The sequence below is a fragment of the Pteropus medius genome, unplaced genomic scaffold, assembly GCF_902729225.1.
Source record: "Pteropus medius unplaced genomic scaffold, Ma_sr-lr_union100, whole genome shotgun sequence".
Taxonomy (NCBI): domain Eukaryota; kingdom Metazoa; phylum Chordata; class Mammalia; order Chiroptera; family Pteropodidae; genus Pteropus; species Pteropus medius.
The window spans coordinates 446,698-590,876 of NW_024349797.1; the positions used below are offsets into that span (position 1 = coordinate 446,698).

The following is a 144,179-nucleotide window of genomic DNA, read 5'->3' on the forward strand; positions in this document are numbered from 1 at the left end:
TTTTCGTTTTATTCTGTTCCAGATTCGAGTTCCCGGGAGGGCTCATAGATTGGCCCAGCTGGAGACACAGCCCTGTTCCTTTGTTAGAAATGGGCCCTACCAGACTGTATCTATCAGGGAAGAGGAAGCACCTCAGAAAGAAACTTGTGTGCTGTTAGGAAGGGGGCAGAAACTGTTAGGAAGGGGCCAGTATCACTACTTCCCACTGTTTGATTATTGAGCCAATCAATCTGTTTGTGTTAGTTTGCGTTGGTTTCCATGCCCTTACAGAGTCCCAGCTGACATATCCACCCTCTTTCTGAAACTCCTCCCTGGACATCAAAAATACAGCAGTCTTTCGTTTTCCTTCTATTTCACAGGCCACAATTCTGCTTCCTACCTCCCTTCATTCTGTCTCCTTTCCTTCCTTTGAACTTCCTTTGTGCATTTCTCAAATTTGTTTCAAGCGCTCTCTTTCTCGATCTTACATATCAGCTTCCATTACAGATCCTTTTACACATCAGCTGTCTCCACGACTTTGGGAGCCCCTGTCTCCCATATATCTTCTCTCCTTTGCTAGAGACCTGCATTTTTCAAATGGATGCTGGGATACAGATGACACAACCCACACCTCGATTTCAGCACACTTAAACCAGATTTCATCATCCTTCCCCTAAACATCCTCTGCCTTCCATGTTCCCTATTTTGAGTACTACGTTTACTCTGTTTGTACCAACATCTTTCCCATCACAAGCTTAAAGTCTCCTTGGCTTTCTTCCTCTTGCCTGGCTCTCACAGTCAACCCATCACCGAGTATTATTGATTCTGTCTCCAGAACCTGTCTTTTATACTCTACTACCTCTGCTTTGGTAAAGGTCTCTATTACTTCTTGCCAAAGTCTTTTTTGCCTTGGGTTTACCCACATTGTTGCTGGTAATCGGCCATATTGAGATATTCTCAAAACCAGCCAATGGCTCCCCATTGCCTACAGAAGAAAGCTCAGATTTCTTGGTATGCATTAAGCCCTGGCCTCACCTGGCTTTCCATCCTTGCTTTTCATTTTGACCTCCACTTTCGTCAAATACACCCACATCAGACTTGGCAGCATTTCTTGCCTCTGCTTGTAGACTCTACCTTTCCATCTCTGGGCCTGTCGTTACACTGGGACTGTCGCTGGACTCTCATCCCTTAAAGTCTCATGCACACCTATGATCTCCATCTCTTGAAATTTTTACTGTCTGTGCTGAACCTGATTCTTTAAGTCAGTAGGATCGTCCTATGTACCCTTCACCCCATGACCTGTAAAACTTAGCAAAAAATACAAGCCAGGGATCCATGGGTCACCTGGAAGCCTTGGTTGTTCCTGAGCTTTTTGTGGCTGGATTCCCTCTCACCTGGTCTGGGCTCTAGGCTCAGGGACACTGAGAGTCTCTGGCCTTGGCTCCTCCAGGCTTAGGGATCTGCTTGTGCTCCTGCAGCGCTGTGGTCCATAGGGCCTCTGTTTTTCTACCCCTTTGACTCACAGCTTCTCAGTGTCCCTGCCTTCTGTGGTCTCAAATAGGAACTCTCTGCCTTGGCCTCAATCCAGACGAACCTGTCATCATGAACGGCATCTGTCCAAGCCACTTGGCTCCTCTTTCCTGAAGCCTTCCCTGGTTTCTCCAGTGGTAATTAATCTCTGACTCTGCCCTCACTTAGCAATTGGCACAGGCTCAGTTATGGTCCTTACTGATTGTTGCCTTCTGGGAGTCCCCGCCTCATCCATTGCACTCCAGGGGCTTCCTGGGCAGGGCCTTTGCTTTCCAAAACCCCTGACACTGAGCACTCCAGCAGAGTAGGAGCTCCCCTGCTGTTTGCATAACGTCCTGGAATCTTTGCTGCAACTCCAGCAGGTTCACTGGACTGGCCAGCCAGACCTGGAGAAGCCCTACCTGTATTTAACAAGCTTCCTCTTTCCTATGAGGAGATTGAGACACACGGAGGTATCCTGTTCCTGAGACTGCTCTAGAACAATAATATTTAAATAAGCCCATTTGCGGGAAAGTAGGGGTGGGAAGTCCATACCAGAAGATGTCAGCTTTTGCATCTACAAGCTTCAGAGAACAGAGCTTGGGGCTTTCTGTGCCTAAGTAATTCAATGGAGTAAATGCTGCCATCCGAGGGAGAGAAAATGAAGCCTGGAGTGCTAAGTACTAATGCTGATGGCTGGATACTCAGCCAGGCACTGTGTCTTTAAGAAAGATGAAGGCACATCTCTGGGGGTGGAGCCTGGCTCAAATAGCCAGGTGCTTGGAAGTTGTTAGGGCCTGCTTTTGTTGAGAGTAGGTCTTTGCGGTTCTGGTTTGCAGTTCTGGCACCACTCCGGCCCTGCTCCCTTACTTCTCTCTGCCACACGACTCAGCTTTGGCACCCGGTGAGCATCCCTCCCACCCACACACCCACGAGCTCTCTGTGCCGGCTTTCCAAGCCCAGATTTGACAGCTATCATTTTCAAACTCTTCTGGCCTTTCTTCTTTTCAAGTTCAGACTCTTCTTTGGTTAAGATAAGCTTCTCCACATTTTCCCTTTCCTATCTGTCAGCCTGTGCTGGGGGAAGCAGCTGAAAATGAGGAAGAAGCCTGGTTGTCCGGGGTGAGGATGAGGCCACCCAGTTTGCTGGCTGAGCGAGTGCTTCAAAGTGGCTGTGTGTGTGTGTCTGTCTGGTGCCTGAATTGATGACACTGGAGAGAGCGTCAAGGTCCCCTACGCCTCCAACACCTACACAGTCTTCCAGGTGTACACGGCAGGCATTCAACAACTGGCAAAGGTTAAGAAAAGCAGTAATGGAAGGAGGGCTGGCCTGGGAAGTTAAGACACTTGCGTTCTGTCTCCAGCTCCACCTGGATGGAGATTTTAACAGCGCTTTAGCCTCTCCAGGTGTCCATTTTCATAAAAAAGGCAAACATTTCCATTCTCACCTCTTACTGTAGCTGAAAGACAAATTAGGTAATGGATGAGACACTTTCCTGCAACGATCAGAATGCAGAACCAGGTCAGTGGAAGTTACAAGGAGGCAGATTTCAGATCGAAATCAGGAAGACATTTCCATTAACCAAAGTCCTAGGTTTCCTAATCAAGCAGAGAGCTTTCTGTCCTGGGAACTACTCAAGCCAGACAGGATGATCCTCTGACAGTCATCCACATGAGGGGTCTGAGCCTAGGCAGGGAGGTCCCTTTGAAATGTGAAGGTCTATATTTTGGTGGCTATAGACGGGCTTTGAGAAGAACCTATGTAAGGCTATAAGTATGCTGGCATTTCTGCATATTTTCCAGAAGCTTGGCCAGCTCCAGGGACTGGAGATGTGTATTGAAAGCCAGAGGAGAGTAGACGGACAACCTGGACGTCCCTCAATGGCCTTGCGTTTCCAGCAGCCCAATTTGGGGCAGGGAGGTGGGGTGGGTAGAGAGCTGAAGGACGCCGTTCAGGAAACCACGAACGCAAAGTATAACTGCTTTGGAACTTAAGATGTGTGGCTTGGGGTGGGGGGAACCCTACTTTACACCCCTGCTTGGGACCCACCCCCTTCTGGTGCCCCAAGGACTGGACATATTGGGATCATCTGAGAGCCCGGGGTGCTGATATGCCCGTGGCGGGCGCCGGCAGGTGGAGGTGGGGCCTGGGCAGAGGAGGAGCCGAGATGCCCGCCTCACAGAGAGATTTGGACCCTGCGTGAGGTAGGAAAAGGGAGAGAAAAAGCACAGCGTCCTCTGGGGGAAAGCGTGTAACCGGAGGGGAACATGTGTCTGGTGTAGTCAGTCCTTGTGGGAGACAGAACCCTGTCTATAGACCGAGGAGGAGGAGCTCCCAGAAAAGCAGAAGCTGAACACTTAGGAGAAAGGAGATAATTAATGGATCAAAGACACGGAGTGGGCGGGGTTAGGGATCTAGAAAGCTGTGAAGGGATTTTTCTTAAAGAGAAGGGGAGAGGGGAAGGCAGGAAGGAGGTTGAAGCCCACCCAGGCGGCCTTTATTCCACCCATGAAAAGCGAGGGAAAGGCCCCCTCACCGCCCCCTCTGCGGGTGAGGGAAGCTTGAGGAAGGGGGGAGGAAGGTCTGCCGTGGGGCGGGAGAGAGATCCTGCACAGGGACCAGGGTCCTCCAGACAAAGATGTGCCTACCGTCACCACAGCCAGTTGTGAGCCTCCTCTGAGGGTAGAGGGGACAGCCATGGAAAAGGCCCAAGAGTCCCCAGGTGGGACTGGTGAGTTTAGACAGTCACCTACTGCATTGAGGGGTGGTGCTGGCTGCAGGACAGGGCAAATTTCCCCAAGTTGTGGTGGGGGAGGGGGAGAGACTAAGCCCAGCACGAGAGAAGAGGGTCCTTTAGCAGAGAGTGTAGAAAGAATTCAACTCACACTCCAAAGTTAGAGTCAAAAGGAAAGTTTATTAGAAAAGGGGTAACACTCCATAGACAGCGTGGTCTTCTCTCAGAGGCAGAGAGAGAGACTCTGAGTGTTAGGGGAATTCAGTTTATATGTCATTCTTTAGGCCCCTTTCCTTAGCTGTGGACATGCGGTGAGGAAGGGGAAGGTAGCCTGAGAGGCCGGCTGGCAGTTCCCAGCCTTAAATCCCTGGGTTCCTCTTGGTTTTAGCCATTGGGAATGAACGATTTTATTCATGTAGGGCAGCCACTTGCAGACTCTATTGGTTCCTTTTTCCCCTTCCATAGGCGTGGAAAATGGGTTGTTAACAATCCCATTAAAAATCTTCCTTTGTTCTGTAGGTGTCCTCCTGGCCTGGCTGCAGGGCTGATCAGCATACTGCCGTCTCTGAATGTAGCTGGATTAACATTTAATTCTCTTGTCTCCTCCCTGCATTAGTGTGAACCCCTAAGAGGCCCAATTCTGGCTCTGTTCCCTTCCCTCTAATGATAGGATGTTGGGCAAAGCTAGAAACCTGTGGGATTTCCACTGTCTGGTGGATGGAGCCAGTAGAAACTCATTCACCAGGCTTAGGAGTTGAAGACGGTGGGGAAAGCTGGCTACAGACACACTTGCTTTGGGGAAAAGAGTATGTTATTAATGGCACTACCCACTCTGTGGGATAGCAGATACTCAAGGCAAAGCAAATTCCCAAGTCCCATCAGATCGTTTCCTTGGGACCTGTGTCCTGTGAAAAATGATGAGGGATTGGTGCCGAGGATATAGGAGCCCAGCCTGACTCTGCCTCTGAAAGCTGTGGGACTTTGCTTAGGTCATTGGCCTCAGTTTCCCTTCTTCTCAGGTATATTTCTGGCCAGTTAGGATAGAGGGCAGCTCCACGTCGTCTAGCGAGGGTGCAGCTTCATAGGAGCTAGGTCTTTCCAAGTAGAGCACGAAGAGTCTAGAGTGAGGCTTTTATCTCCTCTCTCCCCGCCCCAACCAATAAAGCACAAATATTCCATAGTCTAGTGCGCCCATGCAGCCGTCACAACTTAGCCTCCCAACCACCCCTTGTCACATGCTTCAGTCCCTGCACCATCTTCTGTTGCTGCTGTTCCCAGCTCAGCTCCCTGGGCAGCTCTGTGGCCAGCACAGCATAGGCTGTGCTCATGGATTTGGTGTCTGAACCCAGAACAGAACCAGAGCCGCCCTGGCTAACTGGCTGCAGGCAGCTCGTTCTCTGCCCCCTGCAGGGATCTGGGATTGATTTACCCTGTTTCCGTGGCAGCGCTGGTTGCAGTGGCAGCATCTGCTTCCCCACGTGGCTGAGTGAGTCACCATCACTCATGTTAACCCTTAGCACAGCACAACCCTGCTGGGACCAGCAGGAAGATGCCAGAGTGCTTTGTACTGCCTGGTGGCTTCCTGCCCCGGTTCTCAGGTCTGGTACAGATAGTGCACTAGGCATAGGGCCTTGGGCTGGGCTTGCCCTCCCAGAAACCCAGCAGCATCTAGATATTAGAGCTGTTAGATCTGCTTCAATTGGCTTCAGAATGGCTCATCTTGGCTGCTGGCAGCAGCTGCAAGGCCTTATGGGAAAGGACTGCAGGTTTTTGGACTCCAAGTTCAGAGCTCTTTTCACTATCCAAAGAACAGCTCTCAAACTTGTCTTTTCCTGGCTGCCTCTGCATCCATGTTTGCCCCAGGTTTCTTTTGGCTTTTATCCCAGGACCTTCTTTTGTGATACCCTTCAGCCCTCCCCTTTGGGAAGCAGCCCTTGAAGAGGATTTTTTTTTTCCCAGCTGTCCTTTTCTCTCTGGAAACTACCTTTCCTCCATCCTTTCCCCACCTTCTGATCTGGGTAATTTGAAAAAATGAGTTCGTCCTCTGTCATTAATGGCAGATAGCAGGTTATAGTGCTAATCTCTGGTATTGCATTTAACCCTGACTTTGAGAGGCAAAGAATCAGTCTAAGGCAATGGTTTCTCAAAATATAGTCCCTGGGCCAGCAATATCAGCATCACCCAGGAGCTTGTTAGCAATGCCAATTCTCAGCCCTCACCCCCAACCCAGACACATCGTGGAGTCACAACCTCTGGAGGTGAGGGCTGGTAATTTGTGTTTGAACAAGTCTTCCAGGCAGTTAAAGAACCCCTGGTCTAAGGAAATGGATCTGTGCCAGTGTATTTCCTACCCTGTGAGGAATGGAGAGTGTTGGTTCATACCTCTGTCTATACTCGCAGCACAGCTACAAGTGTCTTTCTGTTTTATATTAGCCACACGGGGGGCTTAAGTAAGCAAAGACCCCAACTGCTCCAAATCTGGGGACCTGGAGTTTTCCTAGATCATATCCTTTCTCTAGGATGTTTGCATCACATGGAAAGAAGCTGGTGTGTTGTTTTCCCGTGTGGAAAGGGCAGCATTACCTCACCTACCACAGAGAGGGCCTTGTGGGTAAAAGGAAACCCACCCACTGGAAACGACCAATCCTGCCACTGTGGCCAGGCCCCGGGCCACAGGAGCACATTCCCTAATAGCTGAGGAATTCCAGCAGAGGAAAAAGGCACTGCTAATACTTATTAATCAGTTATGATTACTAATGGCTCTTTTTTACTGATTAGTTCTTTTGTACTGATTAGTTCTTTTTTACTGATCACCTTTGTGCTGGGCCCCAAGGAACTTACAAGAAGGTGAGAGCATTAGTCAGAATAGATTAAGCTATGGCAAGTAGCAGACAAACCCCAAAGTCTCAGTGGCTTAGCATAACAAAGGCTTATCTTGCAAATGCTTTATGTCCAGCGAGGGTCAGCTCTGCTCTGCTCTACAGAATCACTCAGAGGCTCTGGGTGATAGAGAATCCACATCCTGTAGAATCCACAGTCTGCAGCAGGAGAAGAAACAGCTGGAGGAGTCAGGCACCCACCCAGAAGTGATTCCCATCACATCTGCTGGCGTCTCACTGGGCAGAATTAGTCACATGGCCTTGCCTGACTTCAAGGTGACAGGAGGTATATGCAGAAAGGAGAAAAAATGGGTAAAGTAGGACATTACAAAACACTACCACACTGAGAAAGACCACTCATTTATTCATTCACTTACTCGTTAAGAATCTTTGCAGAATCTTTACAGTGCATTGGGCATTGGGCCACACCCTGGGGAGAGAGCATCACCTGGGTAACTGCCCTTGCATTGCCATTAACACTGTGTTCTGTAGGAATAGTGCCCCCTGGAGTTGTGCAGTGCAGGAGTCCAGCTTTTATTTTTCTCGTATATGTTGTTTTGTCATCTATCTTCCACACAAAAAACTCAGCAGCAATTTTTTATGACTTGCTCACTGCTGTATTCTTAGAGTTTAGCACAGAGCCAAGTAGGCTCAGTCAGTACTTGTTAAGTGAATAATTGAACATGAATAATTATTGACTGGGTTTTCCACTAGTTCCTGCCTTTGTGGAGCTTATAATCTGTGTCAAGAGTTGTGTAAACAATTAACTGAAGTATAAAAAAAAAATCTTATGCAGATAAAGTGAAATATGTGTCAAGTAAAAATCTAGGCTCCGTGGCTTGGGAACACAGAGAAGCAAGGGGTCATTTTGACCACAGGTGGTGGGGTCAGGGAAGCTGTGCTTGTTTTGTAAGCGAAAGGCTAAGGTCCAAAGAGGTCGGCGGGTCTGACACAGGGTAAGTTGCAAAGTGGGTGGAAGGACCCTACCATGTCTCTTGGTCTGGTGGTTTTTCTTCTCCCCACACTAATAATTAACAAGCCTTTATATTTGCATAGCAGTTTACAGTTTTCCAGCAGCTTTCATGTGTAATTACAACTTCTCTTTAAGGCTTAAAAGCCCTCCAGGCACCCAGCCTCAGAATTTGGTTCTCTTTTGGTGTTTTGTTGGGAGGCTGGACTTCTAGTTCTCCCTGCCCCACCCCACCCCAGCCCATCCCACCTCGAGGTAAACACTTCCCTTTCACCAGCTGCCCAGGATGGCCTGATGGAGGAGGTGGTGGTCCAGAAGAGCAGCCGCAGAGGGGGATGGGCAGGCTCTATCTTAGCAATACTGGACAGAAAAAGTGGAGGATGGCTGAAACTTCCCCTGTAGGCAGGAATGGGGCTCGTGATATTCACTTGAGCTTTCAAGTGAAAACAATGACATAGGCTTCCCATCTGTCTTCCAAAACACCTTTGAAACCATTCCATCACAAGTCCATTAATTTTATGAGGGTTCCAAAGACAGGGCAAAGTTAGAGTTTATCATTCTGGAATGTCCCTCATTCAGGCTTTGTTATCTGTGGCCAGCTGCCTCACTCCTGCCTTTCTGTCCTTTCCTCTCTCACCTGCCTGCCTTCCCCTTCTGCAAACTTCTCAGACCGGGGCCCAGCTAGGGCTCCATTCAATCTAACGTTTCCTGAATGCCCACTCTCTACGAGGCCCGTGTTTAGTGTTGGAGGTTCAAGGATAAGTAGGACAAAGCCAGAAGCTGTAAGATGGGCATGACCCAGGCATGACACCTTCCTAAGGTGCCTGCTTTCCTCCTGTTCCTCCTGTGCCACCATCTACCTTCTCCCTTTCACAAAACTTGTTTTCCTGAGATTTTTTTCTGTGTGCCAGGCAACAAGTTAAGGGTTTGCATGCATTCTTCCATTTTTAACATCAGAAAGGTTCTATCAGTATGCCCCTTTTCTAGGTACCTTAAGGCTTAAGAGGTTATATAAATTGTTCAAAGTCACATGGCTAAGAAAGGGCCCAGGCAATTCCTTCCAGATTGTCTGCCTTCAAGACCTTTCTACTTCCTGCTGTGCTGTGCAGCCTCCCCCAAAACTCTGCAGTCGACTGTCTACACTCAGAATAAAAAGAACCAAGAAGTGCCTAGGGTGTTAGTACTCTCTCTACCAACCCCCTTTTTTTATAGCTTTTTTTTTTTTTTAAGTCTAGTCGTTCTTTCTAAAGACTCCTCATATTCTTGGAGTTTAAAAACCTGGATGTTTTAATCATTTCTTTACCTCAAGAGTGCAGGAGAAATCTTTCCTGACACCACCACGTCAGCACTGGATTGACACTGGGGCAGTGGCTTCTGTCTCAGGTCATCTCTGAGAGTCCTGGAAACCACGTAAAAGCTGGGCTGTCTTTTTACGTCCTTAAGGCAGGGTTTGATGGTCTAAGAAGTGATTCGCACTGCCGGTCTACTGGCAAGCTTCACGTGTTGTCATCTTTTCAACCTATGATCCCCTGTGAAAGGCAGATGGCAAAGACCTCCGTGGAGATTTCCTGAAGGGTCACATCCAGGAAAATGGAAGGCACTGGAGGGCTATATCTCTAGGTTGCATATGGTTTTCAAGTATTCTTGTAAACTAGCTAAATATCTATACCTGGATCCACAGTAAGGATTTTGTTATTCTGGTGTTTGAAGCTGTCGAGTCTTGATTTTTTTTTTTTCATGTTTTACCCTATTCACCCACTCCAGCTAGCTCAAATTCCCTATGCTAGAAGTATGGAGAGAAGAGGAAGTGGGGGAAAATGTTAAGAACTCCCCAGATGGTCTTTTAGGGTCACCCACCTCTCCCAGACAACTTTGGGGCTGACTGCCTCCAGGAACATTTCCTCTCAGTCTCTTGTCATTTCTTTTCTTCATCGAAGCTTTGCTAAGCCTTCATGCTGAGCTTTGTCTTGAAGGCTGCCTTTTTGGGTAGTAATCATGGCTCAGTTAATTGCCCCAGGAAGGCGGCAGACGTTGAGCTAAAAGCATAGCAGCTGGGAGTCCAGGAAAAGGCAGGAAGTCACGTGTTAGCATCAGGGGCATCCACTAGCAGATAGTGAATCTCAGGACATATAGGCCCAGGTTTAGGATAAGGACCCCAGGCCCCGAGGAGTCCAGTTCTAGAAAGACTGAGTTACTGGGACTCGTGGTGCAGGGAGAAGAATGATGTTCAACAATCCAGGTGGGGATTTGTTATTTCATCCACAGCTTATTTTTCAGGACTGGGGTTAATATCTGCATCGTAGAAATAACAAGAATAAGTCAATGCTAAGTGGCAGGAAATTAAACTTGAGCTACTGAAACCTCTCCAGCCGAAGTCAGGCACACTGGATACACTCTTTCGTCTGCCCAGCTCCTCCCCGCCCCCACTTCATATACTCTACACAATGACCTTCTCCACACAGCCATGGCCATTTTGTATGACATAACCTTCCCCCGTGGCCCCAGTTGACCGGTTTCAGGGTGACATTCGAGTCACTGAGGCCACTTCTCCATGGTGACACTAGCAGACCCTGTCAACACCCAGCACTGGTTCTATCATCCTTACTATAGTCGGACTTAATCTGATGAATCTCCTTTAATGGATTCTTCTGTGCTATGTATTGACCAACAGGTTCTCCAAATGGTTAACATGCCATTTATAATCCGATGTTCCTGCCTCGCTCTTGTTAAAAGCAAAAGATCCAGAATGATTTAGTCATTTTCTTCATTGGGTTTCACACAGCTTCTTTCAGAGCAATCAAAAGAGTCTAACTTCATTTCGAAGCAAGAAGATTCCTTTCAATACTGCAGCTCCCTCTCCAACCTCCAGGATCTGTCCCAGTATTCAGACTTTCTGAGTGGCCATTTCTATACCAGGCAACTGAGCCAAACCTTAACTAATTTCAGTTAAACCCCTCAAGCTAGGAGTTAGGTGAACTTAGAGTAAGCGGACTTCTTAAAGAAACAGACTGTTCCCATAGATAACCACATTTAAGCAATTTTTGTGCTATCTACTTATTTAGTTGATTGCAAATTTTTGGAGAAGTGCTAAATATCTTTGTATTCCTTGGCTCACAACCTTATACTTAGTAAATAAATAAATAAATATGCAAATAAATAAATACAAGTTTGATATGTGGATAAATCATTCGATCACATCCTCATGTTAAATGTAAAATTAATAAGTATCAAATCAAACCCCATTAGGATACATTTTTAAGGTATACTGATATATTAAGAGTGGCTTTATAATATGCCCCAATATTGATAAAATTGGGCAAAACAAACTGGCACTTTTCTTTTGCACATAGCACACCCAACTGCTAAGGGCCCAGTTTCCAGTATGTGTCCTACATAATGAAGATCTCCAGCCTTGCTGTTAAAAATTGTTTAACCCTTTGATGGACTAGGGAAGTCTCGCTGGCAAAGCAGAGATGGAGGTTGTCTAAGGGAGTGGCTGGGACACTGAATGGTCAGTGAGTATTCATTCTGTTGGCTTGGTGCAGAGCTCAGTTAGAAGCAACTTCTGAGAGCCCCTCCTCCAACCCAATCCAGAAAGCAGGAGTCATGGCTCCCCTGACAGATGCACAGGGAGAACCCGCAGGAAGTGAGTACAGAAAGGTTCTGCCAGTGGCAGAGCTGACAGGATGTGACTGGGGACAGAGCAACATGAGCCCATGGAGAGAAGCAATGGCTCCAGGGGCAGTGTGGGCCCCCCTCCCGGGACACAGGGTTACTCCAACCTCCTCTTTTCTTGCTACACCCAGACTTCCACACGTGGCAGGCTATACTTCCAGTATAAAGTCTTCATATGGCCCCCAGATTTTCTGTATAGTGAGGGAAGGAAGTCCTCAGGAACACAGGCACAGGACATAGAAATTCCTATCACCTTGTAACTGAGAACAGAAATTAGAGGGCCTAGGGCAGAGAAAAGTGTGCTATAAATTTACGCCTTGTCTCTGCTTCTAGGTTGATGACCTCGGTGAAATGCATCTGCACATATCGATGCACATTAGGATTCTGGGCGGCTCAAAGTAGGCACGGGGTGGGGAGAAACCCTCTGCTCTCCATTGCCTCTCCAGGCCTCAAGTGGTCCCAACTCTCTCCAGCATTAGAATAGGTCAGAGCACTGCAGGTCATTGGTGGTTCTGGCCTATCCGTGTTTATTCCACCCTCTTCTGGTAACAGCACCCTGATATTAACACACAACCTCTGGGGACTCATCCTTCTCACACTCTCAGACCTTGTGACCTCACAGGCCTGCTCTAGAAGTGGACAAGCGCTCCTGTCCTGACCACACTCGGGTCTATTTCTGGCCACATTGTCGATGTAAAAGGAGGATATGTGACCCAAGCCTGACCAGGCAACCCAGGGCAGATGGCTGGAACAGAGGAAAGAGGAACTCTTCCCACGGAGTCAGTGCAGAGACTCGGGATGGGAGCGCGGAGGAGAGGGGAACGGTGTGGGGAGCTGGTTGCTACACAGAACCGGCACGGGGGAGGTCAAAGGAAACCGCAGAACCTTTATTCAACCAATTATTCAAGCCAAGGAATTTCCTCTTCTTAAACCAGATCGAGTGGGTTCTTAATGCAACTAAGAGCTCCCTAGATGAATACAACTGCTAATGGTTCCGCCAATTAGAAAAGGGAACAAAGAGAGGGCCAGCTCTGCCACCGAGTCCCGTGACTGTGGTGCCAACTCAGACGGGCTCCACTTCTGTGCCTTTCCCATTTTCTCCCCTGAGAGCATTTCACACACAGGCAATTCTCCTGGAGAGGCTGCCTCAAATCCCAAGGACAGGAGGGCGCTGGCTCCCGCGTTGCTTCCCGCCTCCTTGCGTCATTGTGTCTGTCGGGGGAGGGGGAGATTTCCTGTGAGTGCACTTAAATACCTTTAGAGCCATTTTTAGACTTTTTATTCTATAGACCAGAAAACTGCTGAAATTAGGAGATATTTGAAGTAGCTCTTCATCAAGCCCAGAAGAGATTTCTGCTGTCGCTATATTTAAAAGCCCAGCAGCAGGTTGTTGGGGCTCATGTCTTGCCGTTATATAATAAACGTAACGTTAAGCTTTGGAAGCCTCGAACACTGGTGAGGAAGGAGGAAAACAGTAGCCTCCCAGTGATAGTGCTCGGGAGATGCTTTTTGGAGGTTGGAGAGAAGATTATATAGTTTTCTGCGTTCAATGGTATTAAAATAACAATGTGTGCCCCACAGCTTTGCATTACTATTTAAATCCCCAAAGAAACAGAAAGAAAAAAAGAAAAGGAAGAAAGAAGGTGGTGTATTAGCATAAAAGAGAAATGTAACCAACAGCCCAATAGAAGTTGTTTTTAATAAGAAAAAGGGCCCCAGGAGATGTGGAGTGATCTATTTTAGAAAGGAGAATAGATTAGCTTTCTGTGTGGTGTAAAACACTACCATAAACTTAATGGCTTAAAACAACACAAATTTATTTTCACAGAGACCCTGCTCAGGGTCTCATAGGCTGAAAGCAAGGTATTGGCTGGGCTGGGGCCTTGTTTGAAATACAGGTTCCTCTTCCAAGCTCATGTGGCTTTTCACAGAATTCAGGTGCTTGTGGTTTTATGACTGAGGTTCCCATTTTCTTGTTGACTGTTGCCAGGGACTGCTCTCGGGGACTAGAGGCCTCCAGTGTTTCCTCACCATGTGATCCCCTTTGTAGGTCCTCCCGCAGCAGAGCTGTTGGCCCCTTCAAGCCTCAGGAAAATCCCTGTCACACTTCCAATTTCTCTGACTTCCATCGCTGACCTGTAGAGCCGCTTTTAAAGAGTTCACCTGATTAGGCCAGGCTCACCTATCTCGAGGGGGTGACGCAGGGTGTGTGCATGCCAGAAATCTTGGGAGACTGCCTTAGAATTTTGTCTACCTCAGTAATCAAGCTTTAGTTCTGAAGCAGGAACCCAAAACATGTAACCCTAGTACACTACTACTATGGACTGAATGTTTATGTCTCACCAAAATTCATGTGTTGAAGCCTGAACCTCCAAAGTGATGGTATTTGGAGGTGGGGCGTTTGAGAGGTGATTAAGTCTAGAAGAGGTCATGAGGGTGGTGCCCCCACAATGGGATTGGTGTCCTTATAAGAAGAGCAAGAGAGACCAGCGCTCTCTTTCCACACGTGAGAACGTAGCGAGAAGTCTCCGAGCCGGTAGGAAGGTTGTCCAGAAACTGAACCAGCTAGCACCTTGCTCTTGGATTTCCAGCCTGCAGAACTGTGAGAAAAAAATGTGTGTTGTTTAAGCCAACCAATCTGTGGTATTTTCTTATAGCAGCCTGAGCTGGCTCAGACAGCTACACTATGGAAGGTCCCATTAATCTACGTCATCATGAACCTGGGGAAAACAGGCTGTTCAAAGGCTGAGAAACACCCAGTGTGTAGAGTTTTCCAGTGATTGTGTTCTTCCCTGTACACCTCATTTGTTTATTCATTCAGCGACTGAGCTCCTATTCTCTTCTTGCCACCCGAGCTTGACCCCAGGACCAGAACTAGGTGTGACCGGTGAGCACCTAGGGGACAGTATTTAAGGAGTTGCTCATTTGCGTGACCCTGAGGGGCAGTGCTGCCGACATTTTGCACATCATACTTTATCCTAGTCCTGGCCCTTTTAGGCACAGAGGAAACAAAGTTGTTTTTGTTTTGTTGTATTTGTTTTTTTAAAGATGCTTTCTTCCTCAAGGCATACATACAGTTTAAGGAGGGAGCAGATCAAAACCAGAGAGCACCACTGTGTTTTTGGAACTCCAATGGCCAATTTCACAAGGGCACAAACTTTCCGCTAAAAAGCACGGTTGACTATAACGGAAAAAGTTAAGTGACTCCTTCTGACCCTTGATGATTCCATAAGTAAAGTTCTAGAGTCCTTTATAACACTGTTAAAATAACATTGGACACTAATAGAGACTTGACGCTCATTTCACTGAATCATAACTGGTGAAACCTTTGCCACCTGTTGGTACAGTTTTCTCCATCCTGAGGAAAAGACCATGTGTCTTAGGGTACCCTCATATCCTGTTCCTCTCTCCCTGAAGTTTTCTCTCTCTATTTGCCATTGTAGCATCAGCGGGAGTGCTTGTGGAGAGAATTTCATGACTCATTTTTTCCCTCAGTTCCATCTATGGAATCTAACTCACCATCCTGTAGGTTGTCCCAAATTTCCCTCCTCTGGCTGAGAATTCTGCCCAGGCTCTGTTCTGAGCACCCTCTGAGCCTTGATGATCCTCAGGCACAAAGACCAGCTGGACCCCTCTACCTCAGCCCCAAAGCAGAGCCCAGAAAAGGAGACCACCCCCCAAGGCCTCCTGCTTTGGATTCTTCTGGTGAGACGTCTCCACTCACTATTCTCAGCTCACTCGCTGAGCAGGAAGACAGTCTTGGTGTTGCATTATCTGGTTCAGCATAAACTTTCTTAAGTAACTAAGAACAGACCTGAGTTGTATTTTCCAAGGCAGTTCTCTGTGCTAAATGCTTGACCAGGAAGAATGTTAGAGAACTAAGCTGACTAATTCCTCAAATTCAGTTACAGAAGGAACTTGAGGGATTTGACTTTGGGGGTCCCTGAGGTTGCCACAAGCTAGATCTGCATCTTCTAGAGTTCTTTGCATAACAACAGACCTATTGTGAGGACTTAACTTACCCTCACGCCTCAAGCAAGTCACATGTTTACTTTCAGCACTAGAAGAAGGAGGGGCTGGGAGCAAAAAAATGAGAGGAATGCTAACCACAGCTAACCTAAGTCAGACTGCCAGGCTGGCTACTCACTAGGGCTCTTCTTACCCTCTGGGGACAATGTGAACAAAAATCTGGATCTTTGCACCTTGTTCTGAATATTAAAGTTCTGATTCAAGCTTAGTCACTCCCACTTTGATGCAATTATTTATTCATCCCTTTGCCAAGAAGGTGACTGAGTATGGACAACAAAGAACTGGAGACTGACCTTTACCTCTGGGCTTTCAGAACTGAAAGAGGCTCATTAATTTCTCTCAACTTCAGTGTCCTCATCCAAGAAAGGGGTAATTACATTTGGCTCTCAGGATCTTTTTGGAGAATTAGAAATGATATACCTGGCACAATTCTTGGAAAGAAACTATTACCCCCTTAAGAAAGGGTTACTGCTGCTGTAACTGTTACCCCAGCCTCTGGGTATGTATTATTGACCTGGCTGTGAGTTTGAAAGCAGGTTGTATCTGTATTGCTGATGACAATTACAGTGCCTGACACAGAGGAAGTGCTCAATCACTGAATAAGTGTTGAGAGTCTGGAATTTGAGCAAAGGGCGGCAGCAACCAGAAAATAAGAGTCTGCATGCAATTACCTGCTCTCTATTCCTGGGTCGGTGGTTCTCAATATTTTTGTTGTTGTTTGGAACACATCCGAAGGGAATGACATGCAGACGATGTGAGTCATCAATAATTGCAACTCAGTCTTTACTACTGAAGAACAATGTCTCTCAATATCTTTAAAGCAACCCCGGTGGTCCCACCATTGATTGGGACACCCCTCACACTGTGCTTCGGTGGGTAGAATGTTTACTGCCCTGACTTCCCCCACTAACGTACACAGGAATTATCTCACATGTCCAACTATCCACCATGTTTCTTGGCCACTGGTTTGACAACACACCTTTTACTTTTGCCCAGCACTGCAAATTGCAGCCACCGTGTCTTGGCCTGCAGGCCTTAGGCAGGCACTTCAGCATTGCCCTCGGACTTCAGGATTTAGCTTTGCAGTTTCTATTTGTCAGTAATCCCAAAGGTCCTTGACATGTAGTCATTTGTGATTTTGTTAAGATGCCATTTAAAATACACACACACATGTATAAGTAGTACACGAATATATGCTATTGGAAATGCTCATACAATAGAGATATACAGAGGAAAATGTGTAGAAACATTCCTTTATTCGTATCAGTCAAGGTAGCCCACTTTATACTACAGTAACGACCCCACACACACATCTCAGCGGCTTATAGCAACACATATGTGTTTCTTGTTCACACTGCATGCTTTTCACAAGTCGGCTACAGCTCTGCTTCTTGCCTCTTTCACTCAGGAACCAAAGCGGATGGGGGAACCTAACCTCTATGTGGAGTGTATCCGTCTCATGGGAGAAAGAAACAGATAAGGCAAATGTCCTGACTTATAAAACTTTGCGCAAAAGAGACCAACACCATTTCTTTGGTTAAACAAGTCATATGACCATTCCTGAGGTCAACAGCATGGGACTATGTCCTTATACAGAGAGGAAGACTGCAAGTAAAGACAATGGAACGTCTGTCAAATGACAATTCATCTCCACAACCTCCCCCTTGGACGACTTCTCTCCCAAGGTAATTGCTCTCAACAGTTCAGTCTCCTTCCTTATTCGCAAATATATTTGCAAATATATACATAAATGCTTCCATATTTCTAGTTTATTAGTGAGCTTGGATATTGTTTCTATTTATTGGCTAATTTCACAATCAGCCTTTTGTGAATTGTCTGTTTCCATTCTTCACGCATTCTCGAGTGGTGGTTTTTTCTTTCACATTTGAATGAGCTATTTTATATGTTTTCTCAATATTAATCTTTTGCATATACTACTGGTCGTGAATACGAGCGTCTCTCTTTTATCACCAGGAATCTTCCAAAACACTAGACGTGGAGTGCAAATATGAACCAGCAGCCCCTTTCCTGTCAATTCATCATTACCAACCAATTTCCGAAAACACAGAAAAATGCCAGTATATTGAACAAACTACTTAGTATGTCAGATGCACAAAACATTACTCCCTGATGACCGAACAGTGAATTGATTTTCACAGACCTTTGCATGTGTGCAGCCTCACAGCCTCTCTGAGCACCGTCCACATCCAACTCACATCACGTAGTTGACATTCTATGCTTTTCAAAACATCTGCATGTGATTCTGACTTTCCTCCAGTTCCATTTGGAAAGTAACTAGAGAATTCCTCCCCCCACCCCGCCCCATACACATGCTACTTTGTTTAAAATGTTATGTTGCGTTTGGGGGACGTACAAATGTATATCTCTGTGTGAACCTCGACCCCAAACATGGACTGAAGAGATGTGTATACTCCCTGCAGTCTGAGTGTTAAAGATGAGAGGAGTTCTACTGAGAAAAGATCGCCTGGGGAGGCAGCTAGGGAGAGGTAGCTCTATTTGTTTCCATTTTGGCCATTTTATTCTTAATTTTGTTTTGGGGAGGGTTTCCCCCCAGCTTTACTGAGATATAATTGACAGATAACATTGTGTAAGCTTAAGATGTACAATGTGATGATTTGATATATGTCAATATTGCAAAATGATCATTATGATAAGGTTAGTTGACAGATCCATTACCTCACATAATTATCGTGTGTGTGTGTGTGTGTGTGTGTGTGGTGAGAACATTTAAGATATACTCTGCAACTTTCAAGTGTACAATACAGTATTGTAAACTATAGTCACTACGCTGTACATTAGATCCCCGGGACTTACTCATAACTGGAAGTTTGTACTTTTCGACTAACATCAACCCATTTCTCCCACCCCCAGCACCTGGAACCATCATTCTACTATCTATTTCTGAATTTGGCTTTTTAGGATTCCACATATCAAGTGCAATCATACAGTATTTGTCTTTCTCTGTCTGACTTATTTCACTTAGCATAATGCCCTCAAAGTTCACTCACGTTTTCTCAAATGGCAAGATTTCCTTCTTTTTTTTTCTATGGCTGAGTAGGGCCCTCAGGTGTGTGTGTGTGTGTGTGTGTGTGTGTGTATTCATCTCAGCAAATGGGCATGTATGTTATTTCCAAGTCCTGGCTACTGTGAATAGAGCTGCAATGAACATGGGGTGCAGATTATCTTTTGGAGATAGTAATTTCATTTCATTAATACTTCATATATACCCAGAAGTAGAACTGCTGGGTCATATGGTAGTTCTGTTTTTTAATTTTTTTGAGATACCTCCATACTGTTTTCATGACATCTTTTTAGTTGCAAAATTTGCCATTTTCATGTAATCAACCGTCAGTTATTTTGTTTCTGGTTTTTGGATTTGTAATCTTGCCTTAAGAGACTATCAGGATTATTTCTAAAAAATTTTCCTATATATACACATATATTTTAAAACTATTAAACTATTTTAATAGTTTTGTTTTGTTTTAATTACAAAGGAGTTAATTATTGGATAAGGTATGAAGTGGGGTTGAGGGAGTTTAATTTATCTGAAACAGGTAGCTTATCAACCATATCCCCCCACCCCCACCAGACACACACACACACACACTCACTCACTCACACGCTTCTTAGTGTCCCAAAGTAAATAGCTTCATCAACACCCTGGGGTAAGATTAGATGGCACATTAACACCAAAGGAGCAGCCTGGGCTGAGGAGACAATGCTGAAATCTGAATGAAGAATTTGGAAAATGCTGTAGCCAAGGAAGGGCCTTAGTGGCTGGCAATCTGGGCCAGGGATCTCCAGGCCATGGGCTGACCGCCAGCTGTCCAGTCGGTATCCTTCTCATTTCCTTAGAGGTGATTCCTTAGAGGGCTTCACCTTGGAAGCCTGAGCCCTGCGTGCCCCAGCCAGGGCTTCTCAAACTCTTCCTACTCAGCCACCCCTAGCTCCTGGAAGCTGCATCACTGGAGGGGCGTAGCCAGTCCTACCCCAGGCAAATGTGATAGTTCTCTGCCGTCTCCACCTTTATCTTTAAAACCGAAGCAAAGTTTATGTTCTATATCATATTTCTGTGCTTGTTTTGATTAAAAAAAAAAAAAAGTGTATTTTTAATTTCAGGCCTAACCTTCCTTCTCCCTCCCCAGTAGAAAACCTAATACAGCTCTGGACTTCATAGCATTCATTACAATTGTAATTAATTCACATTTGCCCAATTATTCATTTGCTGTCTTTCCCATTAGACTGCAAGCTCCAGAAAGGCAGTGGCCATGTCTGTCTGCTCAGCACATTCTCAGTGGGTTCACCAGTGTCTGTCTGAGGCGATGGCTTTTATTGAGCCCTTTTAACCTTCTTAAAATAAGGCTGATGGGAATTCCAGTCCTCAGGCAGGTCAAGTGTCTGTGCTTCCTTTTACAAGCAGAAAGGCCCGGGCAGTGGCCTCACAAAGGGGTTATTGTTTACGAGTGGTCCAGGTGAGAGGCGCAATCCATCACCACTGAGGCCCAGCCCTGTCACAACTCTTGGCACCCTCCCAGTGACAGCAAGACAATGACATCACCTCCAACTATATACAAAGGACAGCTTATTCTGTAGAGCTCTCTAAGGAGAGTACTTTAAGCTCATTCTTGCTGTATTAGGTATATAACATCATAACTCAGAGTTTCCCAGATTCAGTTCAAGGACATAGATGATTCAGTAGGTATTTGATTTATAAAAGTTCTCTCAAGTTTTCAATTTCTTCAGGAAATGGAAGCATTTTTTATTGAGGGTAAGAAAACAAGTCAATTTGGAAGAGGAGCTGATTTCTCAAGTAAGAAATTATAAATTATATCAATTTCTCTCACCTTTAGGTTTAATTCTTCCATCTCCTACACAGATTTTCAGTGACAGCCCTTATCCTTATCATTCTTGATATCCACAGAGTACTATTCAGAAGATTTATTGGTTAAAAAATGCAAATTCCGTAAAACAGCAAAGTGCTGTTTCTAAGTTTCACGCAAAGATGTGATTGAACAAACTAGTCAGCATTTGAAGACGATGCTAAAGAAAAATAGTGAGAAAGCTGAATGGTGGAATAATTATTACCATAATTGCTTACATTTATCGAATATTTGTTGTGTGGCAGATACGAGGCTGAGTTCTTTGCCTGAAGGAGCTTGCTTAATCCTCATGGCAACCATTTGTGGTAGGGAGACTTATTATTGCCATTGCATAGATGAGGAAACTGATACTTGGAGAGCTTATATAACTCTCCAACCTAGTAGAGAACAGAGCCAGAGCTCAGAGGCTGATTTATAAAATTCTGTGGTCCAGTATCTTACCATTGGCCACGAACAAGCAATGAGCATTTGTATTTGAGAAAGAAATAGCCTTCCAGCATGCTACATGCAAGTGCTAGCTGGCTTATGTCGTTTAAGCCAGGGCCTAATAGACTTGTTTCAATGAACAAATACATAAAAATCTGTTCTAAGTGGCTCATTTGATCTGTTAAGTGGTTCTTTTTCTTTTCTTTTTTTTTTTAGTGGCTCTGAGCCTGTTTCTTCCTTTGGAAAATGGGACCAAGAGGGTGACTGTGAGAATGCAATGAAATACTACATGCAATGAAATAATGCCTGACTAGAAGCAGGCATTAATAAATGTTAGCGATTATTAATAATAGATCATGGCCTCCCTTGACTTGAAGTAACACAACATTGGACACATAGTATCTGCTCGACCCACCCCTATGCAGGGTGGGTGATCAAAAATTTTTTGTTCCCTTAAAAATGTTAAGCGTTGCCTCTTCCATCCAACCCCACCACTGTTTAACAAACGAAATGGTTATAAGTGAGTTTGGCTCATTTTTAAATTCCAGCAAGATCCAAATCCCTGTCTGACTAGCGAAGTTCTGACTAGCAGTGCTCTTTTGAACTATGTGTTGACATTCACAGTCTCTGTTTAAGTTCTTTCTCTGATAGCAGCAGCCCTGGAGTTCCTTTCTGTCACTTTAGTGGGTTGGAGTTTTGTGGTTGTTTCATGCCACCTTTATGGAATACTCACTGCAGGCCATTTAAGAACAGTATGACGCTGCCCTGAAACCTTCCTGTCCCAACCTGGTCCACAACCATCCTCTACTTTGAAAAACATTTTCAATTCCCTGCAGTTCAGTGCGAGGCAGGAGAGGAGACGATATATTACTTACTAATATATTAATAATCACTAGCATTTCTTAATGCCTGCCTCTAGTCAGGCATTATCTCGTTGCATGTAGCATCTCATTTCATTTTCACAGTCACCCTCTTGATCCCATTTTTCAGAGGAGGAAACAGGCTCAGCAAATGAGCCCCAGGGGTCACACAGCTAGCAGATTGGTGATCTAGGTTGGCTGCAGGTCTGACATCATGGTCTGAGATTCTAATCTCTATTCTTTAGTACTATTTCAGTGAGTGCCAGGAAGTTTAGAGATGGGGGCTAGTGAAATCCAGGAAGTTTCCATGGAGGAAGTGGAAGTCGAACTGGATTTTGAGGATTGTATTGGAAAGTTCAGAATTGCACTAGGAAGAACGTAGGGCAGAAAAACAAACAGAACAGGCTTTCTTGCTTCTGTTTTCTCTGTAGAGCAGTGGAGAAGATGAATTAGACCATTTCGTGGTTGGCATAACCAATTAATTTTAAATTCAACACCTGTCTTACCATTTGAGCCTAATCTTATTATAGCAGATCTCTTCACATTTCTTTTGTTTGTATAGACTTTATACGCAGGGGTTTTAAGTCTATCAAAGAGCATCTGTGCTGAAAGGAATTATTTTTGCGTGCATTAAAATAATTGGCCCAATTCCTCTCTGAACCAACAAGTAAAACTTATCTGATTCCTGTTTTAGAGGTAAAGGAATCCAGTATAGGAAGAAAAGCATTTACCTTGCTACCTCTTTTTTATTTCTAGTTTGCGGTATGAAGTCCAGAAAAATGAATTTATACTGTTTGGAGGAAGAGCTGAGATCAGCATATCTAGCCTGAACTTAGCACAGAGACAGCGTCCTTGACAGTCATGCTTAAAATACATGATAAGCGAGCAAGATATTCCAATAACAGAGAGGGAACAGTCTGAGAAATTTGAACTTAAATATCCTACACATGACACTGGATATACCCCTGTCCTCTTTTATTCCGCTTTATACCATCCCACTGTGAAAGTGCCTCATATAAAATATTCTTTCTGAAATATCCAGACATTGTTTCCAAGTCATTTAATTTTCTTCAGGTCATTGGCTCTATGTCCTTGTCTTTCAATCATCTACCTCTTTCACAATTTCAATCTTCTTGTCTTATTTTGTAGAAAGTAATTTTTCCAAAGCTATATTTCAATGCATATAAGGAGAAAGTTACTTGACTTTTATTTAGCCTCTCCAAAAGAACTTTCTCTGTTTCAGAGAAAGCTAGAATCAGGTGACTTTTGTCTCTATATTTGGGCAACCCAGTCTTCAACCCTATGCAGAAATAAGCATCATTGGTGGCAGCCATGTAGTGTGGGTGGGACCAAGCCTACCTTCAGCTCCAACAGATAGTCCCCACTGGTCTAGGTCACTGGCAATCCAGTTATTACAAGATTTGGTTCAGGTATGAGCCAGTCAGCACAAAGCTTGGCCTTGATGTTGGCTGTTTGTGGCAAACAACCTCTCCTGTTTTATGGGAATAAGGCAGCTTGTAGACCTGATTATAGCCAGTCTTGCTACAGTCACCAGAAAGTTATCCCTAAGGGCAACCAAAGTTGGGTATAAAAGAGAAGTGAAAGGAAATTGAGTCTTCACATCACTGTAGCAATCAATGCAGTCCACTGTACCTCTGGACTCAATTATGAGTTTCAATTAGGTTTTCTGTTATTTGCAGCCAAAAGCATCTTATTGAATACACCCAACTACTGAGCAGTTGAACTAAAATGCAGTACCATACCCCAAAATGCAGTTTATCCATTCTAATTGTCTAACCATAGCCTATTGCATAATTAAGTTGCATCCATCGGTAGTGTATTAGCTAGGACAGGCTTGTTATGCGTGCTTTTCACTCGCATAACAATCTGAAGCAAGTGTTCTTGGTCAGCAGTTGGCTCTCTTCCACATGGTTCCATTGGTTTTTCAGGAAGCCATACTCCTTCCCCCTTTTGGCCTGCCCACCCCCTGGGGCCTTATCATCTTCCTCCCCAAGCTGGCAGTGAAACCCCTGTCAGGGCATCCCTGCTTCTTAAAAGCCTCGGCCCAGAAATGGTACAAACCATTTCCACTTTTCTTTGGCAAAACCCCATCACATGGCCACATCTAACTGCAAAGGAGCCCAGGAAGAAGAAGTGGATGTTTGGTAAGTAGTCTTAGACCAGATGGAACACTTTGGGAGATTATTAAATTACATGGGAAAACACTAACAGAGCAGTGTGCATAGTATCAGCCCAAGGTTCCTAAAGACCCACATCTATAAGTGTGTAAGCTATGTCTCTTTCAGTTTCAGCCCTATGGCAAGCCTTTGCTTTCACTCTTCTCCAGCCATGTTCTGCTTCTGGTACATTCACGATGATCCTGTTTGCAAATACACTCCATTATCCACTGGTAAGCAAAATAGATTTTATTAAAGATATTGTGTGGAGACAGAAGTGTGATCAAATTCTGTGCTTCCCTCCAAAATTCTGTGCTTCCCTCCAAAATTCTCTTCCCTGTCGGCAGTCTCTCCTCACCTGTTACTCTTCTCTGGCCACATGCTTTCCTGCCACCATCGCTGGCCTCTGATAGCCTCCTCATTGCTTGAGCAGTTCAGCTCCTGTTCTTTGCAATATGCCGACTTGGCAGAACAAACAAAATTCAATGATATATTTTTTTCCCTCTAGCATACCCCTCAGGGCCTTAGCAAATAATTCATTGAATAAAAAAGGTCTTTTCTTGGAGCAGAGCTGGGTGGGAAGTTGCTAAAGAAGGAAGTAAATTTTTTTTTTTCCATAAAAGTTCATTTACTTAGAAAGAAGACTGGAAGGATATTCCCGAAATGTCAACAGTGTTCATCTCTAGGTAACTGATCACAGTGGTGTTTTTCTCTTGTATGTTTCTGTACTTTCCTTTAATTTTTGTTTATGTATTTTTTCAAAATTTTATAGTACATAATGTACTTCTTGAATAATCTGAAAAAAGCATAGTAAATTCGATTTTTGCTCAACTTTACTGAAATTAGGAAAATGTGAATAATCAAACCACAATGAGATACCGCCACACTAATTATATATATATATATAAAAAAAATTCCAGCAGAAAGTAATAAGTCTTGGCGAGAATATAGAGAAATTAGGACCCTGTGTGTGTTGCTGGGGATGTACATGGTGCTGCCAGTATGGTTGTTCTTCAGAAAATTAAACATGATCTTACCTTATGATCCAGCAATTCTACTTCTGAGTTTATACTCCAAGGAATTGAAAGCAGGGTCTCAAAGAGATATTTGTACACCCATGTTCATAGCAGCTTTCTTCGTAATAGCCAAGAGATGAAAACTACCTAAATGTCCATCAACAGATGAATGAACAAATGTGGCATATACATATGATGAAATATTATTCAGCCTTAAAGAAATTCTGACACATGCACACAGAAGAACTTTGAGGACAGTAAGCTGAGTGACGTAAAGCAGTAATAAAAAGACTAAGATTGTATGATTCTACTCATATGAGGTACTTTGAGCAGTCAAATTCATAGAGCTAGAATGTGGAGTGGTCGTTGCCAGGGACTGGAGGAAATGAGGAATGGGAAGTTAGTGTTTAATGGGTACAGAGTTTGAGTTGAGAAAGGCGAAAACATTCTAGATAGTGGTGATGGTTGTACAACAGTATAAATGTACTTAATGCCACCGAACTGTATACTTAAAAATGGTTAAAATGGTAAATATTATGTATATTTTACCATAATTTTCTTAGAAGAAACTTATCTTTCCATAGACAATTTTATGAACATTTTTGACTTGGATAGCTTGCGATCTCTTTGGAAACCAGGTATTTCCCTAGTTTTGGCTTTCCATTTATTCAGTATCCCTTTTTAAATGAATTTATAAATGACATAAGGAGAAATACTTATCCCCGTATCACACAAGGCTCAGGGATGAATGAGATATAGCTGCTTTTCTCCAAGGATTTGCTATCTAATAAGTGGGAAAGACAGGTAAGCAATGAACTCCAATCCACCGGGAAATGAAATAGTGGGCCAAGTGTAGAGATGCAAGCCATGAGTTCTGCCTGGGCAGTTAGGGAGGCTTTCCAAAGAAAGGGATGTTTAAACTGGACCTTGAAGAACACTTAGGAGTTTACTCATGGAGAAGAAGGGGTGAACTTTGAGCAGTCAAATTCATAGAGCTAGAATGTGGAGTGGGGGAACACATTAGGAAGTGGGGTAAAGAGAGTTGAAGGGGCAAGCATTGGGACATGACGAAACCAGTTGACTCCCCAGTGCCATCCCCCGAGGCCTCTGCTCAGTCATAGGGCTTCATGGGACTCAGAACATGGCTGGCTGAACGCCAGCAGGAAGGCAAGCACAAGCCTGGATGTAGCAGAGTTGTCTTTAGAGATGACCCAGGAAGTGGGCTGACCTCAGAAAGCAAAGTCAAAGCCAGCCATGCATCAGGGCCAGAGGTGAGACCTTGGCTGGCTCAGTGGTATGATTCTAGAGAAACACAGAGCATGCCAGAGCTTCCTGTGCAAACAAAGAAATGGCTCCCTGCATGTTGGTGCCTGATTGTGTGCAGCTGTTGGTTTTGTAGTCTGACAACGAGAGGAATAGAAGCGTTTTTCATTACATACAAAAGCTTATGTAATCTTTCTTGTCAGCGTCTGGGACTTAGACAATCTGCAGCACACATCTTCCCCCAATACCCATATGCATGGACTTATCGCGGGATGATGGCACGCAAATGGTGCACAGCTGTACAACCATTGCCTTGGCCTGGGTAGAGGGGAGGACAGAGCGTGCTTGTGAACTGAAAATCCGTGGGTGCTGTGTCAATCATTCTGAGTCGTGGGATGCGAGAAGGAGACAGAGGGCATGTAGAATTATGTCTTGGACCTGGAAGATCGTCATAGTCAACTCATTCACTAGATTATTGTCAATCGACATGTATCACTTTTGTCACTGAGGCTATTTTTGCTCTTTGAAGCCTCTGCTATGTCCCCTGCCTTCTGTTAGGCACTTCTATGTCAGGCAACCACAAAGATGGCCCTCATGGATCCTCTCCACATCTCTAGACTCCCGTCAGAGGTCCCTTCACCCAGCTCCCAAGGCCACAGCAGTGTCTAGGATCCATGACCATCCACAATGAACTCTCATCTGGCCATGGCTGGGGCACAAAGTGTAGGGGACAGGCCACATGAAGAATCCCACAAACCCACCCCTTGTTGTTTGCCAAGTTCCCAGGACCCAGCTACCCCTTGAGGGTCAGACCCTGATACTCTCATACCCACAAAGCACAAAAACCTCTTCCCTCTCCCCTTTGTGGAAGCCTCCTGATTCTCTCAGGTGGGCCTGACTCACAAAGAGCTGGAAATTCCCTACCTGGGGTCAGGGCACCGGGGCCTGGGAACACAAAGCCCTGGCTGCCTTTCCTGGATGAGAAAGTGGGAAATTACCTTCCATTGTTTTGGTTGATAGGTCAGAGTAGTAAAAAAGATAAGCTACAATTTCTTTCTCAATATCTCACCTTATTGCACATTGATAGTCTCGCTTGCCTGAACACCTGGATTTACTCATCTGCTACCATGATGGAGCCCTTGGCCCTACCTATGTGTTAATCTGTTCATGGATCTGTCTTGGCTTCCCAGGATGTAACTCTTGAGCATTGTTGGGTAGGCCACTAATTGCTTCTTAATTTTCTTTAATTTATATTCAACGCTGCTCCTAGGTGGCACCTCCCACCTCATCCCACTCTGTCTCTTGCCCACTCATAATTATTCTCCCGCACCCCCCAGGCCCAAAGCCCTAAAGAATCCGATCTTATTTTAGGGCAGATTTACACTGGTGCAGGAGGACTTGACCCTAGCAAAGCAATGACTGAGGGTTAGGAATCTGAGGTCTGAACCCTCCTTACTTTCATATGATTTCCCCCCCCCACCTCATTTTACTGAGATAAAATTGACATACAGTGCAGTGTAAGTTGAAAGGCTACAGCATAATGACTTCACACAGCTCTAAGACTACTTTTGAACTAGGAATCCTGGCATGTCCCACCCAGAGAAGTACTGTCATTTGTGACAAGCCAGCTATACCCAGGCCCTAGTTCAAATACCCTGGGATCAAATGGCCTGAACTCAGCTCAGTGGACAAGGCCTTTCTCACCTGTAAGTGGCTCAGTGGAGGCACTTTCCTTTGTTTGCTGAAGAAAGGACCTTGGTGGTTGGCTTTTTCCAGAGTGTTCTTTAAGGAAGCTGCAGGTTGCTGCAGATTCTGTATATTTGATTTTCCACCTTGACTGGGTTCCTAGTGAAGCTGAAGCCAACCTTCTCTCTGACGTCCAAATGCAGGGACTTTACAAGTTCTTGGCATTAAGAGATTTGCTAACATTGAGATCTCTCTTCAGGCTCTCTTTTCCAGCCTCTCCCAACAATCTCTGACCGTGAACTTCATGTCAGTCTCAGATCTGGTACCTGGGATATATGTCAACAGCTTTAAGGGTCACTTATGCATGTCAGCTCCTGCCCTTCTCACCTACCTTCCCAGGTCTGAAGGCTGTGTCCTTTAACCTCCTCCTGAGTATAGCTCCCAAAGAGTTGGAGGGCATGTCACCCAGACTGCTGCAGCCTATGTGCATGAACAGATATAGCATCTGACAATCTGATTTATGTTTTCCAGATTTATCCCATTATTCACATTCCCAGGCCAGGCTGATATTTTAGGAGCATGAATCAGAGTGTCTGGCATGGCTTCCTCTGCAGCAGAGCTCCGACTGCAGGCATAATGAAGTTGGGAGGGGGAAGAGCTCAACTTATTGGAGGAAACTTGTGTCAGTAACAAGTCTGCCTGGCAACAGCACTGGGAAAGAAATACCAGGCCCCAACATCAGAGTCCAGATCTTCGCACTGGTGATGCTGCATCACACTGCATAGTTTTTTTCCCCTCAGTGAGTTGACTACACTCTTTAAGAAAAGGAAAATAAGTGTTCTATACATGCATTCTCCAAATGATATCCCCCTACCTGCCACCAAATAGGGAGACTGATGAACTGAAATGCCACCAGGCTGTAGCCATCCGTAGCTATGTTATGAATGAATAATAAGAAATGAGCTTCTGCAATGGAATGAGAGGCACAAAAATGCAGTTTCAAGGAGCAGAGCTCACTGGCCCCCTGACTCAGTGTGGGACTCTGCCTGGGGAGTAGGGCCCAAGACTAGAGAGCCAGGGAGATCATTCTTTATTTTTTCCCCTAGTCTCTTAAGTGTGTGCCTCTAAACACAGAATTTCCTGTTTCTCGAGGACTCTATTTGGAAAGAGGGAGAAAGTAGAACAAGGAGGGATCTAGACTCCTGAACACTAGGGGCTGCCTCGAGATCCGTGGCTGTTCCTTCTTTACTCTGGATCCCAGTGCCCGGAGCAGTGATAGGCACAGGTGAAAGCTTAACACTGGGGTATTGAACTGAACCTGGCCATGGCTCTCTTTGTACGTCGAGTGCCCTTGAGCGTGTCTCTTTAGCCCTCTAGGCATCCTTTTTACCATCTGGAGCATGAATGAATGATCTCTCAGAGGTCTGGCATTCTAAGCTTCCAAGGTCAAAACCAGTTTTACAGTCTGAAGAAAGCAGGGAATTAAAAATGTTCCCATCAATGTTTATGTCTCAGATGCCTGATCTTTGGGTTCTGCTTTATTATCATAGTGTGGGCACACAAGTCTTCGGGCTTAAATGCTCCCATGAATACATCATTCAGTGGTATCTGGGATACATTTACATTTTTAGCATCAGTGTAATTCTATTTGGTTTTATGCCACAGGAAGTTCAAGCCTGATTCAATTAAAGGGTTTCATAAAATGAGTTTTTAAGAAGGAAAGACAATGCTTTGCACATGTTACACCATTGTACTGTGCATTATTATCCAGTCAGGCAGGTTGGGGGTGGCTCATGCCTCAGTCCAAGAATCTGTTAGCAATCCAAAAGTTGCATTTTTACTATCTTATTTGGAAGCAGGGAATTTAAGAGCTGGAATAGACCTTCTAGGTAGGCGGGCACTCTTACTAAAACAAGGGCAGAGAGTCTTTTTGTACATTTTTGCACACCTCTCAGCTCCCAACGTAGCTTTCTTATTGTGGGCCTGAAAAAAACGGAACAGAAAAAGCCCTGATTGCTAAACCCGGGAATAAGGAGAGGGTCGGGAGCACAAAATAGAATTGTGTACTATCGGAAAGTGCTTCCCTTTTCACCCAAAGCAGCCATAGCAAGATTTCAGTCCCCATCTGTCAGAGAACGGGCGGAGGCAACTGTGCAGAGCTGCGCAGAGGGAGAGGTCTGCTCAGGTAGCAGCCGCAGCTGGTTTTTTCCATAAAATGCACACCAAAGAGAAGCAGCCCTCCATGGAAATAGAGGAGAAGGCAACTCGGGACTTAACGGGAGAACTTTGAGCCAGTTCAGACAGAGAGATGGAGGAGTTGCAGCCTTCGGATAAAACCTTTGGTGTGAGTAGGCAGACATGGCAGCAGTAGAACCCAGAAGAGAAATGTAGACAAGAAGAGCAAGAAGCAAACATCCTGAGATAACCCACGTGAGGTATGAGATGGGAGGGGAAATTGGAGGGACAGTCACTTGAGTTCTGCTGCGGCCGCGTAGTTGCAGAAAGACCCCAAATCTTAGCCGATGGAAAGTCTAAGCTGCAACAGAGAAGGCAGTACTCAAGGCTGAGCCTGAGGAAGAAGGGGAGTTGAGTACTAGAGGGTGGAGGGCAGGGGAGAGTCAAGGCAGCGGATTCAGAACAAAGATAATCTTAAATTTCCAGAGTTCTTTCGTTTGATGCTTGACTTGTGGCTGGGGTGACCATTTAATGAAACTGCATGGAGGTTTGACAAAGACAATGAAACGAGCGGATCAGCACAGGATCAGGACAGAATGATTTTCTTTAGAAAATGTCCTTAGATATTAAAATTAGCACCAAACTACAATCTATACGTATTCTATGTCCTTTGTACTTTTGGCCACAAGAAACAGAAGATCCAGCAGAAAGGAGTTTGAACTATAAGGAATATTTATTATCTCATAAAACAAGAAGGTAGGCGACGTCGGGCAGTGCCAAGGATCTTCCAATCAAGGGCCTCATGCCTACTTTCCATTTTTCCCCTCCCTTATCCTCAAACTGGTGTCCTAGGATGGCTTTCCTCATTGCTTCTGCAGTTTTAGGCATCTTTGCAGGTAATGATATTCAAGACAGGGGGAAGAAAAGTCCCTCAATCTTGTAACCTCTTAAGAGCAAGAAATCCCTTCCTGGAAGTGTCTCTGATGACTTTCCCTCACATCTTTTCAGCCACAATTGCATTACACTGCTGTGCAATTGCCCAAAGCAATCTTTTAGCAAGGGAAAGTAGACACAGAGTGGCTGAGACTGATAAAGGTTCATTCTGTGGGTCCTTTCCCTGAAGCACAGGGCCATTCGGCAGGGATGAAAAGAACTGGTATTCAATTTATGGAGAAGGATTGAGGATCCAAACTGCACCTGGAATTAACTGCTCTGGGTAATGGTGATGGGATTGGAGGTGGGTGGGGGTGTCTCCAAGCCAGGCCTGCTAAGCCCCTCCATTGACTCTCTGCACAGCCAACACTTGGCTGTCCTCCTGTCCTTTGGGGACAACTATAACAGAGGAGTAACTGAGGTCAGTATAGGTGACATAGCACGGCATCTCAGCTATGAAGAGACCGCTGTCACAGCTCATGCCCCTGACTCAGCCCTTTTTACTACACACTGCTCTTTTCTGGTAACATTTTAAACCACCTTATTAAGGCTCAATGCAGGGCAAACATTTTTTCCAACTTTATTGAGGTATAAATGACATAACATTGTGTAACATTAAGGTATACAATGCAGTGATTTGGTTCACATATATATATTGCAAGATGACTACTGCAATAGGTTAGTTAACACATCTATCACCTCACATAATTATCTTCTGTGTGTATATGTTGAGAACATTTAAGATCTTAGCAAATTTCAAGTATACACTACGGTATTGTTAACTGTAGTCACTGAACTGTATATTAGGTCCCAAGAACTTATTCTTCTTGTAACAAGATGTCAGTGCCCTTTGACCAATATCTCCCCATTTTCCCACCCCCAACTCCTAGCAACCACCCTACTACTCTCTGTTTCTATGAGTTTGGCTTTTTTTAGATTCTCTATATAAGTGAATTTGTATGGTATTTGTCTTTAACTTATTTCATTTAGCATAATGCCCTCAAGGTCCATCCACCTTGTCACAAATGGCAAAATTTCCTTCTTCTAGGGCTACGTGTGTATATACGTGTGTGTGTGTGTAACATTTTTCTTCATCCATTGATGGACACTTAGGTTGTTTCCATGTCTTGGCTATTGTGGATAATACTGTATTGAACATGGAAATGCAGGTATCTTTTTGAGATACTAATTTCATTTCCTTCAGATATATACCCAGAAATGGGATTGCTGCATTATATGATAGTTCTATTTTTAATTTTTTGAGGAATCTCCATAATGTTTTCTATGATGGCTGCACTAGTTTACATTTCCACCAACAGGACACAAGGGTTCCCTTTTCTCCACCTCCTTGCCAATACTTGTTATCTCTTGTTTTTGATAATAGCCACTTTAACAAGTCTAAGGTTGTGGTTTTGATTTGCATTTACTCGATTAGTGATATTGAGCATCTTTTCATGTACCTGTTAGTCATTTGTATGTCTTTTTGAAAAAAAAAAAGTCTGTTCAGTTCTGCCAATTTTTTAATCAGATTATTTGTGTTTTTGCTATTGAATTATATAAGTTTCTTATTTATTTTGAGTATTAGCCCCTTATGTAATATATGGTTTTTAATGTTTTCTTCCATTCCATAGATTGCTTCTTCATTTTGTTGATTGTTTCCTTTGTGTGGATAAGCTTTTTAATTTGATGTAGTCCCACTTATTTATTTATTTTTGCTTTTGTTGCTTGTGCTTTTGCTGTCATATCCAAAAAATCATTGCCAAGACCAATGTCAATGAGTTTTTCTCTATGTTTTCTTCTAGGAGTTTTATAATTCAGGTCTTACATTTAAGTCTTTAATGTATTTGCAGTTAATTTTTGTGAGTGGTGTAAGATAAGAGTTCAAATTTATTCTTTTGCATGTAAATATCCAGTTTTTCCACTTATTGAAAAGATTAACTTTTTCCTTGTGAACTATTCTTGGCTCCTTTGTCAAATATTAGTTGGCCGTATATACATGGGTTAATTTCTGGGCTCTTGATTCTATTCCATTGACCTATGTGTTTTTATGCCAGTAATACACAGTTTTGATCACTATAGTTTTGTAGTATAATTTAAAATCATGAAGTGTGATGCTTCTAGCTTTGTTCCTTTTAAGATTGCTTTGGCTATTCAGGGCCTTTTATGGTTTCATAAAAATTTTAGAATTTTTTTCATTTCTGTGAAAAAAATGCTATTGAAATTTTGATAGCAATTGCATTGACTCTATAGACAATTTTGGGTAGTATGGACATTTTTTTTTACGGCAGAAAAGAAAAGCTTTATTAGAAGGGAAATTACACTTCCAGACGTGGAAGCGGGCCTGAGCAAGAGAAGCGTGGCTCAAAGGCCAACATTTTAACAATATAAATGATTTTGATCCACAAACATGGGATATTTTTCCCATTTATTTGTGTCTTCTTCAATTTCTTTCATCAATGTCTTATAGTTTTCAGTGTACAGATTTTTCACCTCCTTAGTACATTTATTCCTAAATATTTTACTGTTTTTGATGTTGTTATGAATGAGATTATTTTCTTTATTTCTGTGTTAGCTATTTCATTGTTAATGTATAGAAATGCAACTGATTTTTGTGTGTTGATTTTGTATCCTGCAACCTTACTAAGTTTATTTATCAATTCTAACAGTTTTTTTGGTGTAATCTTTAAGGTTTTCTATATATAAGATTGTGTCATCTGCAAACAGAGATAATTTTACTTCTTCCCTTTCAATTTGGATGCCTTTTATTTCTTGTTTGATTGCTCTGGCTAGGACTTCCAGTACCATGTTAAATGATGAGAGTGGTCACCCTTGTCTTGTTCCTGAATTTAAAGGAAAAGCTTTCAGCTCTTCCAGTTGAGTATGATGTTAGCTGTAGATTCTTTTATATATAGCCTTTATTATGTTGAAAGATGTTACTTCTATACCTAATTTTGGAGAGCTTTTATCAAGAAGAGGGATTGAATTTTGTCAAATGCTTTTTCCACATCTACTGAGAGGATCATATAATTTTATCCTTTATTCTATTAATGTGATATATAACATTTATTGACTTGTCTATGTCAAACCATCCTTGTATCCCAGGCATAAATCCCACTTGATCATGGTATATGGTTCTTTTAATGTGCTGTTGAATTCAATTTGCTAGAATTTTGTTGAGAATTTGTACTTCTCTATTCATCAAGGATATTGGCCTATAATTTTCTTTTCTTATAGTGTCCTTATCTGGCTTTGGTATGAGGGTAATGCTGGCCTCATAAAATGAGTTTAGGAATGTTCACTTTTCTTCAATTTTTGGAAGAGTTTGAGCTGAATTCACATTCATTCTTCTTTAAATGGTAGAATTCGTCAATGAAACTATCTGGTCCTGGACCTGTCTTTGTTGGCAGGTTTTGATTACTGCTTCAGGGTCCTTAGTTGTTACTGGTTTGTTCAGATTTTCTACCTCTGCATGAGTCAGTTTTGGTAGGTTGTATGTTTCTAGAAATTTATCCATTTTTCTCCGAGATTATTCAGTTTGTTGGTGTACTATTGTTCCTGGTAGCCTCTTATGATCTTTTACATTTCTGTGGTATCAGTTATAATGTCTCTTCTTTTATTTTTAATTTTGTTTGAGTTCTTTTTTTTCTTGGTTAGTCTAGGCAAAGTTTTGTCAACTTTGTTTATCTTTTCAAATAACCAATTCTTAGTTTCACTGATTTTTTTCTACTGTGTTTCTCTTCTCTTATTTATGTCTGCTCTAATCTTTACTCTTTCCTTCCTTCTGCTAACTTTGGGCTTAATTTGTTCTTTTTCTAATTCCTGGGATGTAAAGTTATGTTGTTTATTTGAGATCTTTCTCTTTGTTTTTAAATGTAGGCAATTGCTATACCCTTCCCTTTTAGAGCTGCTTTTGCTGCATGTCGTAAATTTTGGTTTATTGTGTTTTCATTTTCATTTGTCTCAAGATACTTTCTGATTTCCTTTTAGATTTCTTTATTGTTCATGAGTATGTTGCTTAGTTTCCAAGGGTTTGTAAAGTTTTAAGTTTTCCTTCTGTTACTGATTTCTAGTTTCATACCACTGTTATTGGAAAAGATACTAAATATGATTTCAATCTTCTTCATTTTGTTCAGGCTTGTTGGTGGCCCCACATATAATCTATCATGAAGAATGTTCCATGTGCACTTAAGAAAAATGTGTAGTCTGGTGCTCTTGGATGGAATATTCTGTATATGTGTCTATTAGTTTCATATTGTCTATAGTGTTATTCAGGTCAAGGCAAACTTATTTTGACATAAAATTGAGACATCTAACATGGCAATAATAAAATGTAGCCATTTTGGTAGAAACAGCAAAGGGTTCAAAATTAGACAGACTTTGTTTAATCTTGGCTCCATTTTCTGGTTGAGAGGCACCAGGCAGTTTCTTCATTTCTCTAGACTCATCTTCATTACCGCAATTCCTTTGGCATGTGAGTTTTTTCATGAAAGGCAATGTTATGAGGGATAGCATGGCAATGAACGAGGCATTCTATAAGTCTACAAAAAATGGTGCTGCCGTACAGGTCATGTTCAAGGAGGCGGAGGAAACAAATGTTCCCATTTTTCTCTCCTCTCACCCTCTGATCTTTGTTACTATCTGCCCCCCATTTTTGCCAAACCCAACAAAAAGCCAAAGGGACAAAGAAATATGGAGAATGGATGGAGGGAGGGGCAGTATTACAATGGGGAATAACCAGTACAGTTGTCGTATGTGCCTGGTATATACTACCATATATAAATACGAGTGGATATTATTTTTATTATTTTTATTTTCAGAATTCTGAAGTTAAGTTAAGAAAAAAAGAAAAGTTAAATTTCCCATATATAAGAAACAAGCCTGGCACACTAGACCATGTGATAGGGACCATGCTCCTGGCCTTCCTGCTCCTCTCTTCTCTCATGGGTCAAGGCAAGCTAAAGGGAAATTACTATGCTGAAATTCAGCTTTTAGAGGAAATCTGTGAGAGGTGTGTTTAGAATGTTTCTGTGATCTTCCTGCCCATGTAAATGTAATATGCTCCCCTCCCTTCCCCCGCCCCCCATGACTGTCTTTATGTGCCGAACAAGTTCCTCCACTCTAACTAAACTGGCCTGTCAGTGTAGCCAGACGCTCAGAAAACAAGTCTGACAGAAGCTGTGGTAATAACAACATGGAAGGTCATTTGTTTTCTGCTTTAATGACAGCGTCGATAGTGTGTGCATCTTGAAAAGTTTTTCCTGAAGTGTTGGTGACTCCAGCTGGCCATACAGCCACACTCTCTTCCCTGTACTCATCAATGACCAGTGAGTGATGACAGGTCATTATTCCATTCTAAACTGAAGAGCCAAACATCTGCAGTTCATTCAAGTTTCTCTTGGCTCAGAGATGAGTCAGTGTGCAATGAGAATAAATGAATTACAAATGAGATTAGATGAGAATGGACATTTAAATGTGCACCGTTCTCACACCTCCCATTTTCATTCCTACGTCTACTATGTTCTACTCCTCACCTTTCTCTATTTCTCCCCATTGCCTCAGCTTTTTGCCTTCCTCATGTTCTTCTCACTGCAGAGCCATTGACTCCAAAGCCTTCACTTGTGAATTCAGATAGAATGAATCAGAATATTCAACCAGGCATCCCACCCTTAGAGGGGTAGAGCATCATTCCCCAACCCCAGGAGAAAATTAACTTAGTTTCTAAAGCAGATCAGTTTCCTCACTCTAATTTACCTTGAGACAGTAACTGATATAGCCTCCAGTTTTGATTAAGACCTTGGGTGTGGATTCCTGTTTGTTTAACCCACAAATTACACTCTTCTGGTGGCTCAACTCATTACACGTATCCCAGATACTGACCAATTCTGTTCCAGGGGAACTAATGTTTAAGTCCCTTTCCTGATAACTCCTTGCTGAACTGCTTAATGAGCCAAAGAAGAAGGTATTTTTAATTGGATTCCTGCTTTGATAAAATTTTACATGTTGCCTTTGAAATAAATACATAAAAGATTTCCTCTCCTCATTCTCTCTTAATAAGTAGCAAAAGAAATAAAAGAAAAGCACATTGGGAGGAGGAATATGGGGAAGAAATGTCTCAGCAGCTATAAGTTAATTTAGAAATTTATAGATAATTCCAAAGAGGGGAAAATTTAGTACAAATTATGTTTCTTCTAAAAGCATTAGTCACCTTTATGTAATGGATATGTAGAACTTTCTGTCATCTGTGCCTGGAATTATTTGCTTCAATTCTCTTACTGGATTTCAATTCTACCTCCTCCTCTTCCCTTGAAAGAGAGAACATTGTTTATTAAAAAGGAGATCCACTTCTCTTCAAAAGTATCAGGTACCTGTAATGTCACAAAAGAAAAATGTCCATAAACAGCCTCCTCTGCAGGAGTGGGTGTAGGATCCTTGCCCAGATAAGATTATTGGGTCTTAGCATCACTTCCAAAGAGGTACAAGCTTGAGTGTCACACCCTTAGACCAGTGCTTCTCAACCCAATTTGCACATTAAAATCACCTGGGGGATTGTGTGTGTGCATACAAATACATACACATCGATTTCCTGGGCCTCACCCTAGAGAATCTGATTCAATTGATCTGAAGTAGTGCCAGGCATTGGTAGGTTATAAAAGCTCCCTGTCGATTCCAGTGTGCAACCTCATTGAGAATCGCTGGCTTCGAGCTTCAAAAAGTCTGCCTGTGCCTAGCTTTATTGCCCTGTGAACTAAGTAACTTTCTTCTGAAATTCAAAAGAAGTTTCTTGAAGTCGGTTGCCTATTTGTAGTCTATGACACCCATTAGCAAAAGAAAAAGGAAATGTAACACCTGAAGTCTACGAGGGCCAAAGTTCTAAAATGCCAAATGTTCAAATCTGAACGCTGGGTGAACTATGAAGATGCTTCTTTCTCTCCTTCTTGCTACCATGTGCACATGCACACACAGTGACTTACCATAGCTCTACACACAAACTGCAGCTTTGACCCACCTGGCACAAAGCACTGAAGCAACTGGTATCTGTCAAAATTGTCTTCCTGCCTTTACTGGGCTGCAGGTGGCCTCCACTTAGTCACAAGTTGCATTCCATTTTATTTGTTTGGAATTCCAACACATGTTCCCACAGAAATGGTGTGATTGTGATGATAAATTTTCTAAGTCAGCTTCTGCCTTTTAACCCATAATATAGCTGGACCAAAACTTGCAAAATCATTTTAGAGCAATCACTGTGGAGTTAGAACACTAACAACATAGGTCCACTTTGCCGAATTCCTAATACACGGAGGTGTTCTCTGAAAGAATGTGGTAGAGGCAGTAAGAGTAACATAGAATGTCAATGATACAGGGAAAAGAGAAAGCATTGGATCAAGCTCAAGGGTGAGAACTGGCTTTGGAGACCAAGGAGAGGGAGTATAAGAAATGACTCTTAAGATCTAAAAGACAGGATGGGGCAGCTGTGAGTGAGGAGGTGTAAAATGGGGGCTTCCTATTTAGTAGACCATTGACATTCACAAGGAGCTATTTGGAAACCTCAAAAATTCTCAGATATGTAAACAAGGAGCCATTTATGGAGGTTCTGGCTTTCTTCCAAATCACATGTTCATGGAGATTTTTCTCTAATTTTTTGTGAAGATCTCAGTAGCCCTTGACCGTGTTTTCAATTTAAACAAAAATTTTAACCCTCTCTTGATTGCCATTTTTCACAAAGAAACAGTGTCATTACCAGGAAGTGTTAGGGACTTCAGAGAAGTAGAAGCAGATGCTCCATCTAAAAGGGCAACCATTGATCAATTCCAGACAAAGGCTGCCAAAATAGGCTGCTTGCTCAGTTCTCTATCTTTTTTTTTTTTCAAGAGAAGGCAGAAATATAGACATTTATATGAAATGTCTTGATTTTATTTGGAAGTACTAGCTAATGCAATCAGACTGGAAAAGAAAAGATTTACAGATTTAGGAAGAAAGAAATAAAACTGTCTTTCTTTGTAGATGACATGATCATCTATGTTGAAAATCCCAAAGAATTAACACATAAAAACCTTGGACGTGATAAGCAATGATAACAAGGTTGCAGAGAGTACAAGTTTGATCCAGAAGTCAAGTTCTTTTTTATATGCTAGAAATTAAAATTTTAAATTAGAAATTAGAAAAACATCGTCATTAATATTACCATAAAAATTTGAATTCTAAGTACAAATCTAACAAAATATGTACAAGATCTATATGAGGAAAACTATAAAACCCTGATGAAAGAAATTAAAGAAAATCTAAACAAAGGAAGAGGTATTCCATGTTCACGAATGGGAAAACTTGAAATTGTTAGGATGTACATTTTTTCAATTTGATCTCTAAATTGAATACAATCTCAAATCAAAATTCTAGTAAGTTATTTTGTAGATATCAATAAACTGATTCTAAAGTTTATACGAGAAAGCAAAAGACCCAGAATAGCCAACAAGAAAATCCAGCCAAGCTTGGGTTCAGCCATAATTTTTTTGATACAATGCCAAAAATACAATCCATGAAAAAAAAAAAAAGATAAGTAAAATTAAAAATTAAAAATTTCTGTGAAATATGTTGTTAGGACGATGAAAAGACAAGCCATAAACTTGGAGAAAATCTTTGCAAAACACATTTTCTGTGGGACTTGTATCCAAATTATACAAGGAAATCTTAAAACTCAGCAATAAGAAAATAAACCTAATTAAAAATAGATAAAAAATTTGAACAGACGCTTCACCAAAGAGATATATACATGCGTATATGAAAAGACGCTCACCATTATGTGTCATTAGGGAATACCACTATACACCTATTAGAATGGGTAAAATCCAAAACACTGGCAACACCACAGGCTGGCAAGGATGTGGAGCAATAGGAAATCTCATTAATTGCTGGCATGAATGCAAAATGATACAGCCACTTCGGAAGACAGTTTAGCAGTTTCTTACAAAGCTAAACGTTGTGTTGCCATACAATCCAGCAGGCGTGCCCCTTGTTATTTACCCAAATAATCTGAAAACTCGTGTCCATACAAAAACATGCACACGAATATTTATAGCAGCTTTACTCATAAATATGAATAAAGCAGCAACCAAAATGTCCTGCAACAGGTGAATGGATAAACAAACTGCAGTAATCTATACAATGGAATGTTATTCAGCGCTAAAAGGAGCTATCAAGCCATGGCAAGACATGAAGGACCCTTAAATGCATATTGTGGAAGACAGCAGTCTGAAAAGGCAACATGGTATATATAACATTTTGGAAAAGGCAAGACTATAGACACATTAAAAAAAAACAGTGATTGTCATAGGCTTGGGAAAAAGGGTGGAAGAGATGAGAAGGGGAACCCCAGAGGATTTTTAGGGTTGTGAAACTATTATATGTGATATTGTAGTGGTGGATACATGACAATATGCATTTGTAAAAACCCATAGAACTGTGCAACACCAGGAGTGAACCCTAGTATAAACCATGGACTTTAGTTAAAAAAAATGAATCAATAAAAAATATGTTGGTAATCAACATGTTTTTCTAAATTTAATACAAGTCAACACTGAGTGGGCCAAACAAACATATCTGAGTCCAGTTAACCCTTTGACACTCTGAGCTTTCCCCACGAGTCACCAAAATTCTAGAGTGAGTAGCAAACAACAGAGCTATGTCGCAATGTAGTGGGTGGTCAGGTAGGTATGCTCACGCTCAAGTGACTTATTCTTTCACACCAGGCAACTCTTACAAATTTATGTCCTAGGAAGATCATAAATTATGACATCAACCTCCTAGGCCACTCATAAGTGGTCAAAACCACGGGTGAGAACAGCCTGCTATGTTAATACTCCAGGTTGAATGCATGATTGAAGACGAGCCATCAGTGGTGGGAGATGGAAGAGGAACTGTCCATGGGACCAATGTGCATAGTTTAGTCAATAACTGAAGTCAGAAAAAGGAAGCTGATCCACCTGGCAAAACGAAAACTTCAAAGTTTTAAAATAGAGTGAAAGATAATTTTCTGAGAAGGCAGTCACTCTATCTCCAGGTAAGTTCACTGCAAATAAACTGAAACCACTTCACTTTCCATGCTCGGTAGATGCTTTCTGCATTGATCCTCACTGGGCTGTGTTCTAGATTGAGAGAGAGAAAATGGACAACGATATTTGCAGTTGAACAAGAGAAGATAAGTACACCAATAACTAGACTTGAAGATAGTCACAGGAGAGGCTTCTATGCAAAGAGGATGACTAGGTCATCCATTGTAGGGAATAAAAGAAAGCTTTCAAGGCAGAGGGGCATTTTGGAAGGGCCTTGAAGGGGTGGTAGAATTTTTATATAAGGAACTCAGACAAGGTGACAGTCGAGAGGGCATTTTGAGCAGTGATCCAGGTCAACAAGGATAAATATTCAGTACGCAGGTTGCCTGGAGTGGGACACACACAGAGGGATAATAGAAAAGTATGACTGAAGGATGAGATGTGGATGTTATGTGGAGAATTCTGAATGTTGGGCATTGGCACTTAATTCAGCAGGCCGTTATCAAGCGTTAAGCACTGGATGGGATGCTAACATATTCCTTCTCTGTCCCTGTGTCTGATGCTAATAGGGAATTTCTTTTCTTCCCATATACACCTTCTTTTCTTCTCGTCTTCCCCTTTTGCCATCCTTCCCCCGTTTCTCACTCTATTCCTGATAAATCTCAGATCTCCTTCCAGCCTCCTCCTCTCCTCTAGCAAAGAGCAATGGCTATGGCCTAATCTAATTCCATTCTCCTTGGCCCTATTTTTATGGATTTTTTTGGGGGGTGGAGTTGGGGGAGGATTAAGTTTCTAAGCGTAACTTAACATAAATTCTCTGATTTCAGACTTAAAAAAAATCTTAGATCGCCAACAGCTACATCAAAAGATAAAAAACCTTTTGCTATGAGACTATGCAATGACAGTGTTGCTGGGCCCAATGTGGAGTGGTTCCTGTTATTTGCTAGAGCGTGACAGTTAATGAAAACATAGGAATGCCAGCCTCATATGCAGCCCTCATCAAAAGCAAACAACCTCTTAGTAGGCATGTCATTTCCCCCATTTTATTCATTCTATAAGCATTTATTGAGCATATACTCTGTACCAATAGAATTAGACAGTGTTTCTATGTAGTTCAAATCCTAGAAAGGGAAAAAAAGAAAACACAATAGTGTGATAAGACGATGACAGCTAGAATTGTGCTTCTCAAAAATAATGTGTATGCAAAATTACCTAGGGGTCTTGTGAAAAGTATATTTTCATCCAGTAGGTCTGGGGTTGGGCCAGTCTCCTGGAAATTCAAATCTACAGGAAAGAATGAAGAGCACCAGAAATAGTAAAAGCATGTATATATAAAAGAATACATCAGTTCAAGTCGTCCAGGAAGCAGATGCCTAGACAAGTAGACATGTAGGAGATTTATGTGGGGAAAATGCCCCTGAACGGTACAGGGAAGTAGAAGGAAGAGTAAGGAGAGCTTCAGACACCAGTGTAGGTCTGACATCTGTCAAAGGGGAGGAGCAAGGAGGAAGGATTGTATAGCAGAAGCCTTTCCTGAAGTGCAGCTCTGCAATATTCTTGACCTGGAGAATTGGGATCTCCAGAGCAAATATTACCCATGAGAGGAGTGGGCATGTCTTGCTGACATGATTGTCCCATGATTGACATGAGACAATCATGTCAGCAAGAATGGCCTGCCTCTAGGACCTCTGCTATGCTCAGTCACTGGCTGGGAGCAGCCTGGGAATGGTGAGGTCTCAGCATGAATGCTGCAGGAGACTGTCCACCAACCACTCTCCTCACAGCAGTTTTCTTGAAGGGAAAGGTCTAAGTAACACATCTTCATGGATGCCAACAGACTATGTATTTTTTTAAAAAATCATATGACTCTTTAAAGTAGGAATTAAAGTATTATATTGTACTTATATAAACGTTTATCATGTAAGTAGATGAAATATAAATGACAACAACACCACAAATGGAACTATACTATTGCAAAATCATATTTTATGTGAAGTAGTACAATATTTAAGTAGGTTGTGATAAGTTAAAGATGCATATTTGTAGTAGAGCAACCACTAAAAAATTATGCAAAGAAATATGGCTACAAAGCCAACAGAGGAATTGAACTGAATAGTAAAAAAAAAAAAAAGAAAAGAAAAGAAAAAAGATTAACCCAAAAAGATAAGAAGGGAAGCACAGAGGAACAAAAACTAGATGGACAAATAGAAAACAAATAGGAATTGACACACCCAATTTTAATTATGTCCATCTGTATACCAAGAATTAATAGAATAAACACTCCAACTGAAAAACAGGTGATTAGACTGGATAAAAAAAAATCAAGACTCATCTATAGTCTGTCTATAGGAGACACATCTTAAATGTAAAGACTCAGATAGATTGAAAGCAACAAGGTGAATAAAGTCATATCTTGCAGACAGTAAACATAAGAAAGCTAGAGTGGTTAAATTCAAATCAGACAAATAGACTTTAAGATAGAGTATTACCAGAAGTAAAAAGGGACATGTCATAATAATAAAAGTTTCAACTCCCAAGGAAGACATAACAGTTATCAATGATTCTTAGAAAGTTATACTTATCTATCGGCCGTCAATCTTATTCCTAGGTTATTAGCCAAGAGAATGGAACATATGTCCACAAAAAGACTTATACAAGAATGTTCATAGCAATTTTATTCACAATGGCCTAAATTTGGAAACAAATCAAATGTTCATCAACAGGAGAATAGATAAATACATTTCGTACATTGATACAATGGAATACAGCTTGGCAAAATAAAAACAAAAAACTGCTGATTTACACAACAACATTGGTAAATTTTACAGACATTATGCTGAGCAAAGAGGCCAGAGACAAGGGAGTACATACTATGTGAGTCCTTTTATATGAAGTTTTATAACAGGCAAAACTCATCTTTTTTTAAAAAAAACAAAAACAAACCAACTTTCTTTTGAAACTAAGGGGCACAAGTGAACATCCTGGGGTGGTGGAAATATTCATTATCTTGGTAGAGATACAGATTACATGAATGCATGCATTTGTTGAAACTCATCAAATTGTTACAGAGGGGAAAAAAGAATGCATAAACAAGTAACAAAGATGTATAAAACATGGTATCTGTCCTTAAAACAAAATGAAGAATATTTTGAGAAAGTAATAGACAAAAGACCCACGGTGACAAAATCCACCAAGTACAACAGAACCTCTGTGTTTTCTCTTGCCTGGAGTTCGCAGCCAAGGATTTAGAGACATTGAATGGTAGCACCTGAATATATGTGTATGACATCATTTGTTGGAGCCAATAAAAAATAACAGTAATCACGAAAGGAACAGAAATATAATCTATAGCTTCCAATTCAGCAGAAGGGAAAAAAGAAAAGTATCCTCAACTTTGTCATATTCCACAGAAAAGGAAAAAGAAGCAAAGGAAAAAACAGCAAATGGAACTTACCAACTAAAATGATTGAAATTATTCTAAATATGTCAGTAATAACAATAAATGTAAGTTAATTAAATCCACAATTAAAATACAGAAATTGCATTTTAAATTTATTTTTTTGTGGTAAGAACACTTAACATGAGATCGACCCTCTTAAAATTTTAAGTATACAATACAGCATAGTTAACTATAGGTACAGTGTTATTTAGATCTCTTGAACTTATTCAACTTGCATAACTGAAACTTCATGTTCATTGATCAGCAACTCTCCATTTCCTTCCCTCCCCTCTCCCCTAGTCTCTGGTAAACACAATTCCACTCTCTGATTCTATGAGTTTGACTATTTTAGACATCTAATAGAAGTAAAATCACGCAATATTTGTCCTTCTGTGACTGGCTTCTTTCACTTAGCATAATGTCCTCCAGGTTCACATATGTTATCCCATATTGCAGAATTTTCTTTTTTTTTTTTTAAGGCTGAATAGTATTCCATTGCATGTATATGCCATATTTTCTTTGTCCATTCATCCATCAATGGATATTTAGGATGTTTTCACATCTTGGCTATTTTGAATAGATCTGCAATAAACATGTGTTTATTTTTTTTCTAAAACCTTAATTTCTATTCTTTTGGACAAATAACCAGAAGTGGGATTGCTGGATCATATGGTAGTGCTATTTTTATTTATTTTTTGTTTTTTAGGTATCTTCATACTATTTTTCACACTGGATGCATCATTCTGCATTCCTACCAACAGTGTACAAGGTTCCAGTTTCTCCATGTCCTCCCCAACAGTTGTCTTTTTTATGGTTTTGATTTGCATTTCTCTGATGATTAGTGACACTGAGCATCTTTTCATATGTCTGTTGGCATTTGTATGTCTTCTATGGAGAAATGTCTACACAAGTTTTTAGTCCATTTCTAAATTGAATCATTAAGGTTTTTCTTAGCTATTGAGTTGTAAGAATTCCTTATATTTTTTGGAAATTAATCTCTTATTGAATATATGGCTTGCAAATATTTTCTCCCATTTCATTGATTGCCTTTTCACTCTGTTGTTTTCTTTGCTGTGCAGAAGCTTTTTAGTTTGATGTAGTACAACTTGCGTATTTTTTTTTCCTGTGTTTTTGGTGTCATATCTGTGAAGTTATTGTCAAGATCAATGTCATGAAGCTTTTCCTCTGTTTTTTTCTAGGAGTTTTACAGTTTCAGGTCTTACTTTTTAGTCTTTAATCCATTTTGAGGTTGGTTTTTTTTTTTAATGCATAGTGTAAGATAAGGGTCCAATTTTATTTATTTTGCATTTGGATATCCAGATTTCCCAACACGTTTATTGAAGAGACTATTTTTTCCACAATATGTATTCTTGGCATTGTTGTCAAAATCAGTTAACCATACATACGTGAATTTATTTCAGGGCTCTTTATTCTGTCCCATTGGTTTATATGTCTGCCTTTATGCCAGTACCATGCTGTTTGAATTACTGTAGCTTTGTAATATAGTTTGAAATCAGGGAGCACGATGCCTCCAGCTTTGTTCTTTTTTCTCAAGATTGATTTGGCTATTCAATGTTCTTTGTGGCTCCATATAAATTTTAGATTTTTTTTTCTATTTTTGTAAAAAATGCAGTTGTGATTTTCATAGGTATTGCATCGAATCTGTATATTGCTTTGGGTAGTATGAACTTTTAACAATATTATGTCTTCCAATCCATAAACATGGATGTCATTCCATTTGTTCATGTCGTCTTTCATTTCTTTTGGCAATATTTTGTAATCGTTCATGTACAAGTCTTTCACTTCCTCAGTTAAGTCTATTCCTAAGTATTTTATTCCTTTTGATGCTAAAATGGGATTTTTCCCCATACCCCCCAATCGCCTTCTCAGATAGTTTATTGTTAGTGTAAAATGCAGATAAACATAGCTTGTAAGAAAGATGCCTAAACAAGTGAAAAAAGATTACCATGCAATTGCCAATCAAAAAAAAAGTCTATGTATCAGCATTAGTAGCAGACAAATAAAATTTAAAGAAAAGGTGTTTAATAGACTTTAAGAGTGATACTTTGCAATAATAAAAAGAAAATTCTACCAATAATAGTAATAGTTAATATTTAGTTCAGAGTGAATTATCATAATGTCTGCAACTTACATTTAAATGCTTCATGAAAATCACAGTTAATGGAGAAAAACTATGGCAAAATGTTAAAAACTTGTAAATCTAAGTAAGTGGTATAGGGTATTCATTTTAATATTCTTTCAATTCAGTAAAACTATTTCAGTTTTTCTATAGTTTAAACATTTTTCAAAATAAAATTAAAATTTTACAATGTAAAAAGTTGGGGAAAATTCACTTCAATAACTCATGAGCTAAAGAGGAAATCAATAAATTGTAAAATATTTATAATAAAAAAGAAAAGTATTACATATAAAAACCTCTGGAAAACAACTAAAGTAGTATTTAGAGGGAAATTCATTGCTTTAAGTAAACTTATTAAGATGAAGATTTTACATAAATGGATAAATCCTTACACTAAATAGCGAAAAACTTGAATAACAGAGTAAATCCAAAGAAATTAAAGCAAATAAGATATGAGCAAATGTTGATGAAATAGAAAAACAATAGATTCAACAAAAGGAAGCACTTGTGCTTTGAAAATTAAGGAATACAATGCCTAGAAAGGCTGAAAGAACAATTTTAAAAGTTAAAGTAAACAGTATTAAAGAAGAGGATATAACAGACACAGTAGATGTATTAAAAATCATGAGTATAATACCAATGATTGTTGCCGTTATATTTTAAAAACTTAGATAAAAATCTGTATTACCAAAATTAGCTTAAATTATTACCAAAATTAACCTAAGAAGAAGTAGAATATTTGTATAAACCAATACTCATTAGAGAAATTGAATCAATAATTTAAAGTATAAGCATACCCACCTAAAAGCACCAAATGTGTTATGGGCAAGTTTTAGGAGACTTCCAAGAACAGATAATTCTTATATTTTAATTTTTTCTGAGAATAGAAAAAGAAGGAAAGCTTCATCTTCAATGCCATTTTGCTGATGTACAAATTTATGGATAAAGTCCCAGAAATAAAGTTCCTGGATCAAGGGTATGTGCACTTATAATTTTGATCATTGTTGACATAAAGATTATACCAATTTATATTTCCACCCACAGTATATGAACGGAATGCCTGTTTCCACATATTCTTACCAACAATGTTTTCAAAATTTTTAATCTTTGCTAATCTGAGTGATGAAAACAGGTATTCCATTGCAGTTTTAACTGCGTTTCTCATGTGAGTAATACAGTTTATAATAAAGTTTATCTTTTCATTTTTAAAAGCTATATGTAACTTTTTTATGCATACTATTTATATTCTTTGCCCATTTTATGTGTTTGTTTTCTTACTGATGTGTGGGGACTCTATATGAGATACATTTCAAATTTTCACGATTTCTCGTTTGTATTTAGATTTTAATATTTCTGACATGGAGAATTTAATTTTTTATATAATTGTTTTCAATAATCTTTTTAAAGTGGCTTTTATATTTTATGTCATATATTCAAAGAATTCTTTCACTCCAAGATTATTTTTAATCCTCCTATCTTTTGATCCACTTGGAAATTACTATGATGTATGGACTATGGCAGGGATTCAGCTCTTTTTTACCCAACAGAGCAAAAATGCACCAAAGGTGCTTTTTTTTTTTTAAGGATGCTTGTGGTCATGGTCACAGATAATGTGGATGCTAGTAGTATAAGCCCTAGCCAAGCCTTAAGGGAAAATGAGGACATTTTCTAGTAAATGACCACACCTGAGTTGTGTTTCGAAGACTATGTAGGAATCAGGCAGACAGATAAGGACTGGAGAATTGACATAATTCATTCCAGCTAAAAGTGGCCTTGGGTTCCATGCTTAGAAATTTGAAATTTATTTTGGAAATGAAGAGGTACCGTTGAAGAAACTTTTAAAGTGGGAGAAGGTAACATGCTCAGAGTTACATTTTGGAAAGATTTTTCTGACAGCACTGTGGAAAGGGATTAGGATGGGGCAAACCTGAAGCCAGCAGAGCCCATTTAAGTGAAAACTGGTTTTTGCAAAGATCACCTGCCCCACATCTCTTGGTTAGTAAATGGTTGGAGGGGAACTGAAACCTAAGTATCCTGCTTTTAATGATTTCTTCAAAAGCAGCAGCCAATGTGCCAGGGAAGGATAAAACCCGCCAGTAAGTGGTTTTAAGTGTGACTATTTTAAGGCCCAAATCTAGTGTACTTGAACTCCAATAAGTGCATCTGAAACCTGAGTGTATAGCAATTGAGTTCAACTGAAGGATCTCATAGTTGGAAAGAAGCCCAGAGGAGTCCCTCTCCCACCCTGGACAGGAATCTCTTCCAAAACACGCCCAACAGATGGCCTCAGGGCCCCTGTGTGAATGCTCTTCACCTTCAAAGGAAGCTCCCAGGCCTCCTGTTCCTGCTGGTCAGATCTAAATATAGACAGTTTTTTCTCATGTTGAGCCAAATTCTTCCACCCTGTAACTTTCTCCATCAGTCAGTAAGGTCTTCTCCCTGAGTTCTTTCCTCAAAGAAAAACTATTAGCCTTAGAGAGAATAGGCATTAGGCAATGCTATCATAGGGCCATCATAAAAGTTATAATGTTTAAAATATACCAATAGTTGCACAACACTGTGAATGTACTTAATGCCACTGAACCATGCACTTAAAAATAGTTAAAATGATACATTTTATGTTATATGTGTTTTGCCATAATTTTTAAAAATTAAAAAAAATTTTTTAAATGCCAGCAATGCACTGACCAGTTAAAGTAACATGGCATGATACTTTGACCTTTTAGTATTGGTGGTTCTTCAAAATGACACTGAAGTTTTATTTTGATTCCTCCTAACTGTTGCTTCCATCTCATAATGTTTTCATAGTTTACTCCCATTTCTTCTGTCTTTCAGCCAGTATCTCAGTTTATCTCCAAGAACCAGGTTTTTTTTTTCTTTATCTGCCTCTAAATCTTGATGGTTCACTGAATCATGTGAACTTGCTTTAAAAAAAAAAAAGTCAAAATTAGAATGATAACCTCAGTTATTTCAAGGCAAAAATTATTGTACTTTGAACCTAATATTTCCATGTTGCTCTAATACAGTTCTAGAGGAAGAAAGAACTTTCAAATATTTTTATTACAAAATGTTAAGATCTTAACCTGTGCAAGATGAGCTTCATTTCCAAAAGAAGAATCTGAGAGAACACTCATAACCCAAAGGAATCAATGATAACAGTGGAGTTTTTAACGAGTTCATCTTGCTAATTCACTAACCAGTTACTTGGTCGTAAGACTAGCTTAAATTATGTGATGTTAAATTTTTTGATCTGCATGAGATATGTACTATAAAATTTTCTTGCCAAAGACTGAACCTGAATTTTTCTGTGGGGAAAAAAAATCTGTCATGATCTCCGCTCATCAAATAGGCCAATTCTTTATCTATCTATCTATCTATCTATCTATCTATCTATCTATCTATCTATCTACCTACCTACCTATTATTTTTAAAATTAAATTTATTGGGGTGACATTGATTAATAAAATTATATAGGTTTCAAGTGTACAATTCAATAATACATCATATGTAAATTGCATTGTGTGTTCACCATCCAAAGTTAAATTTCCTTCTGTCACCATGTATTGACCTCCTTTACCCTTATCTACCTCCCCAATTCATGATGGGAGAAGCTAGGACTATGAGTCTGTGGGGTCACTGTGCCCCACCACCATCAGCCTTGTTAGTTTTGTGGCAACTGCTTTAGTCACAGATTCAGAGATGCTTGTTTGTCATTTATAGCTACAGATAATCTGAGTGAGATGGGTTCAAACTACAAGCCATACAACATAGCAATTGATCCCAATTTGAGAGTATGTTTAAAATTTGAGACTTTGAATTACGTGTACAATGCATCGATTTCTTCAATGTTAAAGTCTTTGAAAAATACCAATTTTTCAACTCGATACAATAGTTAAAATGCTTATTCTTTTTCAGTTTCTTTCCCTTTTCAGACTAATGTATGCACCACTGAGAATAACTATGATTTCCCCATAAAGATTTAACTTCCCTAATTTCTGTAATATTCTTAGTAAATCTTGATTCCTCTCAAAACCATTTTCTTAGGATATATCCTATCTAGATCACTTCCTTGTTAGATCTTTGTAAGTGGTGTATTTTTTTTAATTGTTTGAAAACAAATTTTGCTTCCGATAATGGCAGAGCAGCTTGATAAGACTAACCCCTCATAAATAATAATTATAAAACCTGGACAAAATATTTAAGAAGGACAATTTGAATACACAGAGACCTATCAAAAGTAAACAGAATGAAGTCCATCTTTAAAAGCAGAAAGTATATCTTGTGAGATTTTGAAGTTGGCAACTTTTTCCCTGAGTGCAGTTGCCATCCATTGTCTTGAGTTGTGAGGGGAAGAGGGAAAGAGAATGGAAAAGAAAGAAAAGGCACCAGTTGAAGCAGAAATAACTGAGCAGAGTTCAACTGCTGTTGAATGCAGAGAAACAATTTGGAATTTGAGTCTAGCCAAGTTAATAAAGATTGCTCTTTAAAGGAACAAAACAGAATCTAGAGTCTCTACATTGTACCTTTCATGATAACTAGCATCTAATTAAAAATTGCTACATATGCAAAGTAATATGAAAATATGACCCATACACATTTTCATCTTACTTTGCATATGTAGCAATGTAGGAACCCTGAGATGACCTAGATGTTATTGTAATAAATACACAGGACTCTAAGGCAACCATTATAAATACGTTCAGAGACTTAGGAAACAATTGATCGTAGCAAATGAACATAATGGGAGAATCCCAGCAGAGAAATAAAAATTATAGAAACAGAACTAAAAGGAAATTTTAGAGCTGAAACATACAATAACTGAAATAAAAAATTCATTGGATGCTTTTAACAGAATTTTGCAGGCAGATAAAGAAACAGTGAATTTGAAGATAGATCAATAGGGACTATTCAATCTGTAGAATAGAGACAGAAGTCTCAAACATTTGGAAATTCATCACTACATTTATAAAAATCTATGCTTTATTTCACAAAGGAAATTTGAAAGTATTTTGAATGAAATTATAAGGAAAATATATCAAAGTTTGTGTGATGCAGCTAAAGGAGGACTCAGACGGAACTTTACATTTTTAACTGCTAATATTAGGAATGAAGAAAAAACTTATAATCAGTTACCTATTCATTATTCGACAATTGGATACATAAAGTGTGACATATCTATACAATGGAATATTATTTGGCGATGAAAAGAATGAAGTGCTGATACATGCTATAATGTGGATGAACTTTGAAAGTATTACACCAAAAAAAAAAAAAAAGAAAGAAAATATTATACTAAGTGAAAAGATAGTCAAAAAGACCACATACTATGTGATTCTATTTGTAGGAAATGACCAGAATAGGCAAATTCTAGAGACCGAAATTAGATTAGTAGTTGTTTAGAGCTGGGGAAAGGGGCTAGCAAGGGATGCAGTGACTGATAAAAGGTATAGGATTTCTTTTGGGGGGCTGATGAAAATGTTATAAAATGTATTCGATGTTGGTTGTGCAACTCTGAATGTATGTAAAACCATTGGATGGTATGTGAATTATATCTCAATAAAACTGTTACCAAAAAAAGATTATCTAAATTTTCAATGTAAGAAACTAGAAAGTAAACAAATTAAGCACAAAGTTAGTAAAATTCAGGAAATAATAAAGATAAAAGCACAAGTCAATGAACTATAAAACAGATGAACAGTAGAGAAAATATAACCAAAAATTGGTTCTTTGAAATGATTATTAAAAGCGACAAACACCTAGCAAGACTGATAAAAAAAAAAAAGAGAGAGAGAAAATCTAAATTACCTATATCAGGAATGAAAGAGGAGTACAAATTCTATAGACATTGGGGTAATTGCATGACTGTATATATGTGCCAAAACTCATTAAATTATATGTGTAAAATGGGTGAATTGATTGTAAGCAAGTTCAGAATGAAGCTTCAAAAGAATCGCTGTAAACCACCTGATTAATAGAGTTAAAAAAAACAATGGATGATTATATCAGTCAATGCCATTTCTCAGGGCTTTGAGATAGAGGACTCTGTTTTTTTTCAAATTGATCTAAGCATCATTCTTGCTCACTGGTTAATAAGAGTACCTCTCTCACCCCAGCAGCTCCATGATGTGAGTAAATATCTTTCAAAGATTATGTTATTACCTCTCATCAAGGTACCATGATTTGTAATGACCATTTCAACCCTGTCTTTACCCATTTTACTTATGTACTTTAAAAAGGCCCAGGTGAAACTCCAAAGATTTACTTGTGCTGGCCATTTCTGGCTTGGCAGAATTCTAAGACAAGTCAGTGACTAATAGTTACTACAGTTTGTTGCCCTTGTTCCAACAAAATCTACTCTATGAGCACAGGTCAGTCCATTCAGTGGTTTCTTTTTCCTCCTGTGGTGGTTATGTGTTATAACAAAACAAAGTTCAGTACCTGGTTGTGTGAGTGAGCACATATCCAGGGAGGATCAAAGAGGCATAGATCAGGACCCGTGGGAACCTCACTTCAGGTCTATAACAAAGAACAAGAAAAGCCTGAGATTTTCTTTAAAATTGTAACCAGAAGACACAGTTAGTTCCTACTGAGCTAAGGGAAGAAAAGGTGAAAAAAATTTCCTTTACTCCTATGTTATTCACACTGCTGGAAACCATCAAAGGGAGGCCTTTTATGATTCTTGAAGGTTTTATCAGTGAATATTACCACTTTGTGGCCTGTGATGTCTTAGACTTATTCTGAGTGATATTGCTGTCTACCAATTTCTAGCTTTTGCAATGTTAGGATTTCTGAGAAGACTCTTGAGGCAAGATAGAGAAGTCTTTCTATGTTTCTTCATGTAAGGACCCAGTAGAAATAATGAGGCAGTCAAGTTTGGGGTTTAAGAGGATGGACTTAGTGTCAGAGAAACCTAGGATCCAGTCTCAATTTTGCCAGCAATTAAGTGTATGGCACTGGGCAGGCTCTTTAAACTTTCTGAGCCTCGGTTTCTTTATCTCTATAATAGGCATAATAATACTACCTACCTCACAGAGTAGCCAGGAGAATTATGTAAAATAATGATTGTAAAGGGCACATGACAGTATCTGACAAAGAATAAAAGAATTCATAATACTATTTATTTCTTCCTGTTTTTATATGTTTTTTGCTAGAGAAGTTGGCATTCTAGTATGTTGCTGGTAAGAATATAAATTGGTTCATCTTTTTTGGAGAAAAATTCAGTTGTTTCTGTTAAATTGTTTAAATTCCATGGGCTTCCACTCTGTAATTGCACTTCTTTGTGTCTATATTAGAGAACGATTCATAAGTGAGTATTTAACTCTGAAAACTTGAATTTGGTGTATAAATAAGCCTTATCAAACTATAGATAGCATTTTTCCTACGTACTTCACTGAAAGAGTGCTAACTTTATTAAAGAATTATCAACATGTTTCTCATGCTTCCAAGAAAGTCAATCATATTTTCCTGCTATTTTAGAAATGGATATTATATAAGCCTTTCAAATTACAGGTAGAATTATTTTTAAGTCTTAGAAATAATATGGCTTAACTATCTTCTCTTGTAGATGAGAAAATATTAGGCCCATTGAGGTAAGATAACTACCCCTCAGTTACCCAGCTAACTGATGATGGAACCTTGGAACATATCAGTGCTAGTTCTAGTTTGTGTCCTCAAAACCTAGCTGTGTCCTGAAAATTCATTCTTATTTATTCTCAGAGCAGCAGGCATACCTGGTTGTTAACCCAATAGCCATTCTCCCTTTTTCCTTTCCTAAGAGTTAAAAACACTAACTACCCAGACTCCCTTGCAGCCAGAGCTAGTTCTGGCCGGTGAGATGTAAATGGAAATCTACTAGGTGGGGGCCTTCAGGAAAACTATTTCTTTTCCTGATTTAAAAAAAAAAAAAAGGATATAGCTGGCATGTAATTTCTTTACCCTTCTCCATGTTTTCTGCTGAAATGAAGACATATCTGGAGTGTCGGCAGCCATATTGTCTGAGTAATGACAGAAGCCAGACACTAAGGCTGGCAGAGTAGAAATATAGAAGGAGTCTGGGCATTGATGAAATTCTGGAGCCTCTGCATCAGTCATGGACTGACTACCTCTTGTTGCTTCTTGTTATGCTAGAAAAATAAACCCCTTTTTCAGTTAATCCTATTTTCACTCTTCCTTCACTCCCCGAGGAGAATACAGGCCCTGATATAAACTCTGCTGTATCTAAATTCATCTTGCCTTATTCACTTCTGTCTCAGAGGAGAGAAAAGGACCATCTTTCCAAATTTAACCATTTTCATTTCTTTCTGTCTCCTCCCACTTTCTCCTTTTCTTAAATCTCCTTATCTCTCTTTCTAATCCCTCTTCCTCACTCTACGAACATCTATTAAATTTTCCTTTGGTTGTGACTCCCTTACAAAATACCATTTTTTTGCTTCTCTTCGTGTCCTATAAATTTTGAGTGAAGAGATTCCAAAAGAGATTTCAGCCTCCCCATGACTGAAAATGAGTTCCGAATGCCCTAATCCAGCACACACTCTTCACTCCTCATTCCTTGAACTTTTGTAACATTTGACATGGTCAGGCCTCTTTACCACCTTAAATTCTGACCTGTCTTGACTTCCCGACATCACCCTCTCTCATCGATCTGCCCCTGTCTGCTGCTCAGGCTCCTTCTCTGGCTCCTCTTCACCTGCCTTGCTTGCCCTTGGATGCTGGTGCCCCTCAGGTTTCCTCGAGGCTCTCTCATCTTCTCACTCCTCACCTCTTTCTGGGAAGCCTCTCTCATGTGGCTTCAGTTACCTTGTGTTTGCTAATTGTCTCCAAGACTACTTATGTATCCCCTAGTTCTTGTCCCCGCCGCCCCTAAGCTTCAGATTAATATTTTAAATTCTCTTTTAGCTACTTTCCAATTTCTCCTGGAAATTTAAACTCAGTATGTCCAAAGCCAAAGCCACAATCTCCCCATCACCCACCAAACCCCCTTTCAGTAAAGTGTATGATTTTAAGTGTAGATATCTGAACCAGAAAACTTAAGGTAGAGTCAGTTGTACTATAATCAATATGTGTGTTCCTAAAAATCAGTGTGTTGTGTGAAATTGATCAATAAAAACCACAGGGCTATTGGAAAAATAGGCGTAACACTTAAAAAGTTCATCAAGGACATTATAAAAAAAGAGATAGGAGCCTAACAAAAGTGGTAGCATGGTCTTACACATGTTAAATGGTTGAGAAATACATAAATAATACAATAAACATGGCATTTGACAAAACCTGAGGTTTTCTTGTGGAAACAGGCATCAGGAGAGCTGCAGTTTATGGGTTATTGAGAAGTGGTAGGATAGGATTATTAGAAATCAAAGTTGTAACGCCGGATGTGGACAAGTGTGGTTCATAATACACATGGTGAACTGAGGCAGCTGGTAGATGTTCGTGGGGGTTGGGGGTATTTGTGCATGAGCACACACAGTGTTTTGTGTGTTCCTAAACTGGTTGCAGTTTTTTGCATTTATGTAGTGTTTCCCGAGGGACAAATACTTGAAGAACTAATTCCAAAATTCACATTATGCTCAAATTGTTCCCTAATATCTTATTAGGGTTGGAAAATTTTGAATTTTCAAAGCAAGGATTATGATTGAACTATCTTGGAAAACTTTTTACCCTCAAAGGCAGCGTGTCATGAATTCTCATGACTTTTGCTCCTATTCATATCTGTTTTTTCTTCTCCATCCCTGCCTGGCGCTGCTGCTCCAGTCCAGATGCTCGTCATCTCCCTTCGGTGCTATTGCAACAGCCACTTCATGCCCTTTCCACCAGTGCCTTGTCTTACCCCCATTGTCAGGGGCTTGGGAACCGCCACACCTGCGGTTATGTCCCTGAGCAAACATCAGTCAGTGAAGGCTTCTCTTATTTGATTAGGCTGTGATCCCTGATCCCTGAGCCATTTGCTCATTGTAAGATGGGGGAAAAGCTGTATGGAGGTCCCTCAAAAAGCCTTCTGCAGCAGTTGTGGTAGAAATTAAAGGAAGGAGTCTGTGTAGAGCATCCACATGGCCTCTAGCGCATAGCAGACATTCAATAAGTGGCTGTTCTTCTTCCCCATTCCTATTTCTTATGATTTGAATACATTTTATATCATATTTTAAATATGTTTTAAAAATATTAACCCACTTCCCATTTCAGAAAAAAAAAAAAAAAGCACAGCTCACTGCCAGTGTTAATTTAACATCATGCATAGGAATGCTACATTTTCTAGGATTTGACATTTTCAGCGATCGAGAATTACTATATTTTGTAAATGGAAATACCACTACTAAAAACAGAATGCTATAAAAAGAATGACGTCATTTGTTTCTAAAGACTATCGATATACCAGAGCGATGCAAAAATAATAATAAAAGTGAGAGATTTTGTGGCAGACTTTGGGGGTAAGTTTAGGACTGTAATCCATGAGTTATCTCGGGTAAATGCAGCCGCAAGTGCCACCGGCGAGTATTTTCAAGGCAAACGGGAAATGGGTTAAAATATGCATAGCAGAGAAAAAGGAACCCTCATACACTGCTGGTGGGACTGCAAATTGGTACAGCCACTATGGAAAACAGTATGGAGTTTCCTCAAAAAGCTAAGAATTGACATACCATATGATCCAGCAATCCCTCAACTGGGTACTTATCCCAAAGACTTGAAAACATATATCCAAAAAGATATCCGCACATCGATGTTCATAGCAGCATTATTCATATGGAAGCAACTGAAATGTCCTATGATAGATGATTAGATAAAGAAGCTGTGGTACATATATACAATGGAATATTACTCAGCCATAAGAGATGAAATACTGCCATTTGTGACAACATGGATGGACCTTGAGAATAATCTTGCTAAGTGAAATAAGCCAGACAGAAAAAGTTGAAAATCTCATGATATCACTTATATGTAGGATATAAACCTAAAAGCAACAAATGAACAGGACAAACAGATACTCATGGACATGGATAATAGACTAGTGATTACCAGAGGGTTGGGGGGAGAAGGGAGGTAAATGTGATAAAAGGGGTCAAATATGCGGTGACAGAAAGAAATTTAACTATGGGTGGTGAACACACAATGCAATATATATATATATATATATATACACACACACACACACACACACACACACACACACACACATACATACATGACTACTTTTGAATTGTACACCTGAAACTTACTGGATTTTGTTAACCAATGTCACCGTAATAAAAATAAAAATTAAAAACAAACGAACAAAATATGTGCATAGTGACTCTACGCTTCCTGTAGGATTAAGGCAAATCCTTCAAGAAAGGCTTATAAAACCCTCCCTCTCAATCTGGATCTAACACCGCTTTCAGCCTCATTTTATTTATCCCCAGCCCAGCTTCCAAATCACCTCCTTTTTGAACCTTCCCAACTGTTCTGTCTACTTACACGCCCAGAAAAAAATGTCATTCCTCCCTCCGAATTCCCATACACCTGTGATATAGCATCTCCCCAGTGTAGAGGATACGATTTGCCACCCACCAACAACCCAGAGCCCTCACTCCATTCTCCTTTACTAACAGAACTCAGTTTTATTCAGGTATCCACTCTTCCCTCGTGAGACCCAGGGATGGTGACCCCATTGGCAGTATCAGAGGTAGATCTTGATTAGCCTGTGCCCATCAAGGTTATCTCATTCCCTTTTAGTCTGTGCCCATCAAGGTTATCTCATTCCCTTTGCTGGTGGCAAGGTTGGGAATGGACACGTGCCCCCATTCTGGGAACTGACACAGAAAAACATCTGTTAGGAAATTTGTGGAAAAGTGTCCTCTCATAAAAGTGATACCGGAAGAAATGGTTTGCTTTATTTGGATGTTGTGATGTCTGATGTGATGGCTGGGGCTACTGCAGCCATATTACCTCTGGCCTGGTTTAGACACCAGTATACATAGAACAAGGCAAATCCAAGAATATTACAGAGAAGATGACCTGGAACTTTATGTAATGCATGTGGCACCTGCCCTACTTCTGGACTATTTGATATTTGAGACAAAAAATGCCTTTGTTGTTCAAGTCACTTTGAGTTACTTGTTGTTGTAGTGGGGTTTTGTGTGTGTGTGTGTGTGTGTGTGTGTGTGTGTGTGTGTGTGTGTGTGTGGTGGAACACATCTTGATGAAAACTGGCATTAGAGTTATTTGTGAGTCTCTCTCCCCAGTGATGCTGAGAACCCCAAAGGGCTTCTTCAGTTTTATATCCCCAGCATTAGGAAGCATATGCCACAAACTCGATGGTCAGAAAATATTTGTTGGTTGAGTGGATGGATAGATGAATCGCCTGGCATCGTGTGTATTGTACTTTCCAGTATCTGCCTCCATCTCAAATATCCTGCTAATCCTGGAATCTTGGCATCAGATAAAAGATCAAGGGGAGGCAAGGTGTCTAAACAGGAAGTCCAGAAAGCCATAAAACAAAAAAGCAGCCAAGACCGATTTCCTGGGATTGCGTCAAGGTTATCCAGGGTTCTTTCCAGTGCTGCACAGCTGCTTCCATTTTCGACTCTGACTAGAGCCTGGTGAAGATAATCTATAATTTAAAAAGGTACCCATGCATTCAATCCAAGTAGGAAGGTCAACATTTTGTAACAAAATTGAGGAATAATGACTTCTATTCCCAAACTACTGAAGCAGCAACAGCTAGTCAGTGAAGGGTCTGAAACCAGAGCCAAGTTTTTCTCGCAGATAGTGTGCTGTAAACCAGCTCTCTGGAAGGGACACTGTTATTTGTAATGTTTATTCCCAATTGTGTAAATTCTCCTCCCATAGCCAATTTCAAGTTACCAGCCTCACAACTGTCTCGTGGGTGCGAGCCGGCTCCAGCACGTTGTACCTACCTGGTAACTAGCACTGGCTCTGCTCAAGGGTGAAACCAGCCTTGGCCAAGGCTCTAGAATCCCAAACCACATGGCTGCTCCTAGTTCCCTCTCTCAGGAATCTATCCCCCTTCATCTATTTAGGTGCCCAAGGGCAAAAGTCGTAGTAGGGTCATCCTCTGAAAATGTAAATTTGATCAGTGTGGCTCCTTTAAGGAAAATCCCTGTAGCTTTAGGATCCTGATCGGACCTCACCGTTCTGAACACATCTGTTCACTTTCAAATTCTCTTTGTTTTTCTTCAGGAATGGGCCCTCCTTTCTCTAGTGGTAACGCAACACCCTGGCCCCTGGTTGTCTGTGCTTCAGCCTGTTTGGCCTGGTTTCAGCCCCCCCTAAGAGTCTGTGCTCGCTCAGCACCTGCGGTTTTTGTATGTGCATCGCCCATCCCTGGAGAGCTCCTCCCCTCTTCTCTTCATCTCCTCTACGTATCTCTTAAGTCTCGGCTTCACATCCCTGCCTCCAGAAAGCCTTCCCTCAGATCCTCAGATTGGATCAGATCCTCCTACTGTGGATTTCCAAAACATCCTGCTTTTCTCTTTCCAGTTACCCATACCTGTCTTCCCCTCGAGGCCATCAGCTTTCTTACTGCTTATGGTGAGAAATGCTAGGTTCTGGAGAGGCATTCATGGAGATCCTGCTAAAGCAGATCCTTGGAAAAGAGAAGTCGTTTCTTATCACTCCTCTGTTCAAAACTTTGAATGGCTTTATAATGTTCTCAGATAAACTCTGAAGTCTGTATTAGGACCTAGAAAGCCCTACAAAGTCTGCCATATCCTATCTCTTTCTCCGTCTCTTACTAGGCTCTCTTGCTGGCTTCCTTGCTCTTCCTTGACTGCGGCAAACACAGTCCCACCTCAGGATCTTTGCATGTGCTGTTTCTTCTGCAGAAAAACCACAGGGTTTACGCCTTCACACTCATTTTCTTCAGATCTCTGCCTAAATGTGACCTTATCAGAGAAGACTTCATGGCCCACCTTATCCTATCCTACGTGTGTTTTCTACCACCGAGCGATTCTCTAGTTCTCAGCAGACATTGACCAAGTATCCTACTAATTTAATTAAATTCTTACACTATCTACCTAGAAACAGTGTCGGATCCCACAGGTTAAGAGCTCAGTCTCACAAGACTGACCCCACAGACACCAATCACAAGTCCACGTTGTTCCCTGTGCTTCTGACCTACTGGCTATAGATGGGGGTTCCACAACTCCCTCCTTGGTTTGATTAGTTTGCTAGAGAGGCTTATAGAACTCAGAGAAACACTTACTTACATTTGCCGGTTTATTATAGAAGATACTATAAAAGATACAGATGAGTAGCCAGATGAAGAGGTACATAGAGCAAGGTCTGAAAGGGTCTTGAGCATAGGCCATCTGTCTCCAGGGAGCTGTGGTACACAGCCCTGCTGGCACATGGTTGCACTCACCAACCCTTAAGCTCCCCGGATCTCATTGTTCAAGAGTGTTTATAGAGCTTCATCTGCAGCCTCCTACTTCTTCCCAGAGAGGTCGGTGGGTGGGGCTGAAAGTTCCAACCTTCTAATCACTTGGTCCTCCTGGTGACCAGCCCCATTCTGAGGCTATGTTGGGCCCCCCTCTAAGTCACCTCATTAGCATAAACTCAGGTGTGCTCAAAAGGGACCCCTTCTGGGTAACAAAAGACACTCCAGTCACTCAAGAAATTTCAAGGGTTTTAGGAGCTTTGTGCCAGGAACCGAGGACAGAGACTAAATATATTTCCTATTATACCACCCCTACCACCCATTTCATGACTCTCTCTTCCTTACCCTGCTTTATTTTTTTTCACAGTGCTATCACCACATGACAAATTATATACTTCTTGGTTCATGTGTTTATAGCCTGTCTCTTCCCCTCTAGAAGATGAGCTCCATGAGAGCAGGGACATCATCTATTCTGATCGCGTTGTGCCCCTGCCATCCAGTACAGAACCTAGCTTAATAGTACTTCCTTCATAATCATTTATTCAATTGCTGAATCCTGGAAAGGTTCATGGAAGAATCTCAGAATGGCTCTGATACATCGCTTCTTATTTTTAGTAACATTGCCCCCAAGTGATACATCTACTTATATTTTCTGGTAATATCCTCCTAGCAATGGTCACTCTTCTTTTTCACTAATTCACCTTTTTTCAGTAGAGAAAATAGACCCCTGAGCCATAGTTCCAGCACTTAAAATATGCAATTAGAAGCAGCTTTTGAGAGGAGGAAATGAAAGGGTTTGAGGAGACTATAAAATCTGCCTGTGCTTTACCACACTCTGAGGAAATATAAAGATATTTTAATACTAAAGGTCAGAGGCACAGTTTCTTTTATCTTCTTTCCCTCAGAAGAAATTACTTTTAGTTTAAAGAACATGACCAGGTAATTTCTCATGGTAAACAAAGAGAATTTGAAAGTAAATGGATTACCCTATCCATATTTGCTCAGTGCAAGCCAATAAAAAGAATTTTCTTTGTCTCTTCTTGTCTTAAGTAAAGGATAGTGCCAGCGAGTGGGGGTCGCTTTCTGAGACTCCTGACACTTTGAAATGACCAGTGATAGATCAGGCTAGGGTGTGGGGAGGAGAGAGAGTTCAGCGGGAGAGGAAAGTGACAGAGATGCATCTGATTCCTCACATTTCCATGAAAAATGCCATCTGCTTCTTAGGATAGAACCGAACCCACTTCCTGCCACAGAGGCTGACCAGATGCTTCATGGGCCATTTCTGCTCCCCTCTGTCCTTGGTTCTGCCACGACTTGCTGCTTTATCTGGAGAAATTCTTTAACTTTCTCGAGGTTTTCTTCCTCTTTTGTAAAATAAAGCCTGGCCCCTGTAGAGCATGATGGTCAAGTGCACAGGTTTTAGAGCTGGACTGCTTGCATTCTAATCCTGGCTCTGTTGTGTGCCAGGTTCCTGGTCTGGGGCAAGTTATTTCATCTCTCTTGGCCTCAGCTCTCTCACTTATAGAATGAAGAAATGATTGTACCTACCACTTAGGGTTGTTGTGAAGATTAAGTGATGACTTAAAACAGTGTCTAGCACATAGAAAACATTCAGTAAGTGTTAGCATAAGGAAAATTTTTGTTTTCTCCTCTACTACTCACTTCCGTGACCAGATGAATGGGTGATTTTCCCATACCAAGCAATTCTCTGACACCAGCCAGGTATCTTACAGTTTAACTCAATTCTGACACTCTACCTGAGGATAGCATCCCACAGGCTAAGGGCTCAGTCCCACAAGACTGCCCTTTGCCTCTTCAGATGCCAATGGCAAATCCAGGTTGTCACCTTTGCTTCTGACCATCAGCTATAAATCAGATATTCCTGATATGGGGAAGAAGAATGAGAATTGCACAGATTGACTAAATATTAAACCAAGTAGAATTCAGAGCCTGCCACGTGCTGCCAGACATGGGGAACTGGCTAATTGGCCATACAGCCAGACCACAAGGAACCTACAGTACAAAGGAAGGTCCCTGCAGAGATTACTAACAACCGTACTCATGCCATTAAAGTTCACCTGTACCATAAAAGGAAAACAAAAGGTGTACCTTGTACAAAGATAAACCCAATCATTCATTCCATTCTTTACTACAGATATAAACCCAATGCCCCAAACACTTGGGATCTCATTCTCTGATTCTGAGAGGAGACCACACTCTGTCTTTGGAGCGTTAGTCCTTCTCTGATAAACTTTCCTCTGTCTCTAACTCTGGCTTGCTATTGAATTCTTTCCTGCGTGGAGCCAAGGACCCTCCCTCTTTCGGTGTAGGACTTGAGTCCTCACTAGGGGCGATTCACCCAGTCTTGCATCATTCCTATGACCCCCTTCCGTAGGTTTTAATTTGCCATAATGGCTCACAGAACTCAGGGAAATTGTTTATTTACTAGATTATCAGTTTATTACAAAAAATGTAACTCAGGCACAGCTAGATGGAAGAGATGCATAGGGCCAGGTAGAGGGGAAGAGGAGCAGAGCTTCCATGTCTTCTCTAGACAGCCATCCTCCCAGCACCTCCACGTATTCAGCAACCCAGAACGTCTCTGAACCCCATCCTTTTGGGTTTTTATGAAGGCTCCATTATGTAGCCAAGAGTGATTAAATCATTGTGCGTTATAATTAATTCAACCTTCAATACTTCTCTACTCCCCAGAGGTCTGGGGCATGGGGCTGAAAGTTCCAACCCTCCAACCTTGGTCGGTTCCCCCTGGAAACCAGCCCCCATCTTTAGGGGCTTTCCAAAATTCACCTCATGAACATAAACTCAGATGTAATTCAAAGGTGCTTGTTATGAATAACAAAAGACACCTTTGTCCTCATCACTCAGGAAATTTTAGGAGCTCTGTGCCAGGAATGGGGTAAAGACTAAATATATATTTTCATTATAACTCATAATATTATAGTTAGCTAATATTATTATCCTCTTAAGGAGTTAGGATGCTTTTGGCTGCAAGTAACAGGAAATAGAACTAGAAGTAATTTAAGCAAGTGTTTTTCAAATTGTTATGATCACACGTTCCTATTGCAAAAAAATTTTTGACCATACTCTGTAATACATTCATTATTTAAAAATTATGTTCTTATGCTACTGTAGTGATATTTATATACATAATTAAAAAAATAACTAGAAATATTTAGAGGAGATAAAAACAATTATAAATAAATGTTCTAATACCTTTTTCCTACAACCAAACAGATCAATGTATCATATTGTGTATGCTTCATTTTGGAAACCAAGGGCTTAAACCAGCGGTTCTCAACCAGAGTTGGTTTTACTTCCACAAGGACATTTGGAAAATTGGAGACATTTTTGGTGGTCATATCTTGGAGGAGGGCGGGGGGATGCTACTGGCATCTAGTGGGTAGAGGCCAGGGGTGTAGCTAAACATCCTGCAATTAAGCTTCTCACAACAAGGAATAATTCTACCAAAAGTGTCTTAAGTGCCAAGGTTGAGAAGCCCTGACTAAACAATAAAGAAAGACTAGTATTTCACATGATTAAAAAGCTCCGAGATGAGATGTTTCCAAGGCTGATTAATTCAGAGGTTCAGTGGCCTAGTTCTTTCTTCCTGTCCTCTCTTCCATTCACGGGCATTGGCCTTGTCCTTGGCATGTCCTCTTGTGGTCCCCAAATACTGCAGCACCTTCAAGCATCACATCTACCTGCTTACCACACTGACTAAAGGCAGGAAGCCAGAGCTTCTTCCTCTGTGACTCTTGGGAAAAGCAAGGAAACTTCCCAGAACCTTCTAGTCACTTCCATGTCTGCCTCTCAACCCATCAGGCTGGGAGACCAACCATGACTCACCACCTGCAACTTGGGCCCCTGATCTTTGAAGCGCGTGGCCTTTCAGAGGAGTGAACGAAATTAGAACTCTGTGAGAAGAAGGGAGAGAGAATAGTTTCTAGGTAAACAGCAGGGTCAGCCACAGATCTCCTCTCACTTTCTCTGAAGAGTATGAGAACTATGAGAACAGAACATCCATCTGGAGATTGCTATTCCAGGCTCTGAAATCAGACCGCCAGGGTTCAAATGCCAGCTCTGCTACTAATTACTGTATGGCTTTGGCATTTCTGTGCCTCAGTTCCCTCAAATACCAAGTGGGGATAATAATAGACCCTACTTCCTGGGCTTTGTAGAAGTTAAAAGAGTTAACACATGTAAAGCTCTCCGAACAGTGCCTGGCACATAACAATGCTCAGTAAATGATACCTGAGTTCTATGTCAGTGCAGTTCCAGATTTGGGGCAGACAGTGTCAAGACAGGCAGGGTCTGGATCCTGGAAGCCATTCCTGTAATTCCTGTCACCTTATATGTCTCTGAATAAGTTTCTTATCCAGAATCTTTACTTTCTCTGTTTACAAAATGATGGGCAACAGTTGCCAGCACACCTGCTCAGAAGGTTGTCAGTGTGGGGATGAATCAGTGAGAGTTGGAAAGGGCCTTCTTTGGCAGGCTCAGGGTCTAACAAAGAAGTCTGGCAGTGGTATGAATGCCAACCCTTTGCCCTGCATTGACTATTTGTTTAGTCCTAGCTCTGGGATGGTGGCAGTGTTGCCACACAATGATGTCAGGGGCTAGGAATACATGTCAGAGATGAATGGTTCACAGACCGCAGCAAGGATATGTGAGCTCTGCAGAGACAAGAGAAGAAAAAAATAGCAAACTCCCACACCTTATGTTATTTGGCACCAATACCTGTTCTTTAACCATCTGAAGAATTTGCCTGCAGGGATGGTAATGAAAACTGTGGCCTTACTCATTGGACAAGATCTAGAAAATGTTTGTGAATGAAAAAGAGAAAGAGAGGGAGAGGAGGACACAGAGAGAGAATCATTCTCAACTTATAAGAGCCACAGGGATTCTAAAGTCCTGAACAGCTGGGTTCTGTGTAACATGCTAAGACAATGAAAAGGGCCTTTTTAGTTATAGGAGGAAGGAAAGCAAGGAAGACACAGTCCCTTTGCTTGGGGCAAGATGTGTAATGACAACAGATGACAGACAAAACAGAGCTACTGGGTCCTGCAGGCCTTCTGCCTCCCCTGCCAGAGGAAGCTCTTCATCCTGGAAGGGATGATACAGGAGGTGGTGAACACCAGTGGAAGCCAGGAGCCAAGAGCTCCACGCATCTCGGGCGGATCTGCGTTTCTCAGCCCAAGTGAGTTACAACCCAGAGGTCAGAAATACTTGTTGCAGATGAACTTGCTGCCTAGTCTCAGTGACCTTTGACAAACCATAAAGAACTGGAAAGTTGTTCTTAAACTGAAGGAGAGCAAAGATTAAAAAGGTGTGATCTAAAAATAGCTAATGGGACTCAGATGTAGAAAATTGCTCAATGTAGAGATGCTCTGGGTGTCATAGGGATAGAAGGCTAGGGATACCCCCAGTTTACCTCCTCCCTCTTCTCCTGGAAAGGGGGCAGACCCTGAGGCACAATGTTGAGCACTAGTGTGAAAACCACTTCTCTAGTCAGTAAAGTGGACATTTGCTGAATAAGTCATTCATTAGCTCAAAGCTATAAGGGGAAGCAGTGAATCCTGGAGGTCAGTAAGCAAAGTTTCCCATGAGAGGACAAGGCCAGACCAACCTCAGTTCCTTTTCCACAGGCTATTGGTAGAATTCCGTAGCATCATTCACCTGGATTTGAACGACATAGTTGACAGTATCTCTCATTGTAAACTTACAAACAGAGCGAAGTTTCTATGATAGTGCCATTAGGTAATGCAACATCATGAAGACCATCCTCAAGGGAGGTTGGTTAAAGAGTCAATGCAAACCTCAGGGGAATTTCTGATGACCTGCCAAGGGGCTCTTTTTCTCATCAGCTCCTTTTTGTCACTTTAATCAATAATGCCAATAATAATGTCTTTCATTAGGTGCTTAATGTATGTCAGACAGTGCTAAGCGCTTTATATTCAACACTAAAGGTAGATACCATTTTTGTCACCATTTCCTAGAAGAGAAAACTGAAGCTCAGAGGGACAATTAATTAGTTCAATATCATATAACTAGTAAATAGGAAGCAAAGTCTTAAACCTATGCCTAATGGACTCCAAAAGCTTTCAGGCATAACTAGTACATTAGATAATAAAATGATCAACAATTAGAAATTATAGACCAAATTTGAAATAATGAATGGAAACAGAACGCATAACTGAAGGTCAAAAACAAAACTAGCAAGCAAAAAACAACCATAAAAAATTAGTTACACAAATAAGATAGGAGAGATATGGAGTAACAGCAGTGCTTGTAAAAAACAACAACAACAAACAAACAAACAAAAAAAAACAACTCTTAGAGGTTTTAATTAAAGACATATTCATCATGAGTAAATGGCAAAATATGACTGGGAAAATATAACCGGTAAAATGTTAACACGAACTTGAGCCATATTCATAGACTTAGAGGGTCCAAAATAAAGACCCAGGCCTGCTGGGACCTGCAGTATTCATTGTCATATCTGCGGTGTTCTGTTCTGGGGATCACATTTTATGAGGGATGGTGATAAAGAGAAGTCTAACTAAGAGTGCAAAAGGTGTGGAAATGATCTAGGAATACTTATCTTGCAAACGATAAGACAATATGAGAGCTATCTTCAAATACATGAAGGGCCACTTCTCAGGCTGCTATGTGCAACAGGTGAGTATTCTGCTCTGGCAGAGAGAACCAGCCTGCAGGGACGCTGTGGCTTTGTGTGTCTTTAATATTTGAGACCAGTAGGGGCCCAAGGACCCAAATGAAGTTCCCAGACTAGTCCTTGGGAAGTTTCAGGTAAAGATGGTAAGAACTGGTTCTCAAATTACTATGCAATAATATGCAAATAATAAAATCCGCTTTTTCTAAACAAAGCAAAAAACAACCAACTAATCAATAAAATTTTCAAACAAGCTTCACTAGGTCCAACCAAATTAAGAGAGAAGTATAACTTGCTAGAAATTTTTCGAAGGCTTAAGAATAAAATCGAGTTAGCCAGGGGATGGATAGGTAAACTGCAGTTAAAAAAAAAAAAAAAAAAAAAAAAATCAGCACAACATTTAATGCTAGGCCTAAATAAAGCAATGTTTGCCATGTTCTGAGGGAAAAGACTTGTGACCTAAGAATTTTATTCAGACATAGTCTGAAGCATTCGAGAAGTCAGTATATATTACTATGGATCCTTCTTTAAAAAATTACCTGTTGATAAAGTCAAAATGCAGGAAACTAAGAGATGAATCAAAAAAAGTCAAAAATGGAAAAGTAAGGAAAAAAGAATCAGAAATTAGCTTTGAATCCTATGGGATTTATGCTATAAAAATGAATGTAAATGTTAAAATCTTGACAAGGTAAAATTTAGTAGTATCAGGAGGGGAGTTAGGAACAAGCTATGAATGTGTACTAGGAAGTCAAAATATCTTGTCTGAAAATGAAACAGTTGTTTTAAAAACACTCCAACCTATTAAATCTTGTTTTCTTTTTAATTATAGGGGCTGCTTTTAGGAAGCAAATCTTAAGTAAAAACATATATCTGAAGTTTGGCGCTTTTCTCTTTTCAATTTCCTTTTTTTTTTTTTTGAGTCGTATTAAGTTTCATAGGTTACTAAAAATATCATGGAAAGCATGGTACATACGATGGATTATTTAACATCTCTTCCAATTTCAGTTAGTGTGTCTTCCTGTCCTTCAAGAGTTTGAGAATAGTAATGCCCTCCAAAGGCTCTCGGGAAAAATCTACTCCTTACCTCCTCTGTCTTCTGGTGGCTGACAGCATTCCTTGGCTTGTGTCCACATCACTCTAGTCTCTGCCTCCATCTTCAATCACTTTCCCCTTTTCTGTCTGCATTAAATCTCTCTCTGCCTCCCTTTCATAAGGATGCCTGTGACGGCCTTTAGGGCCCAGCCTGATAATCTAGGATAACCCTGTCTCAAGATCCTCAACTGAATCACGTCCGCAGAGATCCTATTTCCACATAAGGTAACATCCATGGGGACCAAAGGTTAGAATGTGGATATCTTTGGCGGGGTGGGGAGCATTTTTCAGTCTACCACAAGTGGTATAATCCTGGAGCTTGAATTTGGAACAGTAGCTTCCAGATTCTCCAGATTCCTGATTTGGCAGAAGTAAATACTGCCTTACACACCAGTTCTAAAGTATTCTGGAAGTCATTTCTGGAGGCTTAAGCCTGAAGCCTGCCCCACCCATTCCATAACTGTATGTACACCCAATTCCCTGTCTGCTTAAACTGTAAAGAGTGTTTCTCCTATGTGCAACTGAATCCTAATGAATACATATAATAGGGTTACATGTTGATATAATTATTTATGTTTATCTCTCTATACTTCGTATATCTGTATAAGAGTTACAAATGTACTATATTCATCTGTAAAAAGAAAATACTTTTTTTTTTTTTTTTTTAAATAAATGCTCCGCTATTGCTTTTAAGCGTCTTCAGCTATGTGGCAATGGTTATTGTGTTCGGTGGAATACAAGGATGGAGGGATCTAAACTGTGCTCCAGTCTGGTAAAATTAACAGAATGAAGTGGTTTAAGGAGTTCATTTAGGTAAATTCTCAGTCTTTCAGCTTTCCTCTCCTTCTCCTTTCTCATCTCCAAGGAGAGTCTGTCTTTGTGGGGTAAGGTGGATTTCATGAACTCATGGTGGGGAAGACAAAGTCCTCAAACCCATGCTCAACCCTCCAATCTTACCTTGATCTCTGCTTTGAACTGGCTGTTGTAGGCTTTTTCCTGGACTGTTGGCTTCTGAGGCACCCACTATTGGCATTTATGATCCAGACCATTTCCCTCTGGTCTTGAAGTCCCCCACAATAGCTGTCCACAGACCTTATCAGTCCCTCTGTATTCCTTCTCTCAGACACGTAGGAACTTCTCGGTCCCTTGCAGGCCAAACACAGGGATGAGGAACGTTACCTCGGGATGAGCTGTCTGCCTGGGCCTCTCCAATGCTGCTGCACTGTTGCCTTGTGCTCTGTTGGAGGTAGGGTGTTCGAGCTGCTCGAGAGACTGACAGCCTTCTTGTAGGATGGGGGGTGGGGGGGAAGCCCTCAAGTCCCTGGATTCCTCTTAGCTACCTGGATGCTCTGAGTCTTTCCCTGTACACACAGGTTTGGTTCTGAGGCAGGTCGAAACCAAAACCTTGTGTTAGACCTTCTCGATCCCTGTCTGGCCCTTTCCTTCCCACAATTCTTAGAGCCAGATTGGGCAGATTTTGGGGTTTCCATTTCATCTGTAGCACATCCTCCTTCTAATGTACTAATTCCCAGAGTATCCAGCCTGACCATCACAGGAAGGAGAGCGTTTCCCTCTGTGCTAAGGAAGAAGGTCTAGGATCTAGCACTGATGTTAAAGGGGATGGTAGCATAGCTTAGAAATCCTTTTCTCTCTTGATAATGTCTGGCTTTTATGAATATTTCCTTGTTTGAAACCAAGAGGTCAAGGAAGTCAGCTGTAATCAGTGTTCCCTGTTCCAGACAGCACCTGTAATTTCCCAGGAACAGAAAATCTTGTAACTCAACAACTCAGCCCTGATGATGGGAGGCTGCTGGGAAAACAGTTAAGAAGGAAATTAGAATGAATCAGTTTAATATTTTAAAATGTTATCTGTAAGCCTGTGTGTTAAGAGATGTCTGGAAAGATATCAACCAAATTTTAATCATGGTTACTTTTGGACTCACTCAGGCAATTTATGTGAGGTAATTATCTTTTGGTTTTAGCTTGTATTTAAAGAAAATAAGCAGTAGTCTAATAAAAATGTCCTTACCAGTTTTGTTCAAATCCTTTCTCCCTATAACTTCTCCCTCACTTTTTTCCATATTAAGAACTAGCATTATATAAACTCTCAAAATTTAACATTCACTCATTCATTAATTGGCTGGACATCTACTGTGTTCCAGGTCGTATGTCAATTACTAAAGATATAGAAATGAATAAATGTCATATTTGCCTTCTGGGAAACCACATTTAATAGAGAATACTGAGCACACAACTCTAGCACCTTCTAATAAGTAAAGTTACATGATTTTATGACTTTACACGTCAAAGTATTGACTCAATTTCATGACACATTTTTATAAAGCATCCACATATGAGCCAGGCCCTAGGCTAGGTGCTGAGGACAGAAATACATCATTTCCTCTGGAGAGTTTTTAACTAGGAGGATCTCAGGGCCAGCAAGACAAGCCCCCCACCTTCATCCCGGCCCTTGAAAGTCTGCAGGACAGAGTTGACAGGCTAGAACTCTCTTCACCTTCAACCTCCAGCTGGTGGGTCTACCTGCAAGAAACAGGAGCTGTTCTAAGAAATTAGAAGTGACAGAGTCATAGATCAAAGAAAACACAGATGGCAGGATGGGCAGCTGCATAAAACTTGGTTGGGTTTCTGCAGTCACCAGGGAGGAAGTGACTAAGGCAGGGAGTCAGAGTTCTTCACTGTTCCACCCAGGTGGGCTCTCTTCAAACCTGGTCTCCACGTTGAGCTGACTCACTGGCTTTCCCCTCCAGTGTCAGAGCTGCCTCTCTCCTAACTACAGTGCTGAGCTAATAGATCCCTTGTTTCAAGGTAGATTGTTGAAAACTTGTTTCGTTTCTTATTTTCATTTCTAGGTATGCCACTGACTGCTGAGTCATATTTGGCAAGCTCAAAATCTCTCTCTTTTTTCCCCTGTTTTTCCATCTGGATAATATGGTTTAAAAAGAGCTCTAAGACATTTTCGAAAAAGCTATAAGCATATAAAAATAATAGTGTTGTTTATCAAAAGGCTTTTACCTGTACATAGCTAAATTAAAACATCTTATTGCAATAAAAATATTTTTGTCTATTTTGTTCTTCACTGGATGAAAGCTCTTTAAAAATAGGGACCATTTGTTTTACTTATCCCTATTGCCAGCATTCAGCAGAGTACAGCATAATGAAGCCAGGTATTCTGTACATGGTCCTTGAACCCAGTGGGAAGTCCATGCATGTTGACAAACAGCCTAGAAGTGTCATAAAGTTTTGTGGTATATTTGGGTTCTTTTGAGGTATAAGTCTATAGCTCTCATATGATTTTTGACAGTGTGAGCAAAACAAACAAACAAACAAAACAAACAGCTAAAAACCATAAAGGAGGCCCTTAGCATCTATTTATTGAGTGAGGAATTGTACAGGTGCTACTCTTCTCTCTCAATATTAAATAACTAGTTCTGGTCATTCCTCAGAAGTACCAGAGTTCTAGAGGAACCTATACTCTTTCACAATATCTTCACTGTCCATTTAATACCAAATTCAAAGGGAGAAATTGGAAAGAAAAGGAGCTGAACACTATGACCATATTGCTGACATTGAAGTAGCAAGAGATAGGAAGGCGATCACTTGATGTGCACATAAAAGCATCAAATGTCTTCTGCTTTTGTTCTAAATGGCAATATGCCCAGGTTATTGATTTTAATTTAATATCGGTCAATTATTATAAAACTCTCAATGCAATGTCTTACAAAGAAAATAATAAATATTTGATGGTGATAAAAAGGAAGCAAGATGAGATAAAATTAAGATATTGTAAAGATACCCCCATAAAAGTTTTGATGGGCCTTAATTTTGTCATAAATACTTTAAGAATATTTTTGGACTTGGGTTATAAATATGACCTTTAAATTTAGACTCATAAATTTTTTAAAGAAAATCAGAGGTAAAAGAACAACTAAAAGTATAGTCAATGTTCGTAATTTTATGTAGCTTTATTTGTAGCTTTAAAAAATCTGCTTTCTCCCAATAGACCCAAAGTGCCCTGATGTTGGATCCATGCTTTCTTTTGGGAGGCAGTTCTGCTCATCACTATGCCACCAGTGATGCACTATGTTTTGTTTTGTGTCTAATTCCAAACATTTTATACCAAACATGAAAATTTACTTTGATTGGTGCTTCCAAAATATTGCTGGTAAAGAACGAGAAGCATCTAGTTATGCATAAGTTGTCAAATGTCTCTTATATGTAAAACTGTGCCATTTCTCAGTGATTTATTTCATTTCTGTGTGTGACAGCCTATGAGTCTAGAACTAAAATACAGACTGTGCTTGCAGTATATGAGACAGATGTGCCACACCTAGTTTCTAGCTTGGGGATATGAAGAAATCACTTAATTGGACTGTGAAAATTGGAAGCCTAGATCTTTGTTTAATTTGGCAGAATTTTAATTTTTTAACATTGTTATTAAAAATAAAACACAAATACAAAAATATCATATAAAAGAAATATATAGCTTATTAAATTAAATCTAATTTAAATGAATTAGTATAAGATTAACATTCTTATAACCAACACCAAAGAAATAGAACTTGGCTCCCTACTTGTGTCCATCATAGTCCTCTCTTTTCTTTCTCACCTTCGCATCTGAAGTGGCCACTGTCCTGCCTTATGGCAGTGGTTTTCTAAGTGTGGTCTCTGGACCAAAGGTTTCATTACTGCCTGGGAACTTGATAGTAATGCGAGTTCTTGGTCCCTATCACAGACCTGCTAAGTCAGAAACTCTAGGAATAGAACTTAGTGGTCAGTGTTTTTGAGAAATCCTCCAGGTGATTCTGATGTGTGCTTAAAGTTTGAGAACCATCGTTTTATAGTAATCACTTCTTTGTGTTTCTTTATAATTTTATCCCCAAAGTGTGTATCTCTCTACACACGGCGGTATAGTCTTGCCCATTTTTAAGATTTAATGTGTCTTTTAAGTCTCTTTGAATCTAAAGGTTTCCCCTTTAATCTTTTCTTTTCCTTACAATTTATGTTAAAGCAGACTGTGTGACCTTTAAAGTTTTCCACAATTTGACTGTGCTGACTGAATATACAAATCTGAATTTGAATACGTGAATTTGCTGATTGAATACATGGTGCAGTTCAGCATAGTTTTCTGTCCTCTGTATCTCCTGAAAATTGGCAGCTGGATCCAGGAGCTTAACTGGACTTCAGTTTGATTTTGTTCTGTTTTTTTCCTCAGGAGGAACAAAATGTCTGGTTGTCTCTCCTTTTGTGATATTAGAAGCTGTTGATAATATTTGAATCTATTAATTCAATAGGAGTTGCAAAATGGTGATGTTCTAATTCTATCATTTCTATTTCATTTATTAGCTAGAATACTTTTCAAAGAGATGTTTTTCTCATTTACTAATCTAGTAGTGCAATTTATGTAGAAAAGGTAATAAATACTTGATTCTTTCCCATTTTTTACGAGTTTTGAAGATAATAAATTAGTTTCTCATTATCCTCCAAAGTTGACCAATTATTTTTGATATCATTATGACTCATGGATTTACACATATTTGATAGGTTTGAGTCCATTGCTACTATCATTATTGAAGCTCAAATCATCCCATCTTGAGCTAATGGGACTCTCTTTAAGTTGACTCCTAAGTCCTTGTGAAAGGTCCTTAATAGTCTTTGGTAACTCCCTTGCTATATGGAATGAAAAATTTTTCCAGGTTCACTTTGTACTTTCCTACCTTGGACCTGAACTCACCTCTCCAAGAAGCCCTGGCTCCTTTTAGAGCGAAATGATATTTCAAGACCAGAATTTGAGCCCTAGGCACGTCCACAAGGATAAGATATTGTTTTTAGGCCCTTTCAGTGAATGGACAAAGTTATAAAATGCATGTGTGTGTGTTATCTAGTATTGTGTAACAAATTACCCCAAGACATAGCTGCTTAAAGCAATAAATATTTATTATTTCAAACAGTTTCTGTGGGTCAGGAATCCAAGAGTAGCTTACCTAAGTGATTGTGACTTAGGGTCTCTCATAAGGCAGCAGCCGAGATGTCGGCCAAGACCGCAGTCATCAGAAGGCTTGATTGGATTAGAAGACTTGCTTCCAAGATAGTGCATTCCAAATCTGGCAGATTGGTTCTGGCTGTTGGCAGGAGGCCCCAGTTTCTCACCATGTGGGTCTCTCCAGAGGCTGCTTGAATGTCCTTAGGATGTGGCAGCTGGCTTTCCCCAGAGTGACTGAGCCAAGAGAATAAGGCAGAAACCACAATTTTTTTATGATCTAGCCTCGTTCCCACGCTATCCTACTGGTTACACAGGTCAGGCAAGGGGAGGGGACTACACGAGGCCATGAACATTCAGAAGACAGAATCACTGGAGACCATCCTGTAGGTTGGTTAATATTTAAAGATAAAATACTTCATAAATTCATACTGGTACTTCCATTTCACATGCAGGACTCTGGGTTTTTCTTTAATTTATTCTATATTGTATCTCCTTTCAGACTGAGAATCCTAGCAAATAGCATACCTTATAATTGCTCACTTGTTTTTAGGTTAGTTCAGGTCTTTTGAGGGACAAACACCAAGACGGGATCAGATATGCAAGAGATTTTGGAGGGGAAACGCCTTCTAAGAGTAAAGGGCAGGACCCAAGAGTAGCAAGATCCCTAGGGGGTATGGCCTCAGTGCAAACACTGTGGGGGATCCGGAGAATAGAGGTGTCAGATCCCACGGGTTAAGAGTTCAGTTCCACAAGACTGGCCCCACCTCAGACACCAATCACAAGTCCAAGTTGTTCCCTGAGCTACTGACCTACTGGCTATAGATGGGGTTTCCACCACTCCCTCCTTGGTTTGATTAGTTTGCTAGAGTGGCTCATAGAACTCAGAGAAACACTTACATTTACCAGTTAATTACAGAAGATACTATAAAGATACAGATGAGTAGCCAGATGAAGTGGTACATAGAGCAAGGTCTGAAAGGATCTTAAGCATAGGAGCTTCTGTCCCAGAAGCAGAAGTTCTGAAAAAGCAGGTCATTTTCACAAGTGCCACAGCTTTGTCTTACAATATTCACAACAGACTCAGGATAACACACCAGTGCTTTCACCGCCAACATTATCACTGAAAAGAGTTAAATTGCTTTGTGCATACTCTCCATAACCCTCTTTGTAAAAATGCTTTTATATTTATGATTCTGAATACAATCATGCACAACTTAACAACTGGGATGAGTTCTGAGAAATGTGTCAAATGTGATTTTGTCGTTGTGTGGACATTGCAGAGTGTATTTACACAAACCTAGGTAGGATAGCTCATTATACACTTAGGCTGTATAGTATATCACTGTGGTTTATGCCATCTGTTGTTGACTGAAACGTAGTAATATGGCACATGACTGCATTCTCCCCTTTTAACCCTCATTTCAGATGTTTATATTTTTACAAATCCCCTGCCAGCTAAAGTTACACACATCTTCTCCCTTTACTGTCTCCTCTGTCCTTACCCTAATCAGTTAAACTTAACCTGACTTCAGTGAATCCCTTCATATTTGAGAAAGAGTCTGAAATTCTGACTGTAGCACAGTCTGGTTGGTTATACTACTCTAAGTAAAATGTCTGTGACATTTGGTCACACATGAGACCTGAAAGCCCAGACTAGATGAGCCAGAGCTGACCTGATGGCTCAGGAGGCGGATATGTGACCTGCACCCATCTTCCTATGCCAAAGCAGGGGTACAAAACCTACGTAAATTTTTAAGCTAAAACAGATGATCTTGAGGAAGAGGTGCCTTTGAGCAGGCTCCTTCTACGACACTCAGACATCAGGAGAATGTGGGGGGACAGAGGCAGAATATGTGGCTCAACCCTTCTGCTGTTTGAGGTGCTTCAGCTGAAAAGTTTGAGCAGCATTGTTCTATATATAGCTCAGGGAGAAGTTTTCAGGTTTTCCAACATAATTTAAATAACAATAAGTAAAGACTAATAAAGAAGCTGGTGCAGCAGAGCAATTATTCTGGGAGCACAGGTTTTAGTTTAGGTTTTGTGTCTTCCCTCCCCTGTCTTATTCATGGCCCCAGAGTTTGCACAATTCAGAATGGCTCTGTAAATCAGTTAAGTACACAGAGACAAATCCAGGCCAACTCACATTCGTGAGGAGAATGCCATTAAGAGTCCCAAGATGAGGGCTCCCTGTGAGAAAGTGTCATTGAACTTTTTTGATAGTTCACCCTTGGATGAATATGTGGAAAAGTTACAAAGGATCTCTTTGGCCTTCCATATAAGAACTGATAAATGTTTTTCTCTCATTTCCTTGATCTTTACCCCAAGTTGAATGATGCCGGCCTTCCAGTTGCTGGCGATCTGGTCCAGTGTGTTCACCAGGTTGCTGTGGAGTCCACTGCAGAGAGTCTTGCTGGGAAAGACTGGCATGGGGGCAGTGATGACCCAGGCAGAGAAACTCACTTCCAGTGCAACTGTGCCCATTCCTGGTCTATATCCCACCTGACCCTGTAGATTTAAGAAGGAAAAGGATAAAAAAGCAAATGGGCTTCTGGCTTTGGCTCCTGATTTCTCTTCAGGGCTAAATTCTTCCCACTCAAACCAACACCTCCCACCTGCCAAGAAAAAAAGATCTGGTGTTAAAAAAAAAAATTAAAAAAATCAGACTTATAAAACAGAACATGGGGGGATTATTTTCATTACAAGAAGATTTTTTCATTTTCAAGAAGAGCATTTGCCAATAGATTCCTTTAAATAACCAGTTCCCTGGGCATGTTTGAAGAGAGAGATGACTGACGACGGCATGATGCACGTGGCACGTTTTTGGCAATGCAGCCCATACGTGTCTTTGGGGTGGCCTTGCCAGATAAAGACAACAGAGATCCAGGTAATCCAAGGTTGCATTAAAATAGCATTTCTAGAATCACAGTGGAGAGAAACAATCTTTGAACATCCAATGTCTGACTCATGCTATGAAACCAGATTATTTCCTTGTCCTTGCCCCTTCAACCAACACTTGTTTAATTCAATTCAGCCTGCAGTCAGACTACTGTAGGAGTTAAGGGCTTGTACCCTGATACCCCTAACTCCTACAGTGTGACTGCAGGCTGAATTGAATTAAACAAGTGTTGGTTGCCTGGATTTCAGTCTCAGCCGTACTCCTTACTGTTTCTATAACCTTAGAAGAGTTAACCTCTTTTTGCCTCTGTTTTCTCATCTGGATAATGGTTGGTTGACATAAGGATCAAATGTGATACTGTATTACATGTGGTTATATATGTAAAACCCAAGCTGCCTGGCACATACTTAGTTATTAACTACTGTTAGGTGAGCAGGATGCCTTTTCTCATGCCCAGAAAATAGGAGGACAGATGTTCTGTTCTGTTCTGATTACACGATCCTTGAACCAAGAGTGGGTTCAATGTGCAGCTTCTCCTAGTATCTAATTAGCACTGCGAGAACAATTCTATATTAGTCAGACTATATTCCAAACTGCCGTCTTCAGCTAATATCACCTTAAAGTTCAAATGATCAACATTAAACCACTCATTCAGCACGTCAATTTCTGCAGGGCACAGAAGGCCCGCCGCACTCCTCACTTTCCCTCCATCCCTGACAGATATCATTAATGAAGCCGAGCATCTTTCCTGTTGAGTCTGGATGAAATCGCAGAACTTTTTTCAACACAATGCCCACCGTCACTACAAATCAATCAGCTTTGGCATGCCTGGTCCATGGATGGTACTCTGAAGTCTCAAGTAAGCATTAATTCTATTACTTGTATGAAAGTCATATGTCATCTACCTATTTAGCTACGTCTAGTTATTTTAATATGCCACATTTTGTAAAAAGCTAAATCACAAAAAAATTTGTATACCAGGATCTGATTAACTTCAATCCCTTTGGGCTGTCTCCGCCTCAAAATCAATCAAACAGATAAACAAACAAACATATCTTTTGTAAAAAGACTTTTAAATGGCTTTCAATAGGGAGATAATAATATCACACAATACACAATGGTTACCAATGGCAACACTAAACTAATTAAACCAATAAACCAATTAAAGAAAAAAAATAGAAACTCGAAAGCTTTGCAGACTTATAGGAATGCACGTATACCAGGACTCTAGGGAAATGTGGTTATATTGTGGTTAAGCATATTATTCTTAGTTCTGAGCTATAGAGAAAATGGTAGGTTAAATAATTCTCATTATTTGGGTAAAAGAAACTATTTCCACTCTTAAGATGAGATACTTTCCTGGAGTATAAATATCAGGATTCATACATGATGTTATCTTATTTGCTACTCTGTTATTCTATAAGTCTTCTGACTTTCTCCTTTTACTTCTTTTATCTGAAAGTTTAGTCCTCAAATATTCAGTTCAGACAGGCCATACAGCACAAGATCAACCCATATTGAGACTTGTCCTGTTTTATCACTGTCTGATTGTCATTGTGGTTCATTGTGCAATGTACGAAACTTTCAAAAGTTTCTTTCTTCAAAATGAAACTTTGCTTATCTTTGACCATATTGCCTAGTAAATTGGAGACTGGATACAAATCTTCAGTGAATGAGGTTACTTCCTTAATATCATTTCTGACAGATGGCTATTGCTATTACTAACAGCAGTTAACATCCTGGGAATTTAAATATGCAAAGCAATTCATCAAGAATTTATTTAGTAATCTATTTATGTGTCATAAACAATGTGGCTTGAGCTTCAAGGCATGCTGGGAGTTCCCAGATAGGAAGAGGATTTGAGCTAAAGCCAACCAAGACCAAAACTCAATCTAGGCTCAAGTCCAAAATCAAGAAATCTTAATTGGAAAGGTAAAATGAGACATGATGCAGACATTCATGAGCAACAAACAGCTCTGGCTCTTAGAGGTCAAGTCTGAGTCTAAGATCAGGGATATCTGTTGAGATTGCTGAGAGTTATAGCTTGTTACAGGGTCCAGAGAAAGAGATTGGTAGGAATTAGCTGAATTCATGGCTTCTGTTTGTAGCTGGACTTCAGTTCTAGCAGGAAACTGGAATAGTTACCAGTAGGATAGGGAGGGAGGCTGTGGCTGGATGGATATATTGCTGCCCAAAGACTAATTTTATCCCTTAGCAACTTAAACATTGGTTATATGCTCGCAGATGACTTTCATGCTCCATCCTGGCAGACATTTTTATATGCCTCTCTGTTATCTAGGTCCTTTTCCTTCCTTCCTTGTTCTGGGAAATAAGGTACCTAGCCCCAGGCAATGGATTATAAAAGGTCTAATCTAGTCATAGAAGTCATGTTCCCCAGCTTCCTTGACCCTCTTGCAGCAGTAAGTGCCATGTGACCCAGGTACAGCCAATGAGACAGAGGGGAAATTTGCTGAAGATGCCTTGGGAAAAGCTTTTTTTTTTTTCTTTTGAAAGAAACATATCTGGCATAGCTCTTCACCCTTTCTATCTGACTTGCCTGCACTTATAACCAGGAAGAAAGGCCAAGGGAATCAAAGAGATGCCAGCCTTGCTCTAATTTGAGCCACTAAACTAATGCCAGCAGCCACTTTTGTCCAGACTGCTGTTATATAAGAATTATAAACCTCTTTGTTTAAGCCAGTGATAGATATTCTATTATTCACAATGGAAAACATTCCTAACTGATAGCTTGCTCACTGTGGAGATAAGAATCCTAACCACTGTCACATTCAGAGACTGGTGCTGAGTATACACATGGTAGAACATGGGAACGGACATGTGCTTGGGGCTTAGGGCCATGGGAACGGCAGTAATTCTGGCTTAAGAACCTTGGAATTTTGTAAGACCAGACTTATGACATGGTCCAGTCAGATTTCATTTGAGATATTTGCTCTAGTTCAGAAGACCATGTTTTAAGATGGACATTATCTAAGATTAGCTTAGTATAGTCAAGACATTGGAAAACATATCGTGGAGGAAATGGTTTAAGAGAATTCCAGCAACAAAGATGTTGGTACATGGAAGGCATTCCCACAGTAGGTGAAGCGTTCTACTTCACCTTTACTACACTAGGTGGCAGTTAAGTAGTCTCTAGACCGAGTCATAGCTGGTCCCAATCTGGGTTCCAGCCCCTATTAACTTTATGATCTTGACAAAGCTCATAAAGTTAAAACTCACTATCTCTCTAATGTAAAACATTGTGACTGTAATTAATACACTGTATCATATAATTGAAATTTGCCAAGAGAATAGAACTTAAATGCTCTCACAAAAACAACGAAAAAAATCTCGCTACTTCTCAGTTTCCTCATCCTTAAAATGGGGACAATAATAGCACCTACGTCACAGATATATGTGAAAAATATATGAAATAATCCATGTAATGCATTTAACGAAATGCTTGGAACACAGTAAATATTCAGTAAATGTTACCAGTATTATTTTGAGTAGTTAAGTAAGTGGATTCTAGAGTCAGAATACCTGGGTTCGAATCCTAAATTCATCATTCGCTGGCCATATAACTTTGATTGATCTATGTTTTGTCATCTGTAAAGGGGGGACGGTAATGAAAGCACCACTCTCAAAGGATGATTGTGAGAATTAAATCACATAGAGCAAGTAAAGCTCTTGGCACAGAAGTGTCCAGTAAATGTTAGCTTATTACTATTATTATCAGTAGTATTAGTATTAGTATTATTAGCTAGACCCTGAACAGTGTAAAATATATAGGATTAAATGCTTGTTCTCAAAATGCTTATTATTTTAGTTTCTAAAAATTAATGAGAATTAAAAAATACATGTGCAAGAGAAGATCAGAGAGGGAAATAATCAGCTGAAGATGGAAGGTTAGAGAGAACATGGGGGAAGTTGGACTTAAGGGGGGCCTTATGTGACGGGTAGAGTGGGATACTGCGGGGGCTGGTGCGGGAGGAGAACGGAGAGGACAGGGGATTACTGTTAATCTTCCATTTTCAGGAGACTATTTTATACATGTTATTTATTCTTCCTTCTCCTAGACTCATCTTCCTGGAGTAAACTAAATACTTTAATAATTTGATTTAGAAAAACACAACATGTGAAATAGTTTACTCCTTATTTCGTAATTGCCAATCTAAGTAAATCCAATGTTATTTTTAAACCACTGTACAAAACACAGTTCAGATCATGTCTAAACTGAGAAATATAAAAGAATAAGAAGTCAAAGGGTACAGGGACTGGTATCAAGAACCACTAGGCATTTGATCCTATGTGTAAATGACGTTTAATAGCAATGAGAACAGAGATACATGTAACATGCAGGAGCTATTTTTTTTTCTGTGAAATATGGATTATGCCTTTGGAAAGGCCTCTATCAAGAGTTCTTTGAAGCAAACAAAAAAATTTCTATTTCTAGAATGAGGAATACTGGCTTCAGAGACTTCAGCAGAGGACTCAAGTTTCTTCCTAATGTGGCCATGCCTATGTTGCTAACCATCTCTCCCAACATTCTTCAGTCACCCCTAGACACTCATACTGGGCTGGTCTCTTCAAGGTCTCCTGAGTGTGTCCTGGTCTCATGCTTTGCTCATTAGCAGCCAATGCTTGCCACAGAGTAGGAGCTCAAAAAACCACTGGCTGGAATCACATCTATTTCCTACATGCGCTGTTCCGCCAACCTGGAATCTTCTTTGACGTCTCTGTTTAGCTAAAGCTTATATAACCTATAAAAGGCCTTTTATCATTATGCGCATCCTCATTGATTTCTCTCTTCTCTTAAGCAACAGCATTTGTCATCCGCATCACCACTGGGAAAACACATGCCTTCCAAATATTGGGCTACTGGGGCCACTTCTCTGGTTCCAACCAGCTTCTCATGTCTTCTTTTCCATTTTCTAGTAGGAGCCAGATGTTCCAGATGAGAGAGCAACACGGGCAAAGTCCAGAGCCCAAAAGAACATGACATTCAGGGAATGGTTTGTAGGTCAGTGATTTGATGGCTCTGTCCCTCAGGAAACATCCCTAAAAAGCAGAATCTAAACCAGTTTCTCCAGAGTCAAAATCTGTACCCTATTTTTGTTTCACGAACACGATATCCTATTACAGTGTGACCATAGTCTCTCAGCTCTTGCTAGAAATCTTGAACCTTAACCAATTGTGACATGTCAGTCTATTAAGTTAAGTGGCTTCATGCCCAACAGCTCTGTTTTAGGGCGAGGCAGCGTCCTAGCTGGAAGGCCGCTGAACTAGAAACATCTTCCCTCTTCTCCCAGGAAGCTGATGCATAATTGCTCTGCCTTCCTTTATGATCCTAACACTCTGTTCCAAGGGAAAGCTTTCTCGGATTTGAGAATGACAGGTTTGCTATTAGTGATAACTGGCCTAACCGCTTGCCAAACTAAAGTCATTTGGAATTTATCCCACTACCACTGAGCTCTGACTACAATTTCTTCTTAGTATGCCCCAAATCTGTTCCTCAAAGAAGCTATCTCTGCCGTTTATTTTCCCCTTTAACACTTCAAGCTTCATCTCCATATCAGAATTTACTTGTATGCCAGGTGTTATTAGATAAACAGACATTTGAATTATGAGCAACTGGAGATTATTAGACAGTGAGTTTTTTCTTTCTCTTTTTCCTTTTAAATGGTATCCTTCTAAAATGTATAGTTTCACTGATTTATTTTCTTGGAGAGTCCTTGAAAGGTGTGTGTAGGAACTATACAACACACCAGCTTCTCCTCTAGGCTGTGGGCTTACTAGTGGCACGGAGTATGTTAACTTTCCTCTGTATTCCCAGAGTCTTACGCTGGATCTGGGCCTTACTACATGGCCTACAAATGTTCGATGAATAACCTCTGTGATGGATTACAGATGGCCACATATTCTTTACCATTCTTCTCTCTTACTGCATAGGCAGATAGTGTAATTGCTTGACCGATAGAATGTTGCAGAAGTGACATTGTGCCAGTTCTGGGCCCAGGCCTTAATGGACTGGGAGTTTCCATTTCCTGTCCCTCAGAACACTCTTGAAGCTCTTCTGGGTAAGACTGACTATCCCGAGACTGCTTTGCTGAAGAATCCAGTTGGCATTCCCAGCAAAGTTCAGCCTTCCACCCATCCCTACCAAGGAGCAGACATGTGCATAAAGACTCTAGACACCAGCTAGATATCACTTGGAACACAAGAATTGCCTGGCTGGGTTCTGCCAGACTTCCCTGGCCCACAAAATCATGGGACATAGTAAAATGTCATTTTAAGCCTCTAAATTTTAGGGTAGTTTGTAATGCAATAATAAATAACCAGAACACAATCCCAGGGAAGGCTTTATTAGGTTTGTATTATTCAGCACCCCAGAGATCAACTTAAATACTTACAGCTATTGTTCACCTGGCTAGAACCAAGATGGTACACATGTGAGAAGAGCTGAGTTAATTCACTACAGCTAGTTATGGCCCAAAAAATGTTGTTTATCATCTCGTGTGCTCTTGGGCAGTGAAGATCAGAGAACCAGACCAACCTTAGGACAAATAGATTTCAGATAGGATTGGGTTTGGCACTTGGAACCTGGGAGGACTCTGTCATCATGGTTCTTTCTTCTAACTATTGGAAGAGTTAATGACTAAATAGAAATAACATTTCTCATAGAGTGGGGTTAGATGGAAATTAGATTGGAGACCCAAAGACTGTTCATTTGTGATGATAGAGTGATAACTACCAGACTAAATGAACGTAATGACAGAAGGCAGATGCCTTTCCTTTCTTGTCCTAATGGTAGGTCTAGAAAAATATGGTTGCAAAAATCAGACTGGGGATGGGATGAAGAATTAAGAAATTTGAGCAGAGAAAGAAGAAGATCTAATCATTCTGTGTGTACTTGGAATTTCTGATTCAAGTGACTGGAAAACATCTTATTAGCATTTTAACTTTTTGAAAAGACAACTAAAGGGAAGAATTCAAGAATAAAATAATGACAAGATAATGGCTTAATAAAAAACCCCTTGGGTGGAGTGTTAAGAAACCTCAGTTTTAGTCCCAACACCTTAAAAATGATACTTATTAACAGTTTTCTTATTGTAAACTGATGCCTTAATAGAAATTATGTGGGTTGAATTGCAGGAGAGGAGATAAAAAGGGGCTTAGAAAGAAAAAGACATACTGTATGATTAATAAATAATACCGACTCTTGAGAAGTTTGGAATAGAAACTCTTCCTTTTCAAACAAACAACCTCTTTTTTAAAAAACTAAGACAAATCACTCTTACTAGTGTATAAATGCTGATTAAGATTATATAAAAAAAAATAACTGTGGTTAGAAGTAAAAGGCAAGTGAATGAACCAGTGAGACATAGAAACAGCAACATTGTCTAAGAAGAATTCATCATCTAGACAGTTTCCGTTTCATCTTGGGTTGAGTGTCATCGCCTCGCTATGCATAGGCTGTATGACGAAGGCCAGACCAGCTAGTGATCAAATAGCCCCTCAGGGGGTTGAGACACGAAGGAGCCCTAGGAGGTGGCTTCAGTGGCGCTGGCTGAGAGCAGCTCTCCTGGGCCATCAAGAGTGACTTCATAGTCTGGTGGTAGGTTGCTGTCATCAGGAGAACACATACTTGAAAGGAGAAGCTATTTCTTTTACCTAGTAGGCAGCACCAGTGTAGACACTAGAGTTTCAGACTGCGCTCTGCAGACTCCTGCAATATAGCCTCTAAGGTGCTCACTAAACATGTCCAATCCTGGGACCCACTCCAGACCAACTAAATCAGAATCTCTGCACTGGGAGCCCAGGAATCTACATTTAACAGGCACTCTGGGTACTATCACCACACATCCAAAGTTTAAGGACTGTTTCTCTGCGTTCCTTTGCACATGAATGTTCACAGATAGGCCAAGTTCACTCCAACCTCCAGTCCTTTGTTCGCTATTTCTCCCTCCAGTAATGCCCCAGTCCCCTCCACCTTCTTCACCAATCAGCCAAGATCCACTGGCTTCATGAAGCCAAAGTTCTTGATCTCTGTTCTTAGCCTCTAATTATGCTACTTAATCCTGTCTTATCTTATTTTGTAACCCCTTTCATGTGTATAGTAAAATTTCCTTGTGGCTTAATTCCACCAATTCCTGCCCAGGGCAGATAGATCCCGCTTTAAATGTTTCTCCTCTCTGACTAGACCTGTCTCCTAGCCATCTTTTATTTTGAGTAAGTGCTTTTATTTCTTCTTTTCCAAGACAGAAGGAAGGGCAAGGCCTACATACCACACCCACCATTGCATTGATTGGACCTAAAGAAACACTAGATTTCTTCTGTCACTATTGATTGTTTTGGAGTTCTTTTTTGTTTGTTTGTTTGTTTTTTGTTTTTTGTTCTTTTTTTTACATTACCTCCCTCAGCTTCAAAATCAATTTTACCTGAAGACTTAACGTTTCTGACTTCTCCCCAACTCCATGATAATCTCCTAAGGGCTAAAACTTAGTCTTACACCTTTTTATATAACTCCTCCACCCTACATATTTATTGTAGTCTGTGTCTCTCTTCCCTGGGAATTGCCACCTCACGATCTTATCAGGGTTCCTCTATGCCATTTTATGCAATGTGGCCCTGGACTCCTGGTCACAGTTGATTGGTCCAAAGGCAGGCACCTGATCCAAAGCTGGGTCAGCCGCGTTCTGTTCTCTCCAGGTATTTTGTAAACCTTGGAGATGTTTGAGTTCAGAATGCCCCCAGGAGGTATTTTCCCTTCATGGACCAAAAAAGTCGAGAAAACAATTCTACAGAAAAAGAGAACAATGCTGTAGAGGCAGTGGCAGGGACAGGAGCATGTGAGTGATAGAGAGAGTTGAGGTGGCACTGTATTTCTACCCCTGGGAATCTATTGGAATCAGAATTTTCAGAATAAAGCCCCTGTTCTGCGTAAGCTATTTCTGGAGGCTTCAAGGAATGAGGGCAAGGGAAAAGGGGGTATGGATGGCTTTTAAGTAGCCAGTCCACAGAGTCTAACAAAATGTGTATTATCTCAATCTTCAAAACAATCATGTGTTTTAAAAAATCAATTATGATCATTATTCTTACTTTAAAGCTAAGAAAATTGAGGCTTAGAGAGGTTAAGGAACTTTCCCCAAAGCCACTTGGCTACTAAGCATGGAGGTGGATTGGACTTGGGCCAGGTCCTGCTGAGTCCACCATTCAGAACTGCCTGCAGGTGAAGACCAGTGGGTGTGACACTTTCCATTTTGTTTCTAGAATATCAATCCAGACTGGGGAAATTTGAATGAATTCTATAAGCCAGTCCCACATCTTTGGGTGTCCCCCACGACTTGGCAGAGACTGTGATTTGTGCTGCCCTCTAGAGGAAGTATGGAACAAGTGACGTTGAACTGCCCAGCAGCCCAGGGATCTAGTAGCTGGGAGCCAAACTAGCGGAGGTGGGAGCAGCTGGGAGGAGCTGGGTGCAGCAATCCTGAGAGTTCCAATGCCAGTCAGAGCAGCTAGTATGGGCTGGCCATGCCATAAGCGGCGATCGAGATCCACTCCAGCAGCGCCAACCACAACCACCACGAGAACGCTACGGGAGATGTCTGTGAGAATTGTTCAGGCATCTCCACCCCTCTCCTCCCTACCAGCATGAGTTACAGTTACCCACAGTATCTGAGAGGGGGTTGTGAAATGGGTATGTGGATAAGGGGCAGAAGAGGTGAGGGGAGGATAGAAGGGAAAAACCAGTAGAAACGGAGGGAGGTTCAGGACCCTTTTTCAGACCTCAGATTCTTGACCAAGTGCATGTAGACCCCAGAAAGATGGCAACACGTCAATATACAGACGTTTAGTTTAGAAGGATGGGCCGTTTGCACTCTCCTTTTGCATTAAAAGAAATAGAAGTCCAGAAAGTTTGAATAATTTTATTAAAGTTAGAGTTGAGCTGGTTGAGTCCAGAAATTCAAGCCAGACTTAAGGTCTAGTAGATTTTCTTCTACTCTACCGGGTGATATTTTCTTTTATGTCTCTATAAGATACCTAAAAAAATTACATGTAATGGCCTTGGCCATTTCTCATAACTGAATAAATGTATTCATCACTAACCTCCCACCCCAATGAAAGACCAAATAAAATGAAGAGACTTTTAAAAGCTTCATCTCTGAAAAGTGATTTGTAAAGTTCAGGGTGGATGCTGAGCTCTTTAAGGTCCTAAAAATGTTCGAAGTACCAAAATCTTCATTTTTCCCTTTTTCCCCTTAAATAAAGGCTCTGATGGCTTTAACATTCCAGTTGTGCTCCTTGATATGCCCACAGACACCCTTGTTACCTATGTTTTCTGTACTCAGAAACATGCAAAATGTCATTGCTCCTGCAGAATCTCACTGTGCTCTCCTTGGATGCCACGAGGCAGCTGCAACTCAAGCGTCCTTGCAGTTCCTGGGTTCTTGTGAATGTCGTCCTGACTCAGGCTGGCAATGGAACAAGGCAGATGGTTCTAGGAGGCCTCAGCCCACCACTTACAAGTCATGGGCAAACGTCTTCTCATTTCTAGGGATTTAAAAAAGACAAGGACGTGGAGGGAGACCTTTTTTTCTCACCTTCCTTCCCCAGCACATTCTCGACTATGAAATCTGACAAAAAAGAATAAAGAGACAAGGGAGAGTTGGAAAGAAAATTCCAGCTCCTAAGAAAATATTCAAGTTATTTCAAACAGTGCAAAGAGTTCCCTGAAAGGAAATACTATTGGAGGGATGAATAAAATTTTTTTTTTTTGAAATGGTTTAGAGGAGATTTCTTTTAAAAATTACAGCTGGGATAGGCTGTATTGATGTCTACATAGAAAAAAGGTCAAAAAGATTGGTGAGATGGAACTTTCAGTCCTCATGGGATTTTTATTGAGCCCGTGTCAACAATAAAGTCATCAGAAAACCAGAAATGGTATGAACAGCTCAATGGAATATGTTTCAAAAGAAGATACCTACAAGAAAAAAATAATTTGTTAGGGTGCTTTTAATTAAAATGTTATCTAAATGTAAAAACATGTCAGCTACTATTAGCTCCTGCCTCTTACATTTATGACTTTAGTTCCGACCTCTTCTCTGACCCATGGATTTCTAAATCTCATGCTTTAAATGTGCTATGCCACCTAAATGCAAATTTGAATGTCTCTACCTTGCTGAAAATCCTTCAATGGCTCCCTATCGCCTTACAGAAATAAAGCTCGAGCTCCTTAACATATTACACAAAGCTCCTTGTGACTTGTCTCATTCTCTCTAGCTGACATTGGTGCCTAAGCCCTGGATTGTCTCCCTGCTCTGGGCCCCTATATCTTCATGGCTCGAAAAGCTCAAGGCGGCTTTCTAATTGTAAAGTGCTTTCTTCCTTTTCGGAGGTCAGGTAAAACCAGTTAAGCAATTTCACCACTCCGCCAGGATGGGAGCTCTGATTCCATTTTGCTGTTAAACTTCATTCATTCCGCAAACATTTGTTGAGTGCCTTGCTTGTGACAGGAACTATGCTAGAAAGTAGGGATTTGAGGGTGGACAAGACACATATCCTGTCTACAAAGAGTTTACACATTGAGAAAACTGCCTATTAGTTTCCTATTACTGCTGTACCAAATTATCACAAATTTAGTGGCTTAAAACAGCGGTTCTGGAGGTCAGAAGTCCAAAATGGGTTTCATTGAGCTAAAATCGAGATGTCAGCAAGGCTGTAATCCTTCTGATGCCTCTAGGGGAGAATCCATTTCCTTTGCCTTTTGTAAAAGCTGCTAGAGGTTGCCTGGATTCCTTGGCTCCTGGCCCCTTCCTCCAGTGTCAAAGCCAGAAATGTAGCGTCTTCGAATCTCTCTCTGACTCTGTTTCTATGATCATATCTTCTTCTTTAACTCTAATTCTGACTCTTACCCTCTTATGAGAGCCTTGTGATTATATTTGGCCCACTTGGATGATCCAGGATAATCTCCCTATCTGAAGATCCTTAACTTAATCACATCTGCAAAGTCCCTTTTGTCAGGTAAGGTAACATTCACAGGTTCCAGACATTAGGACATGGACATCTTCGGGGGGATTAGTCCGCCTACCATACTATGCTAGCCCTTTTATTTTGTCTTTAAAACAGCCCTATTTGCTCATTCACCAAACATGTATCGAGTGCCTACTATATACCAGGCACTGTTCTAGGTACTGGGAATACGGCAGTAACAAAGTAGACATAAGGCTCTTGTTTTCAGGGATCTTACATACTAGATGAGAGATATACAATAAAACAATAAACGCTTAAGCAGTATGTCAGAGGATGGTAAGGACTCTAGAGAAAAATAAAGCTGGGTGAGAGGCCTGGGAAGTATGAGATTAGAGTGATTGCTATCTCATAAAGGGTGGCTGTAACAATCAAGGTCTAGTTAGGAGAACAGAAACCAATCTTGGTCATTTGAAAAGAGGGAATCGAACACAGGGGAACTGTTACACAGGCGATAAAAGGGATGAGAAGCTAACCTGGCTGATGAGGCAATCCAGAGATTCTTAATACTTGAAAGCTGCTATCGTCCTTAGGCTAAGGATGTTATCAGCCCCTGGGACTGGTTCTTACCCAGTGCAACCTGGGGCCAATGAGGAGAGGCATCTGTTACTAAGACACTGCCTGAGGCACACAGAGAGGAGAATAAAGTCTTGCCCCTTCCATCTGTCCCAATTTCTCTCATGCTTCTCAAAGGTAGAACCCAGCTGTAAGCCCCTGACAAGGGATCCTGGGAGACAAAGCCCATGGTGTGTGAGTGGAGGTGGGGGAGGGGGGAACGTCAATCCTCTTGCAGCATATCCCTGGAGAAAAGAGGGTACTGGACAGCAAGTGGGCAAATGGCTGACACAGTGACCTTTGAACAGATACTTTAAAAAACTCAGAGGAGTCATAAGCACATTTGGGGGAAAGGGCATTCTAGGCAGAGGGAACAGCAAATACAAGGCTTGGAGGCAGGAGAATGCCTGATATATCCAGGTAACAGGGAGGAGAAAGTTTGGCTGGAGAGAGGGAGAGTGAGAGGAAGGCAATGAAGCCAGAGCTCTAGATGGGAGTCACAGAATGTGCTGTTCTTTAGGCCAGCATAGGAACATTGGCTTTTCCTTTGAGTCAGAAAAGAAGTCTTGAAAGGCCTTTGAGCAAAGAACTGACCTGATTTGACTTACTTATGCGCCACACTCTGGATCCTGTGTATAGAATAAATTATTGGAGGAAAGGGCAGGAATAGGGAGACCAGATAGGGAGACTCTTGTAATAATCCAAGCGAAAAATGGCTTGAACCAGAGAAGGAGAGTTGCAATGGGTGGAAAGTGATTGCATTCTATATGTATTTTGAAGGAAGAACCAGCAGAATTCACTGATGGTCTGGATGTGTGATGTGATAGAAGATAAGTCAAGGATGACTCCAAGAGTTTTGCTCTCAACAAAAACCTCTGAATCTCAGGAAGGGTGTCCTTAACTGAAGTGGAAAAATCAATAGGAGGGAACTACTTTTGGAGAGAATATCTGGTGCTTTCCCATTTTATACCTGTGAAGTTCGAGATACCTACTATACAACCAATTGGAGATGCTGGAGTTTGGGGAGGTGTTTGGCCTGGAGATGTAAATTTGGGAATATTGTCAGTATATAGATGGCATAAAAGTCATCAGACTGGTAAGATTGCCATGGAGTGAGAAGAGACCACAAAGAGATGTCCAAGGACTGAGTCTGGGGACTTCTATGTTTAGAGATCTGAGACTGAGACAGCTAGAAAGGTAGGAGAAGAAACAAGACAGTCTCTTAGCCCACAAGCCACGTGAAGGAAGTGTTTCAAGGATGAGAGTGATCAACCTCTCCTCTGCTGCTAAGCCATAGGTGAGGTGAGGATGGGAACTGAGCACTGAATTTAGCAAGGAGGCAGTCACTAAGGACGCTGAGAAGACCCGTTTCCCTGGAGTGGTGGGGGCGAAAGACTGCCTGGAGTGGATTCAAGAGAATTGTAGATGAAGACATCCAGGCATCTGTGGAAAAACCTTTGAAGATTCCAGTGGTAAAATGAAGCAGAGGTCGACATGGGATCTAAGAAATGTTTTATTTATTTATTTTATGCCATGGTATATATTACAACACTCTTGTAAGCGCTTGAAAAATTTCCTGATGCTATAGAGAGGGAACAATTGCTGAATCTGTTCTTGAGTCAGAAGAAATGGGACAAGATGAATCTTCACTAAGAATGCTGAGAGTTCACCATAAGTGACAGGAGGACAGAAGAGAGTATGTAAACAGATGCAAGTAGGTTGGTGAAAGCTAGTATTTAGGTAGAGTACACCACATAGAGCTAAAACAATAAAACCCTTAAATTGAAACAGCGGTGGATATAATTTAATCTTTGATGACATGGGGGCTTTTTGGTTCTTTCTAATAGTTAAGCATCATTTTTTTGAGTATTAGTAATGCCCTGTAGATGTATAGCCAGTAATAGGAAGTTCTGAACTGATAATAGGCTGGATAAACCAGATTTTAACATAAAACATGCGAATGTGAATTGATGCTTATAATATCAAAAAATATCAATTTTCCTTGCTTGATAGCCTTCTGTGTCAAAATTCATCCCATATTTGATATACTAGGGTATACCGTTGAGTAGAAGTGAATTATCAGAGAGAAATGAATTCAACAGTGCTTTAAAAAACTATGAAGCAAATAGGGAGGGAGTAACCTGGTAAATGGCTAGATGTTCTCCTTATCACTAGGAATGGTTACACATTCCTTGGGTGTGAGGGTGGAGATGAATAGGAGGCCAAGAAAGAGAGTTGGCAGGACGTGGGTTGAGACCTACTCTGTGCTTGGCAAACTCTCGATTCCTCATTTCCCTCTTCTGCAGCCCCTAGTCTGCAAATATGAAACCCTAGAAGGTCTGACCTAGAGAATGCACAGTTAGAACCTTAGCTTTGCTGGATTTCGTCTTTTATTTCCTTCAGAAACATTGGTGAAAGTTCTGTCACCAGTGAAGGGTAAATAGTAGCCGAGGGCCTTGAAAGAGCAGTTTTTCCCTGGAACAATTTCTACTATTCTACTATGCCTGAAGGTTAGGGAAGTTATTTTTGTAATTTGAGGCCAATACCCATCTCTTGAGCCTCATAAGAAGCACTGAATAAAGTTAATAGATTTGGCTAGCACTTGGGTCAATTATTTCAAGTGTATCAAATGGCTATCTGGGAATCGTAAAACAGGTGGCCCTGAAACTGTACTGTGTGGTGGATATAGATTGGCAGCCATCCTTTAAGGGCAAAACTTTGTTCAAAGTTGAGACAGAGCAAATGAACAGCAACTGATTTACAATGGTGTGAAAGATGGTGCCTTAAAACAGATCAACAGGCTTGGTGGTGATACTCCATTGTGTGTAAATTTTTGATATTAAAAATACCAGTCTGTGAATTTAAGGCTCACTTTTCCTTCCCTCCTTCTTTCTTTCCTTCCTTCCTACCGTCTTAAAGTTATTTTGGTGGGGGTGTGGAAGCATTTAGTTTGTGTGTTTGGTTTGAATTAGCATATTTATTAAATAATAAAGAATCTGTTTCGAATTAGTCTAAAAGCAAATCAGGAACAATGGATTCCCTTTGAATAACTGTAACATGGTCAATATTTTTGTTGTTTTTATACTTGAGACAGAACTTTAAAATCAACTTGTCAACATATAGCTAAACTTTATGAAACTGGACTACTATAAAATGAAACACTCATGTTTTTTATTCTGTTTGATGTAAATGGAAAATATCTGTTATTGGAAATTTTTATAGATCTAAGAGCTATAGAATTTTAAAGACATAATGACCTAATATCTGGGCTACCCCTCATTTTACAGATGAAGAATCAGAAAAATTAACTTTTTAAGGAGACTCAATTATTTGTGACACAGAAAAAACTCAAATACTAGTTTCTTGACTTTAGTGCTTTTTATCACTATATCACTAGGTTTCTAATATAACTTTCATTCACATAGCATTTAAGCTTGTACGTAGTTTAAGAGTTTTCATGAACTTTTTTAGGTTTCTAGATTTACAGGATTGAGTTGAATAATGGTTTTTGCATATTGATGTAAATAGAGAAAGAATCTATTTTTAAAACAGATATAATTCACATACCATGGAATCGATTTTTACTCATTCATTTTGAAATCTAAAGTTTAAACTCAACTTCTATTTACAGTGTCCGATCTCTCCCTTCCCCTCAAAGTCTCTACAATTAAAGGAAAACAACTGGGGGTGAGAAGATTTCATGTTCATCCTTAACAGCATTTTGGAGTAGGTGATTTGAAGAAGTTTAATGATTTAAAAAAAAAAAAATGCCCTCCATGGTGATTAGGGTTTTTATGAGACAAAGATGGAGAAGGGAAGAATTCTAACTATTAAAAACAGACACAGTCTGTGTGAAAAGAAATGAGAGGATAGTTTAATAGAGTCAAAAACGTAACTGGGGAGCAGAAATATAGTCTTAGCGTAAGTATTTTCCAGGGTAGGGTGAAAGGAAAATATTGAGGACAAATACAGATTGTTGAGTTCATTTTCCCCCCAATAGACATTAAGTAAATACCTACTATGTACCAAGCCTGTGGAAGCTCTAAGAATACAAAGTTGAATCAGGCAGATTCTCAAGGAAACCAGTCTAGAGGTGGTGGTGGGGATGCAGCGGGGTGAGGGGGTGGGGGAAGGAGACTGAGGCGGGTTATGGAGTGCGCGGGGGTTGAGGAATGACGTTAGCTGGGGAATTGAAAAACTGAATACATAGTAGAAATTTGGGGGTGCAGATATGCACAGGCTTCTCTGGCAGAAATCTGCCCCAGGACCTCTTAAAAAGACAATTAGCTTCGTTTGCCAAATTTAGCCAGATAGCATGACGCTGATGTTTACAGATATCCTCTCTGAAGAGGTTTAAAAATCCTCCCGCTTCTAGCCCTCGCTTTTTCCACCATTAGGGCGTCGGGCAAGGGAGGGGGCAGGTTGAAAACTGCACCCACGTTGGCTGTCTGTGCTCTCCGCAGGAGACAGGAATCCAGGGCTTTGCCGTCGTCATAGCAACTAGGAGTTCTGCTGTCCCCCCACCTTCCTCCGACTCCTTACACTTCCCCCGCCACTTGGGCAGAGCTGCCCTTATTCTCGCGAGATTTGAGCGCAGCGCCGAGCTACCCAGCGGTGATCTCACCGGAGACCGGGGGGAAGGAGGGAGGGAGTGAAGGAGGGGAAGGAATGGGGCGGGGAGGCGGGGAGGGGAGGGGACGGGAAGGGCGAGTGCGGCGCCTCCATCGCCGGCAACTTTGTGAGCGAGTTCAGTGCGTGCGTGAGCGAGTGAGCGAAAGTCAGTGCGGCGCCGAGTCCCCGGGAGGAGGGTACCCGGGGAGGGCCAGGTCTGGGCTCCAGAGGCCACCCCCTGCCCGCCCCCCCGCCACTCCATCCCCTCCTGCCTCCGTGGCTTCCTCCTCCTTTCCTTCCCCTACCGATCCTCCCCAGCCTTCCCGCCCGGGGCTGCAGTTACCTGTCCCCTCCCCCACTCGGCACGCACCTCCCGATTCCCCGGCGCCCACCTCGGACCTCGGGACCCCCGATTTCTAGACGCTCAGCACTCGCTGCCTGCGCCGGCCGCCCCCTCAACTCTTTCTCCTGGGGGCAGGAGGGCGGGATGGGGGGCATTGAGCCTCGGAGGCGGCGCGAGCGGGGACCCGAGCGCCCAGACAATAGTTGATGCCCAGGGACCGGGGCATCTCCGCCCCCCATTCTGCTAGGAACGAGTTCCCCGCCGGCTGCTCTCGCGTGTGCATTCCGGGTTCCCCTTAAAGCCTGGCTCGGGAGTTGGACTGATTCACTATCGCCTTCGCCGGGTCCCCCTTCGCTCGGCGCCCGCCCCGACCTCGCCGCCTGCCGTTCTCCGCAGAAGAGGCGGCGAGTGAGCGCGCGCCGACGGTCTACACGGTTTCTCTTTCTCCCCAGGGAGAGCGCGCGGCGGACGCACCCGGGACGCGCGGCCGCACCAGGAGGCTGGGCCCAGCGGTAAGTGGCTCCTGCGCCCCGGGGCCGGGCAGGGGAGCGGGGTTGCAGGACTGTTGACAGCCCCGGACCCCCCTTCTGGCGGGGGCTCGAGTCTAGGACTGGGAGTAGGACACCCGGAGGCCGGTCAAAGTTTTATTTCCGATTTGGTGGCGTGCTGATAGCGCAGCCCGGCGGGAGCGAGTCCGGGCTGCACCGCGCTGGGCGTGCGCGCACGCACCTTGGAATCCGAATCTGCACAACTGTCGGCCAGGCGCCCGTGGGGGAGGCTGGGAGACCCGCGCCCGGGTTGGGATGGCTGGGCCCACGCCGCTGCTCTCTTCTCCACACGACGACCCTTCCTTTTCAGTCACCTGGGTGAGCGCTTTGCAGGCTGAGCTGGAGAAGACAGGCCGAGAAGGTTTAATCGTGAGAAAGGGGAAGAGCAGCTTGGTGCCCGCGGGTGGTTAATTTCTTTCCGGGGGAGTCTGGGGAGTGAAATTCTGGGATGCTCTAACCTGCTGCAAGTAAACCGCAAGGGGGCTGGGGAGGCGTGAGGGTACTGCTAAAGGAACTTTTACTCCCTCGCTCCATCTGTTTCCAACTTCTTTCCTGACCTTAAGGAAATTTGCGAGGCTCCCTATCGCTCCATGGCATTTCTAGGAAGACAAGTAATCGTGGTGGGCAGGTTGAAATTTCATCGGGTTCCCTGTTTGGAAAACATAGAGACAAGGGAATTGGCTCACTTTCAAGGAAGATGTTTAATTGAGTTGTTGGTATTCGTTTCGAAAGGAAGCATTTCGAGACTGATGACCCCTAGACGGCATTTATCTTATAGATTTTATTTTTCCTGAGGGAAGGTAGCATTTATTGAAATTCTTACTACCTGCTAAACGATTATATTTCTAAACTGCAGCCAGTGATGCGATGCAAATTTCAGAGGAAAGGTGTTGACTTTCATCAGGTTCCAGGTCTATCTGGATGAACTGGGGTTGGCGTTTCCTCTATAAAGCAAACCTTTCATGTTGAAACTCTGACTCAGACTCTTAAGCCATTGTTTTTATACTGCTACTCTGTAGGAGTTAAGTGTCAACTTTCTCTTGTTTTCTCATATAGAATATTCGTCTAAGGTAAAGATTCTCTGACTTAATCTTTTGAAAAAGTACAAGATTTAGTCCTATAATATTCTCTGCAGCCAGTTTAGTAACGGTATTAATTTTCTATATAATTTTGATTTAATGACTTTCACTTTTTCCTTTTCCCTTTTATGAAAGCTGCAATTAAGTCACTTTTACGAGGATTAAAAAAGCTGATGGGAGTAATATAGAACAGTGGTAACAGCAGTAATTTCAAGTAAAAGGTTTACGTAAAGCAGTTTATGGTCACTGATGTCTCTGACTATTAGATGACATACCAGTTATTAATGAGAATATTAATATTAAAACATTTTTTCCCATGGAGTAAGTTATTTATACTAAAGCATTAGCAATTAGTGCATTTAAAATGACTTGGGTGGTGATTTGCACATAAATGGTTAGGAGCAAAATAAGAGATTTTGGGGGATTAATGGTTTCATGTGGCTATTTTCTTATCTCATTAGGCTTAAGTAAAGGACTTTTGAAGTTGACTGTATCATTAGATTTCTCTTGTTGACTGAGAGAACAAGTTTGGCAAGTGGCTCAAGACAGTCAGTAGGTGTTGCTGTTAGCTTCTCTGCAGTTCCTGGTACTGCTCTTTGAGTTTGAAATTGCAATTCTGGTGCAATCAACTTAGATCTGAAACATCAGGCAGTGTTGTAACTTTATCCTAGAATTCTGCGGCAAGGTTGACTTGAACTCTTGGTAATAATTCCAAAGCACCTCACTGAAATTGTATATTGAGATTTTTAAAACTATTCTTTACTTTTTTCGGGCTTTTGTATTTGCTTTTGCTTTGAATTAGGCATGTAATTTTGATGTAGCCCCCTCATTTTAAAGCATCTTTTTAAAAACTACCTTCTAGTAACTTCATTGAAGTCACAGATTGCAGATTGCTTGAGATTAGGAGTTTAGTAGACTTTGGGAGATCTCGGTTGACTATGAGTTGAGATAGGAGGTATATTTTCTAAAGTTTGCAGGTTGAACTTTTCAATAAATGACTGTCTTCTATCTCTTCGAGCTGTGAAACCAGGAGTATGAGAAGAGGCAGAACAGTATGAGTACAGATTCCATGAACCTTTCTGATTTAGGTGAAAGTATGTCATGATTAATGATAGCATGATTCTCTGCTTCCTACAGGTCCTCACTGCCGTGTTATCATTTCTGTTGGTCCATCCCAGTGCACATATGTTGTATGAATAGTCTAAAGATTTTCTGATGACAGCTCAGATTTGAGCCTTTTGTTTCACTGACCAAATTGAACTTTCTCTGAGGAAGACAAATAGACTCGTTCCCATTAATGTAGAGTTAGAGCTCTGATATAGCATGCTTCTTTTTTTCTAAAATCACAGTTCATATCTGAAATACAGACTTCCTCTCCCCATAATGTCATTATATTCCTAACCTTTGAGATTTGTATTGTCAAACAGGACGTATTGAGTGCCTCTACCTAGAAGGCATGCTGTTGGAGTCCATGATTCCAATGGTGAGTTAAAGTGTGCTCCTGGCCCCAAGGAGCTTAACCATCCACTGGGGCCGTTTGTAGTAACCTTTCCTTGTTTGGTATTATGACACCCTGATGCCCCCATAAAGCTTTTGCATAGCAGGCAATTATTTTTGAATTTTAACTTAAATTAATTTTTGAAATAATTTAATAAATAATTTTAAAAGTTAATGTTTTAAAAAATAATAACTTTTGATATACTGAAATATGAACAAAGTATTCTCAGAAGGTCTGGGCTTCAAATTTTCCACCTCTGGGATCTTAAAAAAAAAAAATTTGAAGCTCTTTCTCAACTGTCTTTCTGAAAAACTATTTTTTGTAGAGATTAGCACAATACTTGCTTGCCTCACAGCTTTGCTGCAATAATTGAGACTATAAGTATGAAAGTACTTTGTAAACCATAAAGTCTTATTTGCAGTTGCATTTTCTTACTTCCTGATGAACAAATTCTTAGATTGTTGGAACTAGAAGGGTTTTTGAGCATAAATCATTTGGCTCATCTTCCTCATTCTGCAGATGGGAAAACTGTAGCTGGGAAAGTTGAAGTGATTTGTTGGAGGTTATAGAACTAGTCAATGATCAGGCACTGATTGGTAGTCAGGTTTTCAGATTTAACTGTACTACTCTTTCCTGTTTTTTCTTCCTGCCTGAAAGTCTATTATGTTAAAATTTGTTACTACTTTTTCCCCCTTGCACCTAAGTGTTCAGTGTTCATTAAATATGTGAAACAAGAAGAAAAATTTAAGGAAACAAAATCTGCATAAAGGTCAAAAAGTTATGAAAACAGCATTGTTTGGTAACTAAACTTTAGAGTTACTCATATTACAAAGTTATGGAAAAAGAAATCGTGTTAAATTTACCTGGTAGAGCCAGTAGGTTTTTTTTTTTTTTTAAATTTGTTAATTCAGAACATAATGTATTTGTATGCTCTTTAGAGAAGCCAAACTTAATTTATTCTAGTTTACCATTTTCTTAAACTCATTTTTCATTTGCAAAAGAAGTGCTTGTACCTTCCTTATTTCTGGAACAGTGGCAACGTTTAGACCTTCTCTCATTTACATGGAAGGGTCACAAGGGGCATCGGGGGTGGAGAGGATCAGTCAGGTGGAGGGATAACTGTGCAGAAATCAGGAAGATGTTGCAGGAGCTTTCCATTGAGAATGTTACTGATTACCTTCCACTGGAGTAGTCTGAGTCAGGAGAGGAGAAACATTCCTGCCAGTTTGGTGACTGCCCTTTAGGTGAGGGGTTCTCCCTGTTCCAGGGAGAGGTAAGTGTTATGTTATTCCTTTAGTGCTCTCACAAAAATTTGTATCTGTTCCACATACAGTGCTGTTTAATATATGGGTGTTTCACTGTCACTTGAGATTGACAATCCAGCCTTCTATCCACTGCACTTCTACTTTTTTGGTATAATAAATAAGTTGGCCTCACTGGATTTTTGCTTTTAGTTTTTTTCTATGCCTAGCTAATTAAAAATGAAACAAAACACTGATGTGGCACTTTGTTTTCCAAAGGTTTTACGTTGACCCTTGAACAGCACAGGTTGAACCACGTGGATCCACTTGTATGTAGATTTTTAAAAATAAATACTGTAAATGTATTTTCTCTTTCTTATGATTTTCTTAGTAACATTTTTCTTTTCTCTAGCTTACTTTATTCCAGAATATAGTATAAAATACATATAACATACAAAATATGTCTTAATTGACTATAGTAACAGTAAGGCTTCCAGTCAACAGTAAGCTATAACTAGTTAAATTTTTAGAGAGTGAAAAGTTATATTCAGATTTTCGGCTACACAGGGTGTTGGTGCCCCTAACCTCTTCTTTGTTCAAGGGTCAACTGTATGTAAGTTAATTATTCTTAGATGACAGCTCATTTATTCTTTTGATAGGCTTTCGATGAGCTGTGGAGTGAGTCATAGAAACACGGGAAAGATGCCATTTTCTTAGGCTCTTTTAAACACAGATTTGAGTGAGGGATGGAATGACGTGAGTGTGATTGGTTTTGTGATCACGAGGGTAAGAAAATCCATTAGGTGTATCTTTTGAGGGTGAGGGTTAGTCCACCTTCATTTTCTCCTTTTGTTCTGGTCTGGGGAGAGTAAGGTGTCTCCAGCTGCAAAGAGAATGTGTGTTTTCTTGAAGGTCTAGAGAGATGACACCAAAAAGGCACAGGAGACTGTCAGGGGCTTCTTTTTTTTTTTTTTATTTTGTTATTAGTTTCAAGTATACAGTGCATTGTTTAGACATTTCTATAGTTTATAAAATGATCCCCCTGATTGCTCTTTTTCTCCTCTGGCTCTGCACCTAGCCAGTACATTACTGCTGACTGCATTCCCTATGCTGTACTCCCCATCCCTGTGACCCTCTATCAACTACTAATTTGTACTTTAACCCTTTTCTCCTTTTTCCCAGCCCCCCGACTCCCCTCCCCTCTGGCCGTCATGTCAGGGGCTTCTTTAGTTGGACCTTAGTAAACAGCAGTGCTTGGCCAGCGTGCCATGGAGTCAGGCAAAGCTATTTCTCTTTGCCTCTGGAGGTCTGTGATGAGAATTTTCAGCTTTAGATTTCTAATTTGTTACTTGTCATGTTGCACTACATTTTCCCTCTAATTAGGATTGTAGTATGCTTAACTTTAAATTGTGGGGAATGGACAATTACATAATGTTAGATTTCCCTTTTTTTTAATTCAGGAGAGGCAGGAGAATGTATGCTTGTTGGAGAATGCCGGCTTGGAGAGAGAGAGTTACGTTTACACAAATACAGGGGAAACTCAGAGGCAACTTGAGCAGACAGGACATCCAGCCACGGAGGTCTCTGGATTCCTTTTTTCCTCCCTCCTCTCCTAGAGCTGGTCCGGGTTAAATGAATTGCACAGACCCAATAGTGGACTTTGGTTATTCCTCTTCTCTCTGCCCACTTCTTCCACAAAACCTTTTACCAAAGCTACAAGTAAGTCATTGACTACATGGTTTTTGTGGTTCAGAGTCTTGCTTCCTTTTAGAATGAATTCTCAACTTCTCAGAATAAAGCTATTGAGAAATAGAAAGCAAAGGGTTGTGTGCTGAATGATCATATTCCTGTAATCAAGACTTGACTGTGATGAGTATGTTTTACTTTGGCTCTTCTCACAATTCTTTTTTTTTCATATTCTCAATTATTTGCCTACATAGGAATTCTAGTTGGGCGTATTGTGAGCTCCTTACATTTCCTTTAACAGTCTTAGTTCCAGATCGATTATTTGTTTTTACAAGTTTCTTTTCAGTTCTTGATGCTTTCAGAGAAGCAGTTGGTAATTGAACTGTGGTACCTCGCCTCTTCAAGGAGAGAAAGTACTTAGATGGAGATGTTTATAAGATACATAATTATAAATTAATAGAATGTTCTAAAATTTCCCCCCAATTTGACTTTTATTGCTTATTTCACCTGTGTGTACCTAGGAAAAAAATGGAAAGCAGTACTTTCCCATATTTTTTACAAAAAGTATAAGTTTGTGACTTGTCAGAACCATACTATTCTTTCGAAGACTTCAAAAACGCATGTTACTTTTGAAATGAGAGTTAGTATGTAGTTGATTTGAGTCTCCCCTTTCCCCTTACCATACTTTGGACTGCAGGTTTTGCCAGTATAGTTTGCCAGAGTCTGACTTCTGAGTGGTTGGTATTTCATGTGTAAAGAGAGTGCTCTGTGTGTATATATGTTTGGGGTCTGGCTTGACTTCTGGCACAGAATGTGCCCTTGGGAAACCTGTTAGGAAGGCTTGCCCCAGCTGAGCCTGAATGTGGTTGCTAACCCTCGTCTCTCTTCCAGTTTGAGAAATGCTTGTGATTCTTCAAAAAGAGTCACAATATTACCTTATTTTTTAAAATTAGAATGTTAGTGCTGATCATTTGTAATAGGAAATAGGTATAATAATTGCATAACAAAATAGTGTTTCAGTAGACAAATGATAAGTTATGGAGAGTTTCGGATTTACAGAAAAGATTTATTGAAAGTTCAAAGACTTCAGCCTAATAAATGCTTTTGGTAAAATTTTTCTGAAGGCCATTTTCAAGATATGTTTTAAAATAGTGGTTTTCAGTGGCTTGGGTTGGATGCGTTTGGGGGAGCAGTGAGTGCTTGGTGGAGAGGATAGAAAATCACACTGGGACTTTTCTCCGGGGAAGCATGCTGGACATAAGGCGGATAGGTGATTTGAAGAAACTCGGTAGGTGATTCTGTTATGCTTCTCCCCCACCCAACTGAGAACACAAAGGCCTTTATTTCATTTTTGGATTTATACTTGACTTGGGCTTAAACCAGAAAGCAGCTGACTAGGGATTGTGGAAACTTTATTTAAATGGGTGAAAAAGAGAGTCTCTGATCTTCTATATAGTCCAATTGATTATAAAAAAGACAGCTTGGAAGAAATTTGGAAATGACTGTCAACAGCGAGAAGGGCCTGGCCGCTTAGACTCCTGCCGTGGAGGTGGAACGGGGAAATCCCATTCGGTAATTGCATGTTGGCACTTATTTTTTTTATTGGGGTAAAAACTGCATAACGTAAAATATACCATCTTAACCAGTGTTCAGTAGTAAGTATATTCGTATTGCTGTGAAACAGATATTCAGAATGTTTTCATCTGCAAATCTGAAACTATACCCAGTAAACAACTCTCCATTTCTCTTCCCCTCATCCCTGGCAAACACCATTCTATTTCTGTTGCTGTGAATTTGACTACTTTAGATACCTCATATAAATGGAATCATACAGTATTTGTTTTTTTGTGACTGGCTTATAACACTTAGCATAATGTCCTCAAGGTTTGTACATGTTGGCATGTGACAGGATTTCCTTCCCTTTGAAGGCTGAATAACATTCCATTGTATGTATAGACCACATTTGTTTATCCGTCATCTGTAGATGGACATCTGGTTTGCTTCTACCTCTTGACTATTGTAAGTAGTGTTGCTCTGAACATGGGTGTACAGATATCTCTAAGAGACCCTGTTTTCAGTTCTTTTGGATACAACCCAGAGGTAGATCATATAGTAGTTCTATTTTGAATTTTTCAAGTAGCCTTTATACTATTTTCATAGTGGCTGCACCATTTTACAACCTGCCAGCAGTGTACAAGGATTGTTCCTTATCCTCACCAACATTTGTGATTTTGTTTTTTAGTAGTAGTAGCTATTTTAATGGGTGTGAGGTGATATCACATTGTGGTTTTGGATTGCGTTTCTCCACTGATAAGTTATATCGAGTATCTTTTGTATGCTTGTTCGCAATTTGAATATCATTTTTGGAGAAATGTCTTTTCAAGTCTGACCACTTGGGTTATTTTTTCATTTGGGATATTTGATTTTTGTTGTTGTTGTTGGGTTATAGTTCTTAATTTATTCTGCATATTAACCCCTTATCAGATATATGATTTGTAAATATTTTCTCCCATTCTGTAGGTTGCGTTTTTACTCTTTCGATTGTGTCCTTTGATACACGAACGTTTTTAAGTTTGATGTAGTCCTATTTGTCTGTCTTTGCTTTTGCTGTCTGTGTTTTGGTGTAATAGCCAAGTAATCATTGCTAAGTCCGATGTCATGAAGCTTTCCCCATATGTTTTTTTTTTTCTAGAGGTTGTATAGTTTTAGTTCTTACTTTTAGGTCTTTAATCCATTTCGAGTTAATTTTTATATATGTTGTAAGGTAAGGGTCCAACTTCATTCTTTTGCATGTAGACATCCAGTGTTTCTAGCACCATTTGTGGAAGAGACTGTGCTTTCCCCATCGAGTGGTCTTGATACCCTTGTTGAAGGCATGTTGACCACATATGTGAGGGTTTATTTCTGAGCACTCTGTTTTATTCTGCTGGTCTATTTGTCTTTTTGCCAGTACCACTCTGTTTTGATTACTTTAGCTTTGTAATACATTTTAAAATCAAAAAGTGTGAGTGATACTTTGATGCTATTCTAGGTGTTGAGTAATGGAGAAGTAATAGAGAAGTTGACAATAGAGAAAACAGTTCAAATACTTTTTCACTTTTTTGAGGGGACTAGACACTTAAGAATACGGTAACATGATGGAAATGGTAGAATGTATGTGAGGCTGTCAGTTGGTAGCTAGTGCAGTAAGAGCTGTGGGCTAGCACTTCCTAGTCTACAAAGCACTTTCACAGATATTTAGTCCAGTGGCTTGGGAAAGCTTCAAAAAGGCAATGGACCTGCAATTGATCTTAAAGATTGAATGTGTACTTCAGTAGGTGTAAATACCAAAACCCATCTGTGTCATGTATATCATAGTGCTGTAGGGAGGTCTTTAATGAAAGCCTCTAGTAGTAATCTCAGGATTTTCAATGGTATCAGTTATTATAATAACTACCACTTTTGATTTTTTTCCTTGACACCGTATTGCCTTTCGTATTCTAATATAGTAGTTTCTGATTTTCCATATCTGCTCGTTGAATAGCAGTGGGTCACATATAGAGACGGAGTACTTAGCCACAGCTAAGTTTTATTTTCTGGATATACAAAGAATAGAAAATCAACCTGCTGGGTTGTATAGGATGAGTTGAAAGAGAGAGATTGGGGCCAGAACAGCAAATAAGTGGCCGCTTCAATAAGTAATTTTGACTACTTAAGACATACTTTTTTCACCTTCTTAATAAAACTGGGGGGATAATTTTGGTTGGGTATATTACTTTAAGGGACAGGTAGGATTTCTGTGGAGGAAAAGTGTTGTATGCTTGCATATAGAAGGCCTGTAGTAAAGAGGGATTTAATAGTGACCAGATGAACTTATGTCTACATGGTAGGTCTCTAAGGAGAAACTTACTCATTTATCCCATAGGTATTTATTGATTCCCACTATATACCAGGGGATGGTGGCTGCTGCTAGTAAAGAAAAGAATACACGGTTCCTGCTCTCACGAGGCTGACACTCTTCTAGTGATTGATGTGGTCCTTTTCAGTATCCTGTTCCTCTCAGCTGGTTGGATTTTTCCTTTAGTAAAAGGCCACCTGTGTTACTTCTGATGCAAAACAGTTGTAGTTATTTATTATGAAAATAGTCCTAAATTACATATTTTTTGTGTAGAGGAAGAAAGAAACTCTAGATAATTCTGCCTTTTGGTTTCCAAGGAGATGTGTCTTGGCTAAATTTATTTTACCAAATGCTTTTCTAAGTAACAGAACTAAAGGAAACTGGCTTTAATGAATTTTAGTTAAGGTTTTCCTGAGGAACCAAATCAGGTTTTCAGATCTTGGTTTCTGCTATTTCCACGCCTGCTCCAAGAGAATCTAGAAACCTAGTTTTGACGAATTCTGGATTTTCCCATTAATTATCAGATCTCAAAAAAGCAATATACCCTTTTTGGATCTTATTTCATTCGTTCATTCCTTTGCTTGTTTATCTAACAAGTTTCCAGTGTTCACTTACTATATACCAGGTAATCTTTTCATTTGTAAAGGGAAGAAACTTAAGTTTCCTTGAAGGTCAATTGTTAAAATTCTGCGAATTTATTAGCGTGATTTAGGGCTTTTTGCAGATAGTAGAAGTGTTTTCGAAAGAAGCAAAGAAAGAGAAATTTGGTTTTTGATTTTAACTTTAAAACGTTTTAGTGGGAAATTTCTATAATGGTGGATAATTTTAGCATTAGTTTCGCTCTGATCTGAAAACAAGCAACATTTTAACTCAACGTTGAGAGGCTTTCCTTGTAATTTTGGTAGAAGACAATCCTGAATCTAACCTTTCTGCTGTTACTTGTAACACCCTAGAAACTTAATTCCTGTTTCAGATGACTGGTGTAATTAATACCAGTGTAGGAGGCTTAGAAATGCTTATCGCCTCTTCTCCTAGGTGCTCAGTTCCGAATCTTTTAGAGCTCATGTCATTTATGTGTGTGGTAGTCTTGAGATAAGGTGACTGAATGCAGAAGTCACACTGAAGATCTGAGTAAACAGCACTGTGATAATTAAGCTGGCAATTGCCCGTGCTGCCAAATATGTGATATTCAGATAACCCAGTGTGAGATTTTGTGACTTTTTAAAATGATATTTTCATTTTAATTTGTTGTTATAAATCCAACATAGTATTGCTTATGCGTTATAAGAGTCAGTTTTGCCAAGTAAAATTTAAAAATTTTCTCCCACGTGGATCATTGGCTATTGGAAATCTGGTCTCATTGTCACCAAAGAACATTGGAAGATTGGCTATAGTCCTGACTCTGTGACTTTGGTCATTTTCTTTCATTTACTAATCAGTAGTATTCATTGTACCTTCTAGGTGGCAGATATTGTTCCCATCCTGGATATACAGCAGTGAACAACTCTGAGTGTGATAGGAAGCCACTGGAGGTTACAAAGGGTTTTGATCTGACTTATTTTTAAAGAACAAAACTTTGTTGTGTAGAGAATAGAATGAGGGGGGCAGAGAGGCAAAGGTGGAAACAGGGAGATATTAGGGGTTCTGGCAATAATCTAGGTGAGATGAGACTTATATAATAAAGACTTTGTGAAAGTAAAGAGTAGCAGTGGAAGTGATGAGAAGTGGCTGGATTCTGGACGTAACCCTGCACTAACTTGGTTCACTGAAGGGTGAGATGATGTGGAGTGAAAGAGAGAGTGGAGTCAAGGATAACACCAAGAATTTTAGTCTGTGCAATTGGAGTAATGGAGCTGCCATTTATAGAAATGGGGAGGACTGGAGGAGCAGGTTTGGGTGGGGAGTTAAGAGCCGTTCTGTTCGTCTTGGGTAGGAGATACCAGTGGACATGCAAGGGGAGAAGTCAGGTTGGCAGCTGGGTAGGTCTATTAATCTTTATGAGCTTCAGTTTTCTCATCTGCGTGATGGGAAAAGTATTTGCTTACAGAATTCTTGAGATCAAGTGAGAAAAATAAGTGAAAGCTTCTAAAGTTATGTCCTGTAGTGGTGATACAATTTCTGGAAAGTAGACTGGTTACCATCTTAGGTACTTTGTGGTCTCTTTTGAGCTTCTTAACTCATAGGTCAGAATATATTGTGGGAAGTTGGCATTTGCTGTCCAAAGGCAGGCTGGTTTTCTCTCTGAATAGTTGGGAAAGCTTTCTTCATCCATTCTGCAATTCCTGGGCACCTTCTGGTTCCCTCCAGGGTGTCTGGAGCTTCATGTTATGTAGAAACATTGGAACACTTCATGTATGACAGACTTGCCCCTTAATAAACATCGTTTCAGGCCCAAGTAATTTTATTTAAATGGGAGGATATTTTAGTAGGGGGGGAAAAAAGACTCTTTACTTTTACAAAGTCTTTATTATTTTAGGCTTTCCATAGCTTAGACCAGTTAACAAATAGGGTCTCACAGGTCAAATTTATTGGGGAGACCACTGTCCATATTTTTTGATTCAGGATACCTATTTATACACTCCTAGGTTTTTTGATGGCTTAAAATTTCATTATAGGAAGGTGAAATATGTTAAATATATATTTGAACCCACTGAATTATAATTTAAGGTCCAAGTAAAAATGTTAAAAGCATCAGTCTTATATTTCAATCAGTGGTATTTTGAATTGATTAACTGTCTTTCCTCAGAGGTCGTAGTTGATAGTCATATCCTCGAAATGCAGTATTTGCTCATAATTGGCTCCGTCCCGACAGTGAGATTTTGCTTTAGGAACATCTTCAGTCAAGAGATGCTGTGGTTCTTGGTTCTTCTAATCCATGAGGCAGTTTGAACAGAAACTGCTGCTCTCCCTTCAGTTCCCTGCTCGTTCCATCATCAGTGGGCCATCGGCTATGTGTGCCCATTGCAGCTCATGTGACTTAGAGAAGTTACGTGCCTTTGAGTGCCTACCCTACATTGAGGAATGACTGATAATTGTTGGGGACTCCATCTAAGTTTTCAGTGGGAAGAGGGCAATAATGGCTTCAATGAGGGAAGGCATCAGGTGAACAGGAACTATGTTTCTCAGGAGATGTGGTGCAGGCAGAAATAATTTGGGTAGTTCTCTGGTGTCTTTCAAACAAGAGGATATCTATGTTAGGGTTTTAGCCAGGTCCTCAAGCTTAAAAAATAGATTTACCTATCTGCTCAGTAATTGTTAAGTTATATAATCTTTTGCTTTTTATTGAATTGGCTTGCTATTTGTTATTTTATTTCAGCTGCTAAAAATTGAACTATAGGTATCTAGTATAATATTACTTGACATAATTGTTGGAAAAAACCCCAAGCCATTGTCTTTCCTTTTGAAGTACATATTAGAAAATTTACATCAGTTGTAAGAAATAATTATGAAGAAATCTTTATGTTTAAATCTCTGTCTTTTCCATGCATACTTGTTTTCTCCTAGAAGGAATACAACTTACTTAGACTTTCTAAAATATCTTTTAATATTTTCCAAATCCCCTGATGGTTTTTTATTTAAAGTTAAGCCTTGGTTTTTACTGGAGAGATACTCTCTAAGTTTCGGAAGTCACAGTACCTATTAATGCACTCCTAAGTTTTCTTTTAACACCTTTATTGAGTTACAATTCACTTACTATACAGTTCTCTCATTTGAAGTGTGTACAGATTAGTAGTTTTGAGGACATTTATAGAATTGTGTAACCATCTCCATTAACAATTTTTTGAACATATTCATCACCCCTAAAAGAAACTCCAACGCCATTTGCAGTCACTCCCATTTCTCCCCAGACCCTACCCGACTTCCTCACCCCAGCCCCAGGCCACCATTAATCTACTTTTCCATTTTTATAGATTTGTCTAGTCTGGATGTTTCATATAAACGGGATCATGCAGTTTGTGGCCTTTCGTGACTGGCTTCCTTCACCTAGCTCTGTCAAAGCACTCTTTACATTTTTTTAAAAGCGTTTTAATGTTGGTGATAATGTTACAGATTTCAGATTCAAAACCAGATATTCCCTGTCTGCTGACACAGAAACTACAGCCTGTGCTGGTACCAGAGAAAATAGCAAAACCACGTTACAGTCTGTGTTTGTGGAGCGGGGAGTGAACTTTGAAGCTTTCCTAAACAAAAAAGCTACCCAGGTACCAATCCACAGATGCACTCAGGACACGTGACTGCACAGTTGTCTTGTCTCTCCCTGCTTGAGCTTTGCCTGCTTCTTTGAATTTTTCAGATATCTCTTAGAAGTCATCTCTCTGATTCTTCTCTTTTACCTTTGGTCTGGTCCAGAACCAAGCCTTGCTGTTTGTTTTCTTTCGAATTGATTCTTGTTTTCAACTTCTCTTCGTTTTATTGCCATCATCTTAGAACAGACCCTTGGCTCTTATATCTAGTGCTCTCCTTTCTGAGCACTTTGATACCTGCTGTCCCAATCTCCAGGCCGTCTTGTCTGATTACTCTCTCTAATGTATCACTTAGGTACAGGCGCCACCCCAGAGGAACTAAAGTGGTTCCAGGGCTTTGCCACATCAAACTCACACTCTCCTGCTAGTTCTTATGACGTTTTTTCCTAGGTCTCTCCTTTCCTGTTTATCTGATTTCTTTGGCCTTTCCAGTACTGTGTCTCTGCCTTCACATGCTGGGCCTCTGCTCTCTCCTCTTCCCAACTGTTGTGACTTCCTTTGAGCCTTTGTTCATTTTTGATTTTAGTTCCACTCAATTCAGTATATATGTGAAATCTAAGTTCCTCACCCATAGATTTCTCTCTCTCATCCCCTGCCCTGCGTATCATGTTCCTTACTCTTATCCCCTCTGATGCAGTACCAGCTCCTGAACTCTAGTTTTATCTGTTAAAATTCTCATCATTCAGGCCCACCTCCTTCACTGATGTTTTCTGGTTTCTATAACTCACCTTGATTGCTCCCTTCCCAGAAATGATGTCGTAGTGTGTTGTATACTTAAAGAGCTTAGCACTTAATAATTAATGCATAATTTATCTACGATGTTTAACTTGGAGAAGACTCAGAAGGGATGCCTTCCATTGTCAGAAGAATCGAAAGTCTGTCATGTGGAAGGAGGAGAGGTTACCTTTGTCTCCTCAGACCCCACAGTGTAGACCAATGAGTAAATACAGATACTTGAACGCACACCAGAAAGAACTTTTCCGGTAGCACTGCATGCATGTATGGCAGGTACGCACAAGCTAGATCATTCTGGATGGGGTCGTTGTGAAGGCCATTCAGACAATTCATGGGGGTCCAATGAGATTAGTGGTTCTCAGTCTCCACGGACAATCAGAATCACCTGGGGAGCATTTTAAATACACGGATTCTCAGTTTTTGGAAAGTTCAGATCATACAGTCTGTGAAGCCAGTCTTGGAAACTTTTGAGATCCTGCGAGTGTCTCATTTGTTTACCAAAGTTTATTGAATGCCTGCATTGTGTGGCAATGTAAAGTTGTGGCTTTTGCCTTCCTAGGACCTAGAGTCAAGGTGGGAAACCATGTGATTTCTCCTCAGGTAGATGTGGAATCTTTGAGGCTAGGGACCATTTCTCATTTTATATGTTTATTTGCTCCAGAAGAATGGGCAGGCACATCAGCATTCATTCTTGGGTAGTAAACCAATTAACCTGTTGTTCACTGGTTTACTTCCTTTTGTGAAGCTTGTTACTGTGTTCTTTATCTAGTTGTTCTCATACAACTTAATTTCTTGTATGAAAAGAATCCACTCTATCCACAGTTGCTTCATGGTGGGTTCCACCTTTTGATTTTGTTGCTTCCTAGTAATAAAATTAACAATGAGTGTGCCATTTATCGAGTGCTCAATGTGCCAGGCACTTCATGGCACGTTATTGCTAATCGTTATAACAAGCTTCAAGATAGACATTAAGACTTGGAATAGGAGCCAGGATATTGAGTTTCTGTTATAGAATTTCTTTGTATACTGACAAACATTGCAGCAGCTACTTAGTTGAGAAATTGTCTAATGCAGTCATCTGTCGGGACGAGGGTAGTGGCAGTTTTGTTTTGGCTGTGTGCATAGAGTATATCTTATTGTTTGGAATACCAGAAAGCCTGTCTATGTATAATAGGGTAGCAATGACCATCACCCTGTTAGTTAACTGGTAATTTATTTTAAACACTATGCCACACTGATGATGGAAGCTCTCCACCCATTTCTCCGGTGAAAGCCTTGGCTTACTGGTAGGTTTTTAAGCCTAGTCTGTAGTTTATCATCTGTCTGTGTTGAGCCACAGTGGAGAGTAAGGGACTGTTTTTTGTATCTCCACTGATGATCTGGATTTCATGGAACTGGCGTGTGACCCATCTGGTGGTTTTTCCCCTGTATCTGTAATAGGACTTGGGTCTATCAAGGTGACCTCCACAGTGCTCAGTTCATAATGGTCATAAATCTTTCATTGAACTTCAGCAGTGAATTAAGTTCTATGTTAGGTTCTTTACTTACATCATCTTATTTTATCCTTATGAAATTCCCGTGAAATAGATACCAACATTGAACAGTGAAACTGGAGCTTAGAACGGTTATAACTTGCCTAGCTTTAAACTTCTGTTTGCATTTTTCCAGGGCTTGTGCAGAAGTGACACCATTTATTTTAATTTTTCTCACCTCTTCCTATTGCTGGCTTCACTAAGAAAAATTAAGTAGTAGATGAATGTACTTTTAAGAGGTGAAGAAGAGTAAGTATCTCAGACTCCTAGAGAAGATTTGTGGATAATATATTTAATTTTTTCCCTTCCTTTCAAGTCAAGGTAATGATTGTCATTGGATGTTCTCTCTGACTAACTGAATTTACTGAGAGCTGGGAAACAACCTCACGATGGGTCCACCTCTGTTAGGGAAGGTCAAGGCCTGGGGTTGCAGATATTTTTAGTACAAATTACTAGGTGAAATGTAAATATATATAGTTGTGATGAAATAAATGTAAATCTTCACAGAGTTTGTAATAACCACAGATTATTTTCCTAGTAAAAACACCTTCGCTTTATTTCCCAACTGAAGGCAAGATAGGAAATTTGAGAAATTTATATTCTGGGTAAAATACTTTCTTTCTCATCTTATCTGCTGTAAGGTTGTCATCCTGCCATTGACTTCTGCTTGTTGCCCTAAAATTGTCATTCTGTCATCAAGTCAGCATCTGCTTTGTTTTGAAGTGTTTTAAGAGCCTGAAAGCATATTAGAAATACGTAGATTTTTAAAGAGAGGTTAACTGAAGTTAATTGAAAATACAAAACCAGGTGTAAAATCAATCTTGGCATTCAAGTGTGCTTCTAGGGAACATACATTCAATTGATTAAACAGAATTGACGTCACTAGTAAAAAAATTTAGTTAACTTAGGTCATGGTGAAAAAGAACATTTCTACTACCTTAATTTTTGTTTAATTGTGGGCTTTGTAGGTTTATTGAATCCAGTGTATACTTCTTTAAACTTTATTTACAGGTCATTTCTTCAAACTAAATATTTAAGACCTCTTTCCTGTTAAATAAATCCTCAAGATTTTCTGCTTTGGTTTATTAGATAAGGATTTTTAGTGGTGTAATAACATAGCAGGAATGGTTTTATCTTACTCTCCTGTTTGCTTTAATATTTAGGCTTATTATTTAACCTTATAAACAAAGATTAATTTTAAAGGGTATGGTTAAATTTTGGTGGCTGACCAGGGCCATGCTGTACCTTCTAACTGATTTTAGTTCTTTTTGGTGCTCTCGCTTTATATATAGCAAGATGCGTGAGGACCTTAGACCTGTTCATTGTCCTCGAGTTCCATACTTTTATGTTTACCTGCTTTGATTGAAAGCTCCCTTTTTAATAATGATATATAACTGCAGTAATCTAAGTCCATTAAAAGTATGCCACATTCTCACCTTAGTCCACCTACCATCAGTCAGCAAGGTCTGTTTCTAAATATGACCCGAATATTCATCATTCATCCAGGAAAAGACTTAATGAGCTGTTTTGTGCAAGCAGGCACCTGCTGTGGGTGAGGGACTGTGCTGAGTGTCGTATAGGTAATTTGGCAGTCCTGTTCTCAAGATGCTTCCAGCTTGTTGGGGAACTTGGGAAGAATAGAGGAAAATGTCTAGCAGAAGATGAAGGAAATCATTTAAATGTATTGTCTACCTTCTTTTTATTATTAAGAAAGCATTGCATAAGGCTTTGTGGAAAATTTGGAAAATACAAGACAGTATAAAGAGGAAAAGAGTCAGCAATTCTCCTGCCACCCAAGGATAACCACTATTAACAGTTTCATGTTTCCTGTATTTTAAAAATGCTTCTAATAGATTTCTTTGCGAACAGTTTCTGAGTTACAGATGTGCTGTGCTCTATAATTTTGTAAGGTGGTAGTTGGCATTCCAAATGCTTTTCTCAAACATTAATTTCATTTTAATCTTTTCTAGGTGAATAAAACAGAGCCTACCCTCTAGGACGGGATGTGAGAGGTGATTTACAAATCACAGTGTACTCACTGCATGTCCATGATTTAAGGCTAGGAGAGATCATAACAGGAGAAGCAAGAAAAGAAACAATTTTATTTCATGTACATTTTCATAGCAAGTGTTTGAGGAAGGCGTTTCCCTCATTTTTCTAGTTTAGATTTAGAAAATGGATTCAGAAACTAAGTTGCTTGTCTGGGTTGCACAGTGTTTCATAGTTAAGTGGCAGTGGCACATATAAGCATTGGGACTAAGGACCTGGTTTCCATCCTGTCAGTGAGACCTCAGGTAATTCCTTAATCTCTGACTCTTTTTTAAAAAGAGCACAGTGATGATGGTTAACTAACAAGGTTATTGTCACAATGAAATGAGACAATGTATGAATGCCTTTCTCACTGTTTGAATTCAGTACCAGTAGATGGGAGCTCTTATGATGTTCGTTATATGGCATTTAATAAATATCCAGAAGGTGTCAATTACCCTTCTTCACAAACCCTCCTAGCTTGCCAGTTTTCATAGTCTCTTTCCCTTGGATTGTTAAAGACCTTGATGGAAAGGTACACTTCATTTGAGTTACCATGGTGGGTTCTTGGATTTGTAGAATAAATTTCATCTACATGTATAGGAGAATCCATGACATCAGAAGTTGTCTTTGAAGGGTCATCCTGAACATTTTCCCTGGGTCTTAGATGGGGGAGAAGATAGGGGGTACAGTGAGGAATCAGCTTGGATATTTTCCTGGTTATTAATTGCTATCTGCCAGCCTCAGCAAGGATTGTAGTATGGCCAGTGGTGTGGCTGGGATTTGTAACAGTGAGCAGAGGTTAAGAGGGCAGGACAGGCACTTACGAGGAAGGTGCTTGGTTCTCTTGACATATTTGTGCTTTTTCATTCAGTTATTCAGTTGACAAACAGTTTCTTGACATTCTCTTGTGTTCAGGGCGCTGTCTGTTTTGGGACTCAAAGGGAGCATCCGTCCTCATGGGAGCAAGCCAAGTTGACAGATGAGTAACAAAAAGTTATACCCACTTTTTAAGTGTCAGGGTAGAGTGAAGCTGGGGGAGCTTTGTCAAAATGTACTAAAATTATTTTTCTGTATTTGCTTCTCCCATTAGGCCTTGTAGGCTAGGACTGTCTTTTGCAACTTTATATTCTCAGAGCCTAATCTTCAATGCATCCCTGAATAAATATGTATGAGTTCAAAGGGCACAGAGATAAGGTAGTTTATAAATGGTGCTTTTCAACTATCTGTATGTTTGTGGAAATTGCAGCCTTATAAATGGAGACATCTGATAAGTCTCTGGCTTATTGATAATTCTAGTTTTAGAAGATAGAAGGTGGAAATTGTGACTAACTGATTCATGCTGAGAACTTTAGGTAAAAGAGGCTATTTTGTCTTGAGGTTTCTTCATGATGGAAGAGAGTCTTATGGCCTAGATTTTTAGAAAGAGATTTCATAAAGTTCAGAGAAAAGATTGTATATCTCCAAGGCCAGCAGAAATATAACAAAGAGTATGGTTTCATTTAGATGAGTGAGAAGCTTCAAGAAACAAAAGTTGTGACTGTATGATTCCAGATCACAATGATAAGCAAAAATGGGGCTTGCTTCTGAAGAAGGCAGCACAGCTGTCTAGGGGCACTGTAGTAGAAGCCAGATTAAGAAAAGATAACACCTTTATTGATGACATAATTCACATTTCATATAATTAGCCCATTTGAAATGTTCAATTCAGTGGTTTTTATAGTATTCACAGCGATACGTAACCATGCCACAGTCAATTTCAGAACATTTTATCACCTTAAAAAGAAACCCCGTGCCCTTTAGCTCCCACTTCCCTTCCCATCCCCCCAGACTTAAGCAAACACTAATGTACTTTCTGTTTCTATAGATTCGCCTATTTGGGGTGTTTTCTATAAATGGAATCATATTGTATGACCGGCTTCTTTCACTTAGTATGATGTTTTCAAAGTTCATACATGTTGTAGCATATATCAGTACTTAATTCGTATTGCTGAGTAATATTCCATTGTATCAATCTATAACATTTTGTTTATCCATGAGTTGATGGAAATTTGGGTTATTTCCACTTTTTGGGGATTAGGAATAATGCTGCTATTCATGTGTAAGTTTTCATGTGCACATATGTTTTCATTTCTCTTGGCTGTATACCCGTGATTGGAATTGCTGGCGTGCACAGTAACTCTGTGTTTAACCTTTTGATGAACTGCCAGACTGTTTTCCAGAGTAGCAGTTCCCTTTTACATACCTACTCGCAGTATATGAAGCTTCCAGTTTGTCCATATCCTTGCCAATACTTGTTGCTGGATTTTTATTTTAGCTATCTTAACGGGTATAAAGCAGTATCTCATTGTGAATTTGATTTGCATTTCCTTAATGACTAATGATATTGAGCGTCTTTGTGTGTGTTTATTAGTTATTTGTATATCTTCACTGGAGAGATGTCTTTTCAGATCCTCTGCACATTTAAACATTTTTTGTCTTATTATTATTGAGTTGTAGGTGTTGTTAATGTACCCTGGATACAAATCTTTTATCAGATATGTGATTTGCAATAGTTTCTTCTATTCTGGGTGTTGTCTTTTTACTTTTTTAGGAAGCTAGGTTTTAAGTGGTGTACAAAAGAGAAAAGGGCACATAATGAGAGAAAAAGGAAAAGAAAGAATAGGTCGACTGGCTACAAATGTTAAAGAGGTTATAGCTAGGATGGCCTATGGCTTGGAGGAAAAATTTGAAATTACCACAATGATTTAAAAAAACTTTTTCAAAGTATAATACACATCATATGTAAAAATTGTAAAGATACAGCTCAATAAGTTATCAGAAAATGAATACATGTGTAATTACCATGCAGGGTCAAGAAAGAGAATGTAACCAGCCCCCCAGAAGCCCTCTCATGCATCCTTGCAATCACCGACCCTCCTTATTCCCCAAAGGTAACCACTGTTTTGACTTCTAACACCATATATTAGTTTTTATATATTCTTGAAATTTATAGAAGTGCAATCGTACACTATGTTATTTTTGTCTGTTTTTCTTTGCTTAATGTGTGAAATTCATGTATTGCTTATAGCTGTAGTTCTTTTTCACTGCTCTATAGTTTTCCATTGTATGAATATGTAACTAATTATATATATTCTACTCTTAATGGACATTTGAGTTTTAGTTTTCAGTCTTTGGCTACTATACCCTTTCTTGTACGTATTTTGAGGTGCACATGGCGTGCATTTATGTTGGACATATATCTAAGAGTGGACTTGCTCTGTCACAAAGTGTGTTTATTTATGTTCAGCTTTAACAAAGATAAAGCATATGCAAATTAGTTTTCAATCTATTAAAACAAGATGAGGATAAGGAGAAGCTAGAGTAATTCACTCCTTTTTCTTGCTATCTTTTTAAGCAAAGAAAGTGTTTTTCAGACAGAGAAGTTAGGTAAAATATAAAAGACGAGAGTGGAGCGAGAGAGTCCTTACTTAAGGTGGGTAAAAATCTCCAGGCTGAATGAATAGTCTTCTAGGATGCTGAAAACTTTGCAGTTATTTTTGAGGGACCCAGTTGAGAAACTTCAAGAAATGAAAGGTGAGAGAAGTTCCTGAAATCAAGGTGCAATCAGTGTTTTTGTTTTCTAAAGAAAGAAAATAGATTGTTTCATGTGAATTTCTGGCAGAAATCTAGTATAGGTTTAAACAGGTGATTTAATAGCGTTGAGAGAAAAAGGTAGTGGTTACCTGGAGTCAGGATGGTTTCTTTCATTCCAAAAACATTTATTGGACCTCCAGTTCCTATAGGTTTCTGGTACCAGGAGTACAAAGGTGAATGTCAAGGTCCCAATCTAGAAGAACAGGTTGTAGGAAGTATTTTCAGTGCATTTCCTTGCACATATTTTTTGAATGGCTCAATTGTGTAAGAAACAGACTTATAAGCAAATAATTATCAATGTTTGCAGAGCATCTATAAAGCTGGTTGTAATGTGCTCAGTGACTCTGGGAAGGAGAGCGGAGAAGAGGAAGTCTTTGAAGAGATGATATTGCTTCTAAGATGTGAAGAGAATAAAGGAAGTAGATAGGGCGGGGAGGGCAGGCAGGAGTTGGGGCTTGGGTATAAGAGCATTTCTGCTGTATAGAGGGTAAAGTGATTATGAAAAAGCTTTCTCTAAATGGGAAGATGTTGCCACTGATCGGCGTCATAGTGAAAGGCTCTGTATATTATGTTGAAGAGTTGGGACTTTATCTTATAGAAAGGAGAGCTCGGGAAAGATTTTAAATATCCAGGGAGCAGAACGATCGGACTTACATTTAAAAAGTTCACTAATAATATGGAAAATAGAAGGCATTAATCCGAAGCTAGAGAAACAAGAAACTCTTCTTACAAGACTGAAGGTAGGATTACATGGGCCAGGAGGCCAAAAAACGGAACAGATTCTAGAGCCTTATTGAAAAGGCAATTTAAAAAAACAAAAAAACTTCATATTGTGGTATAACAGACATACAGAAAAGTGCAAAAAGCACAAGTATACCGTGGGATGGATTTTTACAAAGTGAATACACTTGTGTAATCAGCCCTCACATTAAGAAACAGGATGTTGCTAGCCCTTCAGAAGACCTGGTTACCCACCCCCAGTCAAAGTGTTACCCCTTGACTACTGACACTGTAGCTGAATTTTTTCTGCCTGTTTGTGAGCTTTATATTAATGTGATCGTGCATAATATATTCTTTTGTTTCTGGCTTCTTTCCTTCAATGTTGTGTTTGTGAGATTTATTGATATTCTTACAAGTATTTGCAGTTTATTCATTTTTGTTGCTGTAGAGCATTCCATGGTATCGTGATACCACAGTTGTTTCTTGTCTTTAGCTGGTGGATAGTGCTGCCATGAACATCCCTGTGTGTCTTTTAGGTGAAGCTGTCTGTAGGGATATCGATAGGAGTAGGCTTCCTGGGGCATGGGATGGGCATATATTCACTTTAGTAGATACTGAAGCACAGTTTTCCAGAGTGATGATATCAGATTATTTATCCATCTGCAATATAGGGGAGCTCCCCATTCTTGGCATCACTTGGTATTGTCTGCCATTTGATTTTAGTTGTTCTGATGGGTGTGTAGAGGTATTCCGTTGTGGATTTAATTTGTATTTCTCTGAAGATTAGTACAGTTGAGACATTTTTCATGTTTATTAGCCATTTGATACCACTTTTTAGGTAATGCAAATGTTCTATGCCTTCATTGTGGTGGTGAGAAGTGGTTGAATATGGATAATATGTTTTGAGAGTAAGGCTGACAGGATATGTTCATGGTCTAGAAGTGGGGTATGAAAGAGCGGAGTTAAGAATGGCAGTAGGTTTTATTTTATCTATTTTCATTTTTTGCCTGAGCAACCAGAAGGAAGGGAGTTGGGATATGGGAGATAGGAAAGGCAAAGAAAATCTGGAGCAGTTAGTTGTACCCACACTTCGGCATTTTATGCATGTAATTAAAAAAATTTTTCAGCATTATATAAAGAAAGGGCATTTGAATACCCCCCTTCCCCAAAGAGGATGGGACATAATCTCAGAATAAAGGACAGCCCTTTCAACTGGATAAATTTAGCTTTATGAAATACTCATGAGCAAGTTCTTCTTTTCTCATTTCTCTGAGGACCTGCAAATGCTGGTATTGTTTTGCAGGCCAGCATTGGGAATTACTCATCTGTAGTATTAAATGAGTATCGTATCCATCCTGAAACTTGCAGTAAGATTGATTGAGGTTAGAGTCTAAATATGAGGAACCGTAAAAAACTTCACATTAGGCCATGTGCCATTTCTAGCCCAGAAATACTTCATTTCTTAGAGCAAAAAAAAAAAAAAGCCAGATGCCTCCAAAGGACACACATGGTACAAGTGCAGTCATAGTAAAGCTCAGTACTCACAATAGTCATCTTAGTAACTTCTTTGCTGAAAGACTCTATGAAATTATTATTTCTAAAACTTTGTTTCGAAGTAGCCAAGTTCTGAGTTTCCTTTAGCAAATTGATTTGCCCTTTCTGTCCTTGGGGACAAATATAGTTATGTTTTAACTCCTGGGTATTCTCATTCTCCTCTCTACCAGCGTTAAAGCTAAGTGCACTACAAAGTATTGGATAAAGGCAGTTTAGGGCAGCAGGCGGGGGAAGTGGTACTGCAGTAACAAAGGTGCAGGTGCTCTGAGTGCCAGTAACCCAGAGCTTGGCTGGAACTGACTTAAGCAGACTTGTCTTGAATTTCTGTTGAGACATCCTTGTCCTTTCCTTTGAATTGAATACCCGCTTTCTATTTGGCAGAGCGTAGAGATGCCTTCTGAATGAGTATCAGTGTCATTCGTTGGCTTCGGAAGTATGTAAGCGATCTTTTACATAAAAGTTTTGCCTTTGAGTATTACCTGAGAAATATGTTGTGCAATTTGATAGTACAGAGTAATTTGCTTATTCGAAGATATCAGGTATCTTCGTAAAACAGCCTTTGTAAGACTGTGACTGTTTTAAAGAACAGTATTATCAACGACTGATTACCTGTTCCATCTTTGCCAGTTAGTTTTATGGGACTTAATGTGATTCTACCAAGAAGAGACTTTTAACATTCATAATCACTTCTCGGCATCCCCAGTCTGCTTTTGGTGTTAGGTAATAGTGTCATATTTTAGTTACCTGATATGTCTGTGATTTTAACATGATTACCTTGCCCTGAGGGATGGGAGAAAAATAAGTGAAAAGTTCATTGCCGCTTTGCGAATTAAGTTGTGCCTTGGCACAGAGTGCTGATCATTTTGGCATTCAGATACAGCATTAGATCACCTTGTCTGCAGTTTGAGAACGTTCAGTGCTACCTAACGCTGCAGGATTCCGCATAAACTTGAGCTGGTATATAAAGTGATGTTTATTGTGTTCTCATACATCTCTCCAAGTTACCGTCATCAGACTATGGATAGAAAATTAGTTAGGCAAAAATCATTTTCTTCTTGCTTGGCAGAGGTGATGAAATTTATGAGAAAGTACATGTAAGGAGAGGTTGGAAGTACTGATTGTGGATTTGAGCCCTGGCTCGAAACAGAGAACTCCTGACTTATAGTGGAACGTTCTATGTATTACTTATTTCTTTCTACCTCACTCTTGTATGTGAAATAATGAATACGTGCCACGTGAATCGGTCAGGGTTTTAGTTACAGATACTAAGATCTATTCCAGTTAGTGTGAGCAGAAGGATTTATTAAGGGTGATCATCAGGAAGGCTGAAGAAATAAATCCCATCTCCGATTTATTTATTTGCTTTCTTTTTTTAATTCTACATGGAGAAGGTGTGCTTGACACAGTAGGGAACTATTAAACTGTGGCGAGAAAAGACCAAAGATTTTAGGCCTCTTGAATAACAGATGCTCATTATAGCACCTATTTGAAGTAATATAACGGAAAGAATACTATATGGGTTACTATTAACTTTTAAGGAAACCTGCTATTTAAAAACACACTTTTAAAAATTAGGGGTGGTGGCGCATAAAGAATATTTAAAACCCTAGGAGTTTCATGCTTGCGTTACATTAGAATTTCCGTATTAGTATAATAAGGGCATGTTGATAATAAAGCTAAAACAAGAATATCATCCTTTTACAGCTTCTTTTTGTCCTTGGTGAACTAGTCAAGATCCATTCTTTTGAATCTGTGCTTTTGTCCAGAGTGGGAGAGTTGAGACTTTATGAATGGGCAGTATAAATTCATTGCCGTTATTAGAAGAACAAGGTAAAGTATATGGATCTCTGATGGCGAATTAGCAGAATTAGAAAGCATACATTGTTACAGTTTTTGATATATGGTTATTTACCCAAAGTTCTTTTCTGAAATGGACTTAGCCCTCGAAGGGATTTCGAAATCACATGGCCCAGTACCCTAATTTTGTCGCTGAGGAAATGGGAGGTCGAACATGAAGTGATTTGCTCAAGGTCATCAGCGGGTTGGTGATGAGGCCTCCTGCTTTCACAGTCCGTTCTTTTCCCACCAAACCCTGTGTTTTCTCACTATAACTCTAGGAAAGCAGAGGCTTCTCCACAGCGGAAGAAGGCTCCAGTGCCTCCTGGGTTCCCATCCTGAGATTTAAGTCCTGAGATAGCAGTTGGGGTGTCTCAGTGGGGTTGATGTTGGCTGGATAACACTGGTGCTCTTTCATGTGTCAGGTGAAGACTTGGAAATTGGTTGAGTTATAAGGAAAATGAATCACAGAAGTAAGAATTTGGTTCACGACCACACACTTGGGGGGAAAAACACAATGCGCATGCCTAATTGAAGATGTAAGTTTCACTTGGTAAACCAAGCTACAAAAACGAAGGGGGTTTATACACAGCTCTCTTCTATTTACTCTTCTGGGCTGTTCATAAATTTGCTCACACACAACTCTTTTGATAAGGCGTTTGTCATTGTATGCGTAGTCAGCACAAAGTAAAAATTAGGAGGAAACTTCAGTCTGGCTCACTTCTCATCTCCAAGTCTTTGCTCAGAGCCGCCTTTGCAGTGTGTCCACCCTGACCTGTTCTATTTAAGGTTGTAACCCACCTTCTCTCCGTTCATTCCTGTACCCCTTTATTCTGCCATCCTGATCTTTTTCTGTTTAACAGCACATATCCCCTCGAACATTATATATGTATGTCCCATATAATTTGTCTGTATATTTTGTTTACTGCTTATGTTGTGTATCTTCCAGGCTACCACCTCCATAAAGGCAGACTTTCTTCAGTTTGTAGATCCCTAGCATGAAGAATATCTAGTGCCTGCCATGTAGTAGATGCTCAATAAATATATGTTGAATGAATGAATTTGGCAAAAGCAACTACTCTTTTGTATTCCTTCTAGTAAAAAGACAGATTCTCAACCCAAGTAATTATTTTATTCATGAATTCATTGGGGATGGCAGAATCATCTGTTAAACAAAATAAGTTAACTGTGTGAGTCGTGTCACATATAGTATTCTGGAACCTCCTTGCTTTGTTCACAGTAAATAAGGAACACGAATTCAGATGAAAAAGTTTCATTTTCAGGTATTATGGGGAACAAATTCTTTGGACATTAAAATCTAGATCACTAAATGATAAAAATGCACACAGAGTTTCTCAAATATAGACTTGGACAGTAGCTAGTTTTAAACATAATTTAAAAGGGTTTAAATCCATCTTTCCTCTTCCCTCCTTCCCTTCTTCCTCCCTCCCTCCCTCCCTCCCTTCTGTTTCTCCCCTCCCTTTCTTCCTTCTTTTCATTTTCAAAAACCAAACAGATGTAAGAGTATCAGGGTCCTGAGGCGATGGGGAGGGAAGAGGAAGAAATCAAGGTTATCAGCAGAGTAGACAAATGCTTCTGCAGACTCATCCAGATGTGAAAGTACATTTCTGAACCTTTTTGGAAAAGCTGAGACATGAGACAAGGAGGTACATTTTATGCAGTTAAAGTCTATAAAGTTCTAAAATTTTCATTTAGCTAAGCTGGTGGTAGTCTCCTCGTAAGTTCTAGAGTATAATGTAGTTTATAAATGCTAACTTTTTTATTTAAAGATATATTTGGCTTATTAGATGTCAAGGGGAATAAAGAGATACTAATGTCTTAGGAAGATGTTAAGAAACCTAGAAAAAACCTTAGCGATCAAAGATTCTGACTTGTTATGTAAGTTTTAAGCCTAAAGCTTACCCAACACCACACACCTAATTAATGGCAGAATTTGTACTAATTTTTTAAAAATTTTTCATCGTTTATATATTTATTTATTTATTTTTAATTAAGTTTATTGGTTAATACAATCATATAATTTTCATGTGTACATTATCATTTGACATCTGTAAATTTTATTGTGTGTTCACCACCCAAAGTCCAGTTTCCTTCAGCTACCATATATTTGATCCCTTTTTTCCCACTTTGCCCTCCCCCACCCCCTATATTTAACCTACTTGCCCACTTCCCCCACCTCCCCCATCCTCTAGTAACCACTACTCTGTAGTCCTCTGGTAACCACTAGTCTGTAGTTCATGTCCATGAGTCTCTGTTTGTCCTGCTCATTTGTTGCTTTTAGGTTTATATCTCACATATAAGTGATATCATGTGATTTTCAACTTTTTCTATCTGGCTCATTTCGCTTAGCATGATTAGAATTGGTATTAATTTTTGCTGCGAATTTTTGCCGAAGTATTCTCAATAGGAGAGGAGTACGTGGACCTGTCTTTGGCGATAACCCAGGGAGCAGCTGTGAATTTGTTTAGAAATTTGTTTTATCTTAAAAAAGGTTGCAGATATTCATGCAGATATTTCCATCCTATACAAATTATTTATGTCCATTTCTTTTAATGTATATAATCTTTTTTTTTTTAAGTTTGTAAAAATGTGCAGATAGAAGAATTGTCATTTGGAATTTAGGGAGATGAACAGAATGAAAGATCACCTTAGGTTTTCGTCTTAGAAGAGTTTTGAAGAAAACTACAGCAGGGAAATAAATCTACTTGTTCTGTTCTGATGTTAAATATATTATATTAGAGGAAATTAATTATAGTATTTAGAAAATATTTTAACCTCAACGGTGAGAAGAAAGGATTACTATGTCATTTCAACATTCCCTGAAAGTGAAATAAGATACCATGTTTTGTATCTTTTCTCTAGAGGTACTGGTTTGGAAGTGATCAATTTTTTAAAAAGAGAGATGATTTGTGTATATAATATGTACATGCTTTTCTCCTGACCATAAAATTAGACCATACTTGTATGGAGAAAGACAGTCAACCCATTTGACCCCTTCCTCAGCAGGAAATACTCTAGTAAAGGTTTTTATTTTTTAATCTTTCATGTTAATTGTTTCTTCTGTAACATTGTTAAATGAGATTTATCATGGCACTGAGTTGTAACTTTATTTTTATATGCTCCAAAATGTTTTCACAGTTGATTAGAGAGCAGTGTGTAATAGGAAGAACACTAAGCTGCCAGTCAGATTTTGACTTAATATTGCTTGTTAAATGAGGGTTTTACAGTGGTAAATGGGTTATTGGGTCTCTTCCAGCTCTAAAAGTGTATGATTTGTATTTGCTCTTGATTGCTTAGTGCTTTCATACACATATTTTCTAAAATTTAAACATAAAACCAGTGGGTATTTCAGGTTTCATTTTCTCCATACAAAAGAGTTCCCTTGAGATGCGTATTTTGGGAGGCAGTGCCCCTTGCTTCCGTCTGGTGAATAGGTTTTCCTGGGTGACTATGGGAGGAATCATGCAAGAACTTGCCGAGCAGTCACTGGTGGCTCATGGAAGGCCCTTCTCTGCTAAGCAGGGTGAACCATGTGAGTCTCAGCATTTTTGAGGCAACTTCCAAAGGCATGAGGCATTTTCATATTGGGCCTGGAATCCTTAGGATCTGGACAGTTGCTGTCCCTAAGCAGTTTGTCACTTGGAGTCCTTGTATTAATGTTGGAAGTGGCCATCCGACTTTCTCTTGTCTTGTATTTGCAGATTTTCCATTGATTATAGGTATAAATGTAAGGTGGCTTTTGGCAGAAGTGTATACAGCAGGTCCTCTAATAACACTTTCTTATAACATTCACGAGATGCTGTAGAAACTTAACTCTTATTTATATCAATTAGCTTATGGTAAAATTAGTTTCATTAAATGTCATTTTGCTGAAAGTTGCAGAACCTACTGATGATGTTAATTGAGGACTTAACTGTAAGCATTGTTTTACCATGCTAGTATCATGGACCTGTGGCCTTTTTCTCCTTGAAGGAGTACTTTTATGTGTGTGTTTTCAGTTAAGTCTGTATTTCACCAGCTAGTTTACTAGCTCTAGGTGGATATGCAGAAATACTCTGCAGAATTATTGGATTCATATTCCAATCTGGCAGAGTCATATGTTTAGAAGTTTGTATATGGTATCTGTTGGCAGGCACATCTTGGCAAGTGCTGAGTGACTTATGGGTGGGGAAGTGCAGCTGTGGTTAAGATGTCTGGGCTGAAGCCCCTGCTCCACAATTACTCTGCTTTTGTTGCTTAGTACCCAAGAGAGTCAGTTGTCATTTTTTAGAAACCACAGCTCCAAAGTCAGAGATAACTCTAACATCTCTCAATTATTTTGTGATTTTGCTCTCATTATTTTTCACATCTTCTGGTTTGGAAGTTTTGTAGAATTTGGCAGTTTGCTCAAATATGTTCTAGACAGAATAAATCAAAGGTACCCTGTTAAAGACTTCCTTTGGGGCTGAAGAAAGCCTTTATTCCTCTTTCGTTTTACCAAGGTATGACAATATTAGAGCAGATGGAAGGCTAGAGTTTGAGCGTAAGTTGTATGAAAACTTCATCAGCCAATTGGCTGATGCTCAATGGTAAGACAGGAAGAACCACCCACGTTTTCCATTTTGGATTTGAGTCACAGAAAACAGGTTTCCTGTGAAACCATTTGGCTTTAACAAGTGTATGGAAATTTCATCTTTGATAAATCGATGTTTTTATCTTCATTGTGTGTGTATTTCAAATTATTTCCCCCCTTTCAATCCATAGGTTCAGTTTCAAATTTGAATCTTCTGCAGTACTGGCTGTAACCTAATTTCCAAGATTTTTGTATAAGAGATAGATCGAAAGGACTGAAATTTCAGGTAAGGGTCTGATTTTACTTTATCTTAATAGTACACAACAAATTTGGTAGAAATCTGGAGTTACTCCCACCCCCCTTTACATGAATGGAGGTATAGGTGAATTTTTAAAAAGGTGGCAAATTGAATTTCTCAGACAGGTTTTTACCTGTTTGGGATTACTTAAGAGGTGTCAGTGGGGTTGGCTACTTAAAACAATTAGAGAAGCAATATGTGGTAGCAGTTAAAAACATACACACATGTCCATTTAAAATGGCTTGTAAAACTGTATTCATTTGTTTTTTAGGGGAAGGAAATCATCTTTTCTTCTAATACCTAGTATTTCCCTCACAGATCGATTCATCAGTCTATCATCTGTCTGCTCTAGCTGTCTATTTATTTATCTATTTTCTATATATTTAAAGCTTAAAAACATGGATGGTTTCAAGGTTAATTTCTCTACCTCTGTGGCATCCCTAAGAACTTTTAATAGTTCTGGGCATGGGAAGATTATAGGAAAAGATGTGTACTTGAAATAATTTAGAATTTATAGGGCTAATACTTTGAAATGAATTTTCCCCGGGAAAGAAAAGGAACTGTGCAGACCAAAAGCAAACAACAACCCCACACCCCAAATCCAAAAAATAAAAAAATACAAAAAGCACATTGCACAGAAAAAAATATCGTACTGAGCTGGGATCATTATAGTATTTCTGAATACAAATAAAAGCACATTTCAGAGAAGTAATATATTGGCTTTTCAATCAATTTCCTAATTTTTCTAATTGATTTTGAGGTGTTGAGTCACTTCTAAATTAGTTTTTGTACCTCCTTAGGATGGTGACTTTTCAAGTTCAAAATATGTAAAACAATTTTAAATTGTTGGCATTGCTTGAAGATGGACAGTGGCAACTGAGAATAATCCAAAAATCACTTATCAGTAATGCATTGTGGGATGGCTCTTGTAGCTGATTTAGTTTCCTAATTACATTATCAGTTAACAGAAGTTAGCTGGCAAAACATTAGCATACCAACAAAGAGAAAGCTCAGTAGAGAGAAACTGGCTTGAGATTTATAACATGCTGCAGTTGATATGTGGGCATAATTTCTTTCCAGTGCAGCCTTGATCAGAGCTTTGTAGTAACTTCTTAACTAATTTTCCTGTACCATCCTTTGTAAAGTTGGGTCTTTTTCCTCTGCTTAGAATACTCAGGACTGCCCCATTACCTATAGCAGAGGTTCTCAATTCTCAAACCTTTGTCTCAGAAACCCTTTGTACTGTTAAAAGTGATTGAAACCCCGAGAGAGCTTTTGTTCATGTTGAGTATATCTTTCATTAGTTACTGTATTAGAAATTAAAATGGAGAAAAGCATGAGAATACTCAAGCTTAAATCACCTCAGTGCAGTGATGACATCACAGTTATGCAGCTTCTGGAAACATTGTACACTTATGAGAGAATGAGAGTGAAAAAGGCAAATGGTATGGTATTTTTTTTAAAAGGTTAGATTTATTGAGGCATAATATATAGAGTGAGGTCCACCCTTTTTAATGTACAGTTCTTCTCTGGGTTTTGAAAAACACAAAGTTGTGTAACCGCAATGAAGGTATAGAACGCTTCCATTACCCCTTTTGTTCTCTTCCCCTTAGCCTCAACACCCTCTGACTTATTTTCTAGCCCTATAGTTTTGCTTTTGCCCAAATGTCGTATAAATGGAATCATTCAGTCTGCAGCCTTTTGAGTCTGACTTCTTTCATTTAACAATGTATTTGAGACTCATCCATGCTGTTGTGTGTATCACTAATTTGTCCCTTTTTATTGCCAAGTCTTATTCCAATGTATGAATATACTGCAGTTTGTCTATTTACCAGTTGGAGGATATTTAGGTTGTTTCTCGTTTTTGGTGGTGATGTCTGTTATTAGTAGTATTAAAGTAGTATAACATCACAGACTACCTGAAAAGGTCTCAGGGACCTCCAACGTCCCTCCCTTGAGAATCTCTGGCCATGCGAATGCCAAGATGTAGCCTAATGGTCTCCTCTGTGCGGGTCTTTCTAAGCCCTCTTCCCACTGTCACCCTGACGTACCTTCAGGCCACAAGGCTGGGCTGTTCACTACCATCTTTGTGCCACTGCTGTGGTTTTCCCCACTGCTCGTTAGTTATTTGAGGATGTGATAGCTCCTCCAGCTTCTTGAGAGTGATGCCTTCTCTCTCCATCCCAAGAACATGCCTGGCACGTAGAATATGCGGTACATGTTTGAGTGGATAATAATAATTCCTTTACATTTGTAAGACATTTATTGTTCATAAGAGACTTCCCCATATAGCATTCATCCTTCATTTCAACTCTGTAAGTACATAGAACAAGTGATTTCTTTGTCTTTTATTTTTAAATAAAGCTTTGGTCTTAAAGCTTTAGTCTTAACCAAGGTGCACCTTAGAATAACCTAGGAAATATGCTAATACTCCACACCAATTAAGTCCTAATCTGTGGAGGTCAGGCTTGGGTATTAGTATTTTTTTGAAAACATCACCATTGAATTTGATGTGCAACCACAGGAAGTCATGGTCATAGAGTTTGATTTGCCATGAAGTTTAGTGGCGATGTAGTCAGGACTAGAACCCAGGTCTTTTGATTCCTCCTCTGAAGCTTTTTTTTTCTCCACGCTACACACTTTCTCGTGAACAGAAGCGCTGTAGAGACAGAAGGCCTTGGAGTAGATGCCAGCATTTACAGTTTGTGGGGTTATTGTAGCCGGAAGACCAGAACACTGAATTTAGAGTCAGGGAACCATGTTTCCATTTTGGCTCTGCATTTATTAATTGTGAATTAATAAATACTTGAGACTTTTCTCACTTTTAAAGGAAGGCTGCTACCTTAAATTCTGGAAGCTTATTGTGGGGGTCAGATTAGATAATGTGTCAAAGGATTTATTTAAAAGATTACAAAATCCTTTTGTAAACTATAAAGTGCTTTCTAAAACTTATTTTATGAACACGCAGTATGAATATATATATGCCTTACTGTTAAAGTGTGCAGATGAAACTTATTGGATTTCATTAACCAATGTCACCATAAAAAATAAATAAATTAATTTTTAAAAACTTATTTTAACTTGATTTTAGCCTAGTGTGTTTATTGGCTAACTTTCCTTGGGGTTCATAAATTATACAACTAATTCATAAATACAGTCTTCCTGAAAAAGTTAAATAACAGAATTATGCAGAGTAAAACCAAGAGGTCACCATTGGTTGCATACTTTTAATTCTTTGTGTATGAATTTAAGTGCATAAATATATATTCATGTAACAATTATTTTTCTTGGTTGTACTTTATATGTTTTGCATTTTTTAACTTGATGACTTGTCTTATTAGATCATTCCATATTAGTATATATAAATCCCTCTTATTCTGTTTATAGCTTAATTTTTTCATATATTCTACATATTGATGGACATTTAGCCTGTAAAGTTTTACTTTTACAAAAAATTCTAATGAACAGTCTCAACTCTTTCTTATTAAAATATCAGTTAATTATTATTAAAAGATGTATTCTGTTTTTAAGATATCGGGAGATGAAGTAGTAAATGTCTTGCATATACAATCTTAGACATTGTATGCTCGAGTCAGAACAGAATTTAGATTTAAAAAAATTGTAAAATATACTAGACCTTGGAGAACTTATCATATGGTCTTCGTAAATTTTGTTTTATTTTAGTGGTGGGCTCATTTCACTATTGGAATAGATTTTTAAAGACTAGTGTGTTTATTGCTTAAGTTTAACTCCTGTAGGCGTGATTGCCACAGACTTTTCCCTTCAGTTACAGCAGCAGCACAGCATGAGGGCCAGTACTTACTTATGCTGGGCATGGTGCTGAGAGCTTTGTATGTACATGGTTGGTCTCATTTTTCCCTCTCAGTAGCCCAGTGCAATTGGTGGTATTCTCCAGGCTAAGCGTTTAGAAATGGAGAATCAGAGAAGTCAAGTCACTTGTCAAGATTAGATCTAGGATTCAAAGACTCTGCTTCCAACTGTGATATCAGGATTTTGCTGAATCTGAGATGGTACTTTGCATCTGTGACATCACAGTTTACTTTATAAATTACTTATGTTTGTATATGTTGCTTTGTAATACCGATAATGATTTAATATATGCAGAAATAGTTCATGGTGTAGAATATCCATTTTATAGAAAGTATAATAAGAGCAGTATATTAATATAACATAAACAAATGCTTATTGAATTTAATAATATGAATGATATTTTGGAGTGAAAAAGGCCACCATGGGGAGTTGATTTTGAAGTCTATTTATTAACTAACAGGATGACCTTGATAGAATAATGCTGTTTCCTCACTGGTAACATAGTATTGGACTAAATAGTTCTCTTTATGCTTAATCTGCCATCAATCCTGAATAATATTTGTGTGAATAAGAAATACTTGTGACAACATTCGGCAGTGGTAATCTAGTAGAATTGTGAAATGGAATTCTGGTAATACTTCCTTTACCTTGAGTAATAAGCAGAATATTTCTGCAAACATTTGTTTTTCATGAGAAATGAAAGATTAAAATGATCTGTCTCTACTGATGGAAGTACCAGAAGGTAGCCTCAGAAAATTTTAAACGCATTGAAATGTTTGTTTCTCATAATATTATTAAAGGCATATTGAGTGTTTTAAGGAGCCATGGGTGGTTTCTTGTCAATAATGATGATTATAAATGGAGTTTTAGCTAATATATGGTTTCGCATACATTCTTTGTGTACTCTTGTACACATTTCACTTTCTGATAATATGAAACAGGTTTAAGTGGCATATTCTGGAGCCCATATGATGGAGAGTGTTAGCTTTTTCACCCTTATTCAGTCTCTTTAATGAACATCTCTGCTTTTTATACTTGAAACGTAGTGTCCGAATGGTCGAAACAGATCTTTAGGTGGACTCTTTTAGCCTTACAAACTGAACTCGGGATTTTATTAAGAAGTGTGAAAACATGTGACAAGCTACAGTTCAGGCATAATTCTGTCTTGTTTCTGGTTTTTAATTTATAAAAGATTCTGTAAAAGAAGTATTTTGGGCCAATAACATATTTGATAATTAACTGACATAAGAGAATGAGTGTGTTGGCTCACCTTCCTGTGTTGACTTGTTCACTAAGAATTAGTCTGGCACCACAAAGCGGGTTTAAATCACAGGAAGCAGTTGGGTGGTAGTGACTTTTAGCTGATAATCGAAATGCAGTAAATTCAAATCAGTTACCTAGTGCAGTCTATACTAAGCAGTGCATTTAAAAAATGTTCTCAGATTCATGTTTTTTTTTTCCCTAATTCTAGACTAATTTGTTTGGATAGGTCCAGAAACAACATTGTACTTTCTTGCCACCTACTTGGGACTGCTTTCTGAGATGACACACACACCCTTAAGAAGAATTCATTCCTTTTTCCAAAATTTAGTATGTTATTTTTATCCCTGTTCTGTACTTAAATTTCCACCTTTTAGAATTTAAATACTCAAGTACATTCTGTTCTGTTGACTAAGGGGCATTATATAAAGATTTCCCCCACCTCTTTTAATATGTGGATGTTATATTCTTTGGCCTAGTATTTGTTTTGCATCTGTATTTCAGTATAATCCTAACAAGTTCATTCAAGCAGTGGTTGAACTGAGGTTAAGTGGTATTATGGTTGTTTGGCAGGAATGGCCATAAACACTTCTCTTTAAACACAGAATGGCCTGGGGTGACTGTAATGTTCAATTGCATAATCACAGATTACACTTTATAAATACAGGAGTGAATACATGGGCTGTATACATCTTCAGTGAGAAATCGCCCCATGGGATGGAGTCTGCTTTAGAAATGATCTGTAGAGTTCCCTTGAGTGCTCCCTTCATGTTTCCATTAATTAATTATAATTAATATTATGCATGTAATTAGAATGTTTCTGATTGGACGGAACTATGAATGGTTTTTCAGGGTTCCAGAAATTCTCCCGCCTAACATCTAAAGGAATGGGTTAAATGTTTCCAGCATTTTGAATATGTATCGTGAATATATTTAAAATTTTTATCATATTTTTTTCTCTCTCCTTTCTCCCTTCCTGATATTTTTGTGACTTGAAAGCTGTTTTGCAAAAGATACCCTCGGAAGTAATTCACGCTCTTGAGATTGGATGGAGTGGCGTTTAGTCACTGTATTTGAAACACCTAGTAATGGGTCTATACAGGGCAGCTTTGCCATGGATGTGAGGAACTGGTCTTTGGAGCTCTTGGATAGTATTTAGAAATACTCCATATAACTGTGAGCAGCCAAAGAAATGAAATAAAATGCTTAGTACAGCGGGTAGAAAGGCTTTTGGGGCATATTATTTCTTGAAGCTGATGGGAATATTTTTGAAAAAATTTTTTTTACTTCCTTAATTACCGTTTGCAACATTTATCAGGAAACTGGATATATTTGATATGCGACTCACAGTTTCTATAGTCTTAGCTTTTACTAAATGTTTTTATTGCACCAGTTCTTTAATTTAAAAGTAGGAGTTTTAATTTTTTATAACTCTTTACATACATTTCTCATATGTTTTACTCAAACTGATTTTTGTCTGTAAACTTGTTTAGAGAAACTAAATTTAGTTAAAAATGTTTCCTTGACAGAGGCCCCAAGGTTGGACATTAGATTTTTTTTTTGAAGTATTTATTATTTTTAATTTAATTTGTATTTTTAGCAAAGTAATGATATACTTGGTTTAAATAGTAAGTAAAACAGTAATACAGATTTGAAAAGAAAAAAGTTCTGTGCTCTACCCTTTTTACCTTTCTTCAGAGACAACAGTTTCAGGGTTTTTTTTAGCTGTTTTTTCTAGCATTTACTGCGATATATGAAAATATTTTATTTTTACTTCTACAGCTTGAGTTTTCAGTTCTAAGCATTATCCTACAGGAGATGAAAATTTAGCTCTCTGACTTCTACTTCCCATCCTTGCAATGATAATTTTATTTTATTTTTGTTTAGCCATTAATAGTATTTACAGTATTATTTGAATATTGATGGCTGTGGCCACAGAGTATTCAATAATCACTTTTTCTTTCTCCAATTTATTTCCCTCAGAGATAGCGATTACTTTGTTTTCAATTTGCTTAGCTTTCTGTTGATTAAACACAAATTTTACTCTAAGCATTCTGATAGAACTATAAGAATGCAAATGGCAGAATGTACATATTAGGGCATCCATCAGTTCCACCTTTCTCTTGGCACTGTTTCTCCATGAATTCTGTGTCTTCCTGGTTCTGAACTGCTTGTCTAGACGCCACAGAGCTGCCAGTTGGGGACTTTTCTTTACCGCCATCTTGGGGATTCCCTCGGGGTTTCTCCTTTGGGGATCTTTTATTTTCTGGATTCTTTTTATCATCTTTCTTTGTTTATTCCCTAACTTCGATGGGAGACGTGTGTGCGTGTTTGCGTGTGTGTGCATGTGTACCAATATTCATGTATCTGCAAGTGGCATTTAAAACAAAAGTTTATTTTCTAATTGTTGGCTGCTGGTATGTAAGAACACGACTTTTTATAATATTGTTGTATTCTGTAATTTGTTAAATTCATTTAGTCGTTCTAGTAGTTGTTTTGCAGATTCCTTGGAATTTTCTACATAAATGATCATATGACCTGCAAATGTATTTTACTTCCTCCTTTCAGAACTTTATGCCTTTTATTTCTTTTTCTTGCCTTACCGCAATGGCTGGAATCTTTTGTACAGCATTGACTAGAAGGTGGTAAATGTGAGCATTCTTGCCGTATTCTTCATCTCAGGGGAAAATAATTCAGTCTTTTACCTTTAATTGTGATGTCAGTTTTAGTATTTCATTTTTTTTTTAATGTAATTGTCTTTCTTCAATTTTATGAGGTTCTCTACTTTTCCTAGTTTGTGGAGAGTTATCATGAATGATTATTAGATTGTGTCATGTATCTTTCTGCATCTATTGAACTAATCCTGAGGTTTTTCTCTTTTAATGTTACATTGATTGATTTTTTAAATATTAAACCAATCTTGCATTCTTGGTATCACCTTCATTGCTTTTGCTTATAATGTTCCTTTTTATGTGTTATTGGATTTGGTTTGTTAAAATTTTGTTAAAGGCTTTATATCTGTATTCATGAGGGGTAATTTTCATTTTTTTTTTTTTGTCTTTTTCAAATTTGGTATTAACTTTATGCTAGCCTTATAAAATGAGTTGGGTAGTGATCCTCTTCTGTTTTCTGAAAAAGTTAAATTTCCTTCTTGAATGTTTGATATTCAACAAGGAAAATGAATGTATCGGTGAAATCATGCGGAGTGGAGGATTTTTTTTTGGAATATTTTTGATAGCAGGTTTAGTTTCTTTAATAAGATATAAGGCTACTTAGATTTTCTGTTTTTTTCTTGTATCAATTTTCATAGGTTCTATTTTTTAAGAAATTCATTTTATGTAATTTGAATTTTTTGGTATGAAGTTATATATTGTATTTTCTTATTATCCTCTTAAATGTCTGTAAAAACTTTGGTGATATCTATTTTTTCCATTTCTGATACTGGTGATTTGTGTTTTGTCTCTTTTTTTTCTTTAACTAGAAGTTTGTCAGTTTTTATAGTTATTTTAAAAACCCAGCTTTTGTTAATTTTCTCTTATCTGTATGTTTTCTATTTTATTGACTTCTGCTCTTAATTATTTACTTTCTTCTATCTTGGATTTAGTTTGCTCTTTTTATCTTAAAGTAGAACCTTAGGTTATTGTGGTAGGCCTTTCTTATTTTCTTATGTTAAGCATTTCAAGTTTTAAGTTTCCTTACAACTACTGTTTTAGCTGCATCCTACAAATTTTGATATGCCTTATTTTTATTGCCCTTTGGTTCAAAATACTTCTTATTTTTAAAAAAATTTTCATTTTTGACCTGTGAACTCTTTAGAGGTATGTTGTTCAATTTCCATACATTTGGAATTTTTCTAGATATCTTATTGTTGTTGATTTCTGACTTCATTCCATTGTTGTCAGAGAATATACTTTGTGTGATTTCAGTACTTTTAAGTTTATTGAGACTTACTTTATCGTATACCACATGGCCTGTCTTGGTAATGTCCCATACAAATTTGAAAAGACTGTGTATTCTTTAGTTGTTGGATTTTCTATGAATGTCAGGTCAAGGTGGTTGATAGTGTTGTTCAGATCTTTGCCTTTACTGATTTCTTTTTTGTCTATTCTATCAGTTACTGAGATGGAGCATAAAAATCTCCTCCTTAAATTGTGTCACTGTCCTTTTCTTTCCTTAATTCTGTTTTTGCTTCAGTATTTTAAGGTGTATACACATTCATAATACGTCTTCATGATAACTTGTCCCTTTTATAATTGTAATGTTATTTTTTTCCCTCTGGTAATAGTCTTTGTCTTAAAAGTTGATTGGACGCTCTGTATGCATGGTGGGGCTGGTGTTTCTGGTGTTTTCTAACTTGGGCCCGCCATTTCATTGGGTGTCCCCAGATGCCAGTTTCTACTTATCTTTTCTCTCAGGTTGGTCAGTTTCTCTAGAAAAAAGTCTTCCAGTCTGTAAATCTAAAGGAGACTACTATTAACTGATTTTTTTTTTTTTTTTTAGTATAGAGACTCAGTCCTACTCTCAGTTATGCCTAGCCAAATGTTCCCATTAGTTACATAGAGTAAACCCCGGTCTCATGCTTGTAAGTAGTTCAGTTGTTGGGTTAGGGGATTAATGGGTCCTTTACACAGACCCTACAACCAATTCCTTTTGTATTTAGCCTTACTCCATATATTATACCCCAGTTTCATAGCCTTTCTGGAATTTCACATCATGAGCAGACTGTTTTTTAGTTGAATATATTTCCTGGTCCCTCCTCACCCTTGCCCCCAGCAGTTAGGTTTTAGCTTTCTTCAGTTTGCTAAACCAGTTTCCTAAACCAGTTTCCAGTTATGCCCGCTTTTCCATCTTTCCGAATTTTGTAGACATCTCTCATATGCTATTATCTCCTTTCCCATTTTTCTTATACTTATCATTTCTGGGGGGGATGGAAGTAAGTGCATATATTCATTAATTTGCTTTTATCCTATAGAGACTTTTTAGTTTATTTACAGGAAGCCTTTTAACAAACATAAATTATTGCTAACCTGATATTTAGGATGTAAAACTAATTCAGTGTTACTTTTCGCTATGTATGGAAAAAAGAAAATATGTGTGTGTGGGGTCCATTGTGTTTTAGTGATTTGAAAACTAATATTTTTTTTTTGCCATGGATTTCATTTACATTAGAAAGTGTTAGTGGTGTTTATTTATGCTTGGTCTGGTAGACATTGAGTAGTGTGATTCACACATATTCCGTTTTACAGTTTTCATAGTACTGTCATTTTTTTTTTGTTGGAGGGGGCTGAAAATTGCATAAAATGTTGTTATAAATGATATCTTTGTATTTTGAGAATGTATTAATTATTGCCATATTCTTTCAAATTCCTTCTTTTTCAAAATAAACACATTAGGCCGATTGTATAAAATAGAGGTTACCTTGACCTCAATTACTGTTTTAATCTGGGTAAATCACTTAAACACACTGACAGTTTCTTTACCTGTAAATGAGAAATATAAAGTTTACAGAGTTATTAAGGCTATCTTACTTGTAAGATAATAGGAAAGTGTTTTATAAATTATACAGTAGGACATCTATGTAAGGCAGTGTATTGGGTAATTAATGTGTACTCGTAAATATAGGAAATAAGCTATTCGTGTTTATGCCCTTTGGTAATTGAAAGCCTCTTGCAAATAACTTTTAGTGGAATGTTTTTCATGGTGTCAAACTTGTCCTGTGTTTTGCAAAATGATGCTCATTTCACGACAGCTTTAGAGTCCAGGTCCAGTCCTGTGTGAAGGTAGAATCGACAACTTTTTAAATGCTTTTATTGCTGTTAGTTAAAGGATGCTCAGGAACTCTGACTTGCTTCATGCTCAATCTGGTATTTTGGGATGCTTTCCAAAGACTGTTGTTAAGTTGCCCATATTATCACTGGAGAAGTACAAAGTACCTTGAGATGATGTCTGCCTGTGGCATGCCAACTCAATTTAGTTTATCTGGAGAACAGAATCTTAAGGAATTAGGATATAGATCTGTTTTTTGGAAGGAAGGATAGAACATCTAGAATCTAGAGCAATGACAGGGATGGTAGGCCTTGATAGAGAGCTATAGCCGTTGGCCTTGGGAAGCAAGGAAATAATCTCAAGTAGGGATAATATGGCTATTTTGTAGTGCTTTCCGATTCAGCCCTGTCTCATCTCTTACTCATTATAATACTTCTATGGTTATAGTCAAATTTCAAGCATGAAATTCATGGCACTTGAAGACCAAAGGTCTAATAAGTACTAGCAACTTTGCAACACTTAATACGCTGCTCACATAAGCCTCTCCAAGCTTGTTTCAGATGTAAGGAAAAATGGAAGTTTCCCCACTCTTATTTGGGAGAGCTGAGAAAAAAAAAAGAATATTAACAATTGGCTGCTTTTATTATAACACAATTTTGTCTAAATTGGCATTTAGACAAAATATGAAGCATTCATTGATGCATCACTTATTTAATGAGTTTGAAATCCTCCCCCTACCTCTTCTGCTCTTGTTTTGTTTATTTGGAAGCAGCTAGATTATAGAGGAAATGACAAATTTATAGTGATTTTGTCAATTTTGGAATAATGGTGATCAGTTCATTAAAAACATTTTTCAAAGTAGAAAATAGTCATGTAGCTATGAACTTTTATATTTGTTGACATAAGGTGTAAATAGCTTCAGTGGTTGAAAAATCATGTGGGTATTTGTTTTAGAAGCCATTCTGGTATATTATCTTTGCTTATGATATTTTGGTCCTAGAAATATTCAAAATCTTTATTTTAAGGTAGCATTATTATTGAATTGAGCAGACTTACTCCATTGGCAACTACAGTGTGATGCGTTCCTAGATTTCTGATATACTTTGTGTATGCTGGTCAGATTGCTCATTCTTGGTATCCTTGTCTCTGTGAATGTGTGTTTGGAATGATAACCTCACTTGTCTTCTTTTTGAATCCATGATATCCATTGTGGTACTATGGAAAATAATTGCACACATGCATATTTTTACCCTTTCACCCATTTCTCCCGCTCCCCCTCCCTCCCCCCACAAACACCCATCTGTTCTCTGTGTGAGCTTGTTAGCATATATATCTTTTAAGGTTAGGGCAGTACTATCTGTATTCTGTTTTATTATATTTTCTCTTTTTTGGTTTTATTTTGTTAATCTTAATTTTTTAAGGCTCTTTGCTTGGAACAGTCACCAATAGTGCCTAGTAAATGAAGACTGTCTTTGAATCGCTTGCATACGCTTGACTGTGAAAATGTTTTTATTGTAAGGAAAGCATTCCTAGTTAACACTCCTCTGCTAATTAAAGTTTAGGATTTTAATCAAGTTATACTTAGCAATGATTATGTTAGTGAGTTCAGTCAGTGTTGGAGGAGAGTGGGTGCTGGTCTTCCAGTGTACTTCCACTAGGGACAGGGCACGAAAGATAAGAGTTCTGTGTAGTTTAGTATTATCACTACTGTTGTGTAAGCCAAGCGTTCTGGGTGGTTCCAGGCTAGCCTTCCTTTGCATGGGTGGTAGAAAGCAGCAAAGTCCAAACAGAATAGGCTTAAGAGTCTGGATAAGCCATGAAAATGAAATTGCTGTGGAAAGTTTGTTCCACCTTTTGCAAATATGTTACAGAAAAGCAACAATAGTCTAAACAAATTTACATTAGAACTCGTTCAGAGAATTAAGGAAGATTTGTTTACCCAGCAGCAAGTCCAAAGGTGACTCAGGTTTGTCAGGTGTCAGTTACTTAAGAACACCATTGTATTGATTTTTCTTTAGAATTCACTAACAAAGGAGCTAGGTAAAACTGCACTGAGTTTCTCTCTGGGAAAGGGTTTTTATTAGGAAGAATAACTTGGTAGATGTTACAGTAATTTAAAAAGCTCTAGTCCATTCTTGACTCAACAAAAGAGGAGACTGTTTTAATTCGTCCAGCAGCAAACATTGAGCGCCGCATGTGAAAAAGACTGCATGTCAGTTCTCTGAGAAAGACAAAGATCAGTAAGATGTTTTCCCTGCTCTTAAAAAGGTGTTTTGTAACCTTGTAGGAGAAATCAGACATGAGTATAGTGATAATGAGTGATAAGTTCTCCCAGAGAAGCCAGGAGTTCATAGGAGAGAGAGAGACACTCATTTCTGCAGTGAGTGAGGGGAGCCGGCTCAGTAAAGCTTCCTGTAGGGAATTATGGTGTTTGGACATATGAAGAGCTCTTTAGATTGAGGATGGGCAAGTGTTGGGAATAAGAGCTTCAGATTTGTGACAATGTCTAGCATGGAAAAGTAAATAGTAATAATGATGATGATAATGCCAGCATTTATTGAATGCCTAACTTGTGCTAATTATTTTTTAATTTATTTCCTCATAACAATCACATAGTAACCCTCTGAGGTAGGTCATCTCATTTTATAGAAGAAGAAATTGATAGGAGGTTAAGAAACTTTGTATAGATAGATAAGGGTTAAGGGAGTCAAACATATAATGATGGAAAGAGATTTGACTTTGGGTGGTGAACACACAATGCATATATGTATGATGTATTGTTGAATTGTACACTTGAAACTTGTATAATTTTATTAACCAATGTCACCCTAATAAATTTAATAAAAAAAGAAAGTAAACTATTTGGGGGGAAAAAAAAACAAAAACGAAACTTTATATGAGGCTACAGAGAACCCTGAACTTGCTATGTTATTCTGTGGGAAATGTAGCAAAGGTGGTTTGAAGTCTGTTTACATAGAGCCCTGAATGCCACATGAATAACTTAACAAATTAGAAGATATATATTTTTTTCAATGGTTCTATGTGAGGGTTTTTAACAGTATAATTTCTTTGAATTGTGCCATGCTTTCCTGCCTTGGAAAAGGCTTTCCCATGTGACCTAGTCAATCTCTACTCATTCTTTAATCTTTTGTTCATATGTTACCTTTTCTGGGGGCTTTTTTCCAATCACCAGGAAGAAGAGATTTAGACTGTGTATCCTTTTTGTATCCCTGGTGTTAAGTGCATCTTTGTTGCTGAATAAAGCTCAGATAAATCTCAACTGATTGAAAGGGACGGTCGTGAATTTTTAAATGTCATAATGTCTTTTTTTCATTGCTTTCTTTCTGAGTTACAGGTATACGAAATACCTAGATAAGAAGTAAAGTAATATATAATACTTTGGTTGATTGAGTTTTTATGAGAATGAAGGAAAGAGATTATTCTGGATTTCGGGTTCCTGGGAGTGATTTGTGTGAGGTCTGGGCTTTGGGTTTGGCGTTAAGTGGGGTGTAATGTTTCAGTTGGCAGAGGGGACTGGCGTGCCCATTTGAGAGAGCAACATGAACAGAGGACAGAGATGGGGTCGAATATGAAATAACACTATCTGCCTTGAAACGTGAGCCTCTCGGTTTCCTGCGGTACATAGTAGAGCATTTTACAGCACAGAGAATCTCTTGAGCCTTGATTTTCTTTTACGGTTTGCCAGAAAGATATATGGGCCAGCAAAACATTTTTCTTATTGTGGTTTGAATTTAAGGTAAGTTCCTAATACATGGAATATGAAATTCAAATGCTTAAGATTCCTTTTCGGTGGGAAAAGTGCTACTGAAAAATAGGCCCATTTGGTCTAAATTAAAGGCACCTTCCAGAAATTCCTTAAAACCTTAAAACAAGTAACTTCACATTTAACTGGCGTATTGTCAGCCTGACTTGAGCTTCCTCTATTTCTTTTAGGCCAGTAGAGACTCTCAGATTGCTGTAATGGACTCGTATGGTTGAATTCAGCTTCCCACTCTTTATCTCAAAGCACTCTGCCTGTGATGTGGGGAACCAAAAGCATTGAGGAGAGGCCGTGTTAACTGACCTGTGGAGAGGAAAAATGATAAAGAACTCTCATAATAAAGTAGGGTGTCGGAATCCAGACAGGGGGTGTCTTTGTTATGAAACATCTTCCAGCTAATGGAAACTTTTCAAAGTGCTTTCGAGGTATAACCCAAAGTATTAAAAATGATGTCTTGAACTACTAATGGCCCAAATTAAAAGACTTCTCCCTCATTAAGTTTGCATCAAAAGTAGTCGTGTTCCCAGAAACGCCTAACAGGGAAGGAGTAGTTTTTCTCAGGATGGTCAAGGTCATAGCTCACCATTTTACTGATTATTCTGAGGGCCAAGGCCCTACCTTTGTAGAATGAAGGACTAACTCTATACATAGTTGCTGTTTCTCCGTTTTCCTTTTCTCCTGAAGACTTTAGGGTTATAGATGTTTAAATGTAAGGTCTGTGAGGCTGTGGACTCAGTGTTGTTCCCTAATATATCCCCAAGGTCTGGAGTAGTACTGTCAAATAGAAATATAATGTGAGCCTCCATATATTTAAAATGTCTAGTAGTCATGTTAAAAGTAAAAAGAAAAGAGATAGATAATTTTCATAATATTTAACCCACATATCCAAATAATATCATCTCAACATGTAATCAGTATAAAAAAAATTGAGATGTTTTACCTTCTTTTGATCACACCAAGTCTTCTAAATTCAGTGTATATTTTATACTTACAGCACATCTCCATTTGGACAAGTGCCTTTTTGAATGCTTAGTAGCCACAGTGACTACTGTCTATTGTATTGGACAGTACAGGACTGGGACTATATCTGGTTTATGGTAGAAGCACAGTAAATATCTGTTAGGGAAGAAGAAAGGGAGACAGGGAGGGAGGAAGGGAAGAAGGAAATGGCAAAACTTCAAAGATGAGTAAACATAAGAACACTGTTTTATTTGTTTCTAGAACAATGGCTGAATGATACTTATTAAACTTTTAGTTTAATCATTTGCAAATGTTATCTCACTGATACATATCTTCAGTAACATTGTTTAGATAGGTCAAGTTTTATTGTCTTTAATTTACAGGCAGCCTAGCTGAGGCTTACCTAGGTTGGGTGAGTGCGTAGTTTAATTAGGATTCCAACTCAGGTCTTTTGAATCCTAGTTCAAAATTTTCTCCTCCTACTATGTAATTTCCCACTAGTTTGTTAGGTATGCTTATGCTTCCCTAGAAATACTAGTTGGCACTTAGCTATGGATAGATATTAAAAGAGACTGAATAAATATTATTAATACAGAGCTATTTAAAAATAGTTGTTATAGACCACAACTTAAAGTTTGTTTTTAATTCAATAATCAAAGACATGGGCGGGTACATAATCAAGAAAGATATATCTGTGGCTTGCTCTAGGTGTTAGGATCTCCTGAATTATAGAAGGCACATTAAAAGTTTGTGAGTAAAAAGAGTGATTAGGACAAGGCATGCATACATGCGTTTGAAACTATCCCTCTGTGTAGCCATTTTACCTCTACAGACATTGTTCCCCAGTAGGAATGTGGCAATGATTTTCAGGCCTAGCACATGGAAAAATGTCTTGTCTCTTAAACAGAGGGAAAGTGATTGAGTCAGCATAACCCTCTGGTGCTTCGGTTATTGGATTTTGTGGTTTTCTTATTTCTCAAGCCATTAAAATGGTTAGTTTTATTTAAATAAAACCCTAAAGCAGATACTTTTGGTGTGATTCAATTTGTTATGGCTAAAATGCTGAAAAGGAGTCGCAGTGAATTTCTAGAGTATCAGTATGATTTTATGAGAACATGCATTTCAGCATTCTTTTGGAAAGAGGCCAATACCGATCACTTTTTTACCCAGATCTTACTCTGCAGAGTAGTGTGTTAATGAGATATCAGTGCACAGTACACACAGTATACAAGGTGTTCAAATATTTGAGAGAAACAACTCTAGTTTGCAGAAGATGGTATTTATTGAAAAAAGATAGGCCCAAAATATAATTTTAAGCTTTTCCCAAAGTCAGAATATATTGCAAATATTTTGTTTACTCTCACTCAGTTTAAGATAATGTACCACAAACTTTGAAAAAGTAATGCAAAAGTTATTCAGTAAAAAATGTATATGCAGGTCTTTGTCACAGCAAAATCCACTGCCTAGATTTTAATTGACCCAAGCTGTAAGCAAAGAAATGAGTCTAATTTGTCTTGCATTTTTGGGAGATCAATGACAAAGAATTTTCTACAAAACCACACAAATATTTTCTACCATGTGTACTAAGGATTTGAGTCGATAGCTTCTACACATGCTTCTGCTCTCTTTTCATAGCCCGGGGAATGCTATGAATTCACGTAAATGAATTTTTTGAGACTGAAGCTTACTCGTTCTGTGCCATAGCTCAGACTCCAGAGCGACTTTGATGGCCTGCAAAGTCACACCTGCTCATCTTTCCTAGTAGGAGAACCTAGAATCTGAATGAGTGGTTTTTCCAGAGAACTGGGAGGGCTTCTTGGCAGAAGGTAGTGGAATCATGAATATAATTGAGTACATGAGTGACAGATGACGGAGGGTCTGGGACAGCAGTTCCCGCCCTGGCTGACATCAGAATCACCTGAGGAGTTTTGAGATGTTGAAGCCGCCAGACCCATCTGTTTACATCACAGTCTCCCTAATGCATCCTACATTTCAGCCAGGATTTTGATTTCTCATTGAAGCATTTTCCTGAACCTGTAATCACGGTGTGTCATACATATATATATATATA

The 144,179-nt window shown here is 39.6% G+C and overlaps 1 protein-coding gene and 1 long non-coding RNA gene across 18 annotated transcripts in view; both read left to right on the forward strand.

Moving 5' to 3' along the window:
* Nucleotides 1-2,270: 2,270 nt before the first annotated feature.
* On the forward strand, nucleotides 2,271-78,973 carry LOC120619464 (uncharacterized). 5 transcript variants are annotated; one of them, XR_005657510.1, is made up of 4 exons: nucleotides 2,271-2,392; nucleotides 17,185-17,461; nucleotides 41,073-41,267; nucleotides 78,610-78,973. It is a non-coding gene; the product is annotated as an uncharacterized LOC120619464 (long non-coding RNA). The 5 variants fall into 5 exon arrangements; XR_005657509.1 differs by lacking the exon at nucleotides 78,610-78,973 and adding an exon at nucleotides 45,405-45,930; XR_005657508.1 differs by lacking the exon at nucleotides 78,610-78,973 and adding an exon at nucleotides 44,328-44,425.
* A 16,190-nt stretch (nucleotides 78,974-95,163) lies between these two features.
* SIPA1L1 (signal induced proliferation associated 1 like 1) overlaps nucleotides 95,164-144,179 on the forward strand; it is a 321,896-nt gene continuing 272,880 nt past the window's right edge. For 6 of the 13 annotated variants that reach the window (XM_039883692.1, XM_039883695.1, XM_039883693.1 and 3 more), the window contains exons 1-2: nucleotides 95,828-95,937; nucleotides 126,404-126,498. The gene's annotated coding sequence lies outside the window, so the exon portion shown is untranslated. Of the gene's footprint in view, nucleotides 95,298-95,805; nucleotides 95,938-116,744; nucleotides 116,827-126,403; nucleotides 126,499-144,179 lie in introns of those variants that run through there. The other 7 variants (XM_039883681.1, XM_039883683.1, XM_039883680.1 and 4 more) reach the window with 7 other exon arrangements.